The sequence below is a fragment of the Gallinula chloropus genome, assembly GCF_964237585.1.
Source record: "Gallinula chloropus genome assembly, chromosome: Z".
Taxonomy (NCBI): Eukaryota; Metazoa; Chordata; class Aves; order Gruiformes; family Rallidae; genus Gallinula; species Gallinula chloropus.
The window spans coordinates 66,671,857-66,816,035 of record NC_140089.1 but is presented as its reverse complement, the minus strand read 5'-3'; the positions used below and the strand labels follow the sequence as shown (position 1 = coordinate 66,816,035).

General features: G+C 38.7%; 1 protein-coding gene across 1 annotated transcript; it reads left to right on the top strand.

The window, feature by feature from the left end:
• Positions 1-49,919: 49,919 nt before the first annotated feature.
• Positions 49,920-125,951, top strand: RNF180 (ring finger protein 180; the record flags this gene model as incomplete). The annotated part of the gene is made up of 7 exons (XM_084278277.1): positions 49,920-50,002; positions 54,985-55,112; positions 58,381-58,476; positions 62,013-62,966; positions 102,723-102,948; positions 109,737-109,862; positions 125,749-125,951. The coding sequence occupies exons 2-7, from the start codon at positions 55,011-55,013 to the stop codon at positions 125,949-125,951; spliced, it is 1,707 nt and encodes a 568-aa protein (XP_084134403.1). The 5' UTR covers positions 49,920-50,002; positions 54,985-55,010.
• Between the last annotated feature and the right edge of the window lie 18,228 nt (positions 125,952-144,179).

Sequence of the window (144,179 nt, the reverse complement as noted above, 5' to 3'; positions counted from 1 at the left end):
CCACATGCTAAAGACTTTAGGGATGTATTCTTATGATCCAGCTGTCAATTACAATGTTTCTCAGTTCCAGGCCTTTGCTGAGGAAAACTAATTTCATATCACTCTTGCTGTTCTTCCTACAAATAGTCCTAAATGTCTATATCCATCCAGGAACAAAAATATTCTTGGTATCAATATTTTTTCCTTCCAGTGTCACATTCTTTAGTCTTTGTGTCTGGTAGTTTACTGAAGACTGCAGCTAGGCTGTCATGGAAATCCAACTCCTTTAAATTGTAACCCTATTAAGAGCAAAGCAGGTAGAGATATAACATTTTCCAAGCTGAATAAATCAGTAATTAACACAGTAATTCGATTACCATCCATAGTAGCCATGGATAACTGTTTTCTCAGTAGTCCTAGATTTCCCACATCTTCAAGGCAATTTATGTAACTATCAAGCAGTATAACATTGAGACTGTTAGTTGCTGGACTGAGATTGGAGGTCTCTTTTCAGGTTCTGGATTTAATCAGTCAATTGCAGTTCTGCACAAGGAGCAATTTTCCCCCAAAATCTAGAATAATACAGGCTGAACAGGTATTTCCTTCCTGGTGGCCTCAGAATTGGTTGCATAATTGGTAATTTGACATCTCTCTGAATTTGCCACAGTAGCGGCCTGTTCATGCTACTGTTCAGCCCAAGGACAAGCAGTAGTCTCCAAATTCTCTATTTTAGACTGTCCAACTACAACTTGTGCTAGCGAGGAGAAACTTTGGATACTTGCAGTCTGGGTCTTCTTTCGCAACAGGATCCTTAATTGGATTATATGGCTAATACTTGCTACATGCAGATATGTGGCCATGGCTCTGCCTGTGCACCGGATGCTACCTGCACCTGGATATGCATTCAGAAAAAAAAAAAAACCAAAAAAAAATCAAACTGCAGCTTATCACCTGTCTAATAGGTACTCATTCCCAAAAATTAACTCCCAGGAGCACAGCCTCTGTCAAGTCTCTGGGGGCTTTCAGCCACAGATAGTGACTTGGCATTTACTTCCTTCCTGTGCGCCAGTATTCAATGCACTTTCTCCTAGATTATACCAAGGTGATGAAAAAGAAGTTTGCAGCATGCTGCAGAGATCTAACACATTTCTATACATGATACAGCAGTAGCAAACCTGCATCTAAGATAGTGTTCCATTTGCACCAAGATCCCACTTTCCCGATTAAAAATGTCAGGACAATGATCTCATAATGGAATGAATCAGAAAATTCAATTAAAACCACACTGGTTTAAAATTTAAATAAGTAAATCAGCTGTATGTTCATTTGCATAGTACTCTGCCAACCAGCTAGGATTCTGTCTTAGAGCTGTTGTTTTCAAACATTTTTGATTGTGCACCCCAACTATATGTTTGGTTTTTGTTTATTTATTAATTTATTAATAAAATATATACATGTGCTATTGTACTAATATTTCATGCACATTGTAAAATCCATATTAAAATAGTAAATAAAAAAGGATATGATAAAGACAAAATAAAGACATTTTAAAATATTATTTTATTTATTAAGAGTACAAAATGTTTTCTTCCTGCATACCAACATATTGTCTTCTGCATCCCCTGGGGTCCACACACCCCACTTTGAAGACCAAAATCCCAGATTAAAGTTCTGTCATTGCTGCTTCTTTTCCTAAGCAAAGACTGTCCCCATGCAATTTACAAGTCACTGTCAATGACAATGGCTTTCTGCATTGATGGTTTAACTGTCAGGAAGCATTCAGCAGTTTAAAATGTACAACAATAATGTAGGAAACCCTGCCAGCTCTGCCGTCATAGTTTCTATAGCTAAGACTAAATGTCTTATTTGTTGCCCAGGACCACAACATTAAGCTATTTTTTCTGCAAAGACATCATATGTCAAACCATTGCCAGGACAAAACAGCATATGATAACGGAGATGACACTGTTTTCAACCCTTGATAAGAACTATCTGGAAAAGTCAGAGAAAGAAAACAAAAAAGAACACTTAGATTAATGAAAAAGAAAAAAATCTGTAAGACTATGAATCTTGTGAATAAAATCCCAGTTCCATCAAAAGGTAAAGTTCCATTCTACTTTCTCTGGGTGAAAATTCTGCAGCAAATACCATCGTGAGCAGCTCTCCTAGTCAGAACCAGGCAAGATTTCACACAGGAGCACTGTAAGTCAGGTCAATGCATATCTTTAAAAAGATAAAATGTATTTTATCTGCTGGAAAAAAACCCTTGCCTCGTGGAATGCATTAGGTAACAACCTGAAGGAAAGAAAAAAAAAATCAATCTTTTGAAATTAAATGAAAATGTGCTTAAGTGTATTTTAGCTGGCAATCAGAAACTGCCAGCCTGACTAAATTCTGAGTATAACTCAGCTCCAAGAAAGCAATCCTAATTTTGAGAATTCCATTCAGAAGTCAGCTAATGGCTATGAAAATGAGAAAAAAAGCAGCAAAAGCTATACCAGTTCTCATAAAAAAGGGATAATGTGCAGATTAAAGTGGACTGGTAAATATTCTGCTTTTAGCAAGTCTTTCTGTGAAGAATTTAAAGACCACAATTATGGTAGCAAGACACATCCTTTAACTTCTAGTGATTCCAGGCACTTCAGTGGGACTATTTATAAGCTTAGAGATAATTCCTCATTCAGGAAAATACTTGAAATAATGCTGATACTAGCAAGCATTCATATTCTTCAGCACTGCTGAACAAAATCATATACTTGCATGTTTGCTTTAGGACACAGGTCAGTACTCTTTACTCATTTCAGTAGTGTTTCTGCCTCAGGGAAGCAGATAAATCTGTCAAATCTCTAAATCAGATCAACACATTAAATGGTGATATGGACACAAGAGGGAATTACTAGAGCACGCAGTCTTAAACCATGGGTGGGTGAGAAAGCCCTTTAAAATATATGTAAAAGCAGTGGTCACAATGAACCAGCATGTGATGGCACTCCAGACAGGTATCTCTAAAATCTGGCCACCTGTGATTTTGAATCTTTTATTAGATAAAATGGAAGAAGCCTTAGAGTATGTCATACGTAATCCTCAGCAGTTCCAGGATTAAAACAGTCAGTATTGAGCCTGGCAAATATCATTTTATAAGCTTCCTATAGAGCTTGCTGGCTCTTAGTCGTTGTTCCAGTTCAGGTTAGAAATCCTAAGATTAAACCAGATCTCAGATGCTGCCTGGGCTGCAATGAGGTATAAAGAATACCTTCATGTGCACCTGAAAACACTGAAAAGGGTTGAAATTGATGTGGGAAATTTCATGCACTGCTTCACTTTTAACAAAAACGATCCAAGCAATGCAGTACCTGTGAAATGCATTGCAATAGCTCTAAATATCAAATCATCTCAATTTATACCATATTCTCCAGGGCCTCTTGGCTTGTCTGGGGCTTTGGGTGGGATTTTTCTGGTGAAGAAGTAACAATTTGGAAGCAATGCATACAGCATCAGGGGAATGTAGCATAGTAAAAGTATAAGGAAGAATTTAACAAACCAATTATAGGCCACAGAAAGTCAATTGTGCAAGGACAATAGAAAAAACAAGAACAGTTTTCACATTGTATAAGAAATATCAGCACTTGACTGAAACATTTTCATTGTCCTGTCTGGCTCCAGCTGTTAAAAGTCATTGTTTCACTGGAAACCTGCCAAATGTTCCTCACATACACAGGGTGGAAATGCTGGGGAGGAAAAAAAATAGAAAATCATGTTGTGAATCTCTTATGCAAAGAAGTCTTTATAGTGTAACAGAATGAAGTTGGGGAGAACTTTGTCGCTAAATTACTGGTAGCTCAACTTTTAATACCCTGGTCAAGGTTTTATTTTATATGCTTTTTATAGCTGTAGTTGAAAGAAATAAAATAAAAATTATTGGCTGGAATTAATACAATCCACGATCACAGTAAGCAGTAGCTTTAAGAACAACCCTGACTTCAAACAGGAAATGATGGAATGACTTTACCTAGGTTACAGTGGTCATACGGTATACATGCAGTATTGGGCCTCTGAGGAAAAAGCAGACAATGTCCATTTACCAATATCTCCTCCAGAAACCCTTTCTGCTCACACTTAGTACATTTCTCATTCACATGGGCATAGAGATCAAACACTCTAGAGTCGGACTATGTGTAGGGAGCAAGGGACAGTATGCTGACATCTGTGTGTATTCTCTAGCATCATCTTTCCTCAGCAAGCCAGACTTGTTTTGATAAATGGCCAGAAACTGGACAGAAATAGGTCTGATCAATTTTTAGCTACACATATCCACTAGTTATCACTCTGAGATATGGGGTCACATGTGATGTAAAGAAAAGCACACATTTTTGTAAATTATGCTTATTTATGGGCTGTGAATTTAATGAACATCAGGGGAAAAAATTAGGCTAACAAGGAGTAAATTTGAAAATGTTTCCCTAATGGAAAGAAGGCAGTAACAGAACAAGCAGGCATTTTAATATATTTAATTACTGCTTAAGTTATTATTTTCTATTAATAATTTAAACAGTTTGGGGAGCATCAGCCGTTGACAGCACTCAGTTCTGCAACCACACACAGCAAAGGCAGGCAGCTCACACTGTCTGTTCTACTTAATTACGTAGGAGTGCTCTTGGGCATTGAAGTGAAATTTGTGAAAAGGCCTAGAGCTATGCTAACAGACTCTCTTAGCACCCAGAAGATGGTAACTGCACGCAGTATGCCCTCTAGTAATGGTCCCAGAGAAGGCACAGGAGTTGAGTGGAAATGGCAAATGACCGGAGCTGAAGGCATCCCAGGAAAGATTGTGCAGTTACAAGGGGAAATAATCTGGTGCACGGACATGTTTGGGCTACTGCTTAGCAATTTGGGATGCTGTAAACAGCAGCGGTAGATGTAGTTGTAGAATTCAGGTGTATTGTTATACACAGAATTTGGTGTTTGATATCCCACACACATGTATGTGTAAATCTGAACAATTATGGTGACACACTTGCAGAATCTTCTGTGACAAACTGCTCTGGATGAAGGACTGCTCCTTTATCTAAACAGATACAAATTTCAGAAAATTGTAAATGTTGTTAATCTACTTCGCTTCCACTCCCACATTTCCTTTTTGTTCATTTTGTTTGACATTGGCACCAAACTAGGCTGCAGTTACTAGCCTTTGGCATAGAATTGCTGATATGGGATATTGTTGAAATTAAAAATATCCATAAAATGAGGAAATGTGCAACAGCTGGTTATGCGGGATCTTCAGCTAGTGAAAGGGCAGATTTGGCAGTAGTAAAGACAGAATTTTTCCAAAGACTGATATAACTAAGTCCCAAAAGAATTTCTGATCATTTGGCTTTGTCTTCAGTATAGCACAGGCCATTTAATTTCTGCCGATTACTCCTACAGTGATCCAAATAATTTATTATCCCATCTTGCTTTGAAGGTATTTGGTCATTAAAAAAAAAAGACTTCAATACTTTGTTATATCACTGGCATAGTCAGCAGGATAGTGGATTCAATAACTCACTATTTACAGAGGCATAGAATTAGCCCTCCTCCAAGATTTTCTGAGGGCTCGGTGTGAGAAAATTGGGAAAATAGAGGAATAGTTAAGCCTTGGGAGAGGGAAACTGAAATATGGGAAAGGAAAGGACGGCTTTTGGGCATCAGGGGTATTTTTAACAGGGTGACCTGTTAAAACATTCTATCATGTGTGAAATAGCTTATTGTGCAGGGTACATGGATCTGCAGGAAGGAGGAGAACCCACTGCTATGATCATTAATTGAATGTTCCACTACTCTTACAAAGGCATCCTGCATTCATGCTATGAAGGATAGGGGTGAATATGGCAACTACTCTGCCTCAGCTTGCTAAACATCATAGCAGTAGGTGGATACATCCCAGCCACTCAGTAGAAGGGGTAACCAGTCGGGGGTGACCCCAATGAGACTGTGGTTGTTCCCTTTCCAGGAACAGTATTCAGGGACAATACCAAAACAACTCACATGGAGACTGGGTCAACTGCCAGAAGAACGCTTATCCTTCTTGCAGGAGTAGTCTATATGTTGACAAGAATAATGCCCAGAGTGGGGACTCTCACTTCTTTTATTTGTGCTAATCAATATGTTAACAGTTGTAGCCATGCTTAAGCCTGAGTGCATTACAGTGACAGCTGCTAACAAAGAAAGCTATACTTGTACAAATTTAGGAATCCCATAGATTAACATGAATTTGGCAGAGGGAAATATAAGCTTAGTAAGTGAAACACAACCCCCACAAAATAAAGGGGAAATTAATTTAGTTTCCAATATAGTTTATTAAAAAAGTGGCACAGATACAACAAGGCTAGTAGCTGTTCAATGAGTGTTACATTAAAGGAAAGTATGGAAAGAGAAATATTATGCATGTGGAGATACAATTCATCCACAACTGAAACTGGAGTAATTCATGTCGGCACAGGAAATACTACCCTAATAACCCCCAATGTATCCTACTACATTCAAGACACCCGATAAGACTGTTGAAACCTTATCCCCATAGATTTCTGAATTTGGATCCTATGCTATTAAAAATTAAATTTCATACAAAGTGCATGAAGTTCAACAAGGCCAAGTGCAAGGTCCTGCACGTGGGTAGGGGCAGTCCCAAGCACAACTACAGGCTGGGCAGAGAATGTATTGAAAGCAGCTCTGAGGAGAAGGACTTGTGGGTGTTAATTGATGAAAAGCTCAACACAACCCAGTAATATGTGACTGCTGCTCAGAAAGCCAACCATATCCTGGGCTGCATCAAAAACAGCATGGCCAGCAAGTTGAGGGTGGTGATTCTTCCCCTCTGCCTTGTGTTTGTGATATCCCCCTGGAGTACTGCATCCAGCTCTGGGGTCCTCAGTAAAAGGACATGGAGCTGTTGGAGTGAGTCCAGAGGACAGCCACAAACATGATCAGAGGCCTGGAGCACCTTTTGTATGAGCTCAGAGCAGCTTTCCATTACCTGAAGCTGTCTACAGGAAAGCTGGAGAGGGACAGTTTACAGGGGCAGGGAGTGATGGGACAAGAAGTAATGGCCTTAAACCGGATGAGGGTAGATTTAGATTAGATATTAGAAAGAAATTCTTCATTGTGAGGGTGCTTAGGCACTGGAACAGGTTGCCCAGAGAAGCTGTGTCTGTCCCCTTCCTGGCAGTGTTCAAGGCCAGGTTGGATGGGGCTTTGGGCAAACCGGTCTAGTGGCGGGTGTCCTTGTCTATGGCAGGTCAGTTGGAATTAGGCACCCATTGGCATTTATTCAAACTGAAACCATTCTGTGATTCTATGATTATATGATAAGTACACAGGGCAGCAACAAATGCTATTTAATCCATTATGGTCCCTCAAGTAAGTGGAATGCTCAATGCAGGTTGATATCTTTGAAGTCAAGCCTACCTGTTCCTCATAAACTCTCTACAGCATGTTTAGTTTAGTTGCATGGGTCAATCCTCACCTCTCCAAAATGAGGAAGGAGAGATGTGACTGGCATCCTGGAAACAGGATTAGGAGTATTAAATAGCATAGATGCTATTGTTTTGTCAAACAAATTCAGCTCAGCAACAAGGTTGTATAAACTAGAGTATATTAAAATCTTCTCCGCTGACACAAACAACTAGTTAATGGGTTATAGCCAATATATTGCCTAGATAGGAAAGAATTAATAATCAGTCCAACAACTAATTGTAAAGGCACTTTGTGTTACCCAGAAATATGTGTCTCTAGCTCTTGGCTGTATTCAAGCTGAGTTCCGGGTGTAATTCACTACAATGACAGTTATAGGGGAAAGCAATAGGGCACCTTACCTACTGAAATTCACAAGGTCATGTGGGAAAATGCAAATCAATTTGAAGAATATTTCCAGTGTTCACAGGATCAAGTCAACTTCACTTATGATGCCACCAGCATAAAGTCACAGCTTTTGTTTTAACAATACACAATACTGCAGTGCCTACCATATGCCCAAATATTGCACTGGGATTAAATTGCCATGGCAATGTCTTCTATCCATTATAACACAGAATATAGACCCAACAAAATGGGAACAAATGGCAGACTGTTGATGTTGAGGTACGTGTTGTATGGAAATTACAAGGATGAATTTATGAATTAGTAAATGATTAAGGCTCAGGACATCTGTCTTGGTACTAAACAAAGTGATTGTCATTTTGAAATGCACCCCAATAAAACCCCTGAAACTGTACTTGTACATGTTGGAAAATAATGTGTCTCAATGAGAACGTTTTGTGATTCTGTAATTATGGGCAAAACCATTGTAGATGTATACAGTCACTCAAAAATTCATATTTGTAATTTTACTAAGATGATGAGATGTGACTGTTACTATTAAGTTCCTCTCACAACACACCAATCACTGCAATCTAACTGCATAATGAATCAAAATTTATTGCCTATGTCCATAGGAACAAATCTCACAATGGTAAGAAAACTGTTACAACATGATGACCTTGGTCAATTGCTAAAACAAGTTCAAAACAATGTACAAAGAACCTAATTAGTGTCCATCATGGCACAGATGAGATAGATATGCCATGTGCTACAAAGAGTGAAGAAAGATGGAGAACGTTATTGGTGTAAAACTCTACTTGGATGGTCACCAACAGCAACTGAAGCTTTGAATTTTATGTTTACATGCAATTGTAGCCTATTTAATTTTTGGATTTTGTGTTTATTGTTAACCCTTTGTTTATACATGAAATTATGGTGCTAATCTCACCATATGCAAACTATGAGGGAAAATGTCAATATTAAAAAATCAGTCAATCTGATTTACTAGCCTATTGGAAAGTAAATGATGTTATAGCACCCTATACTTATGGCACAGAAGCAAGAGATGACCATACCACCCCTCTGAGGTAAAGTAGATTGACTATAGTCAAGAGTGGAGATTGTGATACACTCCTCCCATTTGAACTAGCTGAACTTTGGTCCAAGAAGGTGATCAGCAAGTGGGCCTAATCAAAGTTAATCCTATTGTGTGAGAACACAGCACCAACCCTTCCCCATTTGGCTGGAGACTGAGCTGATAAGCAGCCAAAACTGCATTAACACAGCAGAAAATCTGGCTACAAATCTGGCTACAAATCAACCACTATAAATATTTGCAGCTGTCAGAGACCTCTGAGCTCTTCCACCACAGCATCTGGCTGCATGACAGTGATGTCCACTTACGTAGGGACACCACTCAGCATCACCATTTGAGTCTGAAAGGTACCTTACCTGACAACAGACACTGATGGCTTGGTAAGTGACAATTATTGCATGCATGTAATGTTTAAGATCTGTATCGTTAAGGTTAAGCTGTATGCTTTGTATCCCATACTAACTTTAAGAGTGCTAAGTGGTAATGGCCACCAACCCTTCTATACTTATTAAATATTCTACATACCTAAATTTTCCAATTTACAGCAATCACACATCTTGTTTTTTTCTTTATATTCAGAGAAGATAGTTTGTAGTTGTGGTATATTTCAAAGAAAAAAAAAAAAACAAACCCAAAGGAATTATACTAACTTTCAGAGTAGTTATCTGTCCCAGTTTGGAAAAAGTCTTTAAAAACTTGTGGTAATTTTTTTCACTATACTTCTCCCTTTGAGAATCATGTTCACTAAGAGGTATTTCTCCACCTGTTCATAAGAACTCAGCTGCTTCCTCTGATTCATTGTTTGAACACTAAACCAACTCACTCATTTTGAAAATAAAAACATTCAAAATCACTTTTTCTTTTCAAGGAAAATTATTACCTAGCATATTTTCAACCTTAACAAAGCTGTTTCCAGTCTGTGTTGCTATCTTCATTCATAAATTATATTCACACTTGCTGGGTATGATAAATCCATATTTAGTATGCAGCACTTCTCCATGTATTCCTTAAAGCTCTGTAATGATCAGTAATTTGGTTATGTTGATTCCACTGTAAAGCAGAATGGTGGTGTCTGGTTTTGGCTGGGATAGAGTTAATTTTCTTCACAGTAGCTAGTATAGGACTATGGTTTGGATTTGTGCTGGAAACAGTGTTGATAAGATAGGGATGTTTTCATTATATATAAAAGTTCTCATTACTGCTGAGCAGTGCTTACACAGAGCTGAGGCCTTTTCTACTTCTCAACAAACCCCACCAGTGAGGATGATGGTGGTAGACAAGAAGTTGGGAGGTGACACAAATGGGACAGCTGATCCTAACCGACCATAAGGGATATTTTATACCATATGAGAAAAGCTGGGGAAAGAAAGAATCAGGGGGACATATTTGTAGTGATGGAATTCTGTCTTCCCAAATAACCATACCTATTGAAATTTATATCAACCCCCAAGTTTTCTCACTTCCACTCTTCCAATTCTCCTCCCCATCCCCTTATGGCAGAGGGAGTGAGTCAGCGGCTGTGTGGGGCTTAACTGCCAGCAGGGGCAAAGCCACAACAGGCCATAAGCAGAGTATAGGCCACTTGAGACAATCTGAGAACAGATCAGGGCAAAGCTGAGGATTTGGCTGCAGATGGTCTCAGTAGCATGTTTCATTTCTCCTTCCTTTCCATGGTCATTTTAGCCTTGATACATGGCTTTCTCCACTCCTCCCAGACAAAACCTTTTTGTTTTGTCCAAAAGATATTCTCCATTTTACTGTGGCTGATGCTCTATGCATGTCTCCCTAAGTGACAAATCTAACCCAAGTAACTATGGGCTCTGACTCCTCATTTCTACGTCATACCACAAGGCATTATCCTCAGATGTGGTTGCATAGCTTAGTGCAGTCCCACTGCAAACTGATTCACGGAGATCACAAGGTCTGAAAAAGAATAAGCAGGCAACAACACTTGGGAGAAACTTCCTTCCTCTGGCCCAGGGTGCAGATCAGCTCAGCTCACGCCTTCTAGCACTGCTAAAATCAAAGTGATGACAAATTGTGAAATAAGAATATATATTCACAAGCAAAGCAGAGCAAACATTTTTTTTATATACCAACTGGAATATAGTTGGGAAAATAACTGCAACTATGTTCTCAGTCTGTAGTCCCATGGTACAGTGAGTTTAGGTTTAGGGCTCCCAGCTTCAGATGAAAATCACTACCATCGCATGACACAAAAGCACTGATGCAGCACAAACCCATTGAAGCTTGAGGTGTTTTAACACATGTTTTGATGGGCTGACTTTGTACCATGAACTAAATACCATTTTATCTGGCTTTTGGCATAAGCCCAGTCATCAGTTTCACAGTGCGTTCCAGATAAAGCAATATAAACACACCCATAAACCAAATGCTTGATTTGGATCAATTTTTTATAAATGAGTGATTCAGTAATGTGTTAGTTATCAATGGCCGTGAAAGTATGGCCTCAGTCTGGAGTGTGACAGTTTAAAACAGTCATTAAAGAGGTGTCAGTGGTACAATTATCTCATTACTTCACTGACTCTCATATCTGATGTGAATTTCCAGCAAAAGATGGAAAAAGCTCCCATCATACAGTGCAGGACTGCAGGTTGGTGGTTGAGTCAAATATCACCTTTTCCTGTATTGCCATACTATACTTTGAATATCCACTCATTTGCCCCCTCAAGTACAGGTTGGGTGTAATAAACTGGAACCTTTATTTGAGTTAGGGATCATATAAGCAAGACAATGTTCTGCTCCACCCCTTTTACCCTCTCTGAGCACTAATTTAGATAAAAGATACTTTGTATCCAGTGATAAAGAATTCTGTCATCTTTTACTCCTAACAATTGTTCAGATTATTTACTAAAAGATTGTTGTGCAGTGGTTGATGGAAGATTCCCAGTAACACAGCTTTCCTGGTCTCAAAATATTCTTTTTCCCAGCCCTCACAGCAAGAGTGGGCTGACCATTCTACTAATCTCATGATTTACAATAAAGAAAGTACATTAAGGTTCCACCAGTAAAATACTGCCCAGAAACAAAACAAACAAATATATAAATATTAAAGGGATGCTTGCATCCCCATTTATTACAATTAAAAGTTCTGGAGTTACACCTCAGGAAACACCACTGCAGACTGTACTCTTGCATTTCACAGCAAACCACAGATGGTCAGATGTGCCCAAGTCTTCACTGATGGATTTCCGAAAACCTAACACCACTCCATTGGATGAAGGAACTCAACAGCCTACAATACCAAACACAGCTGAGGAAAGGAGTCATTTTCCACAGGAAAAATCAAATGAGCCCTACCAACTAACCAACCAAAAGAACACCACCCCCACCCCCCCAAAAAAATAATGAAATGCCTTGATTTGCTGTGTTATTCTTCATACACACAAACTGGTGTTGGCAGTTTAGACAGCCTGACCATGTGTTTAAGGAGCTTCTCCCTAGTGTTATCAGTATCTCCTGTGGTGTACAGTAGTATGACATTAGACATTCTTTTAAATTTGCTTTTTCACTGCAGTTTTTCACTGGGCTCTATCAGTTCAGTTTGCTTCCCATCACATTCCATTAGTATCACCCCTCAGAGTACCCAGTTCCATGAACTTTCCCTATGTGTCTCATATATGATTAACCTAGACTGCTTGTTCCTAAATATTTGCCACAGTTTATTTCACCTATCTGGCCTGGTTTGTTTCCCTGGGTTAAGTAAAAATAGCTTCTAATTTAATCAGTTGGTCAATGAATTATGAAAGGCTTAATCATGTATTCCTCAGAAAATATGTACACTTCCTCTGTCATTTTGTAGGTTTTAGTGAATTTCAGTGTCACTCAAATCTGTGAAGATCAGTGAATGCTTATTAAGATATTTTAATCTAACATCTATACATTCCTGCTATGAATTTAAAGGAAAAGCTAAGCTTTAAAAATAGAATATATACAAATAAAGGGAATATTATTTGCATTTGCTTTATGGACGTGATTCACAAAAAGAATGTTCTTTCAAATATGGACTTTTATTATACTAAGCACACTCTGAATTCTAGTTCTCCTGACTTCCCTCCAAATATTTAAAACCCTCTATTGTCCAGCGATATCTGCAGACTTTCTCAATACATTCTTTATTTCACCAGGCCATTAATGAAACTCTTGAACAGAAGCATGCACTGGACAGACCTATGCAGTACTTCTGAACTGACTTCCCAGACTGAGAGCACAACCTTGAGAATCACATTGTGTTTCCCCATTGGATGGTTGCTTTATTTCATCTGGACCATATTTTGTTAGTTTTCAAATGAGAATGTCATGCAGGACAGTGACAAAAGTCTTACTGAAGACAGTATGTCATATATACTGCTTTTTCTTCATTTATGAGACTGTTTCTCCTACCAGAGGAGGAACTACGTTTAGTTTCCACTATTTGATCTTGACAAATCTACACAAATGCTTTAATTTGCATTGTTTTCCTACAGATGATCTTAAAATTGGTCATTCTAGCATTTTAACCAATACTGACATCAGGTTGACACACCTACAGGTCCCCAAGTCTTTCCCTATTCCTTTCAAAGCGTGTGCCATATCCTATTTGCCTTATCCTTTCCACATCCAAACTGATAATCTCTACTGATTCCAAGGCTGCCCAGTATTTCTTCAACAAACCTCATCTTCAAAACGTACCTCATCTACCTGTTTCTAAACATATCCAGGGATGGCAACTCAACCCCCTCCTGGGCAGCCTGTTCCACGCCCCAACAACTTTTTTTTCCTAACATCTAATCTGAACCTGCTCTGGCACAGCTTTGTGCCATTTCCTCTTGTCCTATCTCCTGCCACCTGGCTGAAGAGACCATCTCCCACCTCTCTACAACCTCCCTTCAGGTAATTGTAGGCAGTGATAAGGTCTCCCCTCAGCCTCCTCAAGACTAAACAACCCCAACTCCCTCAGCTAGTCCTCATATGGTTTACACTCCAGCCCCTTCACTTGCTTGGTTGCCCTTCTCTGCACTCTCTCCAGGACCTCAACGTCCTTGTAGCAAGGGGCCCAGAACTGGACATAGTACTCAAGGTACGGTCTCACCAATGCCAAGTACAGGGGCACAATCACTTCCCTAGAGGCCACACTCATTTTGATACAAGCCAGGATGCCATTGGCCTTCTTGGCCACCCGGGCACACTGCTAGCTCATATTCAGCCTTCAGTGAACCAACACCGCCAGGTCCTTCTCTGCCTGACAGCTCTCCAGCCAGTCTCCCCCAAGCCTGTAGTGCTGCATGGGGTTGTTATGTCCCATGTGCAGCACTCTACACTTGGCATTGTTAAACTTCATCCCACTGGTCTCAACACATCAGTCCAGTCTGTTCAGATCCCTCTGAAGAGCCTCCCTACCCTCAGGCAGATCAACACTTCCTCCCAGCTTAGTGTCATCTGCAAACTTACTGAGGGAACACTCAATCCCTTCATCGAGGTCATTGATAAAGATGTTGAACAAGACTGGACCCAGGACTGAGCCCTGGGGGACACCACTTGTGACCAGCCTCCAGCTGGATTTTGTTCCATTAACCACCACTCTTTGGACCTGGCCACCCAGGCAGTTTTTAATTCAGCAGAAGGTGTGCCTATCCAGGCCAGTAGCAGCCAGTTTCTCAATCAGAATGCTGTGAGAAATGTCATATTGCAATCATACAGTCATATAGCATATACACATATACATGACCTTGTGTCATGGTCTGTTTATTAAGTGAGTAGCGATAAATGGCTCTTTGAAAGAGTGTTTCATCCTTTTCTGCACCCATGATTATTTAAACACCAGCTCCCTTTACAGAATAGTTCTATCAGTTTCCTCCTCTTACAGAAGAATGTTTCTTGGGTTTTTTTGTGCCATTTTCTCTCATGTTTACTCTTTTTAATTTTGTCCTTAAAACTCTGTGCTTGCTTGCCCATGAAAAAAATGGCAGATGCAGCCACATTAGTCCCTTTGTTATCCAGTTTTTTTCTCCACAGGAGCTTAGTTTACCATTCTGATTTCAACAGTTTCTTTCACTAGTTACTTTCTCTCACACATTCCTTGAAATTATCACTCACTGACCTACTCTTTGTATTCACTCAGGTCCCCTTTTAGGAAGATTCTGTTCAATATTAAAGTAGTCCTGATTTCCAAAGTAGTGGAGCCTTTTTTTACACCACCTGCTTCTGTACTCTTACTTCTTCATAGAAGGTTATCACTAATAAATATGCAAATCTAAGCAGTTTCTACTTCCTATTTGATATTTTTTGTGCTCTAAGGCATTTTCAATTTCTTCAATAGCATTATTACTAGTTCTCTGATATAATACATTGGCAAACACCCCCTAGTAGTTTTTCCCTAATTTAGTTACTCCTAGATAAGACTTCAGCCACCAATTTAGAATAGGTTCACATTCATTAAGGACTGTGCATTGGAAGAAAACAAATTAAGTAAGAGAAGAAACTATATTATCCTCTGTCTCAAGCAATCACAGGTGATTGCTGCCAAAAGGTGGAAAAAGGTCTGTAGTCTCTGGGTTACTTATGCCTTATGCTAGAAATTAGGTGAACAATCATGACTGATAGGTAAGAGGCTCTGTTGTGGTGTCTGACAGACAATATTTATTGTGTCCATCTGCTCTTCACACTTGTGTGAAGTGGTAGGATTAATTTGGTAGGAAGAGTGAAAACTGAGCTGATTCATGAGTGTTATCATGGCAGTGAGGTTAGGGCAGTAAGCTTTCTGGTTGTGCTCTGACAACATACAACCTTCACAATGCCCAAAGGAAGCCAACTGTGGCAACTTGCTTAGGACTACTACACATTTCAGCTATATGGAGATTTTAGATTAGTACTTTGGTCAGTAGTAGATTCACTCAAAAGTTTGTATATATAATATAATATCCTGGTTTTGGTCAGGATGGAGTTAACTTCATTTGTAGCAGCGGATGGAATGCTGTGTTTGAGAGTTAAAATGGGAGTAGTGCTGATAACACCCTGATGTTTCTAGTTGCTGTCAGACAGTCAAGGACTTTCTCAGCTCTTCATGAGAAAGGAGGGGTGAAGCCAGGACAGGTGACCCAAACGGGCCGAAGAGAGTATTCCACGCCAGTTACGTCCTGCCCAGGATATCGGGGGGCTGATGGGAGGAGTGGGGGGGCGGCTCCAGGACGCGCAGTTTTTGGGGGACGGTCGGGTTCTGGGACGGCTCTGGGTGGCACGGCCTGAGTTGTGTGGTTTGGTGAGAAACTGCATTGTGTATCAACAGCTTCATATATTTTTGCTCTAAAGTCCTGTTAGCATTGTTATATTGTATCTTTCTGTTATCTTAGTAAACTATCCTTATCCCAACCCACGGGCCTCTTAGTTTCTTGGTTTTGGGGTTATTTGCCCCTTCCTTTTCCCTTCCCTTGCCTCTCACTCCCTCCCCTCCCCCCCTCCCCCCCCTCCCCTTCCCTCTCCCCCTGCTCTTTTCCTTTAAGGAGCAGGCAGCTGCGTGGATCTCGGCTCTCAACCAGGGTAAAACCACGACATATATATATATATTTCGTCCCCTCAAATATATATATATATATATATATGTATATGCTACAAAACTATCTACATCTGTCTATGTCTAAATCTATATTTATATCTACATCTACATCTATATCTATATCTGCATACATATATATGGACTTTATATATTTTTATATACATGGACTGTGATAATATATCTATATTTATATATAGATATCTATACACATACTTTCTGGGAACATAAGCAGCACCCAGTTTTACCTCACCTCAAAGACAGGCCAGTTGGTGAAAGCTTAAAACACTACTTATCTATCTCTAAGGACTTTTGTGTTCGGCTAATGTTAGAAGGATGAATGTCAATTTTTACACGTTCATGTTTTGTCTTTACACTATGTGAATCATACAAGCCCAGTGTAGCAGGGAAGAATGTAGAGTCTTGGGCTCAAATGTTACAAAGGTATTTACAACACATAAATTTAACCACCTCATACACAAAAGTCTTTGCTATTTAGAACCTCTCTTCTTCTGGATGACCCCTCCTTTATTACCTACAAAATTCTTTACCTTAAAATAATACATAGCAAATGTTACAATGCTGCAAAGATCAAATGAGAGTATTTTATGTTCCTTTTGCTTTGATGCATACCACATCATGCAGGGTAGTAGAGAATGACACTTATTACGACCTAATCTTCATATAAAATGTAGCAATAGAGAAGAATATTACATTTCAGCATTTCCTAAATGTGAATAGAAAAATGATACTTGGAGTTTGTAACTTCTGTCTGCCCAAAGGCTGTCAATCATTCCTGCTATGCAACACTTTAACACTGTCAGCAATTTCTTTCAGAGGCATCTAATCTTTTAGAAGTCTCCCTGCAGTATTTACTGATTATAAAAATAATATACAACTGCATGCCATGCATCACATGCGGGGGAGTGTGTATTCTTTAAAACAGATTTATTCAGCCATTGTGGAATACTCTCTGGAATGGAAATCATCTTCAGTGATGAATCACTTTCTACTGGAACCATCTGTATCTTTGTGAAATCACTAAAATAATCAAAAAGTACTTGAGATTGAAACCTTAGGCAAATGATCTATTAGGCACAGTGCCAAAGATCTGTCTCCTTGTTTCTCCATATTTTTCCAACTCAACAGGATACTAAAAAAATAAGGCAGGTACAGCTTCTCCGAACTGTAATAGACTTTATACAGGCAGAGACAAAGTAAACACATAGCCAGACACACAACAAAAAAATAAAACTCTCTTTCCATTTATGATCCTCAGGTTGTTACAAATGTATACCACTAATAGGGGAGGGGAAACTCCTTACACTGCCTCTTTCTTTCACAGTGGATCTGTACCATATGCAATTTGTTGTCCTTCAAGACAGAGTAGCCATTCTGTTTATCTGGTAGTGAACCCAAAGACCTTGCTGGTGCCACAGATGGATTTTAGTTCCTATGGGAATCTTGGGCCCAAATGTTTGTCAGGACTCATTCATCCACAGGTCTTCACTTGTGTTATTTGCATGTTCTCAAGGCCTATTCCTATCTGTCCTAGATAATCCAAATGGTAATACAGTTAGCTGACAGTAGCTTTGGCCTGAGGAAGAAATCCTCCCCTGAGCATTAACCTTTGTCAGGTATAAGTTCAGGAGTGTGCTAACTCCAGCACACCTTTATGAGGCCATCTGTGTATGAATCTTATAGGTCACACCCACTCCTGTTGAACACCTATTTTTTCCTTCCAGTAACCCAGACCCCAGAGTGTGTCTGGAGATTATAGTTGGGTTAAGTAACTGTTGGAGATATCATAGTGTGTCTTCACTGTTCTGAGGAGCAGATACTTGTGGCACGGCCCTTTCAGAAAAAGATCCTGACATCACAGGTGCTAATTCCATCTTCAATCAAACCACCTCTAACTAAACTATTTAAACTGTGGGAAGATGGCTGCCCTTCCTCCCGTTTCCACCCCTCGTCTGCTATGTTCTTTCAGCCTTTTCCCTGTGTCTTGACTGGCATTTACTGCAGTAATATGGTCAGCTTTATACAATTATAACTCAAGAAATGTAACTCATTCTGAAAGCCCAAACATACTTGTCAGTTTTCTTATACACAATGACCTACACCAGCATATTTGTGGCATGGTCCTCTAGGAACAAAACTTTCAGTTTTATCTGTGAGGAACAAGTTAATGCCTGCATGCTAATGGCTGCATCTACTCTTCCCATGAGAACTCCAGGGCCCATTTTTCTTTCAGTCTAGAGACCTCCCTCTCAATGTTTTCTACTGAACAATGTAGATTCTGTAACATCAGCAAAGGCTAACAAGTACATTTTCATGCCACCGTACGTAAGAGGGCAAGGGTCTTGCACAAGGAAGAACAGAGATCTCAGTGAAATAACTAACAGAAATATTTTATTAAAGCCTGAGAGAGCAGAAAGAAAACAAAGTAAGCTGCACTGAAGCTCAGACAGTTAAGCATAGATAAAACTAGAGAACAAAAGATAAAAAGGACATTAAAAAAAATGAACAGTTGCATTTTCTCTGTACACAGTTCTCAGCAGTGAAAATAATTAATTGCTTTCTGCTCAGTGTAGGACTTGCTTATAGTCCTAGCAATGAAAATATTAGCTATTTTTACATTTTTATCTGTACCCACAGTACCAAATTTTATTCTTTTTAGATCACATGTGAGTTAACTTCCCCATCATTACAGAATTCTGATATCCATTAACACAAATGTGATTCTGCACATTTTTCCTTTATTTGATTGAAATTAATGGTTGATACATCCTTATGTTTTCTTCACCTCTACTTTATCCAACTGGTCTCTCCTAGGCTGTTCACTGGCAAAGATTCATAAAATTTCAGAGAAAAATTGTGTTGTCCTATGAAAACAGATCTTTCGATTTCCTTCTGCTTTGCTGCGTCAGCTGTGCAAAGCTCTTCTCCAGTGTTTCTGTTATAAATATTTACAGCTTTGTTACCTTCAAAATCCAGTCATCTTTAGACAGCTGCAATTTGGTAAATTTAAATCAACTTATAACCTCAAAGGTATTGGCCTATTTTCTTGCTCATAAAGCCCCATAACAAGCATACTGTAGCACAGTTCTTCATGAAGAGAGTTTTCTGTATATCTATAACCTGACTGATTGTGTAGACAGAAAACAGAGAGTCCACAATGACTCAAAAAAAGTTATATATTTTCTGTTGTGGCTTAAGAAATAGAGAAAAAAATTGTCACCTTGGTATTAAGCCTGGCTAAAGTTACACATTCTTCCAGATCCAACATGTTCTTATCTCTTATAATAAACCCCATTTTTTCCATATTAGGATGCCTGGTCTGATTCATAATGCAAAGAGTTCCTTAGAGTAATTGCAGGCTCACTGGGAAAGTCCTATTAAATGCAAAAGTGTAGAAAATATGAAAGAAATTAGAAAGATTGTAAAAATTGCTAACTATAATTTGTACTCAAGAAAGACACCCCTCCAAAAGGATTGTATTGAAATAGTTGTACTCTCTTGGATGTTTATTAAAACCTTCTATTGTGCAATCACTTTTCCATCAAGTTCTGTTAATCTTTCCCCCACAGATGTCTACAAGAGCAGACAGAATCTGACATTAGGCTAAGATAACATGATATTAAATTAAAAAAAAAAAATCAGAGGAGTTCAAATGCACCTGGACATTTGAAAACATAACAAATGCTAGCAGAATGGTCACCATCATCCACAACACAAGAAAATTAAAAAAAAAAATATATAGTGCAATCTTTTTTTCTATCTCAGTTTTCATACATACTAGAAAACAGTTTCTCAATTTGGGACTTGTGAGCTGATTGTATTGAGAACACCTTTTTCTTCATAGCTAGATGAAGATATTGAAACTCAGAGACCAAGTATACCTGAGAACAAATTATATAACAGTGTGAGAATAACAGTACTAACATACTTTCCTTGGCCAAACGTTCAGACTATTATATTAATTAAATTATATTAATTATATTATCTTTCCTTTTCACTTTTTCATCCAGAAACTCCCACTGATAGGCTATTGTTCAATACACTTAACTGTTTAAAAAGAAATATATCTAAAATGGTATCTGCCAAGGGCAAATTTATCTTGAAAAAAAAACCTGAATCTCAAAAAAAATGTTTACAGAAAAACCTCCTGAGAGATCCTGACTTTTACTGGAAGCACCAAAGTTTTATTTGCTAACTGACCAATTTTCCTAGAGGTTACCTCTTATAATGTTGTAAAAAACTACTGTGATGCAATGCCAGCACCAGGATTTTTTATGCCTTTTTAAAATATTTTGATAATTTTACCCTCAAGGGGAGCTGTGAATAAGTCAGGAAAAGCAGACAATCTTTACAGGAGCTTTTGTGCTTACTGTGGCACAGATTCCTTTGAGAATCAGTGCACGGTGTTTATATTGGACAACTAGATCAAACACATCTGGCAAGGCTGAATCATCTGTGTCAGATTCCTTTATATATATATATATATATATATAAAATAATGAAAATGAAACAGACCCAGTGCTGGAAAAAGCAGAGAACAGGGAAGGGAAACAGAGTAATCAAAGCAAAAAAAACTGCCCTTCCTTTTACGGACAAATCCACTTTTGTCACATTATATAATGCTCATGTGATTTGCAGGCTCTGGTGGCATGTCTCATGCCATATGTACCACACACAGAAGCTTTGGGATGGTTCTGCTTCTTGTCAAGTGTGTCCCAGAATGCCAAAAATGATGAAACAAGATCACAACTTATTATTTTTAAGCTAAACATAGAATTTGGTGATTTTGCTATACAGTTCTTGCATGCAGAATTTAAAAAATAATAATAAAAATAGTTTTATGTTTTTGAATATTTTTCTGAGCAGAAATAAGAGTCTGGCAAATTTTGTCATAAAAGCTTGTAACCAAAAACTCACCACCCACCTAGATCTTGTCAGTGAAGCTAATGGGCAGGGACTAACTCTGAGCATAGGATCTGATGTAACTGCACTGGTTACACATGCCTGGATCCACACTTAGACTCAGGGAATGGGAAGCAAGCCTCAAACCACTACAGTGAATTAGTTTGGATTAAGCTGTGTCTAATTAAACCACAGATTTACCAAGAAGACAAGAAAGTGTACATTTCTTTTTTCTGAAACCACCCAAAGTTGTCTAGTATAGTGAAATATGAACTTGAGGGTAATGCATTACTTGATACTCAGTAGAATACAAATTTCATCAGTAGCCTTTGAATGACTTACTTCTTTTTCTGTATTTCAGATTTTCTTGCTTGTGGAAAAAAGGGAGTTGCTACCTTCCCAGCACTGAAAGATTTTTATTCCCCTCCCTCCCTGATTCAATAAATACAAGTTGCTGCGGAAAAATCATTAATATTTAATATAAAAATTTCAAATTCATACTGAAATGCAAAGAATTCATTCCTCTGACTGCTGTGCTAAAGGTTATGCATACTGAAAAATATGATATCATGATGTAGAAATTCTAACCAGATTTTTTCACAAGCTAAGTGTAAGGCAGGCTTCAAATGACTCTTAGCATTCGTTCACAAGGAAACCTAAAAACTAGAAGAATAAATATTGTTAGCACTGCCACACTTAAAATTCGTCCCTGTCTGTGACAAATTAAGTCCTTAAAAACTACTACGTGTAGCCATGTGTAACATTTACAGCATTTCATACTGCTTACTCTCATAGCCTGGTTTTCTTTCTGGAGTATCTTTTGAGCTCAGCAACCGCAATGCAGTTGCTATCATTCTGTGAAAACTTTGCCATGACTGGATATCGTGCAGATGGATTTGCTTAAGACATTATCATTTTAGACCTACTGAGCAATCCTGGAAGTACTGTAAGAGGTAACTTGGATCACTTTTGAAAAATGGTCAGTAGGAGCATACATCTGTCATGGCTGGTTAAGATCATTGCTGGGTACATTTAGAATGTACCTTCACGTTACTTTAATCTCAACATAAATGCAGGTTGCTACTGAAGGAGGTGATTTACATCATCTACACAACCTTTACCAGCACATTTATAGCGCACATGAACAATTACTGGTCTCTTAATGAGTCAGAACAGCAAACTGATCTGGCTGAAAATGAATCTTGTGAGCTATTTGTTTATTTTGCTGTTTCCAGCAGGATCACTTCCCAGACCCAGTTTACTCACCTCAACACCAAGATGTGCACAAGACAGGGACGAGCAACAAGTGGCTGCAGGTAGTGAAAAGGGCATTTACATCAGACTAAAGAAGGCATGAAACAACCACCTCAGAGCACAACAGTCAGTGGTTATGCTTCTTCATTAGGGTCCTGGCTAACACTAACACATCTTATATCTGTCACTTTTTAAAGGAAAATTATAACTTAACATACTAGATTTTCTCAAAAGTAACTCCAGACAAATCAAATTCTTGAGATAAGAGTTTATCTTGACTAGATAATACATTCAAAATACAGTCTGTCTCCACTAGATTTAAAATGCTATTTCAAAGATATCAATGTGTATAAAAACCAAACACAAAAATCCCAGTTTTATCTGGAGGCATATGTACACAGAGAAAAGAACCAATATAAAAATACCCTGTGAATCCATTCTGTCAAAGACCACTGCAATAATAAAATAGTTTGCAACAGGCATTTTAGATGCACAGAACTTAATGGTAATCCATAAGTGTCGAGACAAGCTCTGATTTATACGATTTATCAGAGCACAGCCCATGATATCAGCACAGGGAAATCTTAATTTTAACTATAAATTTTAAACCTTTACTTTCCAAATTGCAAAATAACAATTTTTCACTGGAAAATATTTTACTTCTGTCTCCTACTGCCAAGTAGCCCAAATAAGATTTCATTTCTAAGCAAAAAACATGTTTACTGTCCTCCTGTTTTCTGAGTCTTTGAGGACAGGCAATTTCAGATTTTCCCCTGCTGCTCACCAAACTATAAAAACCTCATTACAGAGACACTTAAATTAATTGAACTCCTGTTTATGTCTATTTTGCACAGGTAACTTACTGACTCAAGTTAATTCAGTTAAACAATAATTAAAATAGACCAAGCATATTTTTGTTAGGCCTTTGAACTGCTCTATGTAAACTGCTTTGATTTACTCTACTGCAACATTTTTCGTAGTCAGGCAATCTAAAGGGATCTCAGTTCGTAAAGGCTGCCTCCTGTTTAACACAAAAGGACTAAATCGTGGAATGTTGTAACTGGAAGAATCAAGGTTACTGCAGTTTGTGCTAAGGAAATGTCATTCAAGTTTGAAGAGGCTGGCAGAAAGGGGACAGACATATGTTAGCATATAGACTAGAACAGGTAATGTATAATTGAGCCATCAGGAAAGCTCAACATTTTTATAGGCAAATTATGTATTGCAATTTTCAGGAGACAGCATCTTGTGTATAATGTCCACTGAACACAAGCCATAGACATCTATTGCTAAATGCTCTCCCATATGTGGAAAATCCTTTGTCCATGGAATTAAGAAATATTCTCCATGGCAGAACCTTGGATGCTGGCTATCTCTTGGATACTTTTTTTATTTTCTTGAAGAGAAATGTGCAAAGACAGAATGACCAATTCAGTAACAGAGGAAATTCTATCAGAATCTATTCTAATAGATTTTATTGAGTAAAACAGGTTCATACATGAAAGAGGAAAATCTCTTAAAAAAAATGTGTGGAAACTTGTATAAATGACATGAAAGTTATCTCATATCTATTTCAAAGTCATATTAGTGGAAGAGACAAAGTCAGCAATTTTTACTTTGCTTATATGTCTTGCCACAGAGACAAATGATGTAAATATTCATCACCATTTCCAGTATTCAGTAAAGATCCTCACAAGAGCCCTCTTCCACAATTTTCTTCATGCAGATAGCTCAGTATGGTTATAGCCTGACCCCATCTCAATTAGAAATAATTCTCTTCAATTTGGGTTTTTCTTCATGGCTCATAATGAAGTGTGCTTTAAGCAAAGGACTGTTAAAAAAGGAACCAGTAAGCTTAAAGCATGATACTACTTTTCTAAAGTTTAAAAAAAAAGACATTTAAAAAAATTAAATTTAAAATTAACATTATATATATTTAAAATTCTGTGAAGAAGCAGGATGACTGTGTTCTAATGTGTCTTCCGTTCCCACGAGACACGTTCTTTAGTTATGGTGACCTGTACTCACTGTAAAAATACTTTTTTGGTTCTTAGTTCTCTAACAAGGTTTTGGTGGGATTTTTTTCTCATTCTACATATATGAGGATTAAAGAAAGTGGCTCCTAGTGTACCCCCTACTCTGTGTTGGCATCACTTTTGGTTGTAGAATCAATTCAATGAAACTGAAACCTTCAAAAATTACATCTTCTTTCACAGAGCAGCTTTGCAGAAAGATGGTGGAAGAAATTTCTGTAATGGTCCACAAACTGCAGTCTTTCATCATTTCATATTGTTTCAATACTGATAAAATACCTCTTACAGTGCCTGATGTGTATAATCCACACAGATCTAAATTCTACCCTCATTGTACAGGGTCATGGTGACTGAAGTATAAGAAAATCTGACATAAAGAAAAGGCTAGTAAGTCTCTCCTGTGTTTTTTAGTGCACCAGAAATATTCAACTACAGAGGAGAAAGAAGGATTTAACTCCTTATCAGTCAAGTGTGACCTATGCAGAGCTACATTGCACTGAATACCGGAAGAAATGAAAACACTTTGATCTTCTGATCCCAGCTGTGTCTGCACATAAAAATAGGGGGTGGGGAAAGTAAAATAAACAGATTTTACACAGAAATAAATGATATTTGTATAGACGTTTCCCTGATTAAGAACTCATACTGATGTTTCACATAACAGTGCATTCAACACAGTGGACTCTACCAACAGAAAAATATGCATTCCGTAATTGCTATCAGATTTTTGTATGGTGATGTGAGCTTTTGCAAAGCAGACTGAAAAAATATGTAATTCTCTACACACTTGAACTGGCATGCACAGGCTGTCTCACTCAAAAAATTACCTCAGCCAGTGGAGGTTTTGTTGAATTATTATACTGAGCAGGTCTCTCATAATACATATTTGAGGACTCAAGAGCATCTTAAATTAGATTTTTTTTTTCAAAAATATTATTCTGACTTCAATCCCATTGTTGCAAGGAAAATTCTAAAGAAAGAGAAAATAATCACAGATTATTTTTTATTGTGATGGACGCAAATTTTATTCTGTAATTTTTTGAAGGCAAAGTTTGTTGTAACACACACTGAAATCAATAGAAAGCAGATTAATCAATGCTGTCAAAAATCACACATATAAATGTCTTTTCCAAAAACTTTCACTCCTATAATTAAGACTGTCATAAGAAAATAATTTTCACAAAACAGCAAAGGTCAAAAATACTTATCTGACATGTCCTCATCATTCTAAGTGTGTGATTGCTTACAATGACAATAGGACTGTTCAGCCTGGAGAAGGCTCGAGCGAGGAACTTATCAATGTATATAAATATCTGAAGAGAGGATGCAAAGAGGAGGGGACTAGGTTCTTTTCAGTGGTGCCCAGTGACAGGACAAGAGGCAGTGGGCACAAACAGAAACACAGGAGGATTTTTGTAAACACTAGTAAAGAAAGTAAACAATTTTTTACTGTGAGGGTGATGGAGCACTTGCACAGACAGTTTGTAGAGTCTCCATCCTAGCAGATACTGAAGCCTTACTTCAAGTACTGCATTCAGTTTTGGGGCCAGCACTACAAGAAAGACTTTGAACTGGAGTGTGTCCAAAAAATGGCAACAAAGCTGGTGAAAGGTCTAGAGCACAAGCCTGATGAGGAGTGGATGCGGGAACTGGGTTTGTTTAGCCTGGAGAAAAGGAGGCAGGGAGGTGACCTTATTTGGAAAGGAGGCAGAGAATCACAGAATCATAGAATCATAGAATGGTCTGGGTTGGAAGGGACCCCAAGGATCATAGAGTTCCAACACCTCTGCCGCAGGCAGGGCCACCAACCTCTAAGCCTGCATCTACACAAGGTTGCCCAGGGACCCATCCAACCTGGCCTTGAATACCTCCAGGGATGGGGCACCCACCACATCTCTGGGCAGCCCCTTCCAGCACCTCACCACTCTCTCTGTAAAAAACTTCCCCAGAATATCTAATCTAAACCTTCCTTCCTTTGGCTTCAATCCATCCCCCCTTGTCCTGCTATTATCTACCCTTTTAAAAAGTTGATTCCCCTCCTGTTTGTATGCTCCCTTCAGGTACTGGAAGGCTGTAGTGAGGTCCCCCTGCAGCCTTTTCGTCTCTAGGCTGAACAAGCCCAGCTCCCTCAGACTGTCTTTGTAGGGCAGATGTTCCAGCCCTCTAATCATCCTTGTGGCCCTCCTCTGAACCCTCTCCAACAGTTCCACGTCTTTCTTGTATTGGGGGCCCCAGACCTGGACACAGGACTCCAGATGGGGCCTCACAAGGGCAGAGTAGAGAGGGACAATCACCTCCCTGGCCCTGCTGGCCACCCCTCTTCTGATGGAGCCAGGGATACCATTGGCCTTGCGAGCTGCAAGAGCACACTGCTGGCTCATGTTAAGTTTCTCATCCACCATGACCCCCAGGTCCTTCTCAGCAGGTCTACTCTCAAGGAGCTCTTCTCCCAGTCTGTATCTCTGTCTGGGATTCTTCTGGCCCAAGTGCAAGACCTTACACTTGGCAGTGTTGAACCTCATTGGGTTCATCTGGGCCCACCTTTCCAGCCTGTCCAGATCCCTCTGGATGGCTTCCTTTCCTTCTGTTGCGTCAACCACACCACTCAGCTTGGTGTCATCCTCCAACTTGCTGAGGGTGCACTCAATTCCATCATTGATGTCATTGATAAAGATGTTAAAGAGCACCGGTCCCAAGACAGACCCCTGGGGGACCCTGCTTGTCACCGGCCTCCACCAGGACATAGACCCATCGACCACCACCCTTCGTCTATGTTCCTTCAACCAACTGGATGGTCCACCCATCAAATCTACATCTCTCCAATTTAGAGGTAAGGAAGTGGTGGGAGACTGTGTCAAAGGCCTTGTACAAGTCCAGGCAGATTATATCAGTTGCCTTCCCTTTATCTACTGATGCTGTCAGAGCGGTGACCTTATTTGAAGACTTTATCACACTCTGCAATTACCTGACTGGAGCTTGCAGGCATATGGGTGTTGGTCTCTTCTCCCATATAACAAGTGGAAATGGCCTCAAGTTGCACCAGGGACATTTAGATTAGATATGAGGAAAAATTTCTTCACCCAAAGGGTTGTTAAAGCACTGGAACAGGCTGCCCAGGTGAGTGGTTGAGTCACCATTCCTGGAGGAATTTAAAAGACATGTAGATGTGGTGCTTTGGGCCATTGACTAGTGGAACTAATGTCTTTAGGTCAGCTAGGAGAAATGAATGATGCTCAAAATCCAAAAAGGGCTGCTTATTTTCTTGTCTACAGCTCTTTATCATGAGACCAGGTGAATCTTCAGAAGCAGAATATCGAATTTGTAAACTTGAGTAAATGGAGGTCATATGTGATGCAGAAAGAAATCTGTAGAAAGAAATCTGAAAGTATGCTCATTAGAGTCCGGTCACGTTCAAATTAAGAACAATAGCTTGCTTAGCTTGTGGTTGCAGAGAAGAGTTTATAGACTTCTGTGAAAGCTGACCATCCGCTGTCAGCACCCTACAGAAATGTATCTCCATTACTATTGGTACTCAAGCCAGATCATTTACAGCTAGCTTGGATACGCAGAACCATAGAATGCTTTGGTTTGGAAGGGATTTCAAAAATTATCTAGTTCCAACACCCTACCATGGGAGTTCACTAGACCACATTTCCCTAAAGCCCCATCCAACCTGCCCTTGAACACTGCACAGAGGGGACAGCCACAGCTTCTCTGAGCAACCTGTGCCAGTGCCTCATCACCCCCACAATAAAGAATTTCTCCCCAATATCTAATCTGAATCAACCCACCTTGAAGCCTAAAGCTACTACCACTTGTAAGGTCCCTTCCAGCCCTAACCATTCTATGATTCCATGATTATCACCTAAAAGAATTGAATCCTGTTTGTCTTCCTTACAGAAGGAATTTCACTGAAGTAGTAAAGACTGCTCACCTGAACAAGTGGAGGAGTATTTGCCTTTATTTGCAAGTATACTTTTCAAAAAATGATTGATCTACTCTTTCCTTATGGTCTTTCTTACACTTTATTTTTCAAATGGAACAAATGAAATGTGATGAAATGCAGCTATTGAAAATGTTTTTTTTTTATATCAAGAAAGGAATGAAGCTCCATCAGTTGAGGATGAAGAGAAATAAAAACATGTTTAACAATGAAGCTACTAACTCTTGCTTTTCCTGTTAGGAATGTTGGGATTGATACATAGAAGCATTTATAATTAAGTGATGTAAACTAACATTGTTGATAGTTTCTCACACCATTTTAAATTTTGGATGGTTGCCATTTTTTGCCAGTTTCATCACCTATAGATTATTCATCAAATTATTTCTTTCATTCCATTTCATTGTTTCTATTCTATTAATTCATACTTTTCTATATCCTTCACAGTTACTTTGTCAGAAATTAGCAACATCGATGGAATATTTTGAAAATACGAACTCTGGTCTGAACAGATAATCTCTTAAATGGAATAACAAAAACAGTACTTCAACACCAATGCACTGGGACTGTAAGCAAGCTGTCAAGACGAATTTTCTTTTTCACCTGTGACTTCATCAGTAAATCTGACCTTCAAAGCAGCTGTTAGGTAAGACAGATAGTTCCAAGTCAAGGCTGTAATACAAAATCTGGTTTATTGTTATTCCAAAGAGTGAACTCATAAGAATGTTTTGCCCATATCTCTATTGCTCAGCTTGTTTTGTCACTATAATGCAGTGCCTTGATTTAACTGCATGAAAAGCCCACCTTGGAAATCAGAAATAAGAAAAATAAAAATATCAGAATTCATGTACAAAGTCACATCTTAACTCCAAGCAAGTCATGAAAATACTACTGTTGTTAAAGGTCTGCTCTTGTAGCTGCTCTGTATGAGTGTGGAATATACAATTATTAGGATTCTGACAAGCTAGTATTTCCTTATTCAAAAAGCAAGAATGTTTGCTTTTGGTTTTGTTAGACTTCATATACCATAAATGCAGCGTGGCTCCCATGGATGTCAATAACAAAAAAAAACCCAACCCAAACCATAACGACTGAGTTCACCTGTCAATACCTCGGTGAAAATCAGCAGTGAAACAAACTTTATAGTCTCATTATAATTCATAATCCACACTGCCATATACAGAAATTAGCATTTATGACTACATATTGTATTCCCTTTCCTCATCCACTGTTTTCTCTGTATGTTCAGACCGAAAGTTCTTAGTCTGGGGACTCTCACACTTCTTACTGATGCTTTCAGCCTGTGGTGATCAGTCAGCTTCCTGCACATCTCTCCAGAGCTATACAGCACACTTTACAGGAGAGGAAGGCACAGTGGAGCTCCCCTTATGCTCCAAATCTCAAAAGTCTTTTCTGCTTGTGACTCCAACTGTTGTTTCTCATAGCTTCCATTCAGGGTACCTGAGCATAGGAATGACTGAGAGATATAACTGAGAAAAGACCTCAAGGGCAGCTGTGGAAAATATCAAGTCTGTTTAACAAACGTACACTTTTTCTGAGGTGTTCATTATAATCTGTGGTATACGTGACTTGCAGTCAGAAGACTCGGAGCATTTTTGCCTCCTGTTCTATCAAATCCACACGCAATTAATAATATCACACACCCATTTTTTGTATCTCATCCCTGTGCAATTTTAGCATGATTTATAAGGCTATAAGGTGCATGAAGGAAATGTGCATGGCTTTAAAAATAATAAGCAGCTTAAAAGCTAACGCAGATATTGTCAATGGACAGACACTACACTAATATGCAATCCCCACTAATATGCAATCCACACTGAAGATTTATTTATACCTTGTATTAGTGACCTTTAGCAGAAAGGAAATAGAACTTTGCAACTGAAATCTTCAAACAGATAATCCTAGAAATTACTGAAGTCTCCAGAAATGTTTTCCAGACAAGAGTAAGAAATACTGTTTAGAAATTCTTCCAGATTTTCCCACATTTGTGCCAATAAAATTTCAGTAACTCTTGATATCCTATCTCCATTATTTGGCTCTCTGATTCTTTCAGCTAGGATCTGCACCTCCACAGACAGAGCGTGTGACAAGCAGAATACTGTGCTATCCAGGAGGAAGAACAAGACTGCTCCAGAATCTAAGAAGGCGTCAGTATAATGGATAAAAGATGCCTTTACAATTACAAATTAGAACTCGAGACTTCAGTCAGTGCTTCCATGCCATTTGGTATTTGGAGCAAAGTAGATTTTAACTGGCCTTAAAGAGGGAATTCCTTTTCCATCAATACTGAGGACATGAAATATTTGACTACTTAGTTCAGACTTCTGTGGAAACTGTTTAACTTGGACAGATGTGATTAACAGTTAAATCTCTTGGTTTCTATGTGTTCAAGAGTTTTTTTGGTGTCTTTATATTTAAACAAGTAGGAAATTGCCCTTGAGAACTTGTGTTAATCATCTTCATTAAGTTACAGCAGTACATTAGCATTTGTTTTTACGTAAAGCTAGGTTATCTTCTCAGAGTACATCAAGTCAGAGTACTCTGTACTTCTAGCATCTGTACTAGTTGGTCTAAACTGGATGGGAACACACAGAGCAGGTACCTATTGCAGAGTGATATTCAGAAACAACTTGTACTCTGCCTAGTTTGTATCTTAGGGATTTCTCTCATAATGCCCAATGAAGTTTCGTGCAATAACAAATATCCTCCTTGACTTTTAGTGTACATTTGCACTTTTAGCTTGTTTTTTATTGCCTAGTTTAAGTGAGAAAACACACTCACAGATGCATTTTTAAGAAGCAGAATCAATGCTTTCACACTAGTAAATCCTGTGACTGAGAGCTGGCAACACTTTCTGTGCATTAGCATGCAAAGATTTTGCTACAGTGAGCATCGTCACTTCTGGTTGAGACTTGAGGACAGGAGGTAAGCAGATTTGTGTATCAGCTGTTTTTAGGATGCTCAGCCAGATGTCAAGAAGCCAAGGTCATTCTGGATGGCTACTCTGAAAATGGGAATAAGCAGACCTTAAAAAGTGAGACTGTTACTAGGCTTCATTACACCACTGAACAAAATTATATAGTCTCTATTGTGTCACTTGATATGCCATAGGTTTATTTAAGCATGCCTGTGACCAGCTGCTGACGCCAACCAGGAGAGAACAGCTCACTTCCAAACTACTAAATTATCTTAGCCCCTACAGCAGCATAGGCACATATAAACTGCCTAGTGGAAATGATCCACAGTATATCACAAACTGGGCTTGGAAATTGTTTGGAACAGTGCAAGCTCATGTGGGCCAAAAATATACCAGGAAACACTGGAAATTTCACAGCATGTGCAATTGAATTTCACCACTCTGGAGTGTTCCTTTGAGCTGCTAATTTGCTAGGAGGTTTTAAAAAGACAAGTGATGATAACAGTGAGGTTCTTTTGACCTTTAGAACTGCTTGAGGTAGTTTGCATGGTTAAGCATTGGTATAATCTAGATGCAAGTGTTTGTATAGATGAGTGTAATGGCTACATCTACTTCCTGTAACAGAATGACAATCATTAAGACAAGGGATATATCAGGTAGTCATAACACTGAAAGAAAAATGGAATTGCTCATTGTTTTTCTCTGCAAGTAAGTGATATATGTAATTTCAACCCTTGCATGCGCAATTCCCCATCATTTCTGTACAACTATAATAATACATAGTGGTAAACCGCATCAGGAGGGTGGGCTTTTTTTCCCCAACATTCCTGTTCACGCTTTTCTAGAGTTTCAGAGAGCCAGTCAGTCTCTGAAGCAAAAGTTCTTCACAGTTTAATCACAATTCACAGAAAACAGAAGGGGAAAGAAACTTTATCTGAAGCATCCCGACTTCTGAAATAAATTCTGATCAAAAGAAATTGGCTGATTTTAGAGAAGGTGAATGGACCCAGGCCTGTCTTTATGATTTGACTCCTTGTTGCTTATCTAAAAGTTAAAGCCATTTGGGGCACGACTGCTATAATCTGCTATAAGAAAGGTAAATGTAAAATGTTATGGAAATAACAGATCAACCAAAGAGGTTAAAGGTCTATCTGCACATTTTTAATATCTCTTAACATATTACCTGCTCCCTAAACCTTCTCTCTCTTTTCCATTTTGTTTTGAGTTGGGGTTTTTGTTGTTTGTTTGTCTTCTTACTGAAGGTGAAAAATTTTCTCTGCGTTTTCTGAGTTTCTGAGTTTCAAGTCTATCAGGACTTGCTTAAATTTTGTGTGCTTAGCAATTCTGCAGATCAGGCCTTTCAGATTCTAATTCCTCTATTTGCAGCTGTGGCTCTGTGCTTGAAACCCACGTGTGATCCAAATGAGAACGCACATCAGTGATGTGGAACAAGAGCTCAGTGAAAAGGGTTGAAGTACCTCACTTAGTCTGAGGTCTTAACTCTGAAGTCAAATGTAGACATCTGAAATACCAATACTGTCAATTATGTTATAGTCAGAGGTGAAAAATTAATCTGAAAGGACATTCCAGGGGGACGACAAAGACTCATTAAGAGCACCATTGCTAGTTCCAGAACTCAAGGCGCTGTTGATGTGACACCGCTGTACTTGCTCACCACTGGGGACTCCTGTCCTCCAGTTAATTGATCACAATTAGCAGAGAGGAGAAGCAGAAGAGTTAAGCTTTGAAGGTACTGATTCAGATTCCTCCTACAGAGACTGAGATTCTTCCACATGTTTCCAGTAGTCCTTTCAGCAAATGCATGGGCGTGGAGCAGGCATCTGTGAAAGGCACACAAATCACTGCCACATTCTGAAGAGGTGGAAAATAGCTTCCTTCCAGTCTTACTCTGCTGCATTAAACTCCAGCTCAAAAGAAAGGGCTTTTAAGTGAAGTTTTGGAAAGTAAAAAGCACTGAATTGACCTCTTTCTGTCCAGAGGTAAATCTTACTTACATATAGAAGCAACTAATTTAGGCTTCTGGATAATACCTGGATAAGAGGACCCCCTCTATGCAGACATCCCAGTTGCAAAAAATAGGTATGGCAAGGTGAAGTATTGAGCTAAAGAAAACAACGCTGTCTTTTCATTCTGTTGCCTTTCTAAATTGCAAATACAAGTTTACAGTTGATTTGCCTTATTAGTAATGATCGTCCTTACCTTTCACTATGCTCTGAGAAACCACTAGTTGTTTACAATAGTTCTTGATCACCACATCTGTTTGTAGGAAGGGAAGAACTAACACCTTAGACTCCTTCCTCACACGGAGGAGGTTCAAATGGGCAAACTTCAGTCCAGTTAATTGTTTTACTAGGCAGTGGAAAAATCCCTTTTAGTGTGGGCTAACAGGGTAAGTAATCTATCTGTTTGTCATCTAGTAAGCAAAAATTGAGTCTGTAAATCTTAGAGCAGATGGTAGATTTATGCTACAGTCTGTGTTCTTTTCATGGGATTTATTACCATATGTGCTGCTTCTATTTTACTATCCTTCTGTTTTGATTACTGATACAACTCTATTTGAATGCAAGAAGGATTAGGGCTCAATGTAATGAATCCAAGTCAGACTCCAAAAGAGCAATAAGCAGCACACTCATCCTTAATATAAAGATGGTACCAGATAAAAACTTAATATTATATAAAAAAATTATCAAATTGATTTAATTATCCAGTTTTTCATATGCTGCACTCTAGGATTTGAAGTTTCCAAAGAAGGGGTTAAAGGCCACCATAAGCTTTTAAGAGCATTAATGCTAAATTAGCATTAATTAGCATTGGTATTAGCATTTAGCTACAATATGAAATCATTAAGACAGCTGGCAACTTCTAGAAGCCTTCTTGGGTGGACTGTTGGGTGGATAGGTGTCTTTTCTGCATTTCTTCATTTCAAGCTGCAGTACTATTACTCCTACTCTTCCTCCATCCCCTTGTCTGTGTCTTCATTTCAGGCTGTTGACTTCAACAGATGGGAGAGGAACAGGAAAAAGGTGAAAACATTCAGCCAAAGATTAAGTACCTTTATTTCTCTGAAGAAGTAAGAGCCTGTCACTAGGTTGCAAAATAATAAAGAGAATTAGTTTTATCTCACTGAAAGTCAGAAATATTTTTGCAGTAAAAGCAGCCCAGAGGAGATCTGCTATTCTACTATCAATTCCAGAAGGTCAAGAAGAGTGTCTGTTTGACACCCTATGGTTCTGCTAAATACTTTTATAATGAGGAAAAAGACAGTCAGTATCTAGAGTTTAAAAAACAATTATGGTTGTGGTGTTACCTGTGTTGAGCTATAAACACTGACCCATAAAAATAATCTTCTTTCATTGGTTTTCATTTGGTTTTCATTTGGTTTAGTTTGCTTGACAAAAAGGGGAATCTGCCTTTTCAGGGATCTGTTTTGGGTTTTCTCCTTCATGGATATTTTGGAATGAAAGAGGTTCATTGTATGTTATTGATGTCTCACCATGGTCTTTTTCTACTCGGGGAAAAACCCATGACTTCTGGACAGCTTAGGACAGCTAACCATCAGAGTTGTGTGTTTATTTGTTCTGTTTGTTTAGTGTGATATAAATACTAAAGTTATGGCAGACAAGCTGGAAAGGGTGATCTGTACAACCCTTTATACAAGAAACCCAGCAGTGGCAGTGATAGTAAATCCCCACTTGGAGCATCCATTACTGACACACATTATAGTTTGTGTTTAAAATGGAGACACACTATATACCATGAGATGTCAAACAGAGGTCTAATCTTCAAGTTTCTTCTATTTTCAAAGTGAGCACCTGAAAGCACAAAAATCCATCAGAAACACAAGGCCTCACCTAAAGTTCAGCTGTCTCCTATCATAGCGCTTTATAAATAAAGGTAACTTCTAAAGAAATTCCAGTAAGAGAAACGGAAACCACACTTCATGGTGAAAGCCTGCTGCAATGATACTTGAGAAACACTAAAGTATATGTGTCTGGTCATACTCAGCATCATTCAGCACCAGTACTAGCTATCAGCATGCTAACTTTGAAGTGTTGATGTTATATCCACAGTCACACACAGCTCAGCAGAAGATAAATTTAGCCTGGTAAATGCTGCTTCTTAACTCAGTGCTGTTTCAACTGGACAGTTCTTGATTCTCAGGCTAAGTTTGGTATACCTCTAGAGTTTAGAGCAAGGTAATTTTTAATAGCCTGCAGAAAAGCACACCAGTATGACCTGGAGAGTATGAGTGAAATACCCTGCCTGACCAAGGACAGGGGAAAAATGACTTTCTGAAGTAGTTATGAAATGTTAAGCCTGAGTGTTTACCCTTGCCATGTCTTTGCATTGGAATGTAAGGTTTTCTTTAACTGATGTGTCCACGTGCAAATGTTTACTAAGTAGATATCCATGCATTAAATATTTCTCTCAAACGTTGGAACTCCTTTTCTTAACTCTTAGGGCTTTTAGAAACTACACAATTACTGTAATTTGCCAAACACATTGGTACCATATGACATTCCTCTTGATATTGGGTGCCTGAACAGTCAATAATGTGTTTCAAAATTGACATTCAAGTCAACATATAAAACAAGCAATAACATCAACCCTCATCTTTTTAAAATACTGTAAGTTCTTTTCAAGGTAAATACTGCTGGTAGAGTGCTGACAGCTAATTTCACCAAATATAAAATAGTGACTACAGAAACAGTAACAATGAATGCACCAATACTTTAAGTGACTGTCTAGAACAATGGATGCCAGAGCAAGGAAGGCTTTTTGGGACGAGTAATGGGGAAGTAACACCTCTGCAGAATGAAAATACCTGTTTTTACTAGTATTAGTTGCTCTTTGGAAGATATAATTATAAATACTGTTTCATGAGTTCTTTCAGTGGGTCCCAATCTCTTTTGAAGCCTGCCAAAAGCATCTACCAAACGATAAGTTATTAATTCCCAGAAAAATCAGAGAAAAAACAATGTGCCAGTCATTTTCACTGTTCTGTTATCTCCGACCTGATGTCCATTTAAAAACATGCAAAAAGTTGAATACATGGTTTTTAGTCAATTTGTATTAGTGGTCTCATCCCCCATACATTATTTTCTCTGGAGAAAATAGAATAGAAATAATACCTGAGGATCTAGGTATTTTGGAGAATATTTTGGAGACAGTAGGATGAGGAGACAATGGTGGGAGTTAACATACATGATTAGAGTGTCACTGATATAACTCACATAAAAAAGAGATTTCATTAGACAATTACCTTAGATGTTAATTATCTTAAAGTTAATTAACCTTGGGGTGGTTGCATATATAGAGATGTTTTTTGATGCCCAAAAAGCAGTGAAAATTCCTGTTGTTGATGAAAACTCCACTGTGGGTGAAGATGAAGTAAGCAAGTATGGCAAGATGTCTGAATAAAGTCTCTGACAGGAGAAGGAGCACAGGGCACAAACTGGAGCATGGGAAGTTCCATCTGAAGGTAAAACATTTTCACTCTAAGGGTGGCAGAGCACTGGAACAGGCTTCCCAGAGAGGATGTGGAGTCTCTCTGGAGAATGTCTCTCTGGACGCATTCAAACTTGCCTGGACACAATCCTGTGCAATGTGCGCTAGGTGATTCTGCTTTAGACTAGAGAAAGGATCTTCAGAGGTCCCTTCCAACCCCCACTGTGCTGTTCTGGGATTCTGTCTCGGCTTTCTTCTTACAAATATTTAAGCCATTTATATTATGATATTGGGATGTTGTCTGCAGTCTTTTTAGTGTCTTTTTAGGTCAGCTTTCTGAAACACTGCTTCATTTCTTCTGATCACATCAGTCACGTTAAGATGACCAATTACCCCTCTCTAGGAAAACCTAAAAATGACATTTCCTGGAACACTTGGTCTGTCAGAAATGTTCCTTCATATATTTAATGTCATATTATGTCATATTATGTCTTTCAAACCCCATATCTATATAAACACTTCACTAGGATTGGCTTCCTTAATTCTGTATCAAAATAATTACAGAACCTAGAGTGAAAAACAGCTAGTGGGTCACCCACCAACAATCTCCTTGCCAATATTTAAGTTTGCACTTGTGGATGTACATGTTGACCAGGCTCAATAAAATAACACAGAAATCCTTATGTCAGTATCCATGTTCTTCTGACAGTTCCAAGACCTACAGTATTTGCTACCCCCTAATACTTCAGTTTTAATCATTTTCACTGCTAACAACTTCAATCTCTTTTATCTTCTGAAATTTTAATTTTCTGTTAAGATCTGAACTACATGTATTGTAGTCAAGAAAAAAAATCAGGATGAAAACATTACTTCCCTTTCTGAGGAGAATACAAATTTGACCAGTGTCAGCAAACTGTTAATTCCAAGCCATATTTTCAGACTGCATCAGACTGTTAAAATAAGAGTTGCGGGTTTAAATCACTTGATTTAATGCTTTTGTCTTATTATATGACAATACCTGTAGGATTTTCCTCATTGATGGTTCCCAGCTTGAGCTGCATTTTTGAGGAGAAGCATTCTGTCTCAGTATGGTCCCACACACAATAGGCCTCCCTCCCTCGACTGCAGCTACTTTGAATTTACTATAGTATTTTGCAATTAATTATGGTAAGCAAGATGTTTGTGTGTTCTGTCTTTGAACGTTATTACTAGATACCCTTAAAGTAGCTCCTAATGACCAAAGCCATGCCAAGGTATATTGTGGCAGCTCCTGAACAAATACATAGTAATCAAGCAGTGTTGATAATTTTTGAGATGATTGATTCTATCTTACTTGTACTGAATTCTAGAAGTATTTCCATGCAATACACAGTAATTTATGTGCAAAGTTTATAAAATGGTTTTGATATATTGAGAAAATGCTATTGAAACAAAGTAAAGAAAGAAAAATACCCTTTTACAAAGAAAGAAAAAATCCATTTAACATCCATCTGAATGACAACAGCCTGCGTAAGTATTACTTTGCATTTGGCATGACCTAAAGATCAACAACAGTAAGCCACCTCACTTCCCCCAAATTTCAACTGATCTGTACATGCTACAGATTGGTTTACTTACCCATAATTCCATTAGGTGCATTTTAGGCTGTACTTCATTACAATATGCTGTCTGAAAACTACATGCTATTCTATAATTTCCTTTTATCTCGTGCTTTGATCTAAAATGGCATCCTAGAACAGTGCCAATCCATAAATTAGAATATTATTTGAATCATTAACAAGGCACATTGAAGGGTATTGTTCCTAATATTGACTTTTTGTAGGATCCTGACAGTCACCTCCCCACAATTAGTTTGAGTAATTACTCTTTAGCTCATAATAACCAAGCCCATTAATTTTGTTTCTAATCTAGAGGCACAAGAGGGCTGTTCCCCAGCAGCCCGATTTTTAATAGAAGTGAAAATTAATTTCAAAAAACTGTGGAAGGAAGGGAGGAGTCAAAAGGTAATTTGCAAGGTGTTTTGGATCAGTTTAATTTCTGGGCTGCCTTCAGCTCGGTCCACTTTGTCTGTATCTCATCTCTATTCACCCTTCTCTGTTTCTAGTAAAAGCTGGAGAAATCAAGCTAAATACTTCTGCACAGTCCTCACCTTTCTCAGAGCTTGTTGCACCTAAAGATCAACAACTGCTTGCAAAATGCTGATGGCCGACGGATTAAGTCAACCTGCCTTTCCTATTCATTCCCAGGAATGCACTTCAGGAAAAGTCTTTAGAATCATTAAGAACAAGTATTTTGCAAAAACGCCTAAAAGATTCTTATCCTGTTACTTGCTCAGCAAATGCTGATTGCAAAGCGATTCATACTGCCGGTGAGTTTAATTACTCATTAAATAGGTTGTTTTTTTATGAGTTGTTTGATTTTATCATTTGTTCACAGAATTTCCATAGTTAGTGATGACGTTTTTGTTAACCAATAAGCATTTCTGCAAGAATATGTATCATTTCAGTTCACGCACTAATGAAGTAACATGAAAAATTACATGTTCCACTAATGAAATAAATTTCCCTATTAAAGACTTAATCTCTCTTCATCAATATTTGATTTGCAGCAATCACGAAGATAAATGTCACCACCATTAATTGAAATTATGTCCTCATTAATGTCTCACACTTCTAGTCAGATAGCCGTTATTTCTGCATGCTTACCTCCTAAATTGTCCAAACTTGTTACTAGTTAAATAAAAACTGCAGCCATTTCAAGCTAGTGCTTTCTTTTTAGGTAGTTCACGTACTTGGCTTCAGCCATGTCTTTTTGTAACACGTCTCCCCACAAGCTGTGTGCCTGTAGTTCCGCTGGCACTGTGATGCTCTCTCTCATTCTGCTGGAGCCACAGCATCCCTAATCGAGGAAAATTGACTGTGGAAATCTCTCCCTCTGCTGGCAATTCGAGCCTCTTGCTTTTACATCGGTAGAAAGAACCCGGGATTTGCTACCCGGATCTAGTGCGTGGACCTAATCTTTTCCTACCTGTTTGGTGGCCCTCTGTCCGAAAGCACAGCCAGTGTTTTTGCTTCACATAGCGCAATCTTTGTGATTTCACAGTGAGCAAGACATGCTGTCTGCGTGTTTCTGTTGAGCTCAGACAACCAAGGGAGAGAGATTTAATGGAAAGAGGAGATACTTGGTAAACAAATAAAAGAAGAAAAGCAATGCCAGATTAAAAAAAATAAAATTGAATGCAACTAAAAAAAGGGTAGATAAAAACCAGAACACAAGAATATTAGTACCTTGACGAAATACGAGATACAAAAGACTGCAGAGTGGACACAGAAAATGTGTAAAAAACTCTTAGTACAGAAAAAAAAAAAAATCCACAGGTTAATCAGGTATCAAAAAGTGCATAACAAAATGCAGTTAGGAGAGACATCAGAAAAATGTATCTAGAGCTGGACATTGTGACTGTCCCAAGTATGTGGCTTCTACAAAGCAGTGTGAGAAATGTTCGTATCCTGTGAAATGTGGAATCATAACTGTGCAGAACCATCAGTTCAGATAAGGGCAGCACTGCTCCTGATGATCAACAGTTCAACCTCTTGGAATTTTTTGGACAAATGAGAATACAATTTTCCTGACATTTTTATTTTATTTTAAATCCATATCAAAGCACATATCTGATTTCTCAGAGTAGAAGACACATGAATGTGGGCATGAGTCTGCTAATGTCATCTAGTTGTTTTTTTCCCTCAGATGCAGGAATAGTATCTTTAGCTCTTTTGGCTACATTAATGCCACACCATTGGTGGGTTGCGTTGAGAGATGCCAGTGCCCCTGGATCTGACTGATGTGCTGTCTACACACAGTGACTGATCAGGAACAGAAAACTGAAGAGCAAGTGTGTGTCTAGGAAGGAGAACTCCAGTCCACAAATCTCTTGTTCTCCTGGAGCTCTATCCCAGGTAGGGTCTCAATGCCAACCTGACCGAGGCAATACTCCAGGACCGGAATGACTCTTTGACCCATCACTTAGCTTCTCCTTGGCACACTGCCTGGCTGTGAGAACATGCAGAGCACAAAGGACTTTTTGGCATTATTTAGATTATTCTAGCCATCTGTTTAAATGCCTTAAAGACATAATTTTTCCCAGTGTTTTAGATGAATACCAAAGCATTTTCTTTCTCTTTTTATTAATGCAGAGTTATACTTTTAAGAATTCAGCTTTAAAGGACAGTAAAATGTTATTATATGCATTTCTATAGCACCATTAACTGGACAGAGCCTGGTGCAGCAAACTAAATTTGCTATTCTTATCACTTCACTATGCAGTGGGTAAGAAGACCAAAATATTTGTGTATAGAAGGACTTTGTTATGAATTATAAAAATTAAGTATCAAATTCTCATAATCCTTAATATTTACATTGCATATTAATTTACAACAATTTTGCTGTGCTGAGAAACCACAGGCTCCCTTGTAAAGTACAACATTGGTAATAAGGGAGTTAAAAAATACTGTCTCTCATATGTCACTAATCTAACCAAATGGAAAAAAAACTGCATCAAAACAAAAACTTGAAACATACACATCACAGATCTTGGATTCCTGCAGCAGAGAAAAAGAAATGGCTGCAGAAAGTATTTGGCACATTCTGAAACAGTGGTAGCATGGATCAGAGGTCAAAGCATTGGCTAAAGACTGCCATTTCATATAAAATATTACTTGCCAACTGTATATTCCATTGTTACACAGTAGCATCATTTAAGAGTTCTAGTAACAGATCCATCCTTAAAGATACATCCCCAAAAAAATCACTGCACCTAGCCTGAGGATTGTCATTGTGAGATGACCATCTGAGTGGATGTGGAAGTTGCATTCACTACTGTGTTATACAGAGTGCACAGATCATGTTGATTGCAAACATTATGTTGTGAAGATTTTGTGTTTCATGTTATTTTTACTTCATCTGGACTGACTGGACATCTACTGTGACAAAATTAATTATTCTATCATGTTGGTTAAAATAAAACAACAGCAAATCTATTAAAACAGAGAATGTATGGGAACAATTGAAAATAAGAAAATCCTAATTAATTGGCTAACCTCCAATGTTTTATGTGTGAATGAACAATTCTTCTATTAAGCTTAATAAATTAAAATTCTTAATGAGCAAAGACTCAGTTTCCCACCTTTTATTTGCACCTCATATTTATGAACGAGACTATTTCTGAAGGCATTTAATCTGTCTAAGATGTGCTAATACATGTTTCCCTGATGAGTTTGCTTTCCCATGGTAGAATTCAGTAAGGACTCTGTATGATTGCTGTGAAAAGAAAAGTGTTTTTTAGAAATAGAGATTTGTCACAAACAAGGCTCTGAGTTTAAATCCCCCTTTTTCCATTAGAAAATCTGAATGTAAAAGGCAAAACTAGCATTTTAAATAATAAGCTTCTCTCTTCTTAGGGCTTGAGCAAAACTAATTTTTTAGGGAAGCTAGAGTGCATGAATGTTTGTTTTGCACTGAAGTTCATCTCTCTGTAGAGATGTCCCCACGAAAAACACATACAAAAATACCTAATATGCCAGGATACAAGAATATGACTTGCTACCACATACAGTTTGCAGGAATTGTTTTCTTTTTCCTTCCTCTCCTCCTTCTCCCTCTCCTTTGCCCTTTCTTTTTCCTTCTTTTCCTTTTCTTCTTCCTGCTATGATACTTAGGACAAGCTTCATACAGACTGGGAAAAGACATAAAGTTTCCTGAAATTCAGCCTGCGATAGGTAGAAAAAGCTATCACAGACTGCTAAGCAGCATTAAATATTCATCACCTGACCAGCTCGCAATAACAGCTGACTCCATTCAGTTGCCAGTAGGTAAGGTCCTGGAACCATTTGAGATGCCCTCAGTTATTGAATTTAGCCTCCAGCTGCTGCTCTGGAGTGTCATGACATACCTGCCAGCATCATAAATATGTGAGCCTTTTAAGTAGCACTTAAGACCTAAGTGTGGGTATCTCAATCAAGCCTTGTATCAAAATCATAAAAAAAGACTCAGAATACCAGCACTCCATAGTCAAGCAGCTCTTAAAGTGATGCAGTTTAGAATGTCCACACTATGAATTACAAAGTTTTCTAAATGTTTAAGCCTTGTGTCATGTTCAGAAATTGGGGGCACATAGTTTGCCCTTATGTTTACTGTGGCTTAAGGCTGAAATGGGTTGGTCAAACCATGTCAAAGGCCATAAAAGCAACCACTTTGTTAGTCTGAAGTTTTGGTGCTCCTACCTGAAGAGAATTCAGTGTCATGATCACACAGGTATACACTCTTACTCACTAGCTCCAGCAGTATCCTGCTCATTGCTGGAACAGAGAATCATCCCCTTAAAAAATCTGTGAGGCACAAAGCTGCCCTGAACCACCTCTCTAAAGACGAGTGTTTCCTTTCAGACCATCAGTACTTAGTTCTGGAAAACAAACAGATCCCTTTGCTGGGATAAACCTAAGTTTACATTTAAGGATTACAGGAGGGCTTTCATAGCAAAAGCAGGAACACTCAGTTTATATAGAAACTCGTAACAGATAAAGTAACTAAAGTGAAAACACTGATTACTGCAGCATCCTCTTAAATTACACATTTTAGATGACTATATAACAAGAAAAGAATTCTGGATCTCTCAGATCTGCCAGGAGATTTCATCAGCATCGTATTTCAGTAATAGTAAAAATATTATGCATAGTCAGGCATGAGTGTAGGAGGTTCTTTTGATTACAACAAAAGACTATTTGAATGCAGTATCTTGTCAGAAAAATAAAGCTTTAAAGTCCTAGCTCTGTTTTGCTTTTTTATGTCATCAAACTGTAAATCCCAAGCACAGAACAGCATTTGTCAGACCACAATTCTTAACTCAGAAATCATGAAATGTAAACAATTACCATATTTTTTCAGAAAGTAAAGCTGGGAATTACTTCAAAACTAATCATGTCCTCAAGTGAAATTGATATCTGATTTAGAACATCATCCTCTGAGCATGACAAATAAGTTTTTCATAATTGAACATTTTAATTATATAACTCAAACTGAAACATGCATGTAAACAAGCTAAATCTTAAGTAATTTAGACATTAATTTATTGCTCATTGATTTATTATATACCAAGTTTTTTTAATTTATAAATTCCAGAAATTTAACATGTTAAAGAGTTCAGAATGTCAGTAATAGCTACAACAAAATCAATGTAAATCATTATTTATGCAAAAATCCCTTATTCACAGAATGCATACACTTAAATAGGTCTTATAAAACAAATATTTTGATCTGTTTTCAAGGACAGCGAGATACCTTAACCTTGGGTGTTTTCTGAAGTGAAAAACTGATTACACTGATTCAGCAAGTTACCTTTCTCTCTACTTCCTCTCTAGCATTTTTCAGATAGAAGATTCAATATTTCAGGCATACAAACATTTATTTGTAACACTGGAATGAAAAAAAAATAATACTTGCAAAGATCTAATTAAGACAACAGTAAAACAGCAGATGATGCTGGAGTCCTATGAAAGATAAAACTTCACCAAGCAGAAATAACTGTGCAGAGCTGTTCAAAATGTTTGATTGACAACAGCAGTGATAAAAAGCAAATACCTTTATATCCCTCCTGAAGGATATAGAAGATATTTTTAGATGTCTTAAGAAATTTTATTTTTATATACATATTAGCTGACAAGGCAGTGCCTCTCATAGGACAGGAAAATCAGGGCTAAGCATGCAGAGACACACTCAGTCACGAGGTAGCAAATTACTAATGATAATCTCCTTTTCACAGAAAGTGTTAAGATTTATTAAAAAAAACCCCAAAGCATCTGGGTGTGTAGTAAGAAATGACTGTAAAGAACCTTCCAGACCTTCAAGTCCCACCACTAACTGCTGTAAGATTCATATCATACAGCTGTACTTCATTTTGAAGTTCACTGTTGTTTTTCTCTGATACTTCTCTTAGGAAGGTCTCCACTAACCTCCCTAGTGGAACACCTACAACTCTTCAATTTCCACCCTCAAGATCTTAATGCTCAATCCATACCTAGTCTTTTACATATATCTTCTAGGCAATATAAGACAGTTGTAATCTTTTATTTCTTCACTGATGACCTATCAAGAAAATAATTTTCTCAGCATTTGTTCTGCCAAAATGAGTAAGCAAAGTTCTATCCACGTTGATCATCTTTGTATTACTTTTTTCATGCCTCCTCTAGCCTCAGTTTCTTTCTTTAAAAATGGATTATTAAAACTATCCATATTGTTTAAAATAAAGAATTACCATAGCATTGATATTCCCCTCTGTGTTCTGGAAATGCACCCACGGTCCAGGTCACAATTTGCCTTTTCAGAGCTACATCACACTGCCAATGTACAGACACTCTGTGACCAATTAGTATGCTCCAATACTTCTCTTTGTTGTTTCCATTTGATGAGTCCTCAGCTGATAGCAGAAATTCTTGTCAGTAGGCTCCAGGAGCAGAACCTTGCACATTATTCAGCTGATTCTCACTCATTTCCCACTTTGGTAATAGCCAAAGTTGTAAAGTTCAGCTGTGATTTAAACAATTTTTATTCCTGCTCTATATCAAAAAACCCCAAAAAACGATGAACTTTATTTGCTGATTAGTATTTTTTTAACTCTTGCCTGTTCTTTTCTATTCCTTGTAGTTGTCCGTGTATTTCTAAAGCCCTTCTTAAAGTAACTATCTATTTAGGTCTGGCATTATTTCTGAAAGTCTTTTCCTTGCTCAGATACAACTTCCTGGTACTTTAAATAAATTTATCCTCAATTTCAGATACCCTCTTCATTCAAATTCCCAAGCAATTCAGACAGGCTGAGTTATCACTGCAGTTTTTCCATCTTATCTAAGCTCACTATTCAAGTCAAGCGCTTTACTTGAAGACATACTTTTGTTTGTCTTGCCATTTAATCTAAGATGAAACAACTTAATCAAAACAACTTGATCAAAACTTATGACTGGCTTAACTGTACTTTCTTTATTATTTACCCAAACTAAACACAAAATAGGAGAAAATTCTCTTCAAAGAGTTGTTAATGTATTTTTACATGTCTGCTGTGTGCAAAACACTTAAGTTGGTCCTTGAAGATCCTTGAAATTCACTCTTCTGAATGAGAACTACAATTCTTTCAGCACTGGCATATTCTCTTCCATTCCTTATAGTCCCACAGATGATAAACTCCTTAAAGCTGCACCACCATGAAGAAAAAGAAAACATGCTTTTATCTTTACCTGGGTAAATAGTATCTTCTCCCAAGTTACAGAAAATGTGGGATGAATAAACAAGTTGTAGAGAGAACTGACCTTAAGTCTCTTATCTGTATGAACACTTACATTTCTAGGAACGAGTTCCCAACAGGTAATGAATAGACCACATCTAATAAACTTCAATGCCCTTATTCACTTACAGAACTTGTCTTTTGGACATTTTGTTTAATCCTACCTCAAGATGTCTGGGTTCCTTCACCAGCAGGATTCTGAAGCAAGACGATCCCTGCCTTAAACACAGTTAAGGATTCCATTCCAGGGAACAAGCAACCAGAAGCTAAGAAAATGTTATTAATAATTACATTACTAGATCTAGTCCTAAATGACTTAAAAATGGTTACTGTATCTCTAACACAGCCTATGACCATAGCGAGTAATTTTAGATTGATTTGATTGTTTTTCAAAAAGAAGCAAATGAGAAAGAAAATTATTTGTTAAATGATGGATATTCTGTACAGGCTTTAGGTTTCTTATAGAAATATGACAAGCTTTACAAACCAGATTTGGACTTTCAACTGCAAATATAAACCATTATCTTTAAGGGAAAGGGAAAGAAATATGATTTTCTTACAATTTACATGGCAATAGGAAAAGCTCTTCAATAGTAAGTTAAATTGAAAATTGGGATCTGTTTTTGAAACGATAATAAAATGCAAAAGGATGAAACTCTCCATATAGTGGAATGTTATATGCCTTATGGTTATTGTAATTTTGAGTATTGCTAAAGTTCTTCCAACAATGAATCCTATAATGAAGAGTGAAACAAACCAATGTTGCTCATTGGGCTGGCCGTAATATAATGCTGTTCAAATATGCAAGCTGCTTAGGAAAACGTCCCAAAAACATAACAGCAAGATTAAATTTCCTATTGTGTTCAGTATCAAGGCCTAAAAGTTGTACCCCTACAGTTTCCATTTCTCCACTCATTTCTCCTAATGGTCCCTCTTTGGACGTTTTCTAAGATACTTTCCTCCAGCACAGATGATCAAATAAAAGATATGCAGGTCTTGGAGATGACCCCAGATGACAGTGACAGCCAAAGGACTGGGGATTAGAGAACTGGGTTAATGCCTGGGGTAGTAATCACTGCACTAATGAATATCTGGAGAAAATTTAATTCTTTCGGTGGAAGAAGATGTATTTTGGCAAAGAAAGCAAGGTTGCAGGCATAAGAGTCAAGTCATCCATTTTCCTAGTGTTGTGGTTTTGTGTGGCAAGGTTCTGGTGAAGAAGAGGGGGCTGCAGGGGTGGCTTCTATATGAAGAGGCTAGAAGCTCTAGCCAGGTCTGACAGTCAGCCTTCAAGGACGGACCCACCCCTGGCCAAGGCCGAGCCAAACAGCAGTGCGACGCTTGCCCAGCCCGGCCGGATTTACATTTCCACATTCTGTTTGCTGCTTCCGTGACATAAGCCATTCGGTACCTTCCATATCTTTCCACAGTGCCATATTTATTGTTACTTCTTCTCAAGCAGGGGATTCCGTTTAACTCTATTAGTCCAACCCTACAACTTACTTTAGGAAATGAGGTAACAAAATTTCAAAAGCTCTCTGCCCTCATTTCTTCGATACTCTTTCATGTCAGAAGGTGAAGCCTTAAATTAGCAGTTAGTAATTTTAACCTGTACTTTATTTCATAGAATCATAAAATCACTTTAGTTGGAAAAGGCTTTTTAGATCATCAAGGCCAACCGTTTCCTCCATTCATCTATTTTGCTCATTTCTAAACATCTTTACTAATTAAGTTTGTTAGAAAAGGCCTTATAACCTTCAACACTGTATCATTGATAAATCATGCTTTTTCTGTATAGTTCGAGTTTAAATCTGAGAATCATATAGATATTATTTCAAAATAACAGCCTGTCTCTTCTATGTAAAGTTACCTTACAATCATGGCAGAACAAAACAGAATTACTGTGAGCATCCTATTTGTGAACTTCTTTATGTAGAGCTTCTTAATGGGCCTACATTAGGCAAGAAAAAGCAGCAATTAGCACCACATCTCACCAAATGTGATAATAACTAAAATCACTCTAATAATCCTCTCCTCAAAACTAAAACCAACTTTTCTAACCATAGAGCTGGAAAATGGTAAGACAGGAAAATGGTTCATCATAGTATAGGGCAATTTGTTAGTTTTGGGTTTGGTTGTTCGTTCGTTTTTGGTTTTTTCTTTTAAAGGACATGACATTACAGTGTTTAAGTATAAACAGGCATAAAGTAATTTAGCTAGCTGTAATTACTGAAGAGCATAAAGCTTTCTGAATGAATGCTGTTGTCTGGTTTAAAATATTTGTATGACATTGCTGTTTGAAAACTTTTCATATGACTTGGGGTCTAAATAGCAGGAAATGAATAAACCTATATTCTCTCCCAAGGAAACACAGGATAAAAAATTCTACCATTACAAGGCAGCCTGTTAGAATAATAACAGGGTAGAGAAGAACAAAAATTAGGACATAATTCAGAGAAATTAAAGCACTTAGGAAAAAAAAAATGTGGTACTGCATTTCTGCATACATAAGAGCCCAAACATTATGGTGAGTCCTACATCATCTCAGATAGCTACCTGACAACAAAATCTTGTCTTGACATACAGGGAATCTACCCTGAAATGCAAGAAAAATCACAGAAATTAAGTATCACAGATGTAGGAGAAACAGTAAAAGGGAAGTTTCAGTGTATCAAATCACCTCCAGACTAAACTCCCCCCCACCCCATGCCCCACCTCGCCCCAGCAACCTTCCTTTCTTAGATTCACACTGCTGTAATAACTCTGGTCCTTTCCTGTGTTTGAGGTGTAGAACTATTACCACCACCACCACGTTATCTCCTGATCAAGCCAGAGTGGAAACAGCCTCTCCAGTCTACCAGCTTTTATTCACTACCAGGGTGCACCAGGGAGGGACCCAGGACGCTGCTCTCTTTGGCCCAGTCTTCACAGGGCTGCACCTGTTTTTTTCTCCCACGCAGCCCTGCACGATGTGCAGAAATTCCCTGCAAAGCTTCACAGGTTTACTTGATTTCCCTTCCTCCTCGCCCCCACAACCCCACCCCCGGTTTAATTTAAAGCTTCCTCTTCGCTCTCGCTGCCTATTGAAGTATCCAGGGGCTGCTACTGACACCCTGCCCAGCCTGTGGCTGCCTGGTCCCGCTGTTTGACTGTAAGCGTTCGGGGGGGGGGGAGGAAAGGGGGGCACTTCCACCCACCCCCCAATTTTTATTGCAAAGTTTTCGCTTCGTTCCCCGACATCCACCACGGCCTCTCCACCGCTGTCACAGCTTGCCGCCGGGGCTGACCCCACCCCGGCTCCATCTCTGCCAGTCACGAGACGAGAGGACGTGCCACTCTCAGGCCTCGACACGGCGCAGGCTGGCGCGGTCGCTGCCCTCTTCTCCGGCAACCGCGGGTCTGGTCCCGCAGCCGGCGATGGGCACGGTCTCCCGCGGGGACGAGCGACGCAGCGGCCGCCCACGACGACTGGCCTGCCCCACCGTGATTCCCACGGCCGGCCGGGCCGGGCAAGCGTCGCGCTAGCGGAGCGCTTTCCGCCGCCGTTTGTCTCCCGTCTCTTCCCGTTCGCAGGAGCAGCTGCCGCTGCGCAACCCCTTCCCCGCCCGCTCGCCCGCCCCGGTGGCGTCGCCTCCTCCTTGCAGCCTCGCACAGCGCGGCCCGGTAAGCTGAGCGGGGCCAGGGCGTAGGGAGGCGCCGCCGCCGCCCTTTGGGCCAAGCTGGGCCCTGGGCGGGAGGGGGCCGCGGGGCGCTGGGGGCGCGCGGGCCGAGCGCTGAGGTGCGGATACCTGCCTGGGGCCGGGGGCGCGGCGGGGCTGCCCGTCCCGGGCCAAGCCCTGCGCCCGCCTGAGGGGGCGCCGAAGCGCGGCGGCAACGGCCCCACTTCTCGGAGTTAACTTAGCGGTGATCCGCCGGCTGTCAGCGCCCGAAACGCCCCGGCATCCCGCGGCGTGCGGGACAGCGCAGGGCTGCCAGCCTAGCCTTGCCTGAGCGCTCTGGGGCGTCTGCCGAGCCTGCCGCGTCTGCCGCGGCCCCTTCCCGTCCAGCCGAAGGCGCGGCCGGGAGGAGGTCGGTGTCTGACCTGCTGAGGAGGTGACCGGGAACCGGTGGGGCGGCCGAGGGCGGCTGTGCTGCCTGTTGACTTGCGGTCAGGAGCTCGTGTTACTCCGGAGCCTGGGCACCATATTCCCGTTTTTTCAGACCTTTATTTTGCACGGCAGCTAATGTTTGTACATGCTGGAGCGTGAAGCAGGCTGTACTGGTCGGCGGGCTCTCATTACGCACTGATCCATGGTTTTCCATTGACAGGTTAAGTCTGTTCGCTGTCAAAGCGATGTTAACACTCCACTTTCTCTTGCTGTGTCTGGTAGACCCGTTGACTTCAGCAGCATGTAGTGGGAATTGTGAGCGAGTTAAGCAATACGTTGAGAGTTACGTTCTTTAGCATTTTTATGTTGACTGCCTTTTCATTCCATGGGCTTCTCTTGCCCCCAGAGAAAGAATATCATACACTGGCCACTGTCTCTCATCAAGCAGTGGACCATGAGATGGAAGCTGATGACATGACAATAGCTGAACTGCTAGAACAGTTTGCAGTTGAGCAGGAGCTGGCCCAGGAGCAGGTGACACTGCCTTTCATGCATCTTTGCTGCTTTGCTTCTCTGGCAGTCTGGAGTCAGTCCCTCAAACTTTATTTTCTGTCTTCCCATCTAAGGGTTACTTTTAGTGAGAGACACTTGTTCAATATACTTTTTTAAGTGTCTCTTTAAGCAGTAATACTTAGGAGATCAGAAGCTTGCAGCAAGTTTTCACCTGTGCCTGAATACCTTCTATGATTGTTTCTCTGTTCAGGGAAGTGTCAGTTTCTCTCTTTCTGGGAGCAGGAACTTCTGGTATGGACACTTGTTGGCTGGGACAGCTCATCTAGCTTCTCTTTTACACCCATACTCAAAGCTGTCAGTCATCTACTATTGTTTTAAAACTCCAGGTAACTAGTGCTCAAGTTTCTGTGCCCTAATTTCTTGCGGCAACCTAATTATTACTGTAATCTTCATGACTGCAGTGTTTTGGAGGGGTCACAAGTGACTTTTCAACAAAAAGGCATTGACAATCACTTGTCCTGCTGTACTCATTTTCTCACTTTTATGCATTTAGTGACAAGGAGCAAGCTAGCTGAAGAGCAATTTAAGACCAGGTTTTCAGCAGAAATTCAGGGGGTTGTGTTTTCCACTTCGAACATTTGAAATGGGGGGGTGGGGGGAAGCACATTTATTTACTGTTTTCTAACGATCTTTTTGAAGAAGAAATCACTACAGCTTAATACATTTTACAATTCAGACTGTATAAAGAACTTGGATATAAATATCAAAGGGGACTTCCTGCTAGTTGAGAGTATGACAGAAGCTAAAGCATCTAATTCAAGAAGTGATCAATAAACAGGAAGCTGATCAGCTCTGTACCGTTTCTGTGTCTGCTGTTGATTCTTTACCTATTTTTTGTTCTTTTCTTTGTGAATAGTTCCACTAGAATTCTATGGTGTTGCTCATAGATTTTTTTCCCAGAGTGCAAGAAGAGAAGAATATAGTTCCTTCTTCTTTCGTTAATAGCATATTAATGAGCATGTATGAATCTGAAAATCTTCAGCATCTCATGTTGAAATTACTTAGAAATAGTTTGCTGCTTTGGGAGTTGTTATTTGATCTTCCAATGTTTTCTGCCTTTTTAAATACAAGAAACAATATTTTCAAATGGATCTCAGTGAATTTTAGTTTAGTTTCCACCCTAGTAAGTCATTCTCCTTTTTTTTTTTACTTGAAAGTTTGCATAATTTGTGCTAGTAAAACTGTTTTGTGCTCTGCATCCAGCTCCAAGTACTGCTGTGCAAGAATAGCTGACCCATTTGGAAAAGTTCACAAAGTAGCAGTGACAGCTGGAGATGAAGAAAGCATGATGTGTGAGGAAAGAGGGAAAGAACTGGATTTATTTAGCTCAAAGACATGTTTGAAGGGGAGCTAATATCTAAGTGTTTAAAGTTGTGAAATACTCTTGCATGGAAGAAAATGAGCTGTTTTATTCTCTGTATTCATAACAAATAAGGGAAATGACAAGAAAATTAAGCTTGGATGTTAGGGGGAAGTTACAGTAATGGAGGATAAGAAGATAATTAAATAGATTGAGAAGATTGTGAAACCTCCATGAGAGCTCTGTAAGAGAACATTAGATAAATGGTTTTCAAGAAAGGGATCTGACTTGGGAAGGAAGTCTTAAACCTCTGTTCCTGGCTTTTATGGGGCTGAATCACAGAAAAAACAGTTGAGGGACATGAAAAAAGAGCCACAGAGGAGCATAGACTTTTTAAGCAGTTGTCTACATGCTATTTTTGAGGCAGACATGAGCTCACACAAAGCAACTGATCTGGAAGCAGTACAGCCACAACATGGCACAGTGCCAAGCTGAAAAGGCCCACTGAGAGTGACACTATCGAGTTTGAGTGCAGGATTGGGATGTTTTATCTTTATGTTGGCATTTTTTACTGAAAGACAAAACAAGATGCCGTTTAGTAGTTTTAGATACAAAACAAGACAAATAAAAACTTAATAAATCATATCCAAAAGACTGTGGTAATAATGTATTTAACTTCAAATTCCAGTGTTTGTTTACTTTTATTTAGCTCCAACTGAAGTTATGTGCAAATTCAAATAAAAATGAATGCTTGTGGGACAAACCAGAAATGTCTCATTTGCTGTTTCGTAGAATGATGGGTGTAGAAACCTCTGCAATGTGTTGGAGTGCATTTGTAGGGTTTCCTTTGTAAGAACTGCAAAAGGCACATACACGCAGAATTTTAATGGACCTACAGCAATTTTCCTTTTTAAATTCTACTGATTCAGAAGAACACTTCAGCCTACTGTAAGACAGCCTTAAAAAGTATTTGCACTTTGCTGTGGATTTTTTTTTTCATGTAGTTCAAGATCAGCATTCTTGGTTACACAAAACACAAAGTGTGCTGTGCAAGTTATTAGTTAGATGTTATGCATTCATTTCTCTTAGAAAAGTGTATTTTTAAATAAAAGTTATATGCAGAATTAAGATAAAAACTTCTAAAGTGTATAAATTAAAAAAAAAACACACCCTTTTTAGTCTGCAATAAAATAGTGCTAGATATTGTTCAGGTGAGTGGAATGTTTACATCACTTCAGATGCCAGTGATCCTTAGACATCCTTTGTTTGCATGACTTGAACCTTGTCTTTCAAATATAGCAAGTGCATTTATGCATTAGCCCGTTATCTGTTGGTTCAGAGGTCTATCACCAATTGTTTTATACCCCGCTCCAGTAAGCATCAGCAGCCTCAAATGAAGCAGCTGTTCAACAGATAGAAAAACAGCTTTTTCTGTAACAATTAGCATAAAGGGAACAGAATGTATACAGAGAATCAAGTACATACCATTTGAATGCACAGATGCAGCATACAAGGTGTGCAAGAGGTGTGTCACTAACTGTAGTATGTTTCAAGATGCATTTTAGTAGAAGGTGATGTGGCAGTACCTGAAACACATGTCTGAGCTAACCCCATGAAAAAAAAAAATTAAGTCTTTCCTGTCTGACCTTTGATTTGGTGTTCTTATGGAGCTGTTGTAAGATTAAATTTGTCCTAGAAGTGTGTTAGGAAATTTTGAAGAATAAATTGATTGGGACAGCTTTAAGGTGTTTGAATGATACAAACAAATTCATAACTGGTAATCAGACCTTCAATACTGCATTAAGTCTAATGTTGCATGACACTGCTTGTAAAAATCTTTCAGAGCCTGAATTCACTTTTTTTGTTTATTTTTCAAAAAAAAAGCTAATTTATAGAGAGGTCCAGCACTTTTATACATTACACTTACAAAATGTGTCTGGCACAGAAAGTAGCAGCACTGACACAGCAAGGTTAATAAAAATTTGAGAGACATTTTGTTTAAATCCAGGCATTTCAATCATAACATCTTTGGCATAAACACAACAGGTTTCCAATGCCTTTTCTAGAAGTGTCTTTTTCCATGACCTTTTCCTTGGCCATCTTAACTTACATGAAAATATGTTAATGGAAACTTAACAAAAATTAATTTATTGTGATATGGCAAGAACAGGTTTTCTGCTTGCCTTAATTTCACTTCCCAAGTTTAGTTTGGATCTTGTTATTACAAGCTGCATGTACATCTGAGCTAAGGTGCAGATGTTGTTTCTGTTCTTCCTTGTCAAACTGATTTCACGCTCTTTATGTACTTTAAAAAAGTAGGAAATATGCTGAAAAAAGACCTCATATAAATGAAAAAGAATGAGTAATCTCTGTGTGCGTATTACATAGCTTTTGATTAAAAGAAAAGGTGGAAAAGGGAAAGGTAGAAATGGGGAAAATGTGAAATTCTGCATGGCTTAACAGACATCCTATATTGAGGACCTTAGAGTTTCTTTAATTAGTCAGAGCTGAAAAGAACTTAAATTGTTGAAAGAATTGTATAATTAGACTTTGGGACTGTGGAAGAACAGAAATTCTTTCGTACTGGTCAAAGTATGTTTGTAAAGTATGTCTCCTTTATAGTGTGGAAAGCGTGTGTGGTTTCAAGAGGTGATTGTGTCTTTTGTTGTGGTCTTTACAGATAGACATACAGCCCTGAAGCTAAGTTGAAATGAGTAACCAAGAGGCTGATGTACTACGTTGCTGGAGATGTAGAAAATACATAGCAAATTCTGTTTGCCTTGCAACATGTCATGGAGGAGAACCATCTCAAGTGAGTACAGCATCTTGAGGGGGTTTGTAACTGTTTCCAGTTGCATTCTTTTAGATAAAAGAGAAGTATTAGACTTCTACGTTTGTCCCCAGTAGTTGAGATAAGTATGAATGTATGGGCAATTCCATGATGTAAGCAGTACTGCTACTGCAGCTGAGTAGGCAGCGATCATCTTTACGTTCTACAACATGAAAGCCAGTTTTCATGATACATTTGACTGCTAGCTTGTGTTTTTTCTGTATTTTTCATATAGAACTGGGTACTGGTTTGGACAGTTTTAATGCAGTCATTTTTTGGTTTAATATCTTATCAGAGAAATCTTTGCTTTTGTGGTGTATTTGAAGTACCACCACTGATTTCCACTGTGGTTGTTAGCTGTCAAATACTCCTACATCAGAAACTTTTGCTCTTCATTTTGAAAAAGTGGGGGATTATCTGTGCCCAAAAATAGTTCAGGAGATTTACCAGCCCTGAGGGGCTAAAATAACCCTTCCAGGCTAAAATACCACTTAGTAATTTACATCATCTTCATTAAAGTAAACAGAAAAATAATCATATGGAATAAAACAATGACAGACATTTCCTGCTGCTTTATAATGGCAGTTAGTAAGCATTTCCAAATATGGCACAAAGACTATGTTTACATCCTACAATCTTGAATCTAAGTGAAAAAACAAATAGAAGGGAACGTATTGATGTTTTTTATTAATACACTACAAGTGCAACAGCATCCTTTTTGTACAGGGGAAGGGTATAACCAATAGAGGTAGAAACAAAGTTACAATTTTTTAAGAGCCTGATATAATCTGTGTTACTAATAAACCCCATTTTAATAACTGTGACTGTAAATCTTGAGGGTCTGGAATATTTTTCATGCATTATACTTATTTAGTGCATGGTTTGAAGTGGTTTTCAGTGTGTATGGGTGGGGAAATTTCAACTCCTTTCAGTTATGAAAAGAAGGAGGTATTTTTGTCCATGCTCCATGGTGGAGCTTTTAATTGCTAGTAGAGATCCTTGTCTTTCTCTAGTTCTGTAGATAGCTGATAAACCCCCATAATTTAACACTGCTTCCCAAGCTATTGGGAGGCAGAGATTTTACTATGGTGAGAAGAGTGATGATTTCAGTATGTTGGCTTTCCCTGGTGAATTCTAGACCTTCAAAGATACAGCTGAAATCTGAGTAAAAGAAAAATCTTAAAACAAATCTTAAAACCAACTGTTGAAGTTACAAATGTAGTATAGACACTTTAAATCAGAATTAATATTCACGTTGAAGTACAGGTAATCTCCACAGATAGGAGGAAGACGATAGCACAGACATGGCAAATGAATCTACATGTCTACTGTCATTACTTGGAGAATTTCTAAAAGCTTCTGTCTTCTGTGTATAGCCCAGTTTCAATTTTCAGCATAATGATACTTTTATTCTCATGAGTTTCATAACATAGGAGTCAGTGATTTTACATAATAATAAATTTTAACAACTGATTTTAAGACTTTTAATGTTTACCCGAGATTCCTTAATTTTTTGTCCATCTTTATAACTTTACTGACATTCTAAACCATATTAAAAGACTTAAATACATTTGTATCACTTCTGAGCTAAAAGAGAATTGTTTTTATTTTAATATCAGTTAGTGAAATCACAGAATCACAGAAAGTTAGGTATTGGAAAAGACCTCAGAAGATCACCTAGTCCAACCTCCCTGACAGAGCAGGATCACCTACATTAGGTCACACAGGAACACATCCAAGTGAGTTTTGACTACCTCCAGAGAAGGAGACTCCACAACCTCTCTGGGCAGCCTGTTCCAGTGCTCCATCACTCCCACCATGAAAAAGTTTCTCCTTATGGTTACATGGAATCTCCCATGCTCCAGCGTGCATCTGTTGCCCCTTGTCCTGTCACTGGCCATCACTGAGAAGAGCCTGGCTCCATCCTCCTGACTATCACCCTTTACATATTTATAAACATTAATGAGGTCACCCCTCAGTCTCTTCTCCAAGCTAAAGAGGCCCAGCTCCCTCAGCATTTCCTCATGAGGAAGATGTTCCACTCTGTCCTGGTTTTCGTCAGGATGGAGTTAACTTCATTTGTAGCAGCGGATGGAATGCTGTGTTTGAGAGTTAATAACACCCTGATGTTTTTAGTTGCTGTCAGTCAAGGACTGTCTCAGCTCTTCATGAGAAAGGAGGGGCGAAGCCAGGACAGGTGACTGAGCTGACCAAAGAGAGTATTCCACGCCAGTTACGTCCTGCCCAGGATATCGGGGGGCTGACGGGAGGAAGGCCTGGGGCGGCTCCGGGACGCGCGGTTCTTGGGGGACGGTCGGGTTCTGGGATGGCTCTGGGTGGCACGGCCTGAGTTGTGTGGTTTGGTGAGAAACTGCATTGTGTATCAACAGCTTCATGTATTTTTGCTCTAAAGTCCTGTTAGCATTGTTACATTGTATCTTTCTGTTATCTTAGTAAACTCGCCTTATCCCAACCCACTGGCCTCTTATTTCTTGGTTTTGGGGTTATTTTGCCCCTCCCTTTTCCCTTCCCTTGCCTCTCACCCCCCCGCCCCTCTTCCCTCTCCCCCTGCTCTTTTCCTTTAAGGAGCAGGCAGCTGCGTGGATCTCGGCTCTCAGCCAGGGTGAAACCACGACACACTCCCCTAATTATCTTGGTGGTCCTGCGCTGGGCTCTTCCAAGGAGTTCCTTGTCCTTGAATGGAGGGGCCCAGAACTGCTACAGTTTTTAAAATTTTGTTTTCAGTTGGTGACATCATTGCAGTAAAAACTCAAAAGTTGATAAGAGTCCCTGGTACCTCTGCTATTTATTCTAACAGCAGTGCAAAATTAATTTAAAACTATTTGTGGCATAGTTGTGTAGTACTGAACGCAGTCTTCATATAAATTAGAACTTAAATATTCCTGTCTTAACTTGAAAATTATTCCAGCTGATAGTACTTCTGAAATAAATTTCTTAATATACTTGGAAGATTAGCAATTGCATACTTTCTGTTCTTGTAAACAAAATAAAACCACCTCCAGACGCCTCTGTCTCCACAGTGGAGTCTGTCCAATGTCCATAGATTCAGAAATAAAGAATTATTGACAGCTTCTACCTGATTTTTAGCAGAAAGAATGCAGCAACATCTTTGAGTTTTAGAATTTGTTAGTAAAATATTTACTCAATTCACAAAGCTGACTTCTGACTCTGTTCAAGAAAAAAATGCTTACATCATGTTGAATATCCATCCAATTACTTTTTTTAACAGACATCACAACCCTCAGCTGCTGCTCAGGAGTCCTGCAACGTGTGGCATGTGAACGTAGAAGCCATTCCAGAGTGGGTGAAACATGTCATTGAAAAGGTAGATTAAGTCTTGCTTGCATCTTTATCATTGAACAAAATGTGAAATAAGTAAGGGGACTATACTTCCAGAGGTGCTTTTCTGCCAAGTTCAATAAACATACAAAGACTTCTAACTGAGGGAATTTTTCTAAGTAACCTCTATCATTACAGAGGCTTTTTCTCTCTTAGATATTACTTAATGCATGTGCAAGTGACAAATTTTCTTCCTGCCCTTTTATAGATTAATGTATTTATGTTTGTAAGTGGCATGGGCACCTTGGCATATTTTGTCAATGCTTAAACTTACATTAATTATCTAGGCTTTGGGGTTTGTTTTGTGTTGGTTATTGTATCTTGCAGTTAAAAAGCATGTGTTGACAGGGACAATAAAAAGCATGTTTCTCCATAAAACTGGACTGGGTGTTTGTTAAGACATCAGTTGTTGGAGATGATGGGATGTCTTCTCTATTAATATGCTATTATGTCGTATGAATGGGAAGTAACAGGTACCTTCTTGTAAATTCAAAGGTCTGATGAGAATCTATTGTCACCGCTCTTGAGTTTTAACTGTGCATTTGAAATTACAAATGATCTCATAACTTTCCTGTTATACTGAATGCTTTAGTTGAGTATTTTCTTTAAGTTAATTTTGGTCTAGAAGTTAATGTTGTTGCATAGATAAAATAAGCAGAAGCAGTCGTTCTCTGTAGCCGTCTCTGTTGTCCTACAAAGTGTTTGATTTTGAGAGGCAAATGATCTCTGCATTCTTTTCTGATTTGACTTCAGGATTTTACTGCACTGCCATTAAATTCTGATCAAAGCTAATCCACCCTGAAAATGTTAGACAAAAAAATGGTTATGATTGTAAAACTGAAAATTAAAAAAAACCCCCTTTTTTAATCTTCCTTCACAGTTTTGCTCTATGTTTTGTTAAACACTAACTAAACTCTTTTTAAAATTTATTATCTCTTATACTTCAACTGTGCGGGAAGATTTCAGAAAGATTAATCTTAAGGGCATGTGTGACAATTAGGAATAATTAGGTATTTTCCTGCTTTATAGAATTTCCTAATCTTAGAACCCAGTAGTGTGCATGTCATTAGTAAAATCACATTCTGTATTAATGCTAATAATTTTATCATCTTTAGCTGTAAGTAGCCAGTGTTCAGCACTTGAAAGCCTAGAGGGCCTGGTTGGAGACCTGGAAAAATAAAATCCATAAACTGCCCAAAAAAGCTTAACATACTTTGCTCAAGATTGCAAAGGAGCAATGCTCCGCTGGTGGCAGAGGCAGAGAAAGCAGTTCTCTATGAACACTTCCAATATCCTGTGTTCATTTTGTCCTTTAATATCCTGGGAACTCTTACCATTCACTTCTAACTTCTCTGGAAAGATGCTGTGGGTTTATAGATAAATGTGTGGGGTTTTTAAAACAAAAATCTGACTTATCCCCAGATCCTCATGGGCTCTGAATAATTTTTTAATCATATGTTATTTTCTCCTGTATGACTCCTAAATCAAAGGCTAAATCATTTTACATAAGCACAAATTCTATTTGCAGGCTGTAAAAACCCACTGCTTCCCAGCCAGTTCTTTTTTGCCATCTGTCCCTGTTCCTAACCAATCTCATTGGGTTTTCATGCACACATTAGTTTATAGATCATCTTCGGTAATTATGAATTGCTAGTGCTGCTAGTGACCTTTATGGACCTCCATTTTCATTTCCCCATCACTAATTACTTGTTCTAGCTGCTTTGGCTAACCCTTCCCATTTTTTCCTCCTCACGCAGTCCATCATTAAATATGTGTACCCTCAGCTTCTTTTCAGATCTTGCTGATTTTCCCCCTACCACCTCCTCCACTAGTAGGCTGTTACTTCTTTTACTGAATCAATGCTTCCCCAGTACGTTGCCAAACTCATGCTAAATCAGTCCTGGACTCCCTTCTACTGCACCTCATCTCCCAGTCTCTGCACGTAGAACACAGAGATGTCCTTTTACTTGCCTACCATCTCTTGCATTCCTCTTTTTGCCAGGCTCCTACCCTTCTTCCCTAACCTTCATGACTCACTCTTCCTCTCCATTTGGAGATCCAGGTTACTATTCCATAGTGTCTGAGTGCCAGAAAAACTCACAACAGGTACTAGAAAGTGCTTTTTCCTGAATTTTAGTGCCTCACCCATGGCATCTGAGAAAGGGAGTGTGGGAGACCACACTGAACCAGTTTAGTTCTTCTTTGGGAGCGGCATATGCACAAGTTGGTCAGCCTTATAAACTGAGACACACCACATGCTCAAGGAATTTTCAGAGATTTGAAAGTCTTGGGGCATATGTAAACTGAGATTTTTCCAGTTTTAAACAGATTCTCATAGGTGCAATGAAAGGCACATCTTTGTTACTTTATGAAATTTTAGGGTTTTAACCCACGAGACAAGAGTAGATTTCTCAGAGAAACATTTTCAGAACTGTTTCTAGCATTGCATATAAAAAATTACCTTTTTTCTGCACAAGCTTTTAGGTTTGGGGTTTGGTTGTTTGGGTTGTTTTTTTTGTTTTGTTTTGTTTTTTGTGAAACTGCAGTATTTGGTTTACTGAAAATCAGAAGTTTTCAACATACAAGCATCAGTCATGGAATCATTTTCCCAGACTACTCTGGAAAGACATTTGCAACTGAAAGCAATGCTTCACTAAAAATGTTGGTCAGCTTCTCTATTCATGGCTCAACCCTACTTTAGGCACACTAGTGAGTAATATGTGACTGGAGTAGATAATGTTTTTTTCATCTGGGCTTTGATCCTATAAACACTTGCATAACTTCAATCCTCAAAAATGTTTTTGTTGACAGATGAGTATACTTACTGAAAATACTAATATTTGTGCAAATATGTAGGCGTTTATAGGTCTTTGATACATTTTTTTGTTTGAAAAGGGCCTTTAGGATTTAAATGAAATCCATAGAATTACAAATAATGAAAATGACTGTCTCCTTATAGAGTATTAAGGATTTGTCATGGTATCTGCACACAGATTATGTTGTAATACTGCGTAGACCAAAATAGAAGTACCATTTCAAGCTTTTGTGGGGTAAGCAAAGTGAAAAGCTGTATTCTCTTTGTCAGAAACTTCCTTCCACTGTACTTAGTATGCAAGAAATGTATCAGCACTCAGAAGACTTAGTTGAGAAACTGTGTTTGCCAATTCCAGATTAACATGGTAAATTGATTTCACTACTCTAAAGGATCTAATGTTTTCATTAGTATTGCAGCATTATACTATATATGGACAATTTTTAAATGTATTTCAAAGCCACTACATGTTGTAATGTCTGTTCTGCATTTCTTAGAATTAGTTATCACTGCAGCATGTAGACTTTTGATGAGAACATTATTTTAGTGGATTATTTTACTGCTCTGAAGTCTCTTTTATTGTGTTTTTTTTTTTTTTTTAAAGTAAACCCTTTCAGTAAAGAAGAAAAGTAACTCTAGTAATGATTTCTTAATCATTTCTTTACAATGAATGTGTTGTTTTTCTTCTTTCTTCCTTTTCTTGTCAATAGGCACAGTGGACAATTGGAAAACTACACTGTCCATCCTGTGAGGCCTGTTTAGGGGGCTTTAACTTTGTTTGCAACACAAAATGTTCCTCTGGGCAGTTAGTGAATATACATTTCTGCAAAAGTCGGACTGCCTATCAGCCAGCTTTCTCTGTTAAATTGGAAAAACCATCAGGAAAACACTTACCTCTCCTCAAAATTAGGTCTGGTTTTAGCAAGAATATGTGCCATGAAGGGGTAACTGCAGCTTTGGAAGTCAGAAATCAAAGGCTTTCAGACACGGCCAGAAATAATAATGGTACTGGAAGACTAACAGAAGCACTTTGTCTAGAAGTAAGAGCTAACAGATTTGAGATGAAAAGTAAAAAATTTCCCTTAAAGTTACTAAATAAAAAAAAAAATCTTTCTGCATCTTATCCTATGAATGACATGTGCACTGTAAAACCTTTTCACAAAAGATCACGTAGCTTGGATTTAAATATTGGAGAGAGACTTTTTTTGTCACCTGCATTATATGAAACTTGCTGTATGGGAACAGTTTATTGTGGCCAAAGTGAAAATCTACCTGTTTACACACAAAGTGGTTTGCAATTAGAGTCCAATTGGAAAGATGGTAGTTCTTTTCAGGACCAATATAGTTCCAGTGCTGACAAACTACAAAAAGGATTTCAAGTTACTTCCTTTACCACATTAGTATATAGAGAAACAGACAGTGAGTGTGATTTTGAAGATACAGGACAATCTTCTGGGAGTACCATCGCTGATGGGTCACCTTTTGTGATGAACCTTTCTTCACCTCCAAGTGTGGTAGAAGAGGAACAGCAGCACATCACACCTATTGATCTTGTGCAGCCTACAAGTATGTCCTTCAACCAAAAGCTGAATAAGAGGGAAAGGAACAAGTTGAAAAGCTTAAGAAGAAAACAAAGAAGGCGAGAACGGTGGCTACAGCAGCAAGTAGGTGTTTAAAATTAATTAAACCAATTTTTTTGTAAAGTTGGACTTCTATAAATAATTCTGACTTTATTTAATCATGTCTTTTAATACTGGTTTAGCATGGAACTGTCTAGAGTCAAGTAACCTGAAACAAGAATTTCTGACCTCTTCCTACGTATAGTTTTTCTAATTCAACACAATCAGGTTTTTTTCTGTGTAAAATCAGACATTTGTGGGTATACGTAACTAGTTTCTGTTGGCCTTCTTACCATTTTCAATGTAATAATACTTTGGAAGTGGGGAAAAAGAGCATAAAATTGAATCAGTTTGGTTAAAGAAAAACTGGAGAAACCCTGGAATTTAAGGATCTCCTGAGTAGTGGCATTTTGAGTTGATTTTACAGGTAAGAAAAAATATGTTTTAAAATATGTTTGTATTTTTTATTTATTGTAACTTTTTTCTTTGAAGAACTGATTGTTGCTATTTAAAATACTGCGTTTTAGTAGGTAAATATTTTGTCTGCAAATTTTACAGAATTGTTACATATTCTTGCACAACCATGATTTCCTTCTTCAAACCATCTAAAGAAGAAGAGAGGTTTGGTTTGCTCTGAAATTCAGTAAAACAAGTAATGTTATGTCTGCTTTTAAAAGAAAACCTTTTATCATAAAATTCTTGCTATAAAATATAGTGTGGCCAGCAAGAGCATACATAATCTCTCAGAGAATTAATACCTATTCAAGAAAGCATTCCTGCTTCAAGTAGGTATGGCATTGTGTTAATCTTGGAATATTCCATAGCTGAAGTGTAGTGACATGTAAAGCTCATGTCAACTTCTTTTTTTCTTGATGCTTTACATTTTCTAGAAGTCAAGTCTAATTTCATATTTATGCCTTACTGAGAACTGCTAAGCTTACATGAATGGAGTGTGCTTAAGTCAAATACTGTTTTCATTTAATACAATGGGATATATAGAACCAATAGTTCATGTAGGGATCTTTCATTAGTCCTTTGACCTAAATGATTTTCACCCTTAATATTCTACTCTCTGTGTACAGTTCCACTCAGCTCAGGCACTTCGAGCTCTTCCCTATGTACTGTCAACAGAGCCTGTAGAATGCAGTACAGAATTGAAGCAGTCCAGTGAAGTCATGATTGATACACAGAGGCTGCATTTCTCAATGAAATGTAAGAACCAGCTTGAAAGTGAGATAGGTGTGGGATTATAGGTTTTTTCAGTATGGTGTGCATATATTCTTTCATTAGGTGAACGGTTTGTTGTTATGCTTAAATAAAGCTTTAAATTGGCATAGATATTTTGAAAACTTGCTCTTATTTCGTAAAATGCTTCTCTGAAACTGAGAGTAAAAAAACCTTTTCAAGTTCTGGGTATCTTAATATGGAATATTTGCTTTCTAGTAAGTCTGTAGATTCTTAGATGTCTGAGGCCCTAAATGGCTTTTAAAATTCCAGGCATCACTGTTTCTTTTAAATGAAATTATGATGATGCAGAAACAAAATATGTATGAGCATTTGTACAGTTGTGTCATTTGCAGTCTTTCCAGCCACTTTAATCTTTGTTAGATGTTACTTCCAAAAAGGCATTGTACAAATTTTCCAAATTTGTGGTAGCTGTGAGAGAAAAACGCTTTCAATCTTTTTCTTGTTAAACCATTTTTACGTTATTTTTAGGTTTCATGTAGCAAAGGATAGAGTTGTTAAATCTGCTATGACTAATCAGTAAGCACGTGGTTTACGAAGTACAAAAAAAAATTTAAAAGTAAGTACATAAAATAAATAATACGGTTTTGTATTGTAGCTTTGAGGGGAAAATATTTTGTGTTTGTGTTAATTTCTTTAACCTAGGTGAAAGTCTGTGATTGTGGCTTGGCATATTTAAACAGGCCTGTTCCTGACTCTGTGCCAAGCAGCTCCTGTGGGCAGTGCTAGTGCAGTTGTGTTTCCCATCACTGTGGTATCTTAGGAGGAAAATGAGGATCTAGAAAATCACATCCTCCGTCCAGTCTGACATGTTGCAAAAGGGGGATGCTCCTCTGCCATGCACTCCTTTTCATTGCTGCACCCCTCTCATGTGCCAGTCTAGCTTTCCTCCCTTCTCTTGCAAGTTCCACTTGCTGTCCTTTTTTCTTCAGCATTGTTACACCCAACACGTGCATTCTGCTGACAGTGGTTCTTAGAACGGGAAGCTGTCCTGTGGCCGCTTGTAACTACGATTTCCAGCGTGCTTACCCCAGGTATGATTAAGCAATCGGTAAAACTTCACAAAGAGAAAGAAGCACAAACCTCTGAGTGTATGCAGTGAAAGATTTTATAAATGACAATAGAAAGCATTTAATTTAAAAGCTTTTCTGGAGAGCAGTCCCAGAGAACAGGCCTTTCAGACTTTGGAAATGCATAGGCTGCTTCTCTAAGTTTATTTTGTAATGCAATAACTTCACCTGCCAAACATTTTTTCTTTCCTGCAGTAAGCCAAAAGGTGTTGAAAGGCAGAAGTATATAAAACTTGGATTGTGAATGGGGGCGATTCTGTGAGCTCCTGACCGGTACTGGCCCCGGAGGCGAGAGCTGATGCAGGCTGTGTATAGCTGCAGGACTGAGCTAGCCTGCTAACAGCAGAGGGACCCAAGCTTCCTCTGTCTGCCTTGCAAGGCAAAGCAAGCTCTTCATGCCTGAAAGGGGGATACCTGCATTTTGTCCGTGTGTGTGTTTATGCTTATGGCGGGTTTTTAGGTTTCTGATACATAATTACTTAAATGTAGGAATTGCCAGTATTAATAATGGTGGTTCTTCTTGTTGTTATGGCTAAGAAAATTATGTATGCTATAAATTCTTTTTTGCATATCTTGTTACAAGCTTACATCATCTGAAGCTTGTAATAATGTTCTGGAAGATCTCAGACAAAAGTACCATTTGTGGCTCCATCACTTTTATTTCATCTCTCTTCATAATCATTTTACATAGAGGAGGACCATAGCCACCTTCAAAACTGCAGTATCTGCTTGGAAACAATCCTGATCCATCAGAAAAAAATTTGGCCTTTCTGCTTCATTATACAACTTGACACATCGCCTTTTCTTTTGAATCTTTTTTTAAAACTTGAAAGGTTTGTCTTACAAAGAGGGGACTAATGGTCATTTTACATGAAGTGAGTTTGTTCTCATGCTCCCACTGTTAATCTGAGCTCAGGATAAACAGGTGGGTGAGAAACTGCATTGTTTATCCACTGTCAAGTGCTGTAACATTGGCCTACAGCCTTGAGATTTCTAGTCCATGCTAATATTCTGTAGCAACTGACAGTCTTGTCCTAAAGGCACTAGATGTCAAAGGTTTAACTTGTGAACTTAGTTGACTTTGGCTATGCTTGTCTCTTTTTCATCTGTACATTGTTTTGCACTGTCATGTTTGTATTTAAAGTGTAAATCCTTCAAGGATCATCATGCACTTCGATTCTTCTGTGATAACACAGATGACACTCGGACTGCTTACAGGTTCCTCGACTGGCTGGTGGAGAAATGCTTTTAATGCTTGAAAGCTTCTAATGCTTAAAAGTATTTTTTAGTGTTGATACCGAAGTAAATAAGGATGAGAAGAAAATGAAATGAAATCACAGCAGTAACTACAAGGTCTTGATTGTGACCTTTGTTAGGAAAATACGAGGCCGCGGGAAGTTGCTTAATGTAAGGAAAGAGGAAACACATAGGAAAAGGGGGAGTCCTAATCCCGTACTGTGGATTTAGTAAGAAGTAATAGTTGCAGTGATTTACTAGCAGTGAATCCCCAGAATTAAGATTGAGGGATGCAATTGTGCAAAAGCATTTTGACTCTGAACAACTCATGTTGTATCTGCACCAGATTTCTTATTGATTTCCTTGAGTGACTGTAAAAGAAAGGAAGATCAAATACTAATACAAACCTTTCCAGCACGGGAAAGGTGGAAACTCTGATTTCAGTGTTCAAAACTACTCCTGCACTGGCTAACTTCTCAAAATAGCAACAGTTTTAAAGTTCTATACTTAACTGGTTGAATTTGTGTTTAAAGTGCAATAAAATTTGGAATAAAGAAGACTAGTGCATCTGTGTTAATGTGCAGTTGCAGAGTTTGCAGTCCTTGGCCTGATACATTTATGGTTTGTTCTTTCTGAAACAGTAGTACTGCAGCAATGATGCCGTAGCATTAACAGTTTACAAGCCACTGAGCAGCAAGGCAGCATGGTGTTACACTCACATTCCTTATATGCAAAGAACAAAACCACATTTTTTATACAGAGCCAAGAATTTATTCTTCATATAACTGAAATCTTAGGAGTGGGGATGATGATGATGATTACTGCTAGTCCGGATTTAACTTCTAAAGAGTAATATTGCCATTGAGATTACATGCACTCAGTTGTTCCTCCCCAGTTCCTGTGGTTCTGCCCATGCTGCCATGCTTGAGGGTCCGCAGGCTGGCAGCAGACCTTGGCTTCTGGTAGGAAGGGTATTAATATGATGGTCATGCTGGTGGTGTCTTTACCCCAGAACCCACTTCAGATCATTTCTGTGTGCTGGGTAGCACACTTACACACCTTTGTTCTTTCTTCACCAGTCTGCATCTTCATGCTACATTCAAATTATTTTATGTGGTACCTTTTATGTACATAAGATAGAGTTTCTGTGTTCAGTTTATGACTCTTAAAACCAGTTCCATCCAGTCTACATTTCTCTAACAGGCCCCTGGGAAGCTCCTCATAGCTGTTGTATAGCTCCAGTACCCACCCAGTGCCCCATCTCCTGTGGTCCCATGCCTGCACTCCTCCCTGTTGTGTCCTGCGGCTCCCTTTCTGAAGGCCTCTGCTATCTTTAGCAAGCCTGTATTTCTTCACACTGCATCATTCTATTAGAGTTGCAAATTTCTCATTCTACATGGAATCACAGGTGTCAGTGGTTGTACCGTACAAAGATAACAAAAGTAAAGCAAATTAGCCACAGGCATCTGGTCAGTTAGTGGAATTGCTATGACAGCTAAACCAAGTAAAACCACGCAGCAGGCAGAGTGAGGGAGGTTCAGCCAGTGTAAGCACGGACAGCCTTAGCCCTCGGGCACCACAAGTTCCCTACAAAGCTTGTGGCTGCTCCTAGCAGCAGCAGCAGCGCTGCATTACTGGGCTATGAAGTTATGAGTAGGAAGCAGTATCTTTTTTATAACTAGCTGATACAATGAGGGGAGAAACTTCAGGCGTGAGAAGTTTCTGAGGCAACGCTTGTCTATCTTTGCTTATGCTATGGTTGAAACTGCTGTTAATACATGGTGGCTTTTCTAATCAGTAGATGCATTCTGTCACTAATTGTGTACTAGATTAACAAGAAGGTATTAATGGTGGACATAGGCCCAAATGCCTGATTTACCTTTCTTAAGTTGCATTTGTGGTTGTGGTTCTTGTGAAGTGGTTTCTGAGGGAAACCGCAGATGAAAGCTCCCATTTTCTGGGGTGCATCTGGAGCTCCTGTTGCAAGCCTTTAAAACCCAACCCTTTAGAGTTTCATTACTTTTAGCTGCAGTCTTTTAATGTTATTTATGATTAAGCTTTTGAGAACGTTGTCTGACCTGACCTCTTCAACTGTTTGATATGTCTTTTACACAGTTTGGTCTTAATAACGACCAGTGGGATAAACAGCCTTGCATATTTGCCAGGGATTTGTCAGGAAAAAACTCTGCTTGCCTTGTGTCATGGATTTTGTTGTAAACTACTTAACACTTCATTCATAGGTTGGAAAAGAGGGAAGATTACTCAGGGAACTACTGGATAAATACAGCGTATCAGGATTGTCTCAGCGTGTGTGTATATACTGTAATATTTTCTTATAATAATCTTGAAGCTAGGTTGATATAGCCTAGAACTGAAACAGATGGCTCCACTGTGAATATATCTTTCATTTAAGTGAAATACATATGAATAAGGTACTTGTCTGTAAGATAATTTCAGAATATACGGATACTATAGAATAATCTCAGCATAGCAGATGTTCATGAGCATTAAGTGCCCATCTTGCAAAAGGGTATCATATGCTTCTTCACATGTCAGGCCACCTTTGGTGGTTAGTATGCTCAGAAGAGACAATGGTTTTCACTGACACTTTTGTGCTTTTCCAGCATCCTTGGTAATGCGTCATTTCTGAAGAGACACCCACAAAGTCTCCAAATGCAGCCACCTCCACCTGAAATAGTAATGTACTGGTAGTGCTGCAACCCTAAGGATCAACAGCTGGGCTAATGTGCTGTGCCACAGATAAGATCCTAATCTGTCCTCACAGGCATTGTATCTTGCTGGACAAAAGCAACACAGGAGAGAAACTAAGCCCAGTGAAGTGGGTTACGTATTTTGTTGTTGACTGCCTGCCAAGAAAAGTGGGTTTTCTAATAAATAACATACAGATCACTGCTGCTGTTCCAAGGTTGTATTGATTGCAATTCCAAGAAAATATTGATGAACAGCCTAGAAATACAGAAGTACTCTGTACTTTTTTTTTGCTTGTATAAACTGTAAGTATTATGAACTACCATTTCAATTTTTCTAGAAGCTGACAGGAAACTGATTGTAACAGTTTATGAGACTTGTACCTCAGCTAAGAAAGACAGCGACCTGTCCATGGAGGTGGGTTGCAATAGTGTGCAGTTAGGTGCATCCCATAATTTCTGTGTGGATATTTATTACACAGATATAGTGAAAAGCAGATGAAATCATGGTTATTTAAGATGACTCATGGTAGAGAAAAATCAAAGCTCAACAGTGATACGAAAAAGAATACAAGAATATGTTCATCTTTATGAGATGTACTGTGTATTACCAGAAGAAGGACCACATCTAATACATAGTAAGGAGAGAGTTTAAGATGGGCCTTTACATAAGAAAAGAAGTATTGTTACACATTTTAGAGAATTTTATGGCCTTGATATGGATTTTTTGGCTGGGATAAAGTTACTTTCTTCCTAGTATGCAGTTCGGGGCTGTGGTTTGGATTTGTGCTGAAAACAGGGTTGATAACACAGGAATGTTTTCATCACTGCTGAGCAGTGGTTACACAGAGCCAAGGGCTTCTCTGCTTCTCATCCCACCAGTGAGGAGGCTAGGGGTGCACAGGGAGTTGGGAGGGGACACAGCTGGGACAGCTGACCCCAAATGACCATAAGAGATATCCCACACCATATGACATCATCTTCAGTATACAAAGCTGGGGAAAGAAAAAAGAAGGGGGGGACATGACACATTTTGGAGCGGCGGCATTAGTCTTCCGAAGTGACAATTACACGTGACAGAGCCCTACTTTTCAGTAGATGGCTGAACACTTGCCTGCCCATAGGAAGTGGGAAATGAACTCCTTGTCTTGCTTAGCTTGTGTGTGGCTTCTGATTTACCTGTTAAACTGTTCTTATCTCAATCCAGGAGTTTTCTCATTTTCACCCTTCTGATTGCATGGGGATTAGCTGCTTGCTGGGATTAAAACATGACACCCAGGCCTTTAGACCTTCATTTAAACAAATTGTTTCTGACACAGTGACTAAGAATTTTAGTATCTTTGATATTTCTAATTGGTTTTCATGGTACATATAAACTGAGGTAGATTAAATGCTGCTTGCATGGAGACTGAAGGTTCTTCAAAATAAAAAAAAATCCGGAAAAAACAGATTCATAATTATTTCTTTTAAAGAACTATTTCTTCATGGTTTGTAATGGGCAGGGTATCTATGGTTTCTCATCCATGACCCCCTTTAAATTTTGTGGTATCCAATTTGTAAGCATTTTTTTTTCCTCATGGCTCCATTTGGGAGAAAATAATGGTATTTAAAAATATTTTTTTCTTTACATTTCTTCAGCTATTTTAGGTAAAGCTATAGGGAGTCACTGAGAAGTAGAAGTCACTGTACATATCAAAAAGTTGTCACACAAACAGATGAGAATAATACAAGTAGTGTTTCTGAAATTGAAAAAGTAGGAAATTATTGAAATTAGTTTATATAGTTGTGCAAAATAGTGAAGAGATGTATGGTAGCTGTATTTCAGAATTAAATGTTAGGAGAGATGGCATCTACTGTTACAGCTGAAGAAGTTAGCAGTCTTTTGGGCGTACAAAAACCTTTTTCACAGCCAAAGTACAAGCTTATACAATTAAGTTAAATTAAAACAAAAGTTTATTGTATTACAATCAAGTACCCTTATGTCTGTAAATCTGTGAAAATATTTTATTTTTAAAGCTAGCTGTTGATAAGATTTTATTTGGTGCAGTGCTTTTTTCTGTTGGCACCTGCTTCCCTAATGCTTTGTATCAACACCTAAATTAAAATGATTACACATCAGAAGAGAAAGGTTTCTTTTATAGAGGTCTTGGTTAAAAACATGCTTCACATCTATTGCAATTTAGATATACAGGAGACAGAATGTGTGGGGTTGCTTTAGTTTTTTAACTTTTTCAAGACTGTATGTGCTTTTTGTAATGATCCTAGAAATCTGTCAGTTCCCATTTTTAGTAATTTGTAAGCAGGTTTCTATTTAAATTCATTTCACCTCATTTGAACATTAGGAGATTTGATGTGCTGTTTCTAAAGAGTGGAGATTGGAATATGAACAAGAAAACATTTTGAAGAATGAAGAAAAGAAACATTCTGATTCAGTAATTATCTCATATTTTTAAAAATGCCATCAGTCAGAAACATATTCGTCTTCACTAAGTAAGGTTTCCTCCTCGTGGTCTTTATAAAAGAAATCCAACGGTTTGACAACAGGTTACTCAAAGGTAGCTCAAAAAGTTGAAAATTTTAAAGTGATCTTATTTACCTATTTTGTATGTACATTTTCTTCTGTGTATGGAGTGAGGGCAACTTGCACCACTTTACCAATCAATTTTGTATGACTGGTAGTATTATGTAGAATCAAATAAATATTTGACAGTATGAGCACTTACTCAAAGAAATAAATCATTTGATGCTTCTCCCAACTTTTAATCAATTATCTATTTAATTTCTATTTTGTTCAACAGCTATATTGAGTTTTGATTGTGATTTAGACTTTACTAAAAGGCACTGCTAATGCAGATTCTGAAGCAAATGGCAAATAATTGGGTAGTAGCTGTGTAATTAAAATTTGATCTTAGCTAAGGGAGAGCAGTAGGTAGCAAGTGGTGAAGGAATTTCTTCCATAAATGCAAAATATTTTCATTCATGGGTTGGTAAAAGCTGCATAAAAATAAAGAAATTTTTAACAGAGAAAACAAAGAGGGTAAGAAAAAAAAATTCCATGGACTTCTTTAAAAAAGTAAAATGAGATGATCCACATAGGTATAATTTGGAATATCTGTTTCCGTTTGCATATTAAAATTAGTATGTCTCAGGAAGAGGAAAGCTAGAATTACAGTGCAACTCTGAAATGCACTTTACTGGAAAAACAAAACTCTTACTCCAGTGTTATTCTTGTCATGCTGGTTCTCATGCAAAGCAGTCTATGGGTAAAGAAAATAATCACAGAAAACTCTTAAATTCGTAAGTAATAGAGCAAAGAACATTCACTGAGATATTAAAAAAGGACTTGATTATGGACATGGTGAAGTAAGAAAAAACATTAAATAGTGAAAGAAACTATGCAATGCAGTATGTTACACTCAATAGGCTCCCTGAATTGGAAAGAGTAGATGAATTTGGGGTATTCTGTTTTCCTGTTGGGTATCACAGAAGGTTTGTTGTTTAAAAAATAACAATGCATGTGATTGAACAAAGCATTACACATGAGATTCTGGAGCAAGGCAAAAACTCTGCTAGTCAGTCATAAGGGAAAAAAAAACATTCTTCCTTTTTGTGTGTTTTCTCACTTTTTTTTACCCTCTACAATTTCTGTTGTGATTTTACCTTCAGATAACTGCTCATATTTAGGAACTGTTTGGAAGTTAGGTAAACATAGGAAACAATTACATGCTCCAACATGTGAAATGCTGTACATTAACTATGCAGAAGGGAAAAATACCTGTCATAAACCAAAAATCTGTAGAACCCAAGTCCCATGGTAGCAGACCTGCCAGCATTGGTGCACCCAGAAGCAGCATGTCTTAGATAGGCCCTGCTGTTCTTCAGTTAATTTGCTTGCATGCCTCAAGTCTTATGCAGACCAAATGTAATTAAATTGCCATGCTTGTTAAGATTACAGAGACTTAATCTTCCACCTTATAGAAGCAGGTACTGTTAGGTATGTTCTTCCCTGCTAACTGCAGAGTTGGCAAATTTTATACGTTTTAGAGAATTATTTGTTTGTTTTATTGACAACATTGGAAAAGTAAGATTCTAGAATAGCAAAGAATAATGCAGCTTTGCATATGGACCATTGTGTATGTTTTTTATCATTTGCATTTTTTGAGTGCTCCATCTCACTACAGAACAGGAAAAGTCGTATGAAAAGCTATGTAAAGAGATTGTGTGAAGATTATATACAAGCAGATCTGGTAGTTCCTCTTGGCTGCATAATGACATAGCTTGTTCTGTTAAGTACTCCCCTGGAGGTGGGTACAAAACGATCAACATGTTAATTATGTTACAGCAAAGAGAAATACAGATTTTGGTGTACTGGCAAACTGAATTTTGGTTTTATGCATTAGAAAAAATACTGATAAGAAACAGATTTCTTCTGGATGATCAAACCTCTTCTGCAGGGAACTACTAAACCAAAAAGCAGAACACCGTTTTTATAGTTGCTGTAGCAATGTCGTTTTCCTCTGCAGCACAGCACAACAGACAATCTGGTTTCTAAAAGTAAGCTGGTTTAGGAGGATATAAATAATGCATTAGAATTACTACCAGATGAATCTTTCTGGATTCAGATCTGTTAATCTATGGGCTATATCCATATTTAGGATGGTATTAACCACCTTGTGGATGTCACTTGGATTTCTTTTGTTATAAAAGTATCCCAGTTCCCTTTAGCTTAACTATAAATGTGTTATTGACTAGGACTCTGAAACTATTTTTATACAAATGTGTGAGCAGACTGAATTTTAGAGGCATCTACTGAAAAGTAAAACGTGACCCACAGCAGTGTGGACAGAACACAATGAGTATCCTGGGATTAGTTTGATCCAGTGTTAGTGAAACATAATCTCGGTTTTTAATGGAGAACCATAATAGGAGATGGATGCTCAGCCAGAGAGCAGAGAAGGGCTCCCAGTTGTTCTCTGCATGTTCACTAGATGGAAATTCTGTAAAACCTGTCTTTGGCAATAGCCATGGAAGATCTTACTGAATTTTATCTCTACCTGCATGTTACACGAATTCTCTGTTTCACTTTATCTGTATCCCTATTTCTTTCATTGTCTTCAGCTACAAAGATACGTTTTCCTTTTGCTTCTAACACGGGTTTTGTTCAGCATTTTGAATCTTAACAAATGCAGTGATCTGGTTAGACGAGATAGAATCTGTTTATATCTCCTAAGTTTCAGTGTTTACTCTTCTTCCCATGCTTTTGGCAGCAATTTATCTCTTTTTGCCCTTCCATACACTACACATGGTAACATATGAGAAGGTTTTGGACCACTGCAGTTGCTTTTTTGAAGTCTCTCATGTGTTTTCTCATAATCTTATCTTCAATTTCTTATTTGCAGTCAAGATAAGTGTTTTTCCTATTTGTCTTCCACAGTCGTTTTTCAAATATGGGTGGTCAAGTGTTATGGGAACAGATGCACTGTATTTTTGTATGCAGTATGCTTTTTATCATCACTTCATGCAGGTAGAACTTTCAACTGTTCAAGTAGTGCTTCCTCAAAAGCCAACTAAGTGGGATTTTGAGCACAGCAGAAGAATGCAATTCTTAGATCTCAAAATGGATACTGTGAAAAATGTTCGTCAGTATTTTCCGAGGCATTTAAACTGGGTATGGAACATGAACTAAAATGGCAAATTTTAATGCTTTAGATATTGAAACCTTTGCAGTGAGACCCCTTCAGCCAGTGAACTGTGACCCAAATGTAGTTCTTGTGTCACCTTCAGCACTCATACGTGCCCCAGATACTAGCTTCTAAGGGGTCCATTGTATATGGAGAGGGAAGAGACCTGACACAGAGCTAGCTGGAAGTTCACTGAGAAACCCCGAGTCTTGAGTCTAAGGGTGAGACTGCTTAGACTAAGAAATTAGAGGGAATAGAATTTTGTTTCCTTCAGCTGTCATTTGTCATGCCCCTGCTGTGTTGGAGAGGACGGTGGCTGTAGATGGAAAGAAGAGCAACAAAAGGTAGTGGAGCTGAAGTGCAAATATATGTACCTTCCCTGCTTCTACTGTGCTTTATTTTGACACGACTACAAAGAACAGGGAGTGCAGTGAAGCAGAGCAGGCTCTCCTGAAGCTATGAATCCTTACATGGACACAAGCAAAGTGTAAGTAGAAAATAAGAGTGGTGCATGTCAACTCATGTTTATATTTGGATGTTGAAGAAAGAGGCCAGGAACTTGTGGGGGGAAGAGGAACATGCAAAATAAAGAGCATCTTTTATTCACTTGGCTTTATGTTTCTACTTTAAAGAAAGAGAAAAGTTAGTACGTGTTAATAAAAAAGCAAATCCTGGCCATTTCCATGGTTTATCTAAGAACATTCTCTGTATTTTCCTATGATCATTGGCATTTCTTTAAGGAATGTCCCCCTAGTTTAGTGTAAAACAATAATGTATGACAATTTTGTGCTTAGTCTGAAACTTGTTCAGAAAACCCAGAGCTTTTTTGAAATTTTGTTTCAGAAAAAGTCTAAGCTTCTTACCAGTGCCAGTAGCTCACTTTTCATGATTCAGAGCCTGTTGGTACAAGATGTATCTTCTATGAGACATTATTCTGGAATCTCACAAGGAGTTCAAGGTACCTGCTACTTTACAGGATGGTCTTCTTTTGCAAGCTTACTAACCAAACTAGATTTTTCGCACAAGACCATCAAGGATGGAGCTGTGCTTGCGGAATGTGAAACCTCCCTCCAGCCCACAGCTGGAGGCTGGCGGCATTACTACCGGTATTACGGAGACTGGCGGAGGTTCGACACTTTCCTCTTGTTTTCCAGCCTGTTTGAGGCAGCAGAAGGGCATGTTAGACTCAGTGATCCTTATGGGTACCTTCCAACTCAGCATATTCTATGACTCTATGGCTTTATTGAGGCAGTCTGAAGGACACCTGCATGACAGAGTGGTGGACTAGCACAGTGGATTTATAACTGAACCAGAACTTTTCAGGAATTACACTTTGCTTCTGCTAGGATGAGCAGCAAGGAAGGTATATGACTCACGATGTCAGTGATGTGCTACTGCAGTATAGTTCTGTATGTGATTTCCTGGGCAAGTTGCACCGTTCTTTGTTCAAAATACCAACATAGCCAAAACCACATGGCAGTGCAAAAATATGCCAATATCTAATCCCCTTTTTAGTTTAATTGATAGCATGAGTAGGCAACAATGGGTGAAAAGGAATTCCCATACAATTCTGGCCACAACGGTCTGTTTCTGTTGTCTTACGTGTTGATTTTTCTGCCACATCAACGCATTCTGGGTGCAGCCAGCATGAGAGTATAGTTGGAACTGTGGGGTTGGAAGTGAAGAAACGTTAGTGATAGATGAGCTATAACATGTACACATGGCTTTATACTTACTATTTTTGGTAATTATTTTTTTAATATTCTAACAATTCTAATAGTAAATGTGCTGATGTTAGAGTTATGGTCATTTGCAGTCATCGTTTCCTATCAGCAAATCATTTTTTCTTGATGGATGTTTCGTATGATGGCTATAACAATGTAATTATTCTCTGGGGAAATGTATGAGGCATTACCTAGAGCTGATTTGCTGTGAATGGAATTAAATTGAGGGCTAGTGCATAATCATGGTGTATTGATAACTTGACTCTATATGTAAATACAAAACCTGATCCATCTTTTATCTTCATAAATTTTTAATATGAACTTTTGCATCTTTGGAGCTTTTGTAGCCTTTCATATTTACTGCAGTTAATAATCCCTACTTAATTCATTAATTATTTTAACCTAACATGTCCACTGATACATTGCTTCGCAGTACAATCAGGGACTTTGTATTTTGGCTCGGCAGCATTTTTGTATTGCTACTGAAACTACTGGGTTTAAGGTTTATTTTGAGAAGGACTACATTTTCAGCAGCAGAATCAGAAACATTACTCAAAAAATTAAGAATTCTGACAGTAAATGATGAAAAAATCTGACACCCCAGTTCTAGCTGTCTGTTCCTAGGTGCTAAGAATGGCCTGTCTAGTGGTGTACAACCCTCTTTTTACAAGTCAGTGAGCCTTGGGTTATAAAAATGGGTACAAATAGCAAAGGTAGAATGCAAACGATGTATCTGGTGATTTCAGTGTTTCCTAAGAAACTCACAGACCTAATTATGTGTGGTACATTTTAATTTCTACTCCATAATGCAAGAACAATGAATAGGAACATCCTCCCTGGTAGTTGTGCCTAGGTGACCTGTGTTCTGGTAATATTGGGTAACCAAAGTCTGAAGATGTACCCTGAGGTTGAACTTAGTCCTCAGCTGATTCTAGGAAAGACACATTTTCCACTCTCATGTTTGGCTTTTTACTTTTGTGCTAAATCTGGCCTGAGTGGTTATGTCAGTACATCATAAACATAGCTACAATTAACTACTCTCTGCAAGTATTTTGAACACCAATCTGAAATTACAGGAATTACTATATTTTTTATCATTTGATAGCTGAAAAAATGTCCAGCCAGAACTTCAGTCAGTGGCATTTTAAATTTTTCTCTGTAGAAAAATTTTAATGCCATGTCAGAATTTCTGAAAATGAAAAACAGGCTCTGGAGAACATGTTCTGGGAATAGCAGCATAGCTTTAGCTGTTGCACTGCGTCATTAATAACAATTATATTACATAGTAGCATGCTGTACTCTTGTATTCTGTCAAGCAATGAGAGTGCTTTTCCTGGTGTTGTTTTTTCCTTAGGAATAAAAGATTTCCATGACATGGTTCACTGCAGTAAGCACATTGAGAAATTACCAAAAGTTATACCACAAACTTGTTTCAGTACTGCAGGGTTGCTGTAGAATAGCCAGTAATAATAATAATGCCAAATATGTGGATACCAGAAAGTACACAATTGAAAGTAAAAGGTTTGCCAGTTATTAAGGCTAATTCTTACCCTTGATTCATTCAAGGAGGAGTTGGTTCAACTTGACTTCATGGTACTGCATTAGACATTCCTTCCAGAGGCTATAAAAATTATTTCTTATTATCTTTTCTGTTAGTGGTGTTTCAGAAAAGGCTGCTCTGTATCTAAACAGTAGCCATTATCACAGATAATTTGTAGCCCACAAATTATATTACTTCTTGAGGTACATAAGCTTGCTTGTGCTTGTGGCAAATTTAAAGAAAGGACATTGCATTCTGGACAACAGAAATGAAGTTAAATGTGGTAGAAATGTACCAGTGGACAGTGTGTAGTCACACTAAATGCATACTGAAGGTGCCTAAAAGCATAAAAACTCTGAAGAGCTCCCCATAAAAACTGCTGTACTGTGTTTTTTTAGATGTTGCTAATTTCATGCAAACCCATTTGGTTTGTAAGCATATTTTGTTTAGCATGTAACTTTTCTGTAGAAGCGATTTATAGCATTTGCAATGAAAGCTTTGGGAGGCAGAGGATCTTAGCATCTTTATTTCATAGAATATCCTGAATTGGAAGGGACCCGTAGGGATCATTGAGTCCATTTGTTTCAGAGAACTTCATAAGAGTTAGATGCTTTTCAGTGTAGGTAAACACAATAATCCCTGCCTCAAGGGCATGCATTCAGTAATGATTTAGTGGGAGAGAACAGCCAACTACAAGAGTAAAGATCAGTTTATGTAAAGAATAAAAACTGGAGAAATAAAATTAGATTCTGAACAACACCTTGTGTAGGAGGAAGCACATGACCAACTGAATTTAGTTAACAAAATCAGAAATAAATAGTGTACTCTTTACTCACTGTGGCTGATCTAGGTGCTACGGGGACTAAAGATTAAACAGTTCAGGAAGGTGACAGTGCAAAAAACAATTTTTCGAGATTTGTGGGAGAAAAATACATGCTGTGATGAGGCTAGAAACACCAGCAGACCAGAGGCTGTGAGATCAGATAGATTAGGTATGCTAATTCAAATTTAAATTTGATCTTATGTGAGGCTAAGCATTTGCTACATAGAGGTCTTTCTTTAAATATAATGAGGACAGCATAGGTACCTCATCTGGAGAACTGGAAATCCTGGGGTATTTCAAGGGATGGAAATAATGTAAAATGCAAATAAAAAAGAAAATCTATGGATTTTCCAACCATGCTAAAAAAGCACTTTGATTGTTGCACAGATAATCATTCTGGATCTCACCTGGCTAGTGCTGAACATGTGTCTAGTCAGCTCTTCTCACGGACCAAGCTGAATTCTGCAAGTGTTGCTGAGTTCCTTTGCCACCTTCTCCAGCGTCACAGGATGATTAGCATGAATTCACTGAAGGCTGCATACAAGTTGAGTCCATGGTTTGCACTGTCAAGAAAGAGCACGATGCAGAACCATCTGAGAGCTTCTCTATGAATCTGCCTGAATCCAGGCAAGGTTGCTCAGGTGACCAGGCATTCCTGTTTCTGGGTTCATCATGCAGAAGTATTTGAGCAGAATAATCTCTGATGTGCTCAATTTATTTCTTCACACCATATGAAAGTAGCTAGACTGCTCATTTTTCTAACTGGTGCTGAAAGCTTTCGTGTGATACTGGATCAGTCCTGTGAGGTCTGCTAGATATAAATTACTGTGCAAAGAGACTTTGCATTGTTGACAGTTAATCACAAACCAGACATCCCAGAAACAGTTTCCCATGCAAAATGCAAGACAGTCTGTGTCACAGTGGCAGCAGACAGTGGCTAGTGATTTTTCACAAGCTATTTCCAGTGTTACAGTGTTAGAAAAGGTTGAATTTCAAGAAGCAATGATACGTTCGCTTTGCAAGGCATTTTGGGTATTCTTGTTTTCTTACATGACCATCTTAGGCAGCTTGAAGACTTTTATCTATGTAAATATGTATGTATATATGTAAGTATATGCATGGTGCAGACCAAAAATCATCTGATTTGAAAGATCATATTCTTACAATGTGTTTTTCTCAGTTGGGTTAAAAGCTGTTGCGTTGATTGTGGTATTATGGAGCAGTCTGAATTATTAATTTAGCTTCACTTGGTGGGTAAAAGAGTTTTCAATTGATTATGATATAGAAGATGATATATGCTTTCACACAGCTGTTACCTGCATAAAGGTAGTAATGAATATTTAATGTTGAGTATGCATAAATTAGTATGTTCAAAACCAAAGTATAATCTGAAACTAAAAAAAAACTTGAAAAAAGGACAATTCTGTGAAAAAGCAGAAATATTTAAAACAGAAGTATTTAAGTCTCTGGTTCAGGTGATATGTTTCAGGTTTTAAGAGGTGAGTTGTTTGCTGGCTAGCTGTTGCAAATTGCTGTAGAATAAGTAGGGGTTTTTTAAGCTTTAATTGATTGTCACATAACCTTTGTCAAGGCTGGTGAAACAAATCCACACTTTACCACAGCTGTCTAGAAATGCAGTTTCTGTTGGTAGCGTGTGTTTTTCTCGCCATACTGAAAACTGAGGTTAAAACAGGTATGCTCAAACCTGAGAGAGCAGAGATAATTATTGTGTTCTCTGAAGACTTCTCCTGGATTTTTGACCAGAATGTCACAATCCCGTGTAAAAATTGTTCCAATTTTAAACTGAAATAAGATAATCATAATGTCCTGGTTTTGGCCAGGATAGAGTTAAATTCATTTGTAACAGCGGATGGAATGCTGTGTTTGGGTGTTAAAATGGGAGTAATGCTGATAACACCCTGATGTTTTTAGTTGCTGTCAGACAGTCAAGGACTTTCTCAGCTCTTCATGAGAAAGGAGGGGCGAAGCCAGGACAGGTGACTGAGCTGACCAAAGAGAGTATTCCACGCCAGTTATGTCCTGCCCAGGATATCGGGGGTGATGGGAGGAAGGCTGAGGGCAGCTCCGGGACGCGCGGTTCTTGGGGGACAGTCGGGTTCTGGGACGGCTCTGGGTGGCACGGCCTGAGTTGTGTGGTTTGGTGAGAAACTGCATTGTGTATCAACAGCTTCATATATTTTTGCTCTAAAGTCCTGTTAGCATTGTTATATTGTATCTTTCTGTTATCTTAGTAAACTATCCTTATCCCAACCCACGGGCCTCTTAATTTCTTGGTTTGGGGTTATTTGCCCCTTCCTCTTCCTTTTCCCTTCCCTTACTTCTCACGCCCCGCCCCCCCCCACCCCGTTCCCTTTAAACGGCTCTTTTCCTTTAAGGAGCAGGCAGCTGCGTGGATCTTGGCCCTCAGCCGGGGTGAAACCACGACACATAGTAGTTTTAAGAATCAAGTTTTCCTTTGGATTCTGAAGACGATTCCAGTCCCATTACAAGGAACTGTATTAGACTGGCATATGGCATTTACAATGTGTACAGCTACACCTTTTGTGAAATCAATAGTTGAGAGGTTTTTTCCATTATAAGGTTCAAGATCTTGACCTGTAATTTTGTTTAATACAAGTGAAGAGCTAAATGGTGGTATCTGTTCTGTAAATGAGTGTAAGGAGAAATGAGACACCAGCATCTGTTTCAAGTTAGAGTGTGTACCTTTAAAATTTCTAGAAAATTGTCCATTTGAGACGCAGAACTAGAATAGGGTATGATTCAGATTGTCAGATTATGTGCTTTTCTTGTAAACACAGAAAATTAAATGTTCTTTTGTGTGTATGTGTTGGAAAAAATGAAAGCAAACTTATAGACTGAAGAAAACTTTTGTCAAAGGCAATGTCTGAGGTCCTTTCTTTTCAAAGTATCATTCCTATCTTACCAGAGGTAGGAAATAGTTATTTCTTTATACCATTGGATTTGATTTTTTTATCTGTACTGCTCTTAGGCTCTTAGACACGAAGCACTGGAAATTCAACATACCTGGATATGAAGTAGGCAGAATGTTTTGGCATTAATTTCTTGGATTCTGATTACTAGGTCATCTTTACACTCCCAGTAGTAACCTAATGACTAGATTTGGTGCCAGGAATTTTTTTCTCACACAGGTTTTACTGGGGAAAGCAGGTATAGACTTCTAGAGCAGTTCATAGTTTCATTCTCAGTATTATTTGTCATGGATTTCCTTCTTAGTTTGGTACACTTTGTTTTCTGGTGTAAATCTTAAAACTTGTTTCAGGATGTTGGAATGGGATCTGTGGGTGTGAAGAAGGCAGTCCGTGGACCTCCTGTCTTACTACTTAGAATGTTAAAATACTGAGCTTAGTGATCCAGGGAGTATTTTGGCCCTATTTTGTTTAATTCTAAAACCTTTTAGCCACTGCAGATCATATTTCCACCCTGCACTAGTTTGAGTAGATCTAGGTCAGGCACTTGGACACAAAGCATACATTTCTAATTTTTGAAAGAATGCCAAGGAGTTATCTTCTGACCTGAGGCCTCATGGCCATGGTGCTGTCACTCTACTTAGAGCTTACTCCCCTCAAAGTATACTAGTGGTGTGCATACTGCAAATCACTTGGCTCTGGGTCAGAGCCCCGTATGGTGCCCTGCACTTTAAAGATATAGTCCAAAGGATGTCTCCTTTTTCAGGCCAAAGTGGTAATATGTGTTACAGCATACCAGTGAGATACTTACAGCATGAAACTGTGAGTATTGCATGTCCAAGAGGATGCTGTGATGATTTTAATTGAGATGCAAAACCTGAAGTTGTATAAAAGGAAGATAAGCCATTCTGCCTTATCCCATATAATACAGTCCCTCCTAGAATTTAGAAATTTTTTTTTGTTAATTATTCTTGATTACTACCTGAACTCCTTCCTGTAAGCTAATTCTGGCATAGTTAACATATCTATTCAGAATATAGTGCTTCTAAGCACTTGTCACATGTTTAAGACGCAGTATTATTTTGTAGACTCAAAGAATGGTCAGAAGGGCCAGGCCAGAGGTAACCTCCCCAAGCAGCTAGCACAGGTGAGCTAAGGTAGCCCGGGCTGTTTCCACACCACCTGACATCACTCCCCCATAAAAGGGGATGGTTGGGGAGGGGCACTTTAGACAACTGGTATAAACTGATATAGAAAAGGAAAACATTTCTTCTAGTAGATTGTAGATGACAGAATCACAGGCGGGTTTGGATTGGAAGAGAACTCAAAGACCATCTAGTGCCAGCCCCCCTGCCATGGGCAGGGACACACCCCACTAGACTAGGTTACCCAAACCCCCATCCAACCTGGCCCTGAACACTGCTGAGGAGGGGGCAGTGACAGCTTCTCTGGGAAGCCTGTGCCAGGGCCTCACCACCCTCACAGGAAGAAATTTCTTCCTAGTATGTAAGCTAAATCTACCCTCTTTCAATTTAAACCTGTTATTCCTCATCCTATCTATTTATCTCTGATAAACAGTCCCTCTCCAGCTTTCCTGTAGGCCCCTTCAGGTACAGGAAGGCTGCTGTCAGGTCTCCCTGGAGCCTTCTCTTGTGCAGGCAGAACAAGCCCATCTCTCAAAGCCTGACTTCATGGAAGAGATGCTCCAGCCCTCTCATTATCTTTATGGCCCTCCTCTGGATTCACTCAGGCTGGTCCATGTCTTTCTTTTACTGGGGTCCCCAGAGCTGAATGCAGTAATCCAGATGGGGTCTCATGAGAGCAGAGTAGAAGAGGAGAATCACAACCCTTGACCTGTTGGCGACACTTCTTTTGATTCAGCCTGGGGTACAGTTGGCTTTCTGGGCTGCAGAAATCATGCTGGCTCATAAATATGCTGGCTCATAATCAGTTTTTCTTTCACCTGTGCCCCCAGTGGGGCTGCTCTCAATCCACTCAGTGACCAGCTTAAATCCATGTTTGGGATTGCCCCAAACTTGCACTTGGCATTGTTGAACTTTGTGATGTTAGCACAGAGGCGCACCTCTCAGGCCTGTCAGGATCCTTTTGGATGGCGTACCATCCCTCTGGCAGATCAGCTTCACCACTCATCTTAGTGTCATCTGCAAACTTGCTGAGTGTGCACTCAATCTCATTGTCCATGTCACTGGCAAAGATGTAAAATAATACTGGTCCCAATATGGACCCGTGAGGGATACCACTCATCCCTGATCCCTACCAACACATTAAGCCCTTGACTGCAACTCTTTGAGTGCAACCATCCAGCCAATTCCTTATCCACCAAGTGGTCCATCTGTAAAATCCATGTCTCAGCTTTGAGACAAGGATGTTGCATGGGATAATATCATTTTTTTTCATTTCTGTAGAAAGGGTAATAACTTAGAAGTAATATTTTGATCTTATACAGTAATTTGGCATTTTTCAATTAATTTTCTTAGATGTTGCCCAATCTTTTCAAAAGCTAAAGTGCATGTTTTCTGTTGGCATTTTTATCCTGGCATTTTGTATTGATTATATAAAGTTTTATCTAGTAAGTGTGTGTGAAATGGGAGCCCGCATTGTATTGAGATGTTATGTGAATTTCAGTTTTGTTTAGCAAACTAATACTCAGTTGATGTATAGTTTCCACTATGCTGAGTATTATTTTAGAAATACTTGGAAATAATAAGCATTCTTTATACTTCAGAGGTAAACCATGCTGCTTTCTACCACTTCTGAAAATTACATTTGTAGTGTGTAATATGTCATTTCAGTCTCCATCTCCGTGCATATGAAAGCACAGTTTAACTCTGTAGTTTTCTATTACAGCTATACAAATATTGTGCAAAAGAACAGTCTTCAGAATTTCTTGTCCTTTAAAGGTGTATGATTATGCTTGTGCGATACTGAATTAAACAGCACTTAGCAGGGCCTGTGTTAATGTTTTGTGTACTGATTATTTGAGTTAGAGTGAACCGGTTTTTATTACATTTGTGTTGGTTTGGGCTTCTTACAATATACTGTTTTAATAATATTTTAATGTGCTTAGTATGAAGTGGTCTCTTTTGGCATTTAAAAAAAAAGCTGGTAAAACTCAAGAGGTTACATACAGTAATGTAAGGAATAGTATGAATGCAGTGTGATTGCCAGCTGAAGAACTATTAAAAATGTAAACATAATTTAATTTCATACACAGAGCAAAACTTACAATGCTTCCTTATTCTTTAATTGTTCTTTAATATCCTCCACAGTGATGCAACAAGTGACTTAGGGGTTTGGGGAGGTTTATGGGGGGTTTTTTGCTTGGTTTGTTGTTTTTTTTTTTTTAAGTTTCCTTTTTTAAAGAAAACTATGTTGTGGTCTGGATGCCTCTTTATTCCTGACAAGATAAAAGTTTTGGAAGAATCACCTATTTAGTAGTATCTGCCCAGTATCTTCAGGGCTATGGTAAGCTGACCCCAGCCAGCAGCCAACCACCCACCCAGCCTCTTGCTTGCAGGGGGGGAAGAGGAAGGCAAGACTGAAGAATCGAGTTAGTGACAGTTTAATTGTGAATGTAAAAGCTGTGTGTTTTCACTCCTTCCTGGGAAGCAGGGCCTCAGTGCATATAATGGTTGCTTGCATAGAGAAACACCATACCCACCAATGTCCCACGTTCCTCCTCGTCCTCCTCAGGATTTACTGCTGAGTGCGACATCCAGAAGTGTGGGTCAGGTCTCTTGGTGATAACCACTCCCAACCTAAAGCCCACTCCCAGTCTGCCTGCAGCAGCAGGGAGAAAGAAGCACTGTCACTGAGCAAGCACTGTTCAGGAATAACCCAAACACTGGCATGTTATCAGCATGTTCTGGCCACAGATACAAAGTACAGCCACATGTGAATCACAGTATTCTTTGGGTTGGAAGGGACCTCAAAGATCATCTAGTTCCAACATCCCTACCATGGGCAGGGACACCCTCCAATAGACCAGGCTGATCTGTATGTATAGGTGATTAGGGCCTATTTCTGTTGACTTCGCACTGAGTGCACTAGAAAACAATGGCAAGAAATCACACCACAGACAGATCACAGAATCACAGAATCAATGTGTACTGCTATGAAGACTGTTTGTTTGCTTGTCTCATTGGTAGTTGTTTCTTTGACACACCTTTGTGCTTTTCACTGCATTTCTTCCCAGCAGCATCTCTGGTTCCCAGCAGTCTGTTTTCTTGATACTTCATACCCCCTGTACCTACTGAATGATCAGTGACTGACTAAAGTTGACAGTGATGGACTTCATAGCTAAGACTGCACTCAGGCTGAAGAAGGGCAGAGTTCGCATGACTGAGTTTTTCTTTCAAGTTGTCTCCATCAGTTAAATTTTATTACTTTTGAAGGTTTATCTGCAGAATGAGGGCTAAGAACTTCTTTTTAGTAACAAAATGCGGGGTGCTAGAGGATTTGAACTTGTCATGTGTACTTCAAGTACTTGTGCTGGTTGTACCCTTCACAAAGGCTTTATGTTGGATCTCTTGCTTTAGGGCTTTTGCTTGTGTCCTTTAAGACCCAGGATAAAATCATACCCTCCCACTGAATGCACTGTGAAAGCTATAAAATGCTAAGTATGTAGCCTAACTAGTTTTATTTTTTTTAAGATAGACAGATATTTGAAAAATGTAAAAGTGAGCTTTGTTGCTCCAAACATGCCCTGCTTTTGCCTGAAGAACTGACATAAATAATACATCTAAAAATGATGACAGTTTATCAGCTACAAACTTAAATTAAGGCAGCAACCAACCCAGCACATTTAAGCTAAACGGCATTGGTTCACTTTGTGCTTCACTGTATTAGGTCTTTTGTCTTTGCCTGTTGTTTCCTCATTAGAAAAGACTTTTTCTGTTCTGCTAAGCTAGGACATAGGATACTGCCCACATTGAGGAAATTAAAATTAGTATCTAACATTGGAAAGTTTCCAAGACCTCACTTGAGAGTCCCGAGTTATGTGGGATGCTCTTGTGCAAGTTCTGTCCGTGTCTAGTAAGATTATTTTGCTGGTTTCTCCTTTTACTCCCCCACTGTTTTAGTAGATTCAAAGTAGGAAGCAGTGTCCTTTCTTACTGTCAGTATAGCTAATTAAAGATAAAACCTTCTCTAACAAGTTAATAATAGTGGGCAAGCAGTATTAGAGGTCTATTGAATTTTACAAGAAGGGGATATATATATTCTGATGTCAAACTAGAATATATTGCTTTGCCGTGAAAATAATTTGCAGTTCATTTTGCATTGTTTAGAACAAAGAGTGTGAAATAAGCCTTTCTGATGTTCCTTTTTTCTTTTTATATATAATATACATGGAAACATTGCAATCTCTGTGTTTCAGTTTCATTTATGTTCCTACATTTTCGAAAATCCTCTATACCTTCTTAGTGTCACTTCTGCAAGGTCTTTCAGGCTGTCAGCAGTGACATTTTTGAGACGCCTTATCTACTGATGATGAATTGTTTTCTATGTTGGATATTATAGACCTGAGTACGCATTTTGTCATACATCTAATTTGGGTCAAATGCATGAAGTATAGGGCAGTGTCTTCACGTAAATCCAGGAATCTCTAGACTTTCAATGAATGTATATGGGCATTTTGCTGCATGAGCAGTTAAGCTTTTTAGATAAGGTATGCTAAGGCTAAGATAAATTCAAAAGCTTGAAGATCCATTTTAGATAGAAAAAAAGGATCATGTTTAAGGTTTTTTCCTGGACTACTATTTGAAAAAAAAAAATTAACCTTTAAACAAGAATCTTGCCTGCATCTAAAGATCAAAAATAGTATTTTATGGTAACATTGCACTTGTTGAATGATAGATGACTGCTAAGACTTCCTCTATTCCCTCAATTATATCATAAAATTGTTAGTTAAAACCTGTACATATATATGTCATTTTCTTACTTGGTAGTTATTTACTGTTGTAATGAACTCCTTCTAGCCTGCCTAGTCTTATTAGCTTGTGCTGCAGAACAAAATCCTAGACATGTTCCGATTCCCTTAATGGTTTCATCCCGTTGTTTACTAAAGTGCCAAAAGCACCATGGCTTTTAAATGCACTGTTGTGATTACAGAAGAAATTGTGCGTTTTATAAATTTAGGCTTGCTGGTTGGTGGAGTTAAATTGTTCTGTTTCCTCTAGTCTCATCCTATGTTGTATTTCAGTTTCTGAATAGAAGAAATTAATTCTGTCCTATTAACTTATTTTCTTCAGATCTTCCTGGGTCTTGCATGATAGAGCCCAGCCAGCTTTTGGAATTAGTGAAGAATTCCAGTGGATGTTGTCTCTGATTCTTAGCTATGGCTTTGAAGTGGGTTCTTTGTGTAACATCTGAGAATGATTTTTGGTTGACCCTAAAATGTAGTGTTTGACCAAAGCAGTAAGTTCTATAAAAAAAACCCCAGCAACCAAGTGTAAAGCTTTTTCCATTTCCCCGAGTGCATGCTTTTCTTAAATTAGTCTTTATTTGACTGTTGGTTGACTAGTGAATTCTCCAGATACCGCCTAATTGGTTAATTGAATGACAAAATTAAAATTATTTGCTTTAATTCTTTGTGTGTTCAATATAGTGGCCAGAAGTATGAACATGGTTTTCAAATTCTGGTTTTTATTTTGCATCAACTGTATTTTCCTAGCATGCTAAAATTACGTTTGAGCATTTCTTTCTTATTGTTTGTACAGACACTACAACTGTGCTTGAAAATTTGTTGCTTTCTTTATTCTGAATCAGAAAATTGTGTCACTGCATGTTCCAGTTGACCAGAATTTTTTGTAACTTCCAGGGAGGTCAGTAAATTAAGTGGGTCTTTGTAAAGGACCTTTGAGAAGAGTGACATAACCAATCTGAATGATAGCTTCAACAAAAGCTGATGAAGATTTCTATGGCAATTTAATTAGCTCTAGAGATTGTCCCTATTTTAGGACTGAATTTGTCAGTTGAGTTCTTTCTAACCTTTTCATAGGTAATGTTTTATTGCTCACTGTCATTTACCCAAGTATTTTTGTTCTTTTTCTAAGGAACCTTTATCACTTTAATTATTTGTGCGTGTTAAAATAGGAAGGAATAACGTTAACTGGAGCTCTATTTGGAGATGACTGTAAATGAAATGTATTCATCACATAAAATTACCAATAAATTGGAAATTTTTAGTTATAATGTGTTGGAGTAGCTTCAGTTTCTGGAGATGATGTGATTAAAACACTGTCATAAAGTTTCTTTTACAGTGTAACCAATTCACAAGATTTTAAGCCCATTTTCTTCTAACAGAGACATTGTTTTAACAAAAGACTAGTTTGTAAGTGAAAATGAGAACACAAAGAGCATTTCTGTACAGACCCCTTCATTAATGAAATATATTGCTGCTTTATATTTTTCTAATAATGTAAAGATAAAATCTGGGTTAGTGTGCAGTATGAATGTAAATGTTACAAGAAAGACACAACATACACCTGAAAGAAAGAACAATCATGGTAGCAGAATCTTAAATTATCTCTAGGCACATCTTCTCAAAAGTAAAGAAGCATTTGTTTCCACTGTCCTACACAGCTAATCAGGATGTGAATTAATTTCATTAGAGCAAGAGGACCAGTTCAGCCTCCCCCCCATCAAAAAAGTAACCTTTGTTTTGTTGAGCACTGCTATAGCAGTGGTCCATGGTAACCCCCTTCCACTGACTTGCTTTTGCATCTCACATCTTGAAGAGTGAGATGTGGGAGCCTGTCTTGAGGCAGGTGCTTTGTCCCCTTCCCTCTGAGTCACAGAAGATGCATTATGTTTGGTCGTCATCAGCGTGTAGCAGTGGATCTTGTCAAGAATGAAACGGTAAGCAATGGATCACAGCTTAATAACTAGCAGCGAGGCTTCCTCTGGAAGATTCTTTTCCAAGATGTTCTAAGCAAGAAGTCTAGTTTTACCTCCTCAGTACCTCCTGTATTAGAGCACCCTGAAATGCTGAGCCAAAGATAGATTTTGTTGTTTTCTCATCCAGCTCAGTCTTTGCAAAACTTTTCTGCCATTTTTATGTCATCTACAGGACTATGTTCCCTTTACACAATGACAAGAGAATTTTTTAATTAACTTCCTGTGCAAATGTAGTCAAGTGCTTGTTTCTTTTGCTAATAAAATTTCATCAGCAGTGCAAGTAGAGAAGAAAATCTTGTAGCATCGCTGTTCTTTGGTGGTTTTGGTTTTTTTTCTTTTTTTAAATCCAGAAGTCTAGTCTTGTAGCAGCGTGTTGCTTAAACAGAAATTTATGGCATGATAATTAGAGTAGCCTGCATATAATAAAACTGTGTATAACAGCTTTATGTCAGTTAGAGGTGCCACTTATCATGCCTAGCCCACTGCTAACAGTTTTCTGTACAAGAGAAGGGACAGCTTGCAGGGCTTGTCAAAAGATCTTGTCATCAGCCTACTGCTTAAAATTCAGAAAGCTTCAATTTGTCGACCGTCTGGACCCTTTGTAAGGCTTATGTTTTAAACAAGTTATTACAAAGGAAATGGTGTTTGAGAAGTGATGATCAAGGGTAATTGGTCTGGGATTTTTGTTATCCATATGCTCTCTCTTACACAGTTACTGATTACTTTGAGGTTACTTTCTTTTTGCTATTAATCCTACTTATAGTCACTTATAGACTTTAGAATAGTAATTCTTGAATCTTGCTGGTGGTGAGTTTGTTGCACCAACATTAATAGTTGTTTCCTACTTTTTTAATCCGGGCAAAGAAATATGAAATAGCAGATGTTCAGCTCGATTTATCTATTTTAGCATCCTGTCATTCTGAAGAAAAGCTTTAAACTCTGATTTATTTGGGGGAGGATGTGAGAGGGGGAAGGGAGGAAGGGGGCATGGATTTTCATATTTTGTTTCTGGGAAGCTTTGTGAGAGACTTCATTAGAAGGAAAACCTTAAGTATTAAACTGTCGTAGAGAGAAAATATTGAAATTGTCAGAGGTCAATATTCAGACGCCTCAAGGCTTTTGTAGGAAGGCTGACGAGATGTTGCCACCCTAAAATTTGAAATGGTCTTAACCATCTTCATAAATAACTTCTGGGGAAAATGAAGTAGGATGCAATATGCTGCTTATTCAGCACAGAAAATTAATGTCTTTTAGGCTGAGGCACCTAACGGATAAATTTGAGGAAAACAAGCTTTTGCACAGTTTGGATGACATTGTCTATGATTGAATAAAATACCAAGGAAAGAATATAGTGCTTATTGTTGACAGTGGCCATCGCAGAATCATAATTTATGATAAAACGTCTGACAAATTTGTCTGATAAAATATCATGAAGAGTAACAGTTGAGAAGATATTGATTAATCAGATTGAGGATCTAGATATTATTTGTCAGAAAAGCAATACATGGAACAGTTCGATTGCATTTTGTCCTGCAGATCCAATTGGATCTCTTTTAAAGCAGCATAGGATCAAAAGGCTGCATGAAAAGAAGAAACAAAAGACACTTTTTTTCTCCTACTACATAAAGACATCCAAAACACAACTTTTGTGTTTTGCTGGTATATTCTTTTGTTTTTGCATTATAATATTTACTACAGATTGATTAGAAACTGTAGCTTTTACAGAGTCAGAGTAACTGTGTAATCAAAATGGAGAAAAAGATCTTGCTTATTTTTGGTGGTAACTCCCAATCTTGCTGCTTGTTTTTGTTGATGACTCCTAGTGCCTTCTCCTTAAATATTTTTTTTCCTTTTGAAGGTGTCATTTACAATTTAGAGAAAATCTTGAGAAATGCAGTACAAGTTTTGAGGAATTCAGACACATTTGGACTTCTCAAATTTGTAAAATTTGAAAATCTACCATAATTTTCTTGATATTTTGAAGTAAAAACATAGATTTATGCATGTCAGTGATTTGTTTATTTGCATTTTAAGAAAAAACTCTATGTGATTTTTTCAATTTATCCCAGAACTGTGTAAGAAGTGAATTCAGAGATTCAATTCTGATGAAATTAGGATTATTCAGTGATTTTACTAGGACTAAAAAATGAAGGAAGGGTGATGAAATCTGAATACCTTTCCCCTAAATTTCTCAGATATATTCTCCTGTGAAAATCCTTTCTTGTCTTTATTTTCCTTCAGTGTAAGTGAATGTTGTATGGACTTCATACACTGTTTAGAGATTATGTCCATTTAAGAAATCAGTAATTAAATTTAATTTTAATAACTTACTATACTTTAAATAGGTGGCCTGATTGTTCTGAGCACGATGATCATGCAGTTGCTCTGTCCAGATAAGGAAATTGTGGAAAACTGGGACACTCATTTAATTGTCCAAAAGTAGTTGTAGGCTCCTCATTTTAAGATTACTTATTTTAAAGCAATTAATCTCACTAGGTGAATCCTTTTTACCACAATCCGTCACTATGCATTGATTGTGGAAACATAAGGTACATGCAGATTCATAAATCTAAGGAGTCCTGTTTGTGTCTTCATTTTGGGGTGAGGTAGGTACGTCCCAGCCCAACTGAAAGAACACTGTGGGCATGCAACCTGGATGAAGGATGTCACATTTGACAGGTGCCCAGCTGAAGGGTTGGGCATACCATAACGTGCATCCAGGTGAATACAGAAACAGGGACAGTTAATTTATCTGGGTTAAGTACTTCTCCTGAGTCACTTTGTCACTTCTGCCCCAGCCTGTGTTGTTATTGAATTAATAAAATTCAAGCAATCATGTAGCCACCAAAATTAATCACTGAAAACAAGGTCATGTTTACGTGATACTTCTAAGGAATTTCTATAAGATGTATTTAACAGCTTTTTTGTTTGTTGTTTTTTTTTTTTTTAAAAAAAAAGCCTGTTGTGAGAGTTAAGACCAGAAAACCCATCTTTCTGTGCAAAACAGTAGTAAATCTTCTGTAGTGGTGTATGGCAGCCAGAAACTCTGTAACTCTCATGTTTGTCTCTGATAGTAGACAAAGGTATGCAAGTTGCCACGGACTGTCTGAGACAACTGTTAGTTTGGAGCTGGCAAATTCCAGGAGCATCGAGTCTTTGATAGGAAATTTAAACTCTGTAGATTGATGTTGTTGTTTGTAAGGTTGTGTTCCAGAAGTGCAGATACGTTGAGTTATAAACAGTCTGTAAATGCCATTCTGAGCAGCAATGGATCTCCATCTCTGACCAGCACACTTGTCATGTCATGTACTCTTTCTGCTGTATGGTGCTGGGTTAGAGAGCTATTTTAATGGTAGGAGAAGGTGTTCTGGACAAAAGGGTCTTCTGAATACTGTTAACTCAGACTGTGTCACTGTCATGTGCTTTAGGTTCATGCTGAATGACAAGAAGAATTTCAAATGCATTGTTAGATATACCATGACTCTATTTATGCAGAGCTGCCAAAATGCATCAATACTATTCCAGATGTTCTTTTACAGACTTTTTTTTTGGTATTTGCCGTAGCAGAGTAACAGTATATACATTCACGCAAATCCTAGAAGTAGTATGGAAAATTATATGCATACAACTGTCTGTTATTTCAGTGCTGCAAATCTGTTTTATTAAAATTAAAAGATAAAATATTTTTACAGATATTAATATTTCAACAGAAATATTTTATTGATTATCAAGCTCTTTATATGAATTGCCAGGACTCGTCTTTCTTACCATGTACCGGAACAACTAATAGGTTGTACTAGAGAGCAGTTGTACTGTCATTGTACTAGAGGTGGACTCTTCAGATGTGGATAGCAACTGCTTTGATCTAACTAAAAGAAAGCAATCTTTGTGCATGGTCCTTGTTTACTTCTTCAGGACTAATTTTACCTTCCGGGCCAAATATGTCTGTAAACCTCAGCAATGTGTTTAGCACACAAGTCACTGGCAGTTCTTAGAACTTCTGGGTTGTTTGTTGTTTTTTTTTTTAAAAAAGCTGCTCTAAAAAGAGAAAATGTTTCCTCTGCATTGAATTTGTACCAAAAAGGTCAAAACATCTCTTATATAGGCATTGCATCAAGACTTTAGTGGATTCACAGAAGTTTCTGCAGACCTCTACAAATGGATTTTCCTCCTCTTTTTGAGGGTTGAAATACTTGTTAGAAAAAAAGGAATGATTATTAATATTTGCTTTATTGTTAGATGTAGTGGCACTAATAGCTGTGCCTGGATGCTATGCTCTGTACATTTATTTTTGGCATGAAGTTTAATTTGCCAACTTAGCTCACATCATTCTCTTCTATGCCTGAATAAATAATATGCGTATTTTATCAAACGCAAAGTAAAAATTAAGATAGACTTGTGACATGGCACTTCTTATATATGAGTTTAGGGTTGGTATAAAAATTGAAGTATAAAGATGATCTTGATTCAAGTACTTTTAGTAATATATATTCCAGTGGCATATCTCCGAATTCATCTTGATAATTGTTGTAGTTTTGCGTGGCAAGAAGCAGCCAGAAGCTCTCTGCAGACCCAACAGAGCAAACACCAGCCAGCTCAAGGCCAGAGTCATTGCTGACCAAGGCCGAGCCCATCAGCAACAGTCACAGCGCCTCTGGGAATCACATTTAGGAGAAAAAAAACAAACCACAAGCAGCTGCTTTTTGCCACTGGAGAAGGGAGTGAGAAGGTGTAAGAAACTGTGCAGGCTCCAAGGTCAGTGAAGAATGGGGTGAAAGAGGTAAGGAAGGCACTGGAGAGGAAGATTTCCCTGCATCCCTTGGAGAAGACCATAGTGGAGCAGGTTGTCACTCTGCAAACCCATGGAAGATGGCAGGGAGCAGAGACCCCACACTGGAATACACTGTGATCCATGTTGGAGCAAGACCCTGCCAGCACTTACAGCCCATGGAGAGAGACAGAGACACCGAGATGAGAGGAAGATCGATGTCAGAGTAGGTTTGCTGGGGTGTGGCTTGTGACTGTGGAGGACCAGGCTGCAGCAGTCTGGGTCTGAGTGACTGAGAGACATTCTGTGATTTATGACTGCAGCCTGTAGAAGTGACCCACATTGGGGCAGCTGGTGAAAGGCTGAAGCCCGTGGGAAAGGGTTCATGTTGTAGAAGTTCATGGAGAACTGTCTCCCATGGGTGGGACTCCACAGTGCAGCAGCGGAAGGGTCTGAGGAATTTCCCCCTCCCCCAGCTAAAGAAAACAACTTGTGAGGAACAAGAGTCCCTGCCCCTCCCTGTGCCACAGTGGGGGGAAAAAAGGGAGAAATAATAACTAAAGCACAGCCTGCTAAAAAGGGAGTGGAGGGGGGAGGTGCTTGAAGATCTGGTCGCACTTTGCATAATCTGACTTTGGTGTCACTGTGTGTGTAGTGTAACAAATGAGTGTAATACTATGTGTTGAGTTTGTTTTGCCCGTGACGCAAATTGCGGAATGATCTCTTCCTGTCCTTATCTCAACTCATAAGCCTCTCAGCATCTATTTTCTCCCTTGTCCAGCTGAAAAGGGGAGTGATAGAGTGACTTTGGTGGACATCTGTCCTCCAGCCAGGGTTAAACCACCACAACCGTTTTAATAGGAATAATACTTTATGATAAGTCAATGAAGTTATTGCCATGGTCTTCAAGAGATCTTCTTAAAAGCTGTGTTTACAGATTTTATTAAAGAATAAATATGATTCTCTCAGGAGAAATTTCTGAGAGGGCAATAATATCTAGAGCTGCCAGTTTAGATGTGTATTCCAAAAGCATAAAGGATCAATCACTGCATAGGAGGTATTGCAGAGATTAACCAAATTGCAAAACAAAAAATTGCTTGAATTTCAGATCCACCCTGGAAGTGGTGGGAGTTTTATCACATTGATAATCCACCTAAATTTTTATTATTCTCAGTTCAAATTTATGGCTTATTTTCAGTTTGCAGTGTTAATTGCATCTGTAAGATATGGCATCTTATTATTCATCTTTTTATGTTAGATTTTTATGAATTGAGGTTACTGAATTATTTTGCCTGCTGTTGTGAGATGTATATGTATATAGGCTTTTATATGTTGTACCCTCTCTGGTTTTCAATGGCAATTTTAAAGTTTGGATTTTCAAAATTGGACATGGTATTCTAGAGGTGATCTCAGTAGCAGCCTATGCTGAACTTCAGCAGAGCCTCTGAAAGCAGTCTATGTATGTAAGCAGTGAGAGAAGTTCCTTTTGGGCAAGCACAAGCTATATTCTGCCAGTGGGGTTTTTTTATAGCCACTTCTACCCTGTGGTTATGAAGGTGTCCTGGCATTCAATGCTTCAATAATTTTTTGACCTCACAAGGCTCCAGGGTATTTGCATTTTTTTCATTTCTCTACGCATTCCATTGGTGAGGCCTCTGCTCTGATGATGATGTGAACGGCCTCACCAAAGAGACAACATCACGTGGATTAAATTCTTCCTTAATGTAGTCACAAGGAATAGTTTCTAGTACAGCTGTTCCAGGCAGTGTTTGTAAGTGCTGAAGCAAAGTCCTGTGTCCATGCATATCAGTTGCTTAGCTCCTAGTTCCCAGTTGTCCCCAGTGCTTCCATCTGGGCCTCAAAAAAATCATCTCCTTTCTGATCTCCTTTTTCATGCTTCAGCAGTATCTTCAAATCTAGCTTTTCCAGGACAGCATATGAGAAGACATGTTTTTTTTATTTCAGCATAAACAATACAATATCTTTTAACTCTTGAATGGTGAATTCTCAAAGATCAGTTGACTCTGTGAGGCCTTGTCAGTGCCTTTGATCCTTCCTCGAAACTGTTTTACTGCACCAAAACAAAACACTACTAGTGCCAGCTTATGCATTAGTGTTTGCTGCTAACAGGCATTAATTTCTCTATGCATCTCATCTTAAGGATATTGGCTCACTGTTTTAATCTTTAGTATCTTTTCTGTGTGCTATCCACTTCTTACGCATGCATTTTAATTTGTGGCTTACAGACTTGGACCTTCTTATGACCCACCACCGATGTGTGCAAAGGCACAGCACTGTGCAGAACCTCATGGATTTATCACAGCTCAGTAGGTTGGCAGTAGCACAGAGTAGGCATGTACGAGAAATTTTAATGCATGTTAGAGAAAACAAATTCAGTTAACCAGACCACTTGTGATGAGTTCCACTTGTGAAGTGCTCAGATGCTAAAATAATAGACTATCTTAGGCAGGAGTATGATAAACTCATAGAGTTGTTGACCTGGCTCTATTTGTAGCACGTGTAGTCTTTGGATACAGTAAGTACTGAAAGCCTGATACTTAACTTTCTTAACAATGGCCTGTACATAATACACTAAAGTTTAACTCAGTAAGAAATTTAACTTGCCTGTGTTGTTAACTATGAGATCACCCAGGATTAAAAAAAGATTGTAGTAATACTTTGTAGCCATCATTTCGTAAAGATAGAAACAAGTTGAGATTGATATGTTACCATGTGTCCCTATATTTGATTAAACAACTCAAATAAAGCACACTTGATTAAGCAAACTGCTAGAATGTGGAAAAAACTTCAGACTTTGGAGGGTCAAAAAGTCTTTTCAGGTCTCAAAATAAAAATTACCTCAGAACAACCTCCAATAACTGAAATAGGTAAGGAAGGGAATTAGAGTATTAGAGAAACAGAAAGATAGGTGATTTATTTTTCCAGGAACATTGAAGAGATCTACATCTAACTAGATGTTAAAATGCAAATATCTTTTGAAAATACTCAGATATTCACTTTCATAATTTATTCTGTTTGTTTATTGTTGTCTCTTTAGACCCCCCCCATTTACAAAAGGTATAGGTGTCCTATCAGTGGTTGTTTTAGAAGCTTTGGTCTGTAAAGCACTTAATCACCGGAGATTAATAACTCCTGCCTAAAGCTAATTCTAAATGATACAGAATTTAAAAAAAAAAAAAAAAGAAAATCGCTGTCACCTTTAAATAAAAGTTCCTCTAGAAGAGGAATGAAGAAAATGGCCTTCAGCTGTTTCCCCTTGAGTAATTTATCCAACCCAAATGCAGCAGAGAGGGTTTGAACAGAGGACATGGCGGTAGGTAGCTCCAGGGAGATGCTTAGGTTGCTTTGCTCTGCTTAAAGTTTCTGGCTTGCCTTTGTTTCTGAAATGTTGTATGGGGAGAAATTTAGAGTGCAGAGGGTTCAGGCTGACTTACTGATTTGTGCAGATATTTAAGCCATGGGCATTGGCACCTCTGCCCTGTTACAATTTATGTGTTTCAAGCTTAGGTTTGCCAGACACCTAAAATGCCCTTTTGCATTCGTCAGTCAACGAAAACAGAGTGCTCAAAGGCATACAAACTCTGGTGGACCTTATGCCTTGTTTTGGAAGAACTTATGCTTGTTTAGTTAGGAAAGATTTTTGGTAGGGTTTTGTCTGTGGTTTAAAATTGGACGTGAATTTGTTTTCTGAGTTTGCTTTTGAAACTCTGTAAAAAGTCACCAGTTTAGTGTGCAGAAATTAGGCTAGATAAATTCTGTACAAAGCAACAAAGCACCTACAGACTTTCCCATAATGATGGCAATCATTTCAGTCTCTCAATCTAGCTGTCAATTTTTATGAAATTTTCAGGAAGCCAGTAGACCTGAGGTCACAACCCTTGTGTCAGATATGGTTACAATTGACTAATGGGTTCAAAAGCTGTTGTGGGAAAACCTGACGGATGGATAGACATGCACTGCCATAAGCAGCATTTCTGTTGGGAATCAGGCTAAACCCACTGACTTTTTTTTCCTAGCAGGAACAAAGGCTTTCTTTTTGATCCACTTCTGTACAAAACAAGATTTATTCTTTCAAACTTTTTCAGACCTGGGGTGTATGATTCTGATTATATAGTATAACTAAAGGTATAAAGTTTATTTTAGAGCTGCAAATTATAGTAGATTTATTTATGTATAGCTCATGAATAGCATGGAACAGATTACTGAGAGGCAGCTTCCAAGAAAATGAAGGAAAATATGCATACTGCACTCTTTCAAAATGAGTTACATGAATGTGCAGAAAATCAGGTCTTCCTTTCAGTTTTTAAGGGAGAAAATAAATGTAGCTTCTCAACACCCCCACACCACTGTTTCCCTTTGAGGTACTGTTTGAGGTACTGTCCATGTAAGAGAACAGTGAAGGAGTTGCCTCCAAAATGACTATCCAGTTTTACCCACCTCTACATTAAGCATACATAGCCAGAAACAGTTTTATGGCAAGGATGGATAACCTTTCTCATCTTAAGAAAACTTTTGGGTGTATATTGTGGGCCACACACTAATAATGCATTTGTCTTGTTTCCCCAGTCTCCGTTCCGTGGGACTCTGCATCACTTAACGCAATTTTCTGCACCGTTTTGCACTTTTAATGACCAACCATTTCAAGGTGCACATTACTTCTCAGGCCAGCAACTCACACTGCTACGTTTCGATAGCCCTCCCTACTGTGTGGAACAGTGCTGCTTAGCATATCCCATCCTAGACTATGCAGATAATTTCTCATTCTTAGTACCAAAGTGCTGCCATGCACTGTCCTGAAAATGGCCTGTCCCTGCTGAATGGCTTATCCCTGACTTTGCTTTCACACTGATTTCATTTAGGTGGGGAAAGAGAGTCCGTGAGAGTCTTCTATTTTTACTCTTGGTTGGTAAAAGAATATAGCCTTTAGATTCTTCTGCTGTCCTTTCAGGGCAATTTATTGACAGAATTATGATGCGCTAATAGTAAGTCAAGTCCTCTTTGGAGTTGTGGTTGCATTGACAAATCATACACAGGTATCTTTAAGCTTTCATTCTTCTGTTTAAAAAGTGAAATACATGGAAAACTTTCTCTTAATGTTTGCTTAATTTCAAGGCTTTTAAAAATATCCCACCTTTTATCATTAGTCTTTGCTGGGTTAATATTTCTGTGGAAGAGAGCTTTGTGTATTTTTTTTCAAGTTTTATTTCAGGCAGTTACCTTTACAAGATAATGATGTGAAGTATAGAACTGATGTAGTTCTGCAAGGAAAACGTTCTAGTTTATGCTTATAAAGTTCTCAAACACTGAAGCTCTGGCACTAGCTGGAACACATAGGCACTGCTTAATTTCAAAGGCAAAATAATGCCTGTTTAAATCATGGTGGATTAGCTTCTTGGATAAGGAAGTTCCTCTGATTGTAGCTTTGCAGTAATAAATGATGCTGTATGCCTAGGTAGGTCTTTTGAGAAGAGCACAAAGCTGTAGAAAGGACAGCTCTTCCTCCAATCCACTAAGCAAACTAGAGTTGATTTTGCGCATTAGAATAATTTTAATCTTTCTAGTTGCAGTTGCCTCTCAGATTCTCCTGTCTGTGCATCTTACTGTGATTTCAAACCTATCTCAGAACCAACCATTACCCTCAGCCATTTTGTCGCTAGCTCCCTCATTTACTTAATTGCCTCATGCAAGATGCTTAACTTGCAGCCAGTGAGACAGGCAGCTCCTCTGCACTCATTGTGTATTTCTTCTCTGATCAGTGCTCATCAAAACCAGTCAGTGAAAGCTTGTTTCCCCCCCCCGCCCCTGCCATCTTTTGGTTTTGTGCTAGCTTTCGTTTATGATTTTGCCCTTACAGAGAGTGATAGAATCAGAGTCATTTAATGGGAGAAGACCTGTAATATCATTGAGACCAGCTGTTAACCTAGGACTGCCATGTCCACATGGCTGGGATGGAAAGGGTTGTTATTTACGCAGTGTATCAGTGTTTCTTAATTTCAGTTGAAGTCATCTTTGTCACGTATTAAGCTCAGACTACTTTGTTTTCCACATTTTGTTAAAGAAATGATGTTATGAGGCTTCCTTCATTCTGAAATTACCCAGCTGTAATCAACTCTCAATTACCTTTTGCCGTTCTGTTCTGGTGCGGGTGGACTGTTTTGTAAAGTGTAGAGACAGTCTGGGATAAACAGTGTTATTAGCTGTAATCCAGTGCTGTTTATACAGTCTTTCCTACAGCATGGAGCTAAAAGTCATAGCTGTTACAGCCTGAGACTAGCTTCTATATATGTGCTTGAGAAGCTAGGAGCTAGTCCCAGCCAGACCTGCACTGTTTGCTTGTCAGTACAGCCTAGTTACCTCCATGGTGAATTTCATTACACACTGAAGTCTTCTGGGCCTATCTGAAGTGTGGCATGGAGAGAATCAAGCTGGAGTAGTCAGTGCTGAGGTAAGTGCTACAAGATCCACAGAGTTATTGACACTTAGGATTGCACAAGAGCTTACATTTGGACACAGTGCTGAACCTAAACTGTGTCATAGCAGGCCATAATTTTTAAGCTTTCTTGGCACCTGCTATTCTGGAAAATGTGATGTGAAAGCTGAACTGGACTGGCAGAACAAGCGCTTATCTAGAACTGATAAATTCTGGGTAAATACTTCTGCATTACCCAGTCTGCTAGGGCTTATTAAGTATTTACTGTGTTTAGTGTCCTGGGCAGAAGAGGACTGACTATAATGAGAGAAACCAGAAACCCAAACCAGTGAGCCCTACATGTAATCATCTCTGAAGCAAATCTAGAGACTCCCGTCTCTACTGTAGGCACAAAATAACAATTCTCACTAATATTTGGTATGCCAGTATCAGGCAGAGCTTGTCTGCCATGGCTTGTGAATGTCAAAAGTGACGTGTGTAACATGCAGGTGGTTGGTATGCAGATTATATGCAAATCAAGCAGCTGCTCTAGCACAGAGTAGTATTTATTGGGTAGAGGTGCATCAACAGATGTGCTTATTGTCAGTAAGGGGTGTCTGGAAGGACTTTGACGATGAGCACTGGGGAACTAGAAAAGAGGTAGGTATAGCGCAGTGGTTGAAGCAGGTGGCATGAGGGCTTTAAGTATTGATACTGGAGCTTGCCAGAGGTCACTGGTACTACAAGGCACCTTAGAATTAAGATACTTGCAGTGAGTGTTTAGTAGGATTAGATAGCAATTTATGAAGCAAGAACTGTGAGTTTAGAACAAGGGGTATGAGAGAAGAGTTTTGACATTCAACAGCATCTTGACACCCTCCTCTCTCTTGCTTCTTTCCTGATGTGGGTCTGTTGCATATTGGGCTGTGTTGGGTTCTGTTAGCTGTGAAACAGGATAGATAGAGGGGCTAGAGCAAAGTCAGTGGCTCTTGTGGGGCTCCCAAGAGCAAAACAGGAGCCTGGCAATATAGACAGGTTGTTACATTCATACGGCATGTACACCATTTGGGAGGTCCAACTATGTCCACCTACACATATAACATCAGTGCAAGGACATTCAGCGCATATGTACTGGAAAAACAAAGTAGTTACCAAAGATGGTAGAGGTTCCTACCCCTAGGCTTTCTACTCTAAGGTTTAGATTCTCCATTGTAGTAATAAAGTTATGGCTTGTTTCAAACTGTCTCTCATTATTGCTGAAACATGCTCTTCATAAATTACCTTTTGAAGGCAGAACAATCCATGGGTTATTTTTAGAGATACTTGGTTTGTTTTGCCTTCCTTGGCAAAGCAACCAGATATTGTGGTCATAAAGTTACAAATAAATTGTTAAAATTCATTTGAAGAGAAGGAATCTGATCATAGTACAGTTTTACTCAGCCTTTTTAATTTTGTTATGTCCTTCTTTTACTGTCTTACATGATTTTTTGTTCTCGTTCCCACAGAGTACTTGTTGTGACATTCCTGTCTTATCAGTATATTTCATCATCTTGTTAAAAGGAACCTGTATTAAAAATTAAGAATATCACCAGTGTGTACTAACTTCTCAAGTGTTATTTAAAGTCACCTTCCTCCTGATTGGTTGATTCAAAACAATTATGAGCTGAGCTGTGAAAAGATGTTTTCTTTTTTCTTTTTCTTCTTGCAGGTTGCAAGTGATAACCTGCATACAGACAATGAGCACGAACTCAGAGGGGATAAAGAGAGCTACTTCTGTGCAGTGTGCCTGGATGTTTACTTCAATCCTTACATGTGCTATCCTTGTCACCACATCTTTTGTGAGCCTTGCTTAAGGATGCTTGCCAAAGACAATCCAACCAGCACTCCGTGTCCGTTGTGTCGCACTACAATTGCCAGAGTCTTTTTCCAAACAGGTATAAAACTGAAGGTTTTTACAATACAGAAAAATCTTTGTAGCTTTTCTTCCTGTATTTCTGGCTGAAATAAGCATGTCGTTGAAAGTATAGTAACCCCCTGCAAACCAAATATAGTCATTAAAAAAAAAAGAAAAAAAGAAATAGTGATGTGCAGTGGGCAACATCAGAAATGCACACAGAACCAAATTTGTCATGTTAATCGACTGTGAGGTTTTCTTTGCATTTAACTCTCCCTACGACAATTCCAGGCAGACTGTCTTCAGTGGTGTTCTGGATGCATATTTTAAAACTTTTTGATTTTTCAAGTGAAAATCTGATATTCTGCATTTCTGTGGCTTCCTCTTGCTTAGTAATCACAAACTCCAAATATAATATACATTTCTCAAAATACCCTACCAGAAAAGGATTTTTAAAGTTAATAAATGACACCCCAAAAAATACTTTTTTCTTGGTTTATGGCTTTCATTTAGCTACAAGTGAAAATGAAGGCCAGCAGAACTATCAAGTCCTCCTGACTAATTCTGTAGTCTTACACCTTCATCTCTAGTGTTCCTGACTTTTAGCAGCCGGAAGACATGGTGGGTAAGGGGTGTTTGATGTCAGAATGGGTACAGGGATAGAAGAGGGTAAGTAGTGCTGGAGATGAGGTACCTGGAACAGCATGAGTCAGTGTTTTATACCCCAAGCTTAATAAGGTGAATTCAAGCACCATGAATAAAATTGCACTATGGTATCTGAAGCTAGACCCTTTACAGCACTTAAAAATGTACACAGACAGGTCACAAAGTAATGGAAATGACTCAGCCATGCAGGAGTGTTTGTTTATTTTTGCATGGTGCAGAGATCTTGCAGTGATCCTCTTTAAACTGGGAGAGTGCTGAGATGATGACAGGTTGGCTATGCAGATTAAAGTGTAATTTCACATTGATCATCAGAGCTGCCCAGCTCCTTTTTGTAGTTGTTCACAGGCTCTTCCTATGTGGAGGGAAAATTTTGTATCTTTTGAAGGCAGACCAGTTCAAGGAAATGCACAGGCTAAATAACAACTCGTTTGGGTGGAAAGGAGGCATTTTTCAGAAAAATTGCTCCAGGATGGTTCACTGGAGAGCTGCTGGTGGCCAGGGACAGGGCCTGTCAGCACTACAGCAGAGCAAATGGGGGAAAAGATGCAGCCTGAGCACTCTCAACAGCCTGCCTGGCTAGTGTGTAGAGTTTTCAAGCTGTTCTCATTTGCTTAATGTTTGATGCTCCTTTGGATGTGATGTACAAATGAAATGTGTTTCACCAACAGAGAATTAGTTGTTTTCGCGCTATTTAAAATTTTTAAAAGCTATTTAACAGATTTGCTGCAGTAAAATACTGCTTGGAGAGCACAAAGAAAGAATACAGATGCTTGTTAAAATGCATTTGCAAAACTTTTCAACACACTTGAAGTACTGTCATTTAAGTGAAATATTACCAAGATTATTTGTAGTCTTTGAATAATTAATATACATATGTAAAAATAACTGATCATAGAATCATAAAATGTTCTGGGTTGGAAAGGACCCCAGGGATCATAGAGTTCCAACCCCTCTGCCATAGGCAAGGACACCAACCTCCAGGCATGATCTAGACATGGTTGCCCAGGGCCCCATCCAGTCTGGCCTTGAACTATCCCAGGGATGGGGCATCCACCAGCTCTCTAGGCAGCCTGTTCCAGCACCCCTCACCCCTCTCTCTGTAAAAAACTTCCCCAGAATATCTAATCTAAACCTTCCCTCCTTTAGATTCAATCCATTCCCCCTTGTTCTGCCATTATCTACCCTTTTAAATTGATTCCCCTCCTGTTTGTATGCTCCATTCAGGTACTGGAAGGCTGTAGTGAGGTCCCCCTGCAGTCTTCTCATCTCCAGGCAGAACAAGTCCAGTTCCCTCAGTCTCTCTTCATTGGAGAGGTGTTCCAGCCCTCTAATCATCCTGGTGGCCTCCTCTGAACCCTCTCCAACAGCTGCACATCTTTCTTGTATTGGGGCCCCAGACCTGGACACAGGACTCCAGATGGGGCCTAACAAGGGCAGAGTAGAGAGGGACAATCACCTCCCTGTCCCTGCTGGCCACCCCTCTTCTGATGGAGTCCAGGATACCATTGGCCTTCCGAGCTGCAAGAGCACACTGCTGGCTCATGTTAAGTTTCTTATCCACCAGAACCCCCAGGTCCTTCTCAGCAGGGCTACTCTCAAGGAGCTCTTCTCCCAGTCTGTATCTGTGTCTGGGATTCTTCCATCCCAAGTGCAACACCTTACCCTTGGCAGTGTTGAACCTCCTTAGGTTCACCCAGGCCCACCTTTCCGGCCTGTCCGGATCCCTCTGGATGGCTTCCTTCCCTTCTGGGGTGTCAACCACACCACTCAGTTTGGTGCCATCCGCAAACTTGCTGAGGGTGCACTCAATTCCATCATCGATGCCATTGATAAAGATGTTAAAGAGAACTTGATCCCTGAGGGACCCCGCTTGTCACCGGCCTCCACCTGGACATAGACCCATTGACCACCACCCTTTGGCTACATCCTTTCAACCAGTTTCTTATCCACTGGATGGTCCACCCATCAAATCCACATCTCTCCAATTTACAGATAAGGATGTGGTGGGGGACCATGTCAAAGGCCTTGCACAAGTCCAGGTAGATGACATCGGTTGCCTTCCCTTTATCTACCGATGCTGTCACTCCATCATAGAAGGTCACCAGATTGGTGAGGCACGACCTTCCCTTGGTGAAGCCGTGCTGGCTGCCCCGGATCACTCGCTCATCCCTCATGTGCTTCAACATGTCCTCCAGGAGGATCTATTCCATAATCTGCTCAGGCACAGAGGTGATGCTCACTGACTTTAATTCCCTGGGCCTTCCTTGCTCCCTTTCTTATAAATGGGAGTGATGTGACCCTTTCTCCAGTCCCCAGGGATCTCTCCTGACAGCCATGACTTTTGAAATACGATGGAGAGCGGCTCAGCAACCACATCAGCAGCTCCTTCAGGACCCTGGGATGCATCTCATCCAGCCCCATAGACTTCTAGACATTCAGTCTCATGAGGCGGTCTCAGACTTGCTCTGCCCTTATAGTTGGGGAGATGTACTCCCCCAGTTCTCACCTAGAGGTTCAGGCATTTGAATGAAGAAGAGGAAGTAGGATTTTTCTCAGTTGTGCCCACTGACAGGAAGAAATTAAAACACAGGAAATTCCATCAGAACACACGAAAACATCTTCTTTGTGTCAAACAGGTTGCTCAGAGTTGGTTGCTCCACCTGTGGAGACACTCAAAACCCAACCAGAAGTGTTTCTGGGAATGGTGTGGTAGCTGACCCTGCTTGAGCAGGTCAGGCTGGTTGATCTCAAGTCATCCCTTCCAACCTAACCCATTCTGTGACAATATTAAAAAGATATGTAGTATTTGTGTAGCTAAAGCGTTAAAAATATATAGTCTACTGTAAGTAGAGAGACATAACAGTATATGAGATGTGTTTAGCAATAACAACTTCAGATGAGAGAAATCCATATTGCCTTACAGCAGCTATTCAGTGTATAGCAATATACAATTGACTTAGCAATATAGCAATATATTTGTAAATTTACTGTTATTATACATATGTTAAAGAATACTTTGTAATTTCCTAGTGCATAACATACTAAGCAGCTTTTAAATCAACCAAGTAATACTGATGATGATATCATAAACACATTAATCAACACAACAAGGAAGATGGATCATGCTAGACCAATGTAAATGGTAGTAAATTATTTTTTGTGATCAGGAGATTTATTAAGCCTTTTAAAAGTTTGTGCTAAAATCACTGCTGCTGTAATTTGTGTGCCCAGGAAAGCAAAGTTTCTTTATGTATTTCTCTAATAATACAGCCAGAATGTCTTATTTCCCTCACTAATTTATTTTGGATACTTTCTGCACCTTTCCATTTGTGTAACTGCACTTTATTTTATTAGGATGTCTCAAGAAAGAAAACATTTCAGGATATATTCAGAATCACAGAATCACAGAATGGTTTGTGTTGGAAGGGATCTCAGATACCACCTACTTATGGGCAGGAACACCCTGCACTAGGCCAGGCTGCCCCATCCAACCTGTCCTTGAACATGGTCAGGGACGGGGAAGCCACAGTTTCTCTGGGAGACCTGTGCCAGTGCCTCACCACCACCTTAACAAAGAATTTTTTCCTTATATCTCATTACCCACCTCTCTTGACCTCTGGACATACTATTTTTGACACACCCCAGGATTTGGTTGGATTCCTGGGCTGCAGGTACACATTGTTGGCTCATTTTTAGTTTCTCAACCACCAACACCCTGACATTTTTCTCCTCAGGGCTGCTCACAATCCATTCTCTGCCCAGGCTATACTTGTGCTTGGATTGCCCCAGCCCATGTACAGGACCTTGCTTTTGTCCTTCTTAAACTTCATGAGGTTCATGTGGGCCCATCTCTCAAGCCTTTCCAGGTCCTTCCTGATAGCATCTGTTCCCCCGCAGTGTGTCTGCCATACCGCACAGCATGGTGTTCACTTTTTAGCTTGTACAGTTCACAAACTGAACGTCACTGTAACAGAAAGATTATACATAACATGTCAAAAAAAAGAAAAAGGTGAAGGGTGTCAGATCAGATATTCACCAATTAAGAAGAAAAAGAATGCTTATCCCAGATCTACAAACCTGAATGTGACCCATGAGGACACTCCTCTTGTCTGTTGCCTTGATCAGGTGAGACTTTTCCGCGTATTCCCTTCAGAGTGATGTCTAGTCTAGATAGGTTGCTCTGAGGGTGTCCTCCATCAGTTCTCATTTTTCTTAAAGGCTTTCTTTAAGCCCTTCTGTCAAGATAAACTCACATCTGATCAGATGGTAGGCTGCCCAGGATACACCTAAGACAGCAGCTTTAGATCTGATTGCAGCAACCCACTTCAAGTAACTCTCTTTAAAACACCTCTCCCAGCAGAGGAAAAGGTGAGCCAGGGATTGGCTTCTACACTTCCATTCATAAACAGTTTCATTTCTGTTAAGCATTTCCAAGTAGGGCCAGATCTGGCACTTATGTACCATCAATCCACCACTTTGCAGAAATGCAAGTCCAGCATGGTGGTCGTGCACAGAAGGTCCAGACACGTGGAGAAGGGAAAGAGTCACATACATACAGAAAGGCAGGAGGGCTGGCCAGCCTGAAAGGATCTATAACTAAAAGTCTAACCAAGCAACTTCTAAAGACCAATGAGAGTTCTCAGCACTGCCTTTTGTGAAAACTGGGAATTAGATGCCTCACCAGAGGCATTCAATGTTTAAATTTGGACAATAAAGTTGGAAGAACTGAGTCGATTTTTATGGCCCATAGAAGGAACCTAAAATACTCTCTGTAGATGCTGTGAGAGGCAAGCAGACTCTCTCTCATCAGAGGCTAATTCTCTGAATCCAAATAGTGCTTAATTCAAGTATGCTCAGACGCATATAAAGCTCTTATATAAAAATTAAAAGCCGCTGGTGAAAAATACACAGCTTGTTCCTTTTACATTTAGGAGAGAAAATGGCCTCTTTCCCTCCACTGACAGAGGTTTATGGGTGCAATAGCGCTGTTCTCACATAATGACATAGAAGGATTTCTGTACTCTGCATATGCTGTGTAGCCTCATTCCACCTGAGTTCTAACCTGGTGAAATACAGGATCATTTTTAGTATGAGAACAGCAATTTTTTTTTTTTTTTTTTGTGTGCCCCTTCAGATCTGCTAATGCCTTCCTCTCATATAGAAAAAGTTACTGCAACCAAAGGGTGTTTGTGATTATTTTCTTTCTGGAGCCTGCATACAGAAAGCCTAGTTTTCTCAAATTTACTAGACTGAAAGATTCGATCCTTTCATAGAAAACTGGTTATTGAAAAAGTATATACAATTTCAGTGAACAAGGTAAAGTAATAACACGTAAGCTTTTTCAAAGATCTGTGAAGGGCCTTTCCTTTCTTTTAAGGTCCAGGAGGAATTATGGTAGCATCTGCTATTGCAAGTATTTCTCTGGAGCCATGGTGGTTTGAAGGGCCAAAATGGGGGCACGGGTTGGGGTGTAAGTGTTCCCTGTTAACTGCTATCTTGGCAGCTCTGTTATGAGCAGACCACTTCTTTTCTGTGGTAGGAAAATGTGATTAGCTTTAATTTTTTTCCTGTTGTTGTATTGCTACATATAAGTTAGTTTGACAGTTTTGAGTTGCAGTTCATGTAGATAATACCTCAGATTTTACACCACGAAGCTGATGATTTCTAGGGATTAATGAACTGTGCCAACTCTTGCAATATGTGTACAAATTTGTTCTTAATTCCTGTTAATCCACAACATTTTAAAAATCTCCAATTTTCAGACTCTTCCACTCTCCACTGTTACTGAGTGATAGTATAAACAAAAAACATATCAACTGAGAATTAATACCACAGTCAGTTTGATAGATGTCCTTTTCGTTCACAGAGGTCACCGTAGTTTTCTAAGTAGCCTTATCTATGTACTCCCTTTTGCTAGAATTTGACATCATCTTTCCTTAATGCTTTTTTTCAGCGAAACAATAAAAACACCATGTTTAAGATATGTTCTGCTATATCTGGAAATGCTTGGGTTTATGTGGTTTTAAACAATTTAAGTGATGTTATAGTCAGGAAAAGGATTACACAGTACATACGGCATTTTTATTTTATAGTATAAACATATAGAAATTATGTTATAGTTACAGCATTGATATATACATTTTTCCCTATTAATTATTTTAGAACTGAACAACGCTACCAGATCTTTTTTCCCTATGGAATATTTGAAGTTAAAAGAAAATTTTCAAAAATCGAATTCTGCAAAATGGCCTCTACCGAGCTGCAAGAAGGCCTTCAGAGTTTTTGAAGGTAAGTTTTTTAGCTTTTACCTGAACTTCCCTAAACTCAGTCTTGAGTATAACATTTGAAAATAAGTCTCTAGCTGATACATGCCATAAGAAATCAGAGATGGATAATTATTGTAGTAGAGCTGAGTTAAATTCTCCTGGGTGACTCATACACAGTACTCTAAATCTAAACTGCAAATTGTAAAAAGACAATTTGTATATGTACCTTTTTATTTATTCTTAAATCTTTAATTTTGTGCGCATTGCCCAGATAATTGTGGGTAGTTTACTGCTTGGAGAAATTTGTGTCTGCATAGTGGAATGAAGAAAACCAGTCTGGGAAATATTTTACTGGTTCTGAGTGTGGTCAATAAAGCACTCTCAAAAAAAAAACCCAAACCAGAATAAGTCTTTTATAAAAGAACTCATATAAAAAGTTGTAGTAATACTATATATATTAGACTGTATTGCTTGTTTTATACTCATGAAGTAGGATTATCTTTGTTTTCTCCTTGTGGTATGAAGAAAACTTAGTCCTCTTGTGGCTACTTTAACATTTTCAAGGTTTTTAACTGGTGGTTCACCGAGAAACATTTAAGGTAGAACACTGAAATGTGGGATTCACTTTTTACCCATGTTTCCCTGTTTTCAGTCCATTGGCCTTTCTTCAACTGGCCTCTTCTACATTTCCTTGCATAGTTACTTTCTGTAGTGCTGAGTCTTGCTAGCAGGTGTATTTTTCCTGTTTGTAAGAAAAATATAGATTGCTTCTTCAAGTATATGAAAAAAATGAAACAGGTCATCTTTTTGTATTCCTTTTGTGAGTCTACCCAGGCCTTTCTACAGGTCAAATTTGATAAATCCTGTCCCTCCACTTATAAAACCGTGTCACACCAGTTCATGATTTGATACTGAAAACAAGAAATGCTACTAACTATCAAAAATGAGCAAACCTGAGAATTTTGAGAACTAGTAGAGCATCTTTGGTGTTACTCAGAGGGGAAGCTGTTGGCAGGAAAAACAGAGATGAGTATTTCTCTTCTGTAAGACAAAATCTAGTTCTGACCTTTTATATGAATAAAAGCTACTGCAGAGTTTATGTCAGTTCAAAGCACAAGTGTGTACTTGCTTCCTGGACTGGTTTTTGGGCTTACATATAAATTGTGCTTGGCAGCATCTAAAATTCCATACTTTATTTTTCTGAACTTTGTGTGTGTTCCCTGCCTCAGGAAGCTTCCAGAAGAAATTTTGTGTCCGTGTTAGAGATGTACATGCTCTTTTAGTTCAGCACATGTCCAGCAGATTCAGTGGTCACTGAGAATAGAGCAGCTCTTTTCAAACTTTGTATGATTCTAGTTTCCCATATGACAAAACCTCTTACACTGTATTATTTTAATACTCCAGACATAAAATTGTCTTTAAATGGTGAATCACCCATGAGAAATGCTAGACCTGATAAAATCTGACCTCAGAATTAGCTTGGGATAAAGGGAGAGAAGGACAGTTGTTAAGAAGCCTGGACTGTATGGAGGATTTATTAGTTTGAACAATTTAAACATCCTGAACATTGCAGGATTGCCAGATAAAATCAAGCATCTTTTTCTTTACTTTTATTCCTGAACTGATACACTGAGCCAAACACATTTTGTAATCAGTATGTGAGTCTTCCTTCATATGAGAATTTCTACAAGGGATGTAAAATCATCTGAAAAAAAAAAAGAAAAAACAAAACCCGAACATCCATAGCTTTTGAGTTTTTGTGGAAAAGGTAAGAAACCTCAGTGCTGGAGCACTTCTGTGCTTTCAAGCTGATGAAAATTGCTTTTAGAGTAGTTTGTCCTTACACTGCACTGTATTTTTTTCCAATTAAAATCAGTAACAAAATTCCTGTTTGTTTCATAAGCATTATATATGGCAGTGCCCAGTAAATTATATGCTATTTTTTGTCATGGATAGCTTAATTAAAAAATGGAAATGCTATTTAAGAATGAAAGCCAATCTTCTTTTATCATTACTGGATTTTGTATATATGTGAATGTTAACAAGCTAATTTTTAATCTTCCTCTAAATTGTCTTCTGGTTTATATGAGGTAAACAAGGATAATACATTAGCTATTGTTTTGATTATTGGTAACTTCTAAGAAATGTAATTGCACAAGGGAAATACTATCTCAAATAGTATGCTTTCCTTTTTTTTTAATAAAAAAGTAACATAGTTTGAATAGGATAGTTAAATAGCAAATATGCTTCATTGGATCCTGTTATCATATATTTACAGTTTAGTAACACTGTAAGTGTAGCCTTTGCATGCCGTTAATTTGGAATTGCAGTCTATAAACATTGTACAGTCACAGAAGGTTCACAAACTAAGGGCAAGTCTTCAAAAGTCATTTGATACCAAAAAAGTGAGCTAAAAGAAGTGATAAAGGTGATTTAAATTGAAAATATGATGCTTATTTTGACAGTTTCTTTGGTATAATCAAGTACAGGAATTAAGAAATTAAAAAAAAAAAAACAGAGTGAGACAGTACACTTCTTTCAAAGGTTTTTTTGCATAAATCTGAGATAGAAATACACTGAAGGAAACAGAGATACAGGCTAAGGTGGTCAAGATAGTAGTGGTAATGGTGTAAAAGGATGCTGGCTGGCTGCATATAGAGCAAGATTATAGGTATGCCTAAAGGTAAATCCATAAGTAGGTGTTCATAATGAGGGGGATTTTGAAACCTATGAGTTGCAGCTCTTGGTGACTATTTAAAGATATAATTACTGCTAGGCTAATAGGGAATTCCTTCCAACTGGTTTTATGCTAATTATTTTATTTAAAATATGATTATTAAATTGAAAGTGGGAAAGCCTGTTTAGAAGTAGTCATTCTTATTATCTGGGGTTTTTTAATGCTTAATCTAGAAAACATTCCCCCAGTGTTGCATACAATGAAATCTGTTCTAGTTCTTTACTGATCTCATCTGTTTAGTGACTTGATAAAAACCTATTGACTTCTGCATTAGTCAAGGATTGCAAAAGACAGTGTTTTCAATGCCTGCTAATACCAGTGGAAATTCCCACCACTTCATTCTCCAGGGAAAAGAGTGTGCAATTTTCTACATATTTTTTAAATAATGTTGTGAAAGCTTCTAATAGTACCTGTTGACACATTGTGTCTCTCTGTCTTTAAAACTGGAGTACAACATTTCACAGTCTACTTTTTTGATTCAAGATTCTTGTTAATCTTCATTTCAGTTAGACACAAAACTTCTCTGTTTAAAAAGAAGAAAACAGCGATACAGGGCTTCAAGTTTCTGACGCTGTGATGTACAGAAGGAGAAAAGGAGATAGGTGTTACTGAGAATAGTAGGTGCAGCATCGATTGTAGCTATGAAGAGTAATGCTGGAATATAAGCAGTCTCTCAGAATGATCCTTATATTGAGCTATTTTTCCCAAGTCCTAATGTTCTGTCCTTCTTCACGGCACTTTTTCTGTCAGTTAATTTTCTTACTTCCTCATTTCTTTTTTTTAAGTCGTTCATTCCTTTGTCAAGACTGTAGTTGTGGGACTGTGCAGTGCTTCTTCACCAGAAGGCTTTCCTTTTTTTATCCAGGGTCTATCAGATTTTTCAGTATAGTTTGTGGAATCACAATAAGCTAATCTGCACACAAGTATTTCTCACAGGATGCATTCTGCATCAAGGTAGACACGTCTTACTGGTAAGTAGTGTCTTTAAGTGTTCATTATGCCTATAGTAAGCTAAGACAGGGAACAGAGAATCCAAGCACTGCTGGTTGAGTGTGTCACAGGTCAGCTGCACTGATGGCGACTTAGTCATTTTGGTGATTTGTCAGCACTTGGACCCTAGCATCTGCACCCATTTGCCTTGCCCACAAGTTCTTTCAGTCCCAGAGGTCACTGGTAAGAAACACAAGACCGATTTCTTGATTCTGGGGTCCCACTTGTGCTCTGACTAGCCTTCAAGCCTCCACTTCTGCACCTTACCAAGCAGAAGTGAATCTGAAAGGAAAACAAAATAAAGTGGAAGGGGAAATTCAAGGTACACAGGTCAGTGCCACAGAGATGTTATAAGCTTCAGCACTGTTATCGCTGCCACTTCCTGTCCCTGCTGTTTTGCCAACGGCACTAGTACAAAGCATTTTGTAAGCATCAATAGCCTTGTTTATCTTTTAAGCTGTTAGAAAGAGGTCGTTCTTTAGAGACTTAGTCAGAGCCACAGTCCCACTGAAAAAAAATAGTTCATAGTCTTTTCCCTGAAGACTGCATCCAGAGCTAGCCTGTGTAGAAGCATGATACACCTCTCAGAAATAATGGCTACTCAGTTGTCCCTTTTGTTACCTCAGTGCATTGAAAGGAACCATAGTTTATCTAATCTGTATGGACAATCAGGGTTGCTTGTTTCCATTTAACTGTAGTAACAGGAATATTGATAGCTCTAATTATGCAACACCAAAGAGTATGATAGAATGGCCATGGCAAAAAGATTTCCCTGAGTATTTCTTGACACATCCCATCTTTAGTTCTGCTTTGGGAACTATACTGTGCTTAGGGAACTAATAGGAGAAATTAAGAACAATTCAGACCTTTTACACAGCCATGGCCCCACACCCATACCGGAGGGACCCAAATGAACTTGTAGGGGAGTTAGAGATACTGTGATTTTCACTCTGCAGCTTATGAAGTTCAAAGATCTTTTAAGAAGGTTCTCTGAATGTGCTTGGAAAAACACAGCAGTATTCCACATAAGAAGGAAATTTCTCTCATCCATTACTAGATGGTTAAAAGATAACAAAAAAAAAAGGACAGGAATAAATGATTCATTTTTCTCCCTGGAGGGACATTACCAGTCTAGTCTTAGATGGGCATATGGTACAGTTTGTACTACCCAGTGTATTTGTTACTAGAAATGGAGGTGATAACATTTGCTTCTACTATTGAAATATTGGGGATAATAAAAATGAAAGCCGACTGCAAGCAGTGGTAGAAGACTGTCAGCACTGAGTGATCTTGAGCAATGTTTACATTGTTTTCCTTTCATTGCAAAAGGAGGTAGTAAACTATAAGGGTATGGAGAATCTAAATAAGAATGTCAGTTTTAAATTACTTCCTGATGAGGAATATGTAAATAGACTAGAATGCATCAGCCAAAATAGGAGATGACTTAAAAAAGGGAGAATGATAATTGAAGTCTTGAGAGGCATGGCAGAAGTGATTGGGCTGCTGCTACTCAGTGTCTCATAATAAAAGAACCAGAGGGCATGGAATAAAATTATCATTACCCCAAAGCATGGGTTCAAACAATGACAGATTCTTGGAAGAAAAATGGAGTGAAGTTTGTTAAAACTCAAAGAGGCCACATCTGCCGGCAGAGATCCTTGAGGTGAGGATGTCAGGGAAGTGTTGCAGTATGGGTGCCCTGTTCTTTCCTCACCGTTTGCCAATTCCTTGCTGTTTGACCTTGTCAGAGGAAAGATGATAGGGTAAGAAGATCTTCAGTCTACTCTTACCATGCCTGTTCTTATGAGATATTGTTGTGGTTTAACCCCAGCAGGCAGCTAAGTCCCACACAGCACCGCACTCACTTTCCCAGGGAAGGATGGGGGAGAGAATCAGGACAGTGAACGTAGAAGAGGTAGGTTGAGGTAAAGACAGTTTAAAAGGTAAAAAGCTGCACATGCAGGAATTAATCCACCACTTCCCGTGGGCAGGCAGGTGATCAGCCATCCCCAGGACAGCAGTCAGCTGTCGCAGCTGTATCCCCTCCCAGCTCCCTGTGCACCCCAGCCTCCTCGCTGGTGGGGTGGGGTGAGAAGCAGAAAAGGCCTCAGCTCCGTGTGAGCACTGCTCAGCAGTAACAAAAACATCTCTGCATTATGAACAGTTCTCAGCACAAACCCAAACCACAGCCCCACACTAGCTGCTGTGAAGAAATTAGCTCTACCCCAGGCAAAACCAGCACAGATGTCATCTGATTTGATAACAGTGGTATCTTCCAATACAACTTTAATTTAGGTGTTGTAAAGGGATTTTATGTATTTATCATGTAAGATTATGTAAATATTTATTACTTGCCCTCTAAACACGTTTGACAATACAAAATCTTAGTTCAGCCACCCTAGGTAAACTTTGAATTACTAGTTTTTTGAAGTGGTAGTCTCTTTTCACAGAATCTTTGTAGAGCATAAAATACCTCTTGGTCTTCAATTTTTATGTTTTGTGCAAGATTCTGATGAGACTAGTTCAGGTTATGGTGGGTCTCTGAGAACAGGTGGGAGCAGAGATACCTTCTGTCTTTATCTCTGGGAGGAATAAGCAAGTATCTTTCTATGCATTTTAATGGAAGTGGGGAATGATCCTTGCCAGCCATGCCAAACAGGATGGCAAAAAGATCATGACAGCTGAGCAATGACCATTAAAATTGGTTATATTCTCAATTAGCTGTGAACTAATTATGTGTAGTAAAGGTTATGTCAGACATGCTTCCCCAGCACACTCCCCTGATCTGCTTAGCACTCAAATGCACTGCACAGGGGAGCAGTTTGTAGTGAAGTAGCTCCCAAATAGTCTCAGTTCTGTTGGTGTGAACACACCTTACCTTTAAAGTTAAGTTTGCCTGGTGTTCAGTCCTTTGATTCAGTGTCTTACAGAAATCCCATTTACTTTAAGAGTAAGAAATAATTTTTGGCTGAGAATAGATTGTAGAGTTACCATGTGGCTTCATCACTGAGTTAAGAGAGAGGAATGTAGGATGAACTTTATATAACATTTCTTTGTGATAGTGTATTTTTATTTCTGTTCAACATATATGAAGGCTTTTCAGAGAGCTCTCTCTTAAAACTTTGGTCAGCTTCCTAAAATATGATTAAGTACTGTCAGCATCAGAAAACTTTCAGTTCAGAAAAAACTATGCCAGCTTCCTTCAAAATATTCTCTTGTGCTTTGTGTTTTTCATTCTCTGGAGGAGTTAATATTTCTTTTGTTTGCTGAGATGGGAAGTAGGAATTCTTGGCGTTGACATTAGCTAAAGCTGAGTATGAGCTTGTTCGAAGACAATGGCATGGCTCCAAGACAGGTCATTTAGCAGTTTCTCTGAAAGAATTATGGGAGGCATGTTGCCAGACAGCTAGATTTGCAAATAACTAAATGCTTTGTGCAGATATACACAGCCTTGTCTTACAGAGGGGTGTGGTGAGGCCCTGGCATGCATATCTTGTCCTTTTCTGATGACCTTTACTGTCAGACTGACTCTCTCTTAAGACAAGTAGAGCCAATTCATGAATTTATTTTCATGAATTTGCATCACTGTTAGCTTACAGTGTTCTGTTAAAATTGGCTTAGAACATTAAAGCCTTAAGCACTGAAAGGCTTGTGGACAGCAGGGTATAACAAAACTCTGCAAAGATTTTTCTTAAATTATCTTTAGCACTAAATTAATGTCATTTTTTCACAAAACACAGCAATCATACAAGTCAATAAATAAGCACTTGAAGAGAATAGAGCAGTATGACAAGTAGCATTCATACTAGAAATAAACATCAGTATGGGATCCTTTTAAATGGTATTTTGCACTTATTCAGTCATCTTGAGCTATTATATTAAGCCTACCTATAAATATTAGTAGCTTTTGCTTCTCCATGTGTTCCATGGTAGCAGTGCAAACAAATGGAGCCTGAAGGGATGTAAGCACTTAGAGAAGAGTTATGAGGAGGAATGAAAGTAGGGGGAGGTGATACCATCACAGAGGTATGATATGAAAAGGTGAAGGCTTTTATGGTAATAATTTAACAAGAGTTGCCGACAGCAGAAATACAGTATTTGATCAGCTGCAGAGATGGCTGTTCTGGTTTAGCTAAGATAGAGTTAGTTGTCTTTATAGTAGCAGGTATAGTGCTGTGTTTGGAATTTAGAATGAGAATAATGCTGGTAACACACTGATGTTTTAGATGCTGCTAAGTCAAGGTCTCTTCAGCTTCTCACATCCTGCCAGGTACACAAGGAGCTAGGAGAGCACAGCCAGGACAGCTGACCCAGGCTGCACAAAGAGGTATTCCCTGACATAAAACATCATGCTCCATATGTAACTGGGGAAGCGAGCCAGGAGGCCAATTTGCTGCTTGGAAACAGCCTGGGCATTGTAGTGTTTCACTTTCCTTTTGCATGTAGTGAGCAATTACATTTGTGCATCACTTGGTTTATTATTATTGTTGTCATTAATGCCATTAGTTTTTTTGTTGGTTTTCTTTTTAATCCTATTAAACTGACTTTATCTCAACTGATGAGTGTTTTGTTCCATTGTCCTCCCCACCCCCTTTGGGGGCGGAGGGGTGACTGAGCAGCTGCATAGTGCTCAGTTACCAGCTGGGGCTAAACCAGGACAATGACAAATATAAAGAAAACATAAAATATGATTTTTAGGAATGTTCAGTGATAAAAAGTAGGAACAGAAGAGGGTGTTGATGAATAGAGTTCGAGACTCTGATGAGTAAGAAAGACAATTAGTGAAGAGAGAGTATAAAAGAAACAGCAGATACAGTTTAAGATAATAAGAAAATTCATAGACCCAGAATATTCTACATACTTTTTAATTTTCCGTGTAGATTATTGGTTCACATACCACAGGTTAAATACTTCAGCTTGTTTTTAGAGAAAAAAAATGGGTTTGGTGTTGCAGTGTCATAACAAGGAGAGATGTTGTCCACAAGTTGAACTTCACTGTTGAGATACAATTTATCTACATCTGAATTTGAAAAAAAAGCAATTATAAATCCCTAACTTAAAGGCAAATGTATGAAAAATACCATAGCTGTAATATGTATGTGATCAATATACATATAGAATACTTACCTTTAATTTTAAAGGAAGACATTTTATGGTTCAGAGTGGATGTAAACTGTGCGTTTAGATCCATGATGTGATCTAACAGGGAGACGATGCAGTTCCGTTTCCTGGTATCAGTCATCAAGACTGTACGGATTGCCGTCAGAACAGGAATGGTGGAGGGCAGGTGAAGAACCCAGGGCTTCATTTATTCACAGAGCTAGTTTGCACACTGAAAAAAAAGGACAGGCATTTAAGTTACTGTATATTCTTTCTATTTCATCACCTTTAATTGAATTTTAATTTAAGTAGAAGGGTAGGTTTTGCTATAAATCATTTTAAAAAGCTGTTGTAGGATGTCCTGCCTGTTTATACCACGTGTGTTAACGTTTAGCGGAAGAAAGGAAGAGTAAAGAATTTGCTTGCAGACTATCAAAATTCCTTCATGGCTTCCACATTCACGTGACTTCTACATTGTGAAATGTGAGATTAATTACTATTGGTTTAGTATGCATCCTAGCACTTAAACTAGCCAATTAGCTTGTGTTTGTGAGTATCTAAACATCAACAGATGTTTAGATCCATCAACAGATGTTTAGATGGATTATATTTTCTAAGATCATTCTGCACTCCGACAGTCCTCTTGCTTCTTAGTTCATTTCCTTCCAGGGAAATAAACAGCCCAGCATAGAAAACGAGCTGTTTTAGTTTTGCTTTGGATTTATGAGAAGGACCGGGCACAGTAGTAGTTGAATAATTCTCATAAAATTTGTAGATAGGTTTCATATATGCAAAATATTCAATGTAAAATGTGCATACAAGCATTTAATATGGATTTATGGATTTTGTCATTCATTTTAAAATCTACCTTTTGTTTTCTTTTCCAATAACCTGATTCTTTGGTAAGATACACTAGCTAGCTTTATGGTTTATGTCTTAATCAGTAAAAGCTGAACTCTTAGTCTATAAAATAGCAAGAAGTAACTGCCTTCACACATTGTTATTTGGTTATTTACTTAAAATTCAGAGTGTCATTGTTAATTTATGGGAGAGGCATCATATTTATGTTTTAGAATTCAAACTAATGGTAGAGACTTGCGCAAAACTTCAATTATAAATAGACCTCACTGGAATCCAGAGAGCTGTATTTGAATGGAAGAAAATCTCATCCTCATTTCCCATCAAGACTAAATGTGTCAGATCTCTTTGTCAAGTATAAATATTTGTAATTTTGACTGAATGAAATTTACAGTGTAGAATGAATGAAATTTACAGAAAAAACCAAACTCAAACGAGGAGTTTCCTCCTCTCTGTCCTGAAGGCCTGAGAGGTGCTAACTAGAGCAATTAATAGTAAATGGTCCAAAGAAATGCTGAATTCAATTATGGTTTCTATGTCTTGGTTTCATATCTCTGTAGAAAAAGAGAATAGCTGTAGGTTTTGGTGTGCATTCTAAAGCAAGAATTTGGAATTTGAGAGCTCTCTCTAAGAAGACAAAAAAAAAAGATACTTCGAGCTCTGAGACTGTGGAGCTGAAATACCTGAAGCAGGAGGGTAGGGAGCTTCAACCTTTTCATGCCGGCCAGAGAAAAGCTGAACTCTGCATCTAAGAAGGATGGTGATTGGGTTGCAAGGCCTCAGTTTGGGGAAGGAACAGGATGCTTTGGGGACCTGAGTTTGGTGGAGGGCTGGAGACTGAGTTATAGCTTGGGACATGAGATCGGGAATCAACAGGACATGATCGTAGGCATTCACACAAGTGCCATCCTCTCATAAAATCTTCTAGCAGTATATCTTTTTTTCTTTTTTGGAAATGCAGATCTCAGCTCATTTTAACTAGCAAGTCTTGAAATTCAGCTATTATATTAGCATAACCTTGATGCCTCATTGCTGATGTTTATACGAGAATTTGGGGATGATACCTCCTTTGTTAAAGTGATATAAAACACTATATCCTTGAAGAAAGTACAGAATTCTGGGAAGTTTTGGCCCATTTCTCCACACTGTGATTGCAGATGACAACAGATTGAAAGGCCAGTTGGTAGATCCCAACAGAAGCAGGGCTGCTATTCAAAGAGACAAAGACAGGCTGGAGAAATGGGCTGAAACAGTAAAGCAGGTGCTTCAGCAGATGAAGTCCCTTTCAATAGGGCACATAAAAAGAAAACCAGACCCAGGTAGAACATGGAAAATGTGATGTAAAAGAACACCCAGCAAACTATTATTGGAATCCCACACTAGGCTTTGTAATTCAGAACATTCATACGTGATTTGGGAAAGTGATATATATATATATATATATATACATATAGTTTATAAAGTTTATTAGTGATAGTAAATTGTTCAGCTCACTGGCAAAAGTAAATATGAACTTGACAGCTGACAGTTCTCTTGATCAGCCACCTCAAGGAGGCAATAGGAAGAAATCTCATCAGGTCTGCAAAGGACAGCAAATTGGAGGGCAAATCAATAGGCTCAGCAGCAGTGGTGCCATTCAGAGACACCTAGAGATGCTGGAGAAATGTCCTGAAAGGAACCTTGCGAACCTCAACAAGGACAAATGTTGAGTCCTGCACCTGGGAAGGACGAGTCCAGTCAGTGAGACAGGTTAGGCACTGACAGCCAGGGGAGAAGCTCTCTGGAAAGGACCTGGGTGTCCTGATGGAAAGCAAGGTGCTCATGAGTTGGCAGTGTGCCCTGGCACCAAAAGTGGCCAACAGCATCCTGCGCTTTGTGAACAGGAGCATGAAGTATGAAGAGCAGTAGCTAAGGGACGTTTTTATCCCCTGCTACTCAGCCCACCACATTGAAAACACTACAGTTTTTTACCAATACTGGAAAGACAACTGTAAATTGGAGCAGGTTCAGAAGAGGGACATCTGTATGATCAGGGACCTGGAGTACCTGACCTGTGAGGAGAGGCTGAGGGTACTGGCTTGTTCAGTCTGGAGAAGGGTAGACTTTAGGGAAGATCCCCGGGCAGCCTTACCATACCTATCAGGAGACCACAAAGAGGACAGACCAGGTGTGCACAGTGGTGTGTGGCAGGAGACTGAGCAGTAATGGCTATGAGAGGTTCAGACTGCAAGTAAGAAAAACACTTTCGCTGTGAGGACAGTCATATGCCCACAGAGGCTATGCAATCTCCATAATACAGAATATTCACTCTGATGAGCTGTAAATTAGCTATTGCCACTTAAGAAAAGAGATCTGGTAATACTGTGATTAGCTGTCTGAAAACATTCAATGCACAACCATAGTCAGAAGGGAAGCATGAATTACTGGCATCATAGCACAATGGAAAACATTATGTCATTGTCTAGATTTGTGATGATCGGACATGTCCAATCTTGTGTATATTTTAGATCACGTCATCTCAACACAGGTTAAAGCAGAGCGAAGCACAACGTGGAAAAGATGATCTGGAGTATGGAAGCTTTTCCATACAAAGGATATTTACATTTTTTTTTGTTTGGAAATGATACTCCAGAAGACAAATATGAGAGTGCTGTAAAATTATGAATGGAAGAAAGACGTTTTAGGAAAGATTGTTTGCTGTCCCTCAGAGGCATTCTTGCATTAGCTATTATATCAGCCGTAATAGGTAGCGTAAAACATTTGGCACTGAGGGCCAGATGTCCACATTTCCGTTTTAGGGAGCAAGGGCAACTTCTAATCCCAAGAGCTGAATGCCTGTTTGTGGTTGAAGCATCTTAATGGAACACATCAAAGTTCTTAAGAGCATTTCTTCTGGTCTAGTTTCACCTGAAAGGAAATCAGTGTATTTTCTCTAAGACTGTTCCACCAAGGGACACCAAGCACGGTAAGTGGAGGCAATGTGAGATCTGGTTCAAAATTATGCACAGACACGTGTGAGGAAAGAAAATCCTACCAGTGCTGTCTTAACATACTGTTCTGAGAACAGCTTCCAAAACGCTGGGGTCCTAAGCTGCTGGCTCCTGCGCGGGCACATATGGGAAGGTGTCAGCTTGTACTTGCCATTTTCCTTACAGTCTTTCAGGTAGCTCTGTGTGTGTGCTGCAGCTCATAATCAGAAAGAAGGGACTGAGTCAAAATGACCTTGGTACATCTGATTACCTAAGAACACTTGTTCTTCGGTAATTTCATTTCACATGAGCACTTTCAATGTAAATGGTTGTAATAGCTTGCATGTTATTCATTTGGGCACATTTTTAGAGTAAAATTTTCCATCTCTTGTCTTATATGCTTTAGTCATACCAAAATGAGGTCAGCTAATTTATATAATAGGGAGAATTTTTAAAATTGTTTGCAGTCTTATTTTGAGCACTGCCAGTACATCAACAGGACGTTGCGAAGCCACAGGGATTATGCATAGTGGATAGGAAGCAGTTCCAGGTTGTATACACAGTTTTAATACAGCACAAGTATTTTTTCTGTGGCTTTCTATAGGAAGAGCAATTAGGGAATACCTAGTTGCCTATGCTGAAACTGCTGTTCTTGAATGTGGAAGGACATGACAAAATCTAATCTGTGATAAACTCAGTGCAGGTTTGCTTGAGGTGAGTTGCTCAGGCACACAAATCAAAGATAACATATGTCCAGATCCTCTAGAAGGCAGAGGCTATGGAGTCAAAACAACCTTGTTTCCGTAATTTCCTGATTATCCCTCTTGATCCAAAAGCAGCCTCTAGTGTTTTGTGTTATGTGTACTTTGAGCATAGAAATAAATAAAAATAAAGCATGAGAAAGCAGTCTTGACTAAGACACTCCAGAGAAGATAATATACGCTCAAATTCACGTGCAAAAGGCAAAGTGAATGATACCACATGTCATCGTCATTATAGAATGATAAAATGCAATGCCATTTACAAATTAAATTTTAAATACAGAACTTAACATAAATTAAGTTTCTATTTCACAATAATGTTTAAAAGGCATTAGAAAAGAAATTAAGAAAAATACAGGTTTGAAATTGAGGTAAGCTTTTAAAAGAGCATTTTTCATCTAAATTGCATCTTGTCAGAAAGACATTTAAAGACAACTAACATTATTCAGAATTTTGATACTGATTTACTAATGTTACTTTGCAGTAATCAAAGATACTGTTTTAAATTAACATAATTTTAAATTAACATAATCAACAGCATAACATAAAAAACAAGGAGGTGCTTATCATACTTTAAACACATACTCAGCATCTTTAACTAGATTTTTAGCTCATGCATTTCCATAAAACTTTGTAGTACTATAATCTAAAACAATTCAATAGTAAATCCCTAGAAATTTTTACTTTTTTATTCCTAGAGTCAGTGTAGCATATTTCACTGTGGGTCAAATCTTAGCCCACTGGGAGTTACTGAAAACCATCATAAAACATCATCACTCTGATGACCGGCGTGAAGATTTCATGCATAGTATCCAAAATAAGATAAATAATGTTAGAGGGATTCTGATGTATATAGATCTTAGTATCCATACAAGACAAACATAAAAATTTTAATTAAAAGTAAAAGTAAATGCAACAATATAGTGATATCTGAGTGATTCTCCAAAAGAAGAATTTCTGTGTGTCATTAGTCAAATTTCTAACTAAAGCAGTCATTAAAAAAATATAGGAGAACCAGTGTACTTATGTAATTTGAGGTTTAAAGGTCCCTGATGAAGAATTTTGAAAAGGATACAAGAGAGAAAATACTTCTCTGTGGAAGGCATGGAAACTTGTGCTAAAACAATTTGGGCATATATCTGCAGTCAATATCTGCTACTAAAAAGGAAAAATACTTTGTATTAGGACACTTTTTTGAAAATGTGCATCTCAGTTACCTTGAACAAAGTCTGAGAATCTTAAAATTAGTGACATATGAAGAGCAGTTATACACAATTATTTGTATTAATCAAAACCAGATGGAACTAAAAGGAAGCTTAATTAAGCAGGTCTAGAAGGCAGCATGGTAGTGAGGCAGACTGGTGTGCAGTGATGCACACTGAAGGAGACACTTTCTACCCACCTTGAGAGTCCAAAAGCCATGATGTCAGTGGAGAGGGGAAGAGTCTGGGCAGCTCAGCAAAGACCTTGTTTCTAAAATCAATGAAGGCATTGTAACGATGTGTCATTTTCAGATGTTACCTGAAAACAGAACAAAAATCTAGACCAGTACAGCTGCATTCCTCCTTGTCCCTCATCAGGTTGGGATGGATCTGCTGCCTTTGCAGCGCAGCTCCCAGCCTCCTTTCTGTGCTACAACCTGCTGTCTAACACAGCCATGCACACACTTCTCTCACCTCGTGTTGGGATATATGCAAGAAATGTGCTCCTATAGTGCTTCTCTTACTATGCAGAGAAGTTGGGGGAGGAATGAAGAGGAAAGACTTTTTGGCAGGACTCCACACTCGGACCATTCTTGAAGTCACTGGGTTTTTACTTCCACATGAAAGGCTCTTTTTGCATCTGCTTATATATTTTTAAGGTATTATCAGCATACAAACAGTAGTTTAATACTGAATTTTAACCTGGTATGTGTCATACAGAGACATAATATTAAAGGAAGCTATTTACTTAGAAGAGTGTTTTGGAAAAAAAAATATTAGAAATAGGATTTCAGATGTGTTTACACTGTTGAACCACTTTTGTACACATACGGATGTGTCTCAATTCCTGACGAATTCAGATGAGTAAACTTAGGGAATCCAGAGATTAATTACTCAAGAGATTAATTACAGTATATGGAGCCTTTCACTTAAAACTCAGTGGAAGCAGGCACCAAAAGAGACATATTCATAGGTGTGGATAGCATAAGCAGGTCACATTACTTAGTAGAGTGTGCCAAATTCAAACAAAGAAAGGTATTATTTTCCAGATGTGGAAGACATAGTTACTTTTTAGATCTTTCAAAATAAAGCCCACAGAGAGCTTCTTGTCCAACAAAGTGAGGAGACCTCGCCATGAGATGTGAGATTTCCTGCTTCTATTTGTCCTATTCTATTTGTCCAATTCCCTGTCTTCCTTTGGGGGAAGAAGGTTTAGCTTCTTTTTATTTTTCTTTTTTTTCTCAATCTGGTTGCTTTTAAAAAGATTTGTATCTCCTAGTCTGTTTTTCAGCAGGTTTTCAAAGACGCTCAGATACTGTAACAAGGAGGCATTTCCCACATGCTGCTCACAGGATGGACTACATGGACTTCGAGGATGATAGCCGTGGATGGCGGTTTGATATGGACATGGTTATAATCTACATTTATTCAGTCAACTGGGTGATAGGATTTATTGTGTTCTGTTTTCTTTGTTACTTCTTTTTCCCTTTTTAGTCTGTAGTAATCACAGTTAAGGAAGACAGCTGTCATGTGAACACAATAATGTGAATGGAAAAGTACCCGAAGAAGGCACAATGTTTGTTTGGTACTGCGTTTTTATCATTCAGAATTGTAATAGACTGCATCAAGCATGCTGTGAGGCTATCTGATACTTCTGCTGTGTGTGATGAAGTACTTTAGTTTGGTTCCCAATATAATGTGAAATCCAAATCATCCTTCATTCACTGGGAGTTTGCCTTGATTTTGGTGGAAACAGGATTTACCACTAGTGCATAAAATAATTACTCTGTAGAAACATAGAGTGCTGCTTGTTCTTGGGGGGACTTTTGGGAACTCCAACAGAATACGATCCATAGAGTCATCTTGGTGCCTGACTCTGCTTGCTCATTCGTGCTTCAATTCCTCATACATAAAAGCAATAAAAATGCTTCCCATTCATAGTCATATCTTTTGGGAACAGGAGACTGTAAGCACTGTGGTGCTGCACCATGCATCATATAGACATTCCTCGTTGCTTTTTCAATGGTATAATCCAAATCCTGGGAAATTTTGACAATGGATCAGCATTTAGCTGTGGAGATGTGCTGCACTCAGTGCCTGAAATTTTGAGCCTGTTAACCAAAAAGAGAAATGATACTGCACAGTGTCCTCACAGTTCATCTTTTCAGCAAACAGCAATCGGAAGGAATCAACTAACCACCCCAAGATCTGCACATGAAAGGGACCATTTGTGTGCAGATTCCCTGAGTAGCACTGTACCTTTCTTTACCCATCCAGGTGAGTGTGTTTGTATTCAGCACAACAGCTAATGCAGGACAAGCAGCAGGCCTGCTGACTATGATGCTGTGTAAATATTGAAGAAAGAAGTTCTGTTTCTCTGCTGTAAGAAATTGACATCATTATTAAATTGCTTTAGCAATTTGAGGATACTCTCAAGTGTGGGCTCACTAGGACTATGTGTCTCCAGGAAAATCACACAAAAGGTGGTGGTATTTATTTGCACCTTTCACATGAAACAGTTCTAAAGCACTTTATAGTTATTCTGTGTATAGATTGCTGAGTTACAGTACCACACTGCAGCCAGTTCAGCAGTTGTTCCTTACTTGCTGCTTTACACAGTATTTTCAAATGGAAGTGTAAACCCATCATTAAATTATAAAAAGGATATTAGAAACTATTGCAGGAGTCAGGAGAATGGTACCAGGTAGCTGAGGGACTAGCTTTTCAGGAAGCTGCAAGGAAGTTTTTATTTCTGAAGGCATGACCCTGCAAAATACGCTGTGGTTTCATCTAGAGAAGCGTGTGAGTGTATGTATGTAGTCCCTCTGGTATCGGGATTTGTGTGGGAGACCTGTGTTTTTTTCAGTAGGTGGTGTACTCCCCTGTTCTAGCAGAGAACAAGGAGAAATGTGCTGTGGAAGGTGCCATCTGCCAAATGTGATGGAATGAATTCAGAGGTTTTATTAATCATGTGCTTATGCTTCTGTACAGTAGCAGGGCCAGCATGGTCAGTCTCTTGCAGGCTGTGAAGTGGTCAAGACCAGATACTTTCACTTAACCTGAAAAACAGCAGTAAACCAGCTACTGATACTTGGTTTTCTTACTTGCTGCATAAAATAATCTCTTTGAGAATATGTGTGTAGAATTAAACATTAGAAGTCTAGCTACATTGATTTTACTAAATAACTTTTGCTATCATTTTTTTTAATATATGCAAATTTAAGGGGATATAATAATTGAAATTCACTGTCACCACGTAGTCGTGGTCATGCATTTTCTGTAATTACAGTATGTCTAGTGACTTTGTCTCTACCTAAAGGTGCTTGGCTGTATTACTGGTGGCATTAGGCATAATGTTTTAAAAGCTTTAAGGTTGTAGTAAAGCATTTGGTGAATTTTTATCTTTATATTTATACAAACAAGTCTTTTAAAAGCTAGAGGTTTTAGGTCATAGGCTTATGTTTTGCTACATGCAGAGGTGTAGCTCTCTATGTTCAAATATTAGCAATAATTTTAAACATTTTTCTTATCTATGCCAGGATGGGGATTCTTACCACAATTTTTGTGTCTCTCTAATCTTACAGATTTACTGGTCCCATCTCAGCAAAGAGAGGGACTGATTTACCTGTTAAGCCAAAATTGCTCTGACCTTTCCATGACAGAAAAATACTTAAATAAATGATGCCACGAAAAGTTCCTTTAAATTAGCTGACATGGTCTGAAATTCCAGTAATAATGTAATTTAATGTTATTTGACCAGGAGTTCTGATAAAACAATATCCTTAAATAAATACTCCAAAACATACTGAGACATGAGAAACACAGTATAGGTACTAACAAATTATATAAGAAAGAGTTACTTGCGTAATTTTTAATGGCATGTTACCATGGTATTATTCTGGAAAAGGCAACAAAAGAGAGTAAAAAATCTGATGAAATATTGGCTCCTTTTGTACATTTACTGCAAGAATTAGTGAATGACAGTGGTTGCATTTTCCTCTGTTTAGTAGGAGTTACAATTTTGTGTAGCATTTCTAACCGTCCACCTCTGCCTTTCTTCAAGGCCTACACAATAAAACTGTTTATTAGGCTGTATTGCTTTACTTTAAATGAATTACTATTAATTACGGGGCACAATTAGTTTTAAAATATGCAAATGCACAGGATGAAGACTGTTGCAACTCTGAGAGACATCCTCCATAGGAAAATACCTAAAAGGCATAGAGTGGGGGCATTTTTTTCTTGTCCTTTATTGCTTTTTTGAGATACATACTTTTGTAAAAAGACAGTAACAATTTGAAGGCTCAAGTTTGGTTTTTCTTTAAGTCTGCCTGTAAATTGCTGTTGATATCTGTGGAAGCAAGTGCAGGTTCTTTGTAAGCAACTTTCTGGTTAAATTAATTCTGCTCTGAAAGCTTGTCTTTCTTATCTGAAGTAGCATTAAAATGTTTGCAACAAAATCTGAGTTGTTTGTAGTTTTTTGCTGTCATTTCACTAGATTTTGCTTGACAGAATTAAATTTTAATAATTTTTTTCAATGGGTGTCTTCTCTGTTATCCTGTCTCTTCTGTTTCTGCTTGGGGTGCAGCTAGGACTTGCTCGATTTTTTATTACTGTGATTGACTCTTTTCCTGCTAGCAGCCTTTTATTCATTTCAGTATGTTCCAGGAAGCGGTCAGCTTCTTTCAGTAATCATCTTGGGGGAAGGTGTGGGTCTTAACACATTCTGATAATGAAAGGTACTGGTGCTGAACTGAAATGCTGGTGCTGTTACTCCAGGCAGATTAACTGTGGAAGGCAGCAGAAGCCTAGGGCAAGATGTAAGTTTGGGTTTGTCAGGCAGAGGGACTTTGTGGACATTCGGCAGTGTACAGGTATCACTTACCTAGCAGTGGGTGTGTTTGTTGCTCTCATACCTGTCAAAGGTCTGGTCATTGAAAAAATTGAAAAACAACTTACAAAACAATTCCCAATCAGTAATTAATGGGAGTAATTAAGCAGTGTGAAGCACAGTAGATCCTCTCACATCTGTGTACCTGCCCAGAGGAGCTGAGATCTAACAAGCCTTGATTGGTGTGCTACATACACACCATATTTCAACATCAGCATTACAACAGGGTCTGATACTGAGATGGACAAGGATGATGAAGCAGCATTGTACGTTTATTTTGTCATTTTTGGAGAATGTCATGCTGATAACATGAGCCTCTGGTAGGAAGAGTAGGTGTTGTAGCTATCATGTGACAAGTAACATTCTTGCTGGTGTGTAGTGCTACTTCTGCATCTTTTGTCCTTCGCAGTCCTGACCACTTTGTAACTGCGGGATGCACAGTTCCTTCCAATTCCAGATCTGTGCAAGGGGAGTCACAGGCAGGTAGAAATGACAGGTAGGACATCAGTAGCATTCTGCTGGTAGTCAGCCTTGCACGCAGGCAGATGCTGAGAGAAAGGAAACAAGATAATTTCACTGTGGACTGCTGTGGGCCAAACGTGGAGTAAGACAACCATCTCTCCTTGGAGATACCCTTTAGCAGAAAGTGCCAGTACAAGACAGTAATAGCAGACAATGAGGTGGATTTAAAACTGCCTGAACAGCCAAGCTCAGAGTGTTTTGAGCAGTGGCATAATGACTACATGGGGGCAAGTGGCTAGTTGTGAACCCCAGGGGTCAAAATGGGAGCCTTTTCACGTCTGCAGAAAAGAACCTGGGAGTCCGGGTGTACACCAAGTTGAATATGGACCAGCAATGCACCCTTACATTAAGAAAGCTAATGGCATCCTGGGCTGCGTTAGGCAGAGTGTGACCAGCAGGAGGAGATGGATGGAAGTGCTCCTTCTCTATACAGCACTGGTGAGGATACAGCAAGTCTCTCTTCAGCACTGGTGAGTGCTGTGTGAAGTTCTGGTCTGCTCTCTACAATAGAGATACCATGCTACTATAGACAGTCCAGCAAAGGCCCACAGAGATGATTAAAGGACTGGAGCATCTCCTGAATGAGTGATTCTGTGAAGTCATCACACAAGACTTACCAGACTCTGGAGTACAAAAAGTGCATCCTTCAGTAATGGGCAAATAGAATCACAGAATCATAGGGGTTGGAAGGGACCTCGAGAGATCATCGGGTCCAACCCCCCTGCCAAAGCAGCTCCCCAGCTCATATTGCACAGATGGGTGTCCAGATGGGTCTTGAATCTCTCCAGAGAAGGAGACTCCACCACCTCCCTGGGCAGCCTGTCCCAGGGCTCTGTCACCCTCACTGGGAAAAAGTTCTTCTGCATGTTGGTGCGGAACTTCCTGTGCTCCAACTTGCAGCCATTGCCCCTTGTCCTGTCTCCACAGACCACTGAAAAGGGGCTGGACATTCCCCCCTGCATCCCATACTTAAGATATTTATAAACATTAATTAGGTCCCCCCTTAGTCTTCTTTTCTCAAGGCTGAACAGTCCCAGCTCACTCAACCTTTCCTCATAGGGGAGATGCTCCAGGCCCTTCATCATCTTCACAGCCCTCCTCTGGACTCTGTCCAGGACATCCCTGAAATAAACCAGCAAGTTCTGAGTAAAAACATCATGGTTTCCCTTAACAACACTAGGCAGTACATTTGCTGGAAGAACTTGCCCCACATCTATGTCCATTTCTGTTCTTTTCTGTAATTCTCTGGCTGGAACAATTCATTATAATATTTTTTGTCCCACTCACTGGTATCTTGATTCAATACAACTAATCTCTCTTTGGGTAGCCATTCAAACTTTAAGGAATTATCTTTCCTCCTACTTACTGACATCTGTGCTTGTTGCAGTCCTGCAATGGTAAAATTGAGCAGAGTACCAAGGAAAGAATCACAAGAAATCTAGTTGTATTATTCCAATACAAGTAATATCTACTGTCAGATATTAAGAATTTATTATTTAAATTGTAAAGTCTTTACCAGTAAAGGTTTGAATTCAAAGTTCCCAAAGCATCTCCTGATTTGTGGTGCTGCAGTTTGGCATTCCCAATATGAGGCCTTCCTTCTAAAAGGACCTGCTGAAGAACTGAAGAGTACCTTCCTCCAAAATAGATTCTTTAGAATTTCTTATGTAGCAACCCAAAACCTTAAATACAAGTAATTATGATAGACTTTGGCAGTGATCCAGATCCCAGCAGAATCAACGGGAGCCATCACAGTAAATAAAGATCTAGTTTCTCATATATACGTGCAACTGGATTTTTGTCCTACCAACTTTTTCAGTTACTGTAAAAGATACTCTGATGGAATTTCTGAAAAGAGTTTTCAGAATTTATTGTGGCACGTGCAAGTTCAAATTTTGCATTTACTTACATTTGATTACCCTATGGCTAAAAGTACATCAAACCTCCAGCGACTGAGACAAATGCATTTCTTTGTTGCTGTAATGTAATACTGGCACATACTGTCAAAATTAAATTAATAAAATAATTTAGTTAAAAATAAGTTAAATAATAATATATGTAATTTTCCATCAAACACTGTCTTTGGTTGAAATATTTTATAAGGCATTAAAATGTAATCCTATTTGAAATTGTTATGCTGTGGAAGTCTAACAATAAAATGTAATCTTTGATTTAGGGCATTTCACTTTTCACTTGACTATATTTTTACACAGTGATTTCTTATGTTAAAAAAAAGAAAAAAAAAAAAGACTGAAGGTATGTGTAATTCCATATGGTGATTTCACTAAAATTATTTTATTAGGCACAGATCCCACAGGAAAAACTTCATCTCCAATACCCGCTGGAGAAAATGTGCCAAATAAGGTGACAAATTTGGTCTGAAGAATGCTCCTGGGCAAGTCAGCAGATTGGCATTGTAGAACAAAAAGCTCGGGGCTCACTCCTCAAGGAAAGGCTCTCAGCAGGACAGAGTTATATAGGAGATCAAGTGGCTTTCCTTGCCCTTTGAATGCTGCACAGGGCACTCTCTGCATAATGGGATGGGGTCTCCAGGGGCACCTCAGGGTCATTTCTTCTCCTTTGAACGCGCACATGGCCCATGCAAGTCCTTGGGAGTTATCCAGGACGTCTCATGGCACACATTGGTTTTCCTTTTCTTCTTCATTAAATATTGCCAGTTTTCTTAAGGTCTTTTGCTTGACCTTCAACTGCTGAGCTCTGCCCCGAAGAACAAGATGATGTGCTAATAGTTTTCATTACATTTTTGCCCTTTGGGGCTGCTCTTCCATTTCAGTTGATGAGCTGATGCATGACATACATGCTTTAAACTCTGAACTGATCCCCAGGTAAGAGTCTGTGACCTAATTTACTTCACAGCCTATAATGAAAATTGTGGCACATGTAAACAGAAGGAAAATACATACCCTGCCGAGAAGCGCACGAAACACTTCGTAGCACTAGGTAGAAACAAAACCCCAATATCTTTTCCAAGTGACTTCTGGTTCCCTGTGTTGAAGTTTTCTATAAGGGATTTTTGCAAGAAACCGACCATGAAGGTGTAAAGTAGCAGATAAGCGAAGGACAGCAAAGCAACTGCTGCCAGGGATAGCTGCACTGGGCAGCAGTGGCAAGTATTGGATGCCTTTCAGCCCACCAGACAAAGGAAGGTCAGCATTAATGGCTATTTTACTGACCACTACCTCGAAAAACAGTTTACTGTTCCCTCAGCTTTGTTCAGATCTGGTAGGAAATGAGAACGGGAATAGAAAAGCGGTTTGTGAACGTATTTGCTCATCATATCTTTGAAGAACAGAAGCCCTCTGAGGTCCCATCTCAGCCTGCCTGAGTTCCATATGGGCTCTCAGAGGCACAAGGCATTTGCATGTTGATCCTTGGGTGGTAAAGCATGCTCCTTCACTGCTCTTGATACATGCAAAGTATTGCTACTGAAAAAAGCCCTGAAGGATTATTTTAGACTTTAAAAAGCACTACCTTTAATATCGTATCAGCCTGTGTGTACTTACCTAAGTAGTTTCTGAGTTTGAAAAATCCACTCGGCCCCAGTACCACAGCATATCCTAACCAGGTGCTCCCCTGGCACTCAGCAGCCGTGCTGCCTGCCCTCAGCCACGTTCCTCAGCGTCCGTTCCACTTCACACAATTTGGAACAACTCCTTCAGCTTCATGCCCTCAACATCTCAGTACTGATCTACAAGTGAAACAAAACTGTTTGGTGATTTCTAGACTGGTGATACATATCACTATGATGCTCTGTTATAAATTTGCAGTTTGTTTTTAGGGTGAGAAAACTGCGGTAAATCTATTCCGGCTTTTCACTGTGTGTCATTTTAACTTAATAATCTATTTCATTTTCCATCAGTTTCAACATTCAGCTGAAATATTTATACTTTTCCAGTAAGGCATTAAAATGTAATCAGGCAATCACTTAAAATATACTCTACATGTAGTCTTTTTTCTTCAAACAAGATGAAGCAGAAGTAAATGCTACCAATAAAAAGATCACGGTAGTCATTTAATATTACTACAAGTGCTAAAAATTAATTATTTAAACCCCTTTTTACTCTGTCATAAAAAATGAGTATGAAAATGCTAATCATGCAATGTACTGTACTGTTTCTGAGCTGGAGAATGAAACTCGGAGCAGAAGGGAAATCTCACATTGCCTCACTGTATTATCTGTATAAAATAAGGGATGTTAGATATTGAAATAAAAACCCAGATAACCACCCCGTTATATGAAAAGTGGATGATAATCCTTCAAAGAATCCTATGTAAACCCAATCTCCCTTTAAAATAACCCCTGGTTTGGGGGTGTTAACTCTTCACGTAGGTCGGTTGCTACCTAAGGAATACATTTTAGACTTACAACCAAAGTGTGAAAACAACTGAAATTCACAAAAGCCTGTCCTTAATTCATGTAGATTATAAATCCTCAGGGATGTACATGATTCCCGAATTGATTACCAGCCACATCATGACATCTGATGGTGCTTGAAAGACAACATGTTCCAATTAGAAACATATGAGGTAAGAATGTGTTTGCCTTGCAGATGGCTCTAGCTAGCTAATGTATGCATTTCAGCTGTCAGAAGTTAAACTAGTTCTAAAATAATTTGAATTAGACTTCAGGGGAGGAAGAATATGCTAATTTTCTTTTATACCTTATCAAGCAGAGAATGTTTGCAAGAACTTAATGTTACAGGCAATTTATAGTCCTACCTGGTTCCATCTTAGAGAACTGGACCCCATTTTTTTAAAACTTGTGAATTAAATGAGCATAGAATTAGCTGTGTGGTCACAAGTTTTTCCAATGCCTGTGGTGTCATTTTGCATGAACAGGAATTGTATGACCTACAAAATTGTCTGTTAGTTTTGTATTATACTCACCTAGGATCTAAGGCCCACAAACTCCTGTTTATTTGTCGTCTAGACCGGGACTTCAATTATAAACTACAAAAAGTGATTTAATGGCATTAAATTACCAAGCTGTACTAGTATTTTTTTTTAATTCTTCTTAAGATGTGAATACAGTGTAATGGTAACAAAAGCATACATAGAGATACTCTTCTCTTTCCTTACCTATTATTCCTAAAGTGCCTTATTTTCAGAGCAATTTAAAGGTCAAATTCTCATTATTTTTAATCTCTAGAAACAAGTTCCTTCGAACTATTTTCCATGCAGAATTTGGTAGCAGCTCCGCTCAGTGTGCAACGCACAGAAAGCTGCTCAGGTGAAAGAGAGTTTTACAACACATGATACCTAAATGCAGGTGTCATAGGGTTAATCCAACAGGCTAACACATATTTTTACAGTAGGATCTGAATTATTATAACTTGAAGAACAGTCAAATTATACATGTAGACACTAAGTATTGACTTTTAAAAAAGCTGGTGTATCGTGTACTGCTTCACAGGAAGTTTAACATTAAATTTTTTTCGCAATTTCTCTGTGGCCCACTGGTAAGAAGGAGATTTCTGGAAGATTCCCACAACCCTCTATGTACTGCTTAGCTAAGTACGCTCAGCGGGAAAGGAAGTAAATGTCTAAACCTTTAAATAGTGCAGATAGCAAGTTGCTTCAGGCAACATAATATAAATCACAATGTGATTCATTAAACATTTCTCTAGAGTTTTGTACTCACAAAGGAAAGTTTCTTTCATGTTAAAGCTTTTTAATAAATACAAGTAAAGCAATCCATTAGCTGTCACATAAACCTAAGAGTCAAGAACCCTTGCCATTGTCAACATCATCAGTGAGTGATCAGCAATGTGATCATAACAGTCATACAGCTTTTTTTGTACAAAAGGACACTTGATCTGTCTCATTGAAAAACACTGAGCATAATTCAGCACTGTATTAGAAAAAAATCAAAATTACGGTATATGGTGAATATGAAAAAAATCTTTTTAAATGTGTTGAGATTACTCACACTTTGGACATTAATAATGGGTAGATATCAAAAGTAGGGTAAAAAATATTTCAAACATAATGAATGGCACTATATTTTAAAAAAAACCCTTCCAAATGTAACAACCATGATTCATTTATGTTTCTTCCTGAAAGGTAAAGCAGTGAGAACAACCACTGCACCGTAACCAAGTCACAGTGCACCAAAATGAAAGAGTTGCAACAGAAAATGTCAAACCCTAAAAAAGGAAGTCTTCCTAATGGGCAAGGATGAAGTCCATTTTCAACGATGAAAGTTGTCCACCAGCCCCTTGTTTTGCTCCTACTGCTATGGACAAATCCAGTCACTCACTAATCCTTTCCCAGTACCCCTGCAGAAGGCATTCTGCACCTGAAATTGCTGTGCTCTTCTCCCATTTCAGCACAGGAACCCTCACGTGGACTAGAGCCAGCATGGCTGGCCGCATGCAGTACTGCTTGGCATAAGGAAATCATGCAGATGGCACGGAACGTGGTCAGATGACATTGCAAACTGCCCAGGCACTGCCAGAACGAGCTCTAGGCAACTGTTTAAAAAGTAGAAATTGAGTGACTGCAGTTCCCAAATTATTTCTTCCTTATTCCCACGAAAGAACTGTAACACAGGATGAGTTGGGCCTATACTCTCCGAATGCCCTGAGCACCTGACTGGCCTGTTTCCCCCAGTCACCATATGACATGTTCCAAATCCTGTTCTCCTGCATCTAATCTTCTCTCTTCTAAAGAGAGGGAATGCTATCTAAACCCTATTTTAAATTTCAGTCCCTTTGGTAAATGTGTAACTTGAAAATCTGGGTATGTAGATAACTTGAGTCCTTTTCAATCATGATCCTTCATGAATACAGCTCCTAGAAAACAACTGGGTTTTGTACTTCTGGGGAAAAAAAACCCCACAACAACCAACCAAACAAAAAAAAAAAAAACCAAAAAAAAACTAAAAAACCTAAACACACAACAAACCAACAAAACATGTCAATGTTCTAAACCAACAAAACACGTTAATGTTCTAAAAGGAGCAACAGCTTGATGAGGCTGTTTTCCATATATTCCATGAGGTCGTGTAAAAATGAAAAAAAAACAGGTAACACCACTGTCTATTTAAAAGCTCTTAATAATTAGTGTAATAGTATATGTGAATGTGCTTATGTTTTGGGTCTGCATGGCAAGGTTTTGGTAGCATGGGGTGAGGGGCTGCAGGGTGGCTTCTGTTTGAAGCTACTAGAAGCTGCCTCCATGTCTACTGGAGCCCATGCCAGCTGGCTCAAGGACAGACCCATTGCTGACCAGTCAGCACTGGGCATAGCGCCTCTGGAATAACATATATAAGAAAGAAAAGAAATGCAACCAGCAGCTTTTTGCTGTGAAAGGAAGGAGTGAGATGTGGGAAACTTTGCAGACACAAAGACCAGAGAAGGACGGAGAGGAGATGCTCCAGGCACATTCTCCTGCAGTCCCTGGAGGACTCCACACTGGAGCAGGTGGAGGCACACAAAGGAAGTTGTGACCTGCTGGGAAACCTTAAATTAGATGCCTTGTATTCCATGTAGACTCTCTTTTGCAGAATGATCTCTCCCAGTCCTTACCTTGACCTGTGAGAGTCTCATTATACATTTTCTCCCCTGCACAGCTGAGGACTAGAGTGACAGAGCAGCTTTGGTGGGTACCTGGCCTCCAGCCAGGGTCAAACCACCATGCCTTACTGGGGTATTTTATGTTTTACTACATTTAGAGTGAAGGTATCATATTAGTACTAAGCATATAAAAACCAGTGTATACCAAAGTAAATACCTGATTAAAACTCTGGAGAAACTTTTCTAAAGTCATAAGGAAAAATACTGGGCTAATGTATGGATTGAGAGCAGTCCTGCGGATAAAGACTTGTGGGTAGCAGTGGATGAGAAGCTCAGCGTAAGCTGGTAATGTGCACTTGCAGCCCAGAAAGCCAACTGTGTCCTGAGCCCAGAAAGCAAACTGTGTCCTGGGCTGCATCAAAAGCAGCATGACCAGAATGTAGAGAGAGGTGATTCTGCCCCTCTACTCTGCGCTCATGGGACCCCACCTGGACTACTGTCCAGCTCTGGAGCCCCCGAATGTATGAAGGACATGGAACTATTGGAGCAAGTCCAGAGGAGGGCCATGAAGACAGTGAGAGGGCTGGAGTACCTCTCCTATGGAGACAGGCTAAGAGAGTTGGGCTCATTCAGCCTGCAGAAGAGAAGGCCCCAGGGAGACCTGACAGTAGCCTTCCTGTACATGAAGAGGCCTACAGAAAGCTGGAGATGGACTGTTTACAAGGGCATGAAGTGGTAGAAGGAATAATGGCTTTAAGGTGAAGAAGGGTAGATTTAGATGAGATATAAGGAGGAAATTCTTCACTCTGAGGGTGGTGAGGCCCTGGCACAGGCTGCCCAGAGAAGCTGTGGCTGCCCCTCTCCCTGCAGTGTTCAAGGCCAGGTTGGATGGGGCTATGGGGAACCTGGACTATTGGGGGATGTCCCTGCCCATGGCCAGTGGGTTGGAAATAGATGGGCTTTGAAGTCTCTTCCAAACCAGTCTGTGATTCTGTGATCTATGATCTATTGAAAGACATGTTTTCCTTTTCTGCACCAATTTGTACCAGTTGTCTCAGCATCTTCCTGCAATTGTTATTGTAACCTTTATAAGCATTATTATGATTGTACTAATTTTTATATTAGAAACCAGCAGATTTCTGATTTATTTTTATGTTGGTAAATGTATTTCTTATTTAATATTATGAACAAATGTATACATGTCATTAGTTTCAAATAGTGGACTTCAAAATGAATTTAAATTTTCAGAAGTCAGTTACTAAATATCTGAACACTTGTTTCTCAATTTTAAAAACCTTTTTAAAAAACAAGAAAATGCATTTCTTTTTTTCAGATAGTAGATGAATATTAAAATGTTCAGTATTTATTTCAAATAAGTGTTTATGACACTGACATTTTTCAACTGCAATGGAAAGAAAATCCAAAATAACATTTAACGTTGGACTAGATGATACGGTTGGACTAGATGATCTTGGAAGTCTTTTCCAACCTTAATGATTCTATGATTACCATAATTATGCTCAGCATTTAGTAAGAAATCGGTGTTTGACATGACGAGTTTACAGTGATTCAAAGAATACCTGCTTAATGGTCACCAAGGCTACTGAGTTTTGATTCCGGCTTCTCGAGAATTCAGTAGGAGATGGAAGTTTAGGGTACTGTGTTAGCCTTGGTGCTGTTCATTGCATTCAGTCAGAGTTAGATTTGCTGAAGCCCTTGCTGAGAGCCATGGGGAACACGTGCAAAATGTCCTCTCTCGCCATTCAGAGTTTTCATGAGTGTTCATTGTTCATTTTCTGGGAAATCTGACAAATCCTTCCTTCTACAGCAGGCACTTCAATTACTGATGTGGTTTTTTCAGCTGTGATGTCTTCAAAGGTTTGTAACTAATTCAGAAAATATGGTAATAAAGTAATAGAGATGCATACTGTAAAAAACAATAAAGATAATTATAGTAACTATTGATCATTTAAAAAACTTGAATGTTGATCTGATTGTATGGAAACTCTCGCATATTTAATAAACTCCTTAAATCCCAGATTTTTGTTACAACCTATAGCTTTGATAAATAATCCAAACTTTCATGAATGACAAAGACCATGACTGTGGCATCACTGTTTCTTCAGGTTTTTGTAGGATGAACCATTCATTACCAGATCTCTACTTTGAATCACGTGTGGATGAGTTGAAGCTGAAAGTTAAGCTTCAACCTAACTACTGCTGGTTTTTGATGGAGATTGCTTACATGCCAGTTACACACAGAGCTGTTGTAAGGGTTTGCCCTCAAATCCACAGCTTGAAAGAAGATCTGAAGAACCTGCATCTCCTATCTATCTGTTCCTTCAGAAATACCATTAACACACCATTCAGAGAGTGCACTAGAGGTCCACATTAGTGCCAAGTCTAACACATAGGGTGAACATGAAATTTCAGTGCCCAGGAGCTTCTCAAAGATTAAAAACTCCTGCTGATCCACAGGCTAAGAGAAGTACACATATTGTGCAAAGTAAATAGGATGATTGATCATTTTAATAGAAGAAAGTCGTCAGTGAGTTTGAATGGCATGACAACGAGAGGAGAGAGGGAGAATTGTGAATTGTGAATAATAATTTATTTTTAACTTTTGGTGTGAGGAAAAAGAGTTTAAATGTGATGGATAATAAGATGATAATGATGGAGCCAGTACTGGATTCAGGAGGGGAAAATAACCTGGCTTGACCTGTATGCACATGTCAAGGAGTCCCAGCCCACTGTTCTCAGGAGCCATTTAAAGTAGTGTGGGGACTCTATTATCTTTGGACAAGGTTTGAATAGGATGACTCTTCCATGCACCCAGTACTCCTGCAGCAGCAGGATGAATAGGGAAAGGTAAGGAAGGCACCACTTAGGCCACATCTATTATCTGTCAAAAGAGACTTGGTACTAGGAGTAGGTCCAACAGAAAAAAAAGTTACATTTTTTCATTGGCTGTTCAAAGAGAGATAAAATGAGAATAAAACGATTCACACAGCTGTGTGCTGATAAAGAGGCATATCCGATGAACCTAAGGGAGAATAGTGAGAGAAAATATTTAGAAGGAAAATGAGGAAAACTGTTTCTCACTGAACTTTGAGACAACTAGTTCCATCATTGTATTATCTTGAGATCTGCGTTGTAAAGTGCTGATAATATTCCTAGGTGGCTTTGACCTGATTTCCTTCATACTTTCCCAAAACAAAGCCATCTATGCCCAATATAATTTCTGGAGGCTTTACAGACTTAGGCAAAATTACAAATAGAAGGGTTTAGCTAATGTGAATGCTTTGAGACAGATTTTTTGTGGTTTTCAGCACCATTCACAGGAGCACATGACCTCTTGTCTGGCTCATGTAATTTAGATCTATAAAATGATTTCAACTGTCTTTGCTTTTCACACCATTATCAGCACCCACAGTATGTAACAGGTGCTTAGCCTAGAACGTCAGGCAGACTTCCCTATCCTACCCTGGAAGAGATTAGAATGTGTTTGGTATTGCATCTAAATCTAAGGCTTCTCTTTCCCTCTGTACAGCTGGTTTAAAAACTATACACCATATTCTGCATGTCCTGTCTGTGAAGAAACATTTATCATAAGTAAGAGTCACTGCAAGTTTGCAAGGTGAGATGTATGATACAAATAAAATACAAATTATTCATAGTCTTTTGGGCGTAATAAAGGTTGAAGATGCTAGATAATACTAGAACATGCCATAAACTGTTTGTCTAAGTGCAAAAATTTAGATGACAATAATTCCTCACTTCTTGAGTATTTTGTAAGCCTTTGACTAAAGGCAGTCTGCTTTCTGGGTCGCTAAAAGGATTTGTGTACTGCATGAAACTGCCTGTAAGAAAATTCTATTTTTTAGCTTTTGCTTCTGCATTTCAAACCTGGGACAGGGGCATAGCTTATTAGTATGAAAATAAGAATATATTTTGGCATGTAGGGTTCATGAATAGATGACAAAAGTATCTTACAGAGAAGATCTTTAAATTAGTATTGCAGTCAACTAATTAATTCCTTAGATCAGCATCCATCCCTTCTCAGAAGCATTGTTCTGAATGAAATAGCTTTATTCAGTATCACTGAGAAGACCCTTAAAATCCCTGAAGGAACATACTCTGGCTGTAAAGAATAAAGTCTTAGGTGGGATTTTCTAGACCTGCCCAAGAAAATCAGAATTTGAAATCCACATAGACCACTTTAATCTCAGGGATATCAAAGCTGAAGGGCATCTTCCAATAACACTGCTTTTAAAGCTTCTATTATTTTTGGGGGTTGTGGGGTGGGGAGGGGCATTGGAGTTATTTTAAATTAATTCCAACTTCTCTAACCATGGAAAACTCAGCACAACAAAACTGCTGGAACTGGTGCCTGGAGGAGACAAATAGATACGATCTTTGCTCTCTCCAGACATTTATGGATGTTTATGAGATGTTTATGAGAGGCTATGAAAGAAAAGGAGATAGATGGTGACAGTGCCAGGATGTATCAGTAGACCTACATCCTGCAAAAAATCATGTTGTCACAGAGTCTTTGTGAGGGTAAAGAGGAGACTTTAGCAGAAAGGCTGTCCCTTGAAAGCCTTATAAGCTAAATTAAACCCACAGCCTCTGTATGTTCAATCCACCTCCCTATAAGGAGACAGGAAATTCAAAACAGGGTTTGACCCCCTTTAAAAGCCTTTTCTGACTCCTCCATTTTCACATCCCTTCAGAAAACCATCTCTACATGCCTGCAGAGGTGGTGTCCCCAAAACAATCAGCTGTGAATGATCTGTGAGGCAGTTCTTATCTGAGGAAGTGTTACCATATTCATAAACTAGCAGCTCTGTGGACTTACATGGTTGGGTTCTCAGAAGCTGTGATAGATCTTTCCTGCCTTTTCTCAGTCACACTCTGGTCAAGTTCCCATAGACTAATGTCCTGATATTTTGTATTTTGTGTATTAGATAGTTTTATCTGCATTATCCCAATTCCCAGTAGGCTGGATGATTAGAATATGACCACAAAAACAAGTCTCTCAGAAATAAACAGGCACCTTCTTACACATGACAGTTCTGTAAATGCACACATTTAAATTTCTATTTCAGAAATACTTTGAATTGTAAGGTTGCAAAGGCATCAGTAATAAATCTATTCAATTTCTGGGTTAGTATGAATTTTTTATTCATTGGAAAAGTGAGTTGAAATTGCTCAGAGCTACATTCTTAAATAACTTCCAGATTGAACATGTACATTTTACATGCAAATAAGACTGAGAGATTGTGGCTACGAATAGCTATACTTAATTTGAATATGCAAAAATAGTGTTTGCATGTGTGAACTTTACTAGAAAAGGAGTAAGAAAATTCAAAAAACAGGCTTGATATCTGTGTTTTCTAATCTGCAGGGTGGCAGGAATATTTACCAAACTAAAGACACAGAAATATCAGAAAATTAACAAATTTGAAAGTGATGGAGGAAAAAGGAGAAAATAATCAAATCGTAATCCAGTATACTTCCATAATTCAGCAATCAATCAGATTGCACTTTATGGAAATGAAGCTTCATAAGCATGAATAATTCTAAGAAACAATAAATATATCACTACTTACATTAGCTAAGTATTTCTTAACTGCAAGCTGTTAGACCTTGCTTTCCTTCAGATACTGTCCTTGGTTTTTTTTAATGAGACTCCTACAGTTCTGTACCCTGATTCTGCAGCTGGATGAAGTCCAAATTCTATTCCTGCTACCTGAGGAAATCTGGAATTTAAGAGGACAAATACTGGGTAGGAAAAAGGAATAAATCAAATTAATGAACCATTCAGAACAATGCAGTAAGAGCCAGACTCAGAGCAAAAAAGACGTTTCTCTTAAAATAACAAGATTAATAAGATCATACTTGTACCAAATATCCTACAGTTATAAAGGTGTTTGAAGCAGCAGCTGTTAACGTTTCTTGCCAACAGTCCAGAACACTACCAAATGAAACGTAACTTAGTTTTTTTATCCAGCTTTTTACATTTGCATAATATAGTAGTAATATTAGAAATATTTCTTGTAAAGAAGTAATTATCATACTTTGTACAAGTATGGCACAGGGTTTGTGATACCATTATCAGTACTGAGTAGAACTGTGTGAGACATTTCAAGTGTCTTAAGACAACTATTTTCTTACAGAGGTAGAACTCTACAGTGATACATTGCACTCTATCTGTAAAACTCATTTAAAAAATGCTTCCAACAGTTGCCTCCCTGGAATTCTGACTACTGGCTGTGGATCTACAACAGGAAGGATAGAAAAAAGTATATAAAATACTCAGTTTAAACAAAGGGTATATGTGAAGAAGATAAATGTATTCTCAAATTGCTTATCTGATTGGAGTGTCAATAATTGAAAAAGTATGTTGCCCGCAAGACTGCAACCAGAATTTCACACAAGCTATTTTGTCCCATTACACTACTACTGTACAGCAACTAAGCATCATTCTTCACTCTTATCATATTTGCTCCACAAACACAATATACTTGATTCCTGCCTCAGATACATTACACTTTAAAAGACCAAAAAAGCCCCCAAAAACCTCCAACCCAAAAATCCAACCAAACAACAGAGGAAGTCAAAAACCAGAAAAATAAAAAAGTGTACCTTCTGAGTAACAGGTATCACCAGTACAAACTAATCTATATATACCAATTTTAAAATTATTTCTGAGACTGTATGTGTGACTGTGTATAATAAACAGTTATTTATGTGATTAGTTCACGTTAA